Source organism: Papio anubis, chromosome 6 (genome assembly GCF_008728515.1).
Source record: "Papio anubis isolate 15944 chromosome 6, Panubis1.0, whole genome shotgun sequence".
Lineage (NCBI taxonomy): Eukaryota > Metazoa > Chordata > Mammalia > Primates > Cercopithecidae > Papio > Papio anubis.
The window spans coordinates 156478115-156580770 of NC_044981.1; the positions used below are offsets into that span (position 1 = coordinate 156478115).

At 45.6% G+C, this 102656-nt stretch overlaps 2 protein-coding genes across 2 annotated transcripts; one reads left to right on the forward strand and one right to left on the reverse strand.

The window, feature by feature from the left end:
* Positions 1 to 33482: 33482 nt before the first annotated feature.
* LOC101003608 (mas-related G-protein coupled receptor member H-like) lies at positions 33483 to 75137 on the reverse strand. The gene is given in 7 exon segments (XM_031667618.1): positions 33483 to 34533; positions 34535 to 34885; positions 34887 to 35179; positions 54081 to 54350; positions 54678 to 54908; positions 67365 to 67455; positions 75115 to 75137. Coding segments are annotated over 7 exon segments (1488 nt in total). The 3' UTR covers positions 33483 to 34304.
* Positions 74643 to 99923, forward strand: LOC101005586 (proto-oncogene Mas). Its single transcript, XM_021938043.2, has 2 exons — positions 74643 to 78283; positions 95508 to 99923. The coding sequence occupies exon 2, from the start codon at positions 95544 to 95546 to the stop codon at positions 96519 to 96521; it is 978 nt and encodes a 325-aa protein (XP_021793735.1). The 5' UTR covers positions 74643 to 78283; positions 95508 to 95543; the 3' UTR covers positions 96522 to 99923.
* The last annotated feature ends 2733 nt before the right edge of the window (positions 99924 to 102656 follow it).

The window sequence follows — 102656 nt, forward strand, 5'->3', positions numbered from 1 at the left end:
TGCGGCAGAGGGAAAAGACAAATGACAGCCTCCAAATCTCCCCAGCCCACGGTGTTCTCACTGACCCACACAGCCTGATCACTTAGAAGTGATGTGATTTCATGTCCTTGTTCTTATAATTTTAGTTCTTGTTTGTGGTTTAAATTATTTCCATGAGATTTTTTGGTATGAGAAAGAAGTGACTAGAAATAGCCTTAAACGATCTTAAAATTAGCTAATCTTTCTCTTTACATCCTTCAAGCACTAAGTTCGGGCTGCTGTAACAAAAATAACCATAGACAGGGTGGCTTTAAAAACAGAATCTTATTTCTCACAGTTCTGGAGGCTGGGAACTCTGAGATCCGGCACCAGCTGATCCGGCTCCTGGAGAGAGCTCTCTTCCTGGGCTTGCAGAGGGTGGCCTTCTTGCTGCGTCCTGACGTGGCAGAGACAGCAAACATCTGTCTCACGTCTCTTCTTATAAGGGCACTAATCCAATAAGAGGGCCCCACCCTCATCACCTCATCACCTCCCAAAGGCCTCACCTCCTAAGGCCATCCCCTTAGGGGTTAGGATTTCAACCTAGGAATTTGGGGGAAACACAAACATTCAGTCCATAGCAAGTATCTTTCCTTTTCTCTGAAAGATACAGAGGTTCATGCCACTTATTGTTACTACAGAAACCTTTTCTCTTTCTCTGTGGTCTTTTTAGCTCATGAGACAGCAATACTAATTTTCTTGGCATGAAATATGTGGTAGAGGTTGTAAATTTTGAGATACTTTCTAAGGGGAAAAAAAGGCTGTTACTTTCTAACCACTAAAATCCTTGGTATAATTTTCTATAAGTTTGTCTGAAAATCCACTGCAATACTAATTAAAACCTCATTTTTTTGTGTGGTGGTGACTTGCCAAATTAAAAATTATCTGGGGCCAGGCATGGTGGCTCACGTTTGTAATCCCAGCACTCTGGTAGGCCGAGGCGGGCGGATCACATGAGGTCAGGAGTTTGAGACCAGCCTGGGCAACATGTTGAACCCCTGTCACTGCCAAAAACTACAAAAATTAGCTGGAAGCAAGGTAGAGTGGCTCACACCTGTAATCCCAGCACTTTGGGAAGCTGAGGCGGGTGGATCACCTGAGGTCAGGAGTTTGAAACCAGCCTGGGCAACATGGTAAAACCCTATCTCTACAAAAATACAAAAAATTAGCCAGGCATGGTGGCGGGCACCTGTAATCCCAACTACTCAGGGAGCCGAGGCAGGAGAATCACGTGAACCCAAGAGGCAGGGCTTGCAGTGAGCCGAGATCACGCCATTCCACTCCAGCCTGGGCAACAAGAGGGAAACTCCGTCTCAAAAATAAATATAAAAATAAAAATTACCCAGACGTGTACATGCCTGTGCTCCCAGCTACTCGGGAGGCTGAGGCCAGAGAATCGCTTGAACCCGGGAGGCAAAGGTTGCAGTGAGCTGAGATCATGCCACTGCATTCCAGCCTGGGCAACAGAGTGAGACTCCATTAAAAAAAAAAAAAAATTATTTGGGAAAAATAAACATAACAATCGGGAAACTTCTGAAAAAGAAAAGTGATGAAGATGACTTGTCCCACCTGCCGTATGGCAGTACATTGATCAAAGCTGTGCATTTTCTACCATTTTCACATCGCTGAGATTGGGTTATTTCTTACAGTCAATGGTGTGTGTTAATTTAATTGGTGTTTTCTTAATGTGCACAAACTGGTGCCTCTGTGATTACATGTTGATGAAACTGGCAGAAAGTTATAATTAATACATTGTGAGATTGGCATAGTGATAGAATATAGGTAAGAAATAGACTGTGTCTGGGAATTTTGCTGTGATAAAGGTGACATATGAAATCTGGGACAAAGAGCCGTTTAGAAAAAAGCCAATTCTTTAGTCCTTACACCAGAATAAATTAGACATGTCATATACTTAAGGTTAAAAAAGGCAAATCATATAAAATGAAATGAAACGATTTAATCTTGGGATGAAGAAACACTTTCTAAGCAGAAAACAAAAGCCTCAAGTGGTAACGAAATAGTTGATTGATTTGGTGCAACCGAATCTCATGTTGTCTGAGATATCTGGAGAGGGACCACTGTTTTGTGTTCCACTAAGGGAAAAATGCTGCTGGGGAGGTTTCTGCCTGATCCTAAGACACACCCTGATCTCAGAGATGTTGAAATGGAGGGAAAGTACGTCTTGGAATGGGTGAAATACAGAAACATAAGCTTACTTACAACTAAAAAACTAAAAACCACCCGAAACTACTTGAACATGGGAAGCAAGCATTGTCACGGTGAGTTAAGTTGTAGGACAGTTTTGGCAAAACTGGGGTGTCCTTTCTGCTGCCACTGCAACTCCTAGTCTAGTTTTTGGCGGTTTACCCTGAGGAGGGGGTTACGAGGATGATGCTGGTGGTGGTGGACGAGAAGCAGGAGCCCGCGCCAGGGCCGGGCGGTCTGCAGACTCTCGTCCTCTCCTGTGCCTCCTCACATCGGTTAGAGCCAATCGGCTCTCCTCTGTCCCCTTGTACTTTCGTGTGCTTATAACACAGAGTGGTAGGTTTGTGTCCCTAACTCCGCAGTGTGTGTCTTCTCTACAATGCAGCTTCGCTCCAGAGCAGGGCGCCTCCTGCTCATGTGGGCTGGCAGCATCATTGAGGGCCTGGGGCTGGTCCAGTCCCTGCCTACTGTCTAGTGGGGCGACAGTACACAAGCAATGGCTATAAAGGTCAGCACGTCCTGGCTAGGGAGGGGCTGGGGCGTCCCTGCCAAGGGTCTAATCCAGAACAGTTCCTAAGGATGAGTGACAGGGAGGGTGTTTTTGTCATCAGCACAGGAAAACCACTGTATTAGTCTGTTCTCCCACTGCTATAAAGAAATACCCAAGACTGGGTAATTTGTAGGAAAGGAGATTTGATTGGCTCACAGTTCTGCAGGCTGTACAGGAAGTGTGGTGCCAGCATCTGCTGCTGGGGAGGCCTCAGGAAGCTTTTACTCATGACGGAAGGGGAAGCAGGAACAGGCTTCACATGGTGGATGCAGGAGCAAGAGAGGGTGGGGAGGGGAAAGTGCCACATAACTTGTAAACAACCAGATCTTGGGTGAACTCGGAGCCAGAGCTCACTCATCATCCAGGGGATGACCCAGGCCGTTCATGAGAACTCTGCCCCATGAGCCGGACACCTCCCACTAGACCCCACCTTCCTTCAGCATTGGGGATTACAGTTCAACGTGAAATTTGAGGGGGGACAAATATTCAAACTGTATCAACCATGTACAGTGTGATCATGAGTACACTGGAAAAACCTGAGAAGGTTCACCCCAAAATGTTAGGGGATGACATTGCTGAGCAATTACTGCACACCAGATGCTGAATAAAGTACTCTGCGGTTATTAATTCATGTGCTTCTCACAGTAACCTTCCAAGTAAATACGGTAACTGCCCAGTGACCTTCCAAGTAAGTACTGTCACTGTGCCCGCATAGGACGGAGACACTTGACACCCACAGGGCGGGTGCTTGGCCTCGGCATGCCCCGGCCGGAGGTGGGCAGCTTCTCTTGGTGCCACACTGCCTGCAGGGTCGTGAGTTATTTCAATTTCCTTATTTTTTTTGTTGTTGTTTTATATTGGAGTTGTCTATCGTGAATATATATGGTGTAATTTCAAACTGGTTTAAAAAAACAAGGCAAGTCAGGCAGCATCCACAGGACTGCAGCTCACGCCTCGGGCTCAGGCTCAAGCTCAGCCCCGGCGCCTCCTGGCAGAGTGTGGCCCTGGGGCTCTCCCGGGCTGCTCTTCGACTGCAGCTTCTGTTCCAGCTGCAGCCATATGGCTCTTGTGTCCCACCTGTCATCCTGAGACTCAATCCAGCTCTTGAAACCACCATTGGTGCTGAGCTGCTCCAGCACTCAGTCCAGGTATGGAGGGAGAAGTGGTTCTCAAGACTGCTTCTCTTCTCCATAGGAACAGAGCTATGGAGTATTTGTCCATTCTTGTCCTGCTATCAAGAAATGCCTGCTGGGCGCAGTGGCTCGCGCCTGTAATCCCAGCACTTTGGGAGGCTGAGGCATGCAGATCACTTGAAGTCAGGAGTTCGAGACCAGCCTGGCCAACATGGTGAAACCCTGTCTCTACTAAAAATATAAAAATTATCCAGGTGTGGTGGCATGTGCCTGTAATCCCAGCTACTCGGGAGGCTGAGGCAGGAGAATCACTTGAACCCAGGAGGCAGAGGTTGCAGTGAGCTGTGATCACGCCACTATACTCCAGTCTGGGTAACAGAGCAAGATTCTGTCTCAAAAAAAAAAAAAAAAAAAAAAATCTGAGATTGGGTAATTTCTAAAGAAAAGAGGTTTAATTGACTCATTGTTCCACAGACTGTACAGGTAACATGGCTGGGGAGGACTCAGGAAACAAAATCATGGCAGAAGGCAAAGGGGAAGCCAGCATATCCTACATGGCTAGAGCTGGAGGAAGCGAGAAGGGGGAGGTGCTACACACTTTTTTTTTTTTGAGACAAGTCTCTGTCGCCCAGTCTGGAGTGCAGTGGCGAGATCTCGGCTCACTGCAAGCTCCACCTCCCAGGTTTACACCATTCTCCTGCCTCAGCCTCCCGAGTAGCTGGGACTACAGGCGCCCACCACCACGCCCGGCTCATTTTTTGTATTTTTAGTAGAGACGGGGTTTCACCGTGTTAGCCAGGATGGTCTCCATCTCCTGACCTCATGATCCGCCCGCCTCGGCCTCCCAAAGTGCTGGGATTACAGGCGTGAGCCACCGCGCCTAGCCGCTACACGCTTTTAAACAACCAGAGAACTCACTATCACGAGAACAGCATGGGGGACGTTCACCCCCAGGATCCAGTCACCTCCCACCTGGCCCCTCCCCCAACACTGGGGATTCCAATTCCACATGAGATTTGGGCGGGGCACAGAGCCAAACCATATCAAGGGTCAGTCATCTGCTGCCTGTTTCTATGGCCAAAGAACTTGAGTGATCTGAATCTTTGGATCGCTGACCTTTAAATAACTTGGACTGTTGTTTTGTGATGGAATCTGGGGGGGATAGTGGTGGTTGGCAGGAAACACTAATAACCTATCATCAATCATCTCCTCCCTCTTCTAACACCTGTGATTATTCCTGTGTAGGCAAGAAAAGGTGTACTGTATAAGCTATTCTCAGTTATCCTTTAAAAAGACTAATAAAATATGTTAAAGTGTTATCTCTCGAGGGGCTCCTGGTGGTTTCTCATTTCTCTGGCATATATTTTTCTGTACTCTAAAAATTTTCGTGAGTGTGCATCCCTTCAAAACCAGAAATGTGCTATTTTTAAAAAATTAGTACATATAACTTAGCATCTGAGTGATGACAGTTATATTTTAGTTTTTTTTTGTTTTTTTTTTTTTTTTGAGGCGGAGTCTCGCTCTATCGCCCAGGCTGGAGTGCAGTGGCGCGATCTCGGCTCACTGCAAGCTCCGCCTCCCGGGTTTACGCCATTCTCCTGCCTCAGCCTCCCGAGTAGCTGGGACTACAGGCGCCGCCACCACGCCTGGCTAATTTTTTGTATTTTTAGTAGAGACGGGGTTTCACTGTGTTAGCCAGGATGGTCTTGATCTCCTGACCTCGTGATCCGCCCGTCTCGGCCTCCCAAAGTGCTGGGATTACAGGCTTGAGCCACCGCGCCCGGCCGACAGTTATATTTTAAAAGTGAACTCAGCCATGCATGGTAGCTCTCGCCTGTAATCTCAGCACTTTGGGAGGCCGTGGCGGGTAGATCCCTTTAGGTCAGGAGTTCAAGACCAGCTTGGCCAACATGGTGAAACCCCATCTCTACTAAAAAAAAACAAACAAAAATTAGCTGGGTATGGTGGTGGGTACCTGTCATCCCAGCTACTCGGGAGGCTGAAGCAGGAGAATCACCTGAATTCAGGAGGTGGAGGCTGTAGTGAACCGAGATCGCGCTACTGCACTCCAACCTGTGCAATGAGCAAAACTCCATCTCAAAAAAAATAAAAAATGAAAGTGAACTTAAAGGCTGGGCACAGTGGCTCACGCATGTAATCCCAGCACTTAGGGAGGCCGAGGCAGGTGGATTGCCTGAGCTCAGGAGTTCCACCCCAGGCTGGGCAACATGGCAAAACCTCGTCTCTACCAAAAATACAAAAAGTTAGCCAGGCATGGTGCCTACCTGTGGTCCCAGCTACTCGGGAGGATGAGATGGGAGGATCACTTGAGCCTGGGAGGTAGAGGTTGCAGTGAGCTGAGATCATGCACAACTCTACTCTAACCTGACAGAGTGACACCCTATCTCAAAAAAAAAAGTGAACTTAAAACTGAAAGAAAATGCACAGAAGTCTCGGTGGGGGGCTGCCCCAGAACAGGTGGACCATATGGTTTTATTTTCTGTAGTTTTAGGGACCTTTTTACCTTTTTATTTTTTATTTATTTATTTATTTTTTTACAATAAGCATGTATTTCTATCATGTTAATCATGAAAATGCATTAAAATTTTTCTGTTGAAAATAGAGCTCTCGGCCGGACGTGGTGGCTCAAGCCTGTAATCCTAGCACTTTGGGAGGCCGAGACGGGCGGATCACGAGGTCAGGAGATCGAGACCATCCTGGCTAACATGGTGAAACCCCATCTCTACTAAAAATACAAAAAACTAGCCAGGCGAGGTGGCGGGCTCCTGTAGTCCCAGCTACTCGGGAGGCTGAGGCAGGAGAATGGTGTGAACCTGGGAGGCAGAGCTTGCAGTGAGCTGAGATCCGGCCACTGCACTCCAGCCTGGGCGACAGAGCGAGACTCCATCTCAAACAAAAAAAAAAAAGAAAAGAGAGCTCTCTTGTCCTGCTTGCGGGGACAGCCCTATGAAATATTTTTAGTTTTTATTTAATTGCATTTTAGTCATGCCTACTTCTTTACATTAGTTTCCTATTTCCTGCTGTAACAAGTCATCACAAATGTAGTGGCTTAAAATAGCACAAAATTACCATTTTGCATTTCTGGAGGTTAGAAGTCCAACACAGGTCTCAGGGCTAAAATCAAGATGTTGGGGTGAAGGGCTGGCGCCTTTCCAGAGGCCTCAGGGAGAAGCTGCTTCATCCCCTTTTCCGGCTTCTAGAAGTCACCTACATTCCTGGGATTGTGGCCCTATTCCTCCATCTTCAGCAGCAGCGATGTGGAATCTCTCTGATCAATCTTTCTGTAGCTTCATCTCCTCTGACCACAGCAGGGAATGCTTTGCCATGCTTTAGGACCCATGTGATTAAGTGGATCCTCCTCCCGGGATGACCCTGGATAATCTCCCCATCTCAAAGCCCTTAGTTATGTCTGCAGAGTCCCTCTTGCCACATCAGGTGCCATATTCACAGGTTCTGGGGTTAGGCTGTGGGCATTGGGCGTCTTTGGGGAGGCATTATTCTGCCTGCCACGTTCTCCAGTGACACATGATGAAGCACCTGCCCAGGTAAGTGCTATGCCTACCTCATACTCCCCAGTGAGTGGGGTTAGCCCTGCCCAGGAAGCAAGGTCTGATGTTACAGTCCTTGCAGACTGCACGGCCACCGCAGTGACCCAGCACCCACCATCCACACAATCTCCTGCAACACTGTTCTGGAAGCTCTGCCGTGGTGCTGGATGGCTTCAGCCCGATTTCAGCACTTGGAAGCTCCCCGAGAGGTCCCTCATTCTTCCCCATCCCTGCCCCAGCTCTTGCTGTTGTTTGTCTTTATCCCTTTTCCCTACAAGAAGAACCAGATTAAAACATTTGCCTGCTGGCAATAGCATTTCTGAGGAGGATACTGCGAGGGGAACCGCAGGCCATGTGTGCTCTGAGCACAAGATGGTAGGAGAGCTCTCTCACACACAGCTGCCCACTATGTCCCTACTCTCCCCTGGGAGAGAATCCCCGGTGTAGACTTAGTCCCAATCCTCAGAAGAGCTCCTCCAGTGTGTGCTGTGGCTCTGCCAAAGATTGTGAGAAAGTGGAGATCCAAAAATAAGTATTCTCTGGGCAGCACAAGCCAGATAAAGTTCTCAAGTTGGCTCTGGCTGGTCTGTGGAGGGCACGGAGGTTTTGACATGTGAACTTGTAAAGATGCTTTCTTTCCTATCCCAGGGAGCTGCCTGACCGCTCCTGGCTGCCGAGGCCCTGTCCTCAGCCCAGTGGAGAGGCAGCAGTGGCCACTGCCTGCGTGACCCTGCTGAGACCTGTGCTCGTGGTTAGATGGGATGTTCTGAACTCTTGGAAGCCAGAGGTTATAGTTTTTTAAAGATTAAAAGAGGAATATTGTGTTGTGTAAAACAGAAAAGGAAGGGAAGCACTCATTCTCCCATTCCCTTATTGATCAATTTGGGCTTGCTCCTGTCTCTAAAATCTGCGTATGTTTTACACTGGAACACCCTGGAGAGCAGGCTTTCATTCCATGCAAATGCACCTGCTCTACACCAGGCACTGTTCCAGATGCCCCAGCTGCAGCCAATTAAAGCAAAGATTCAAGAATTTGCATTCGTGTGGAGTCGTTAGACAAGAAATGAGATGAGAATGCCTGTGAGGTGATCAAGTGCTGGTTATGGAGAAACTTCGAGGAGAGGTCGGGTGCTGCCTTCCAGTGCTCAGGCAGGGCACACAGAGAAGGGACTGCCTGAGCAGAGACCTGGCAGAGATCAGGGCTCAGACACCTGTGCAGCTGTGGACAGAGCTCCTGGCACTGCCTGGCCCAGGGCCCAGTGGGAGCACCTGGCGCTGCAAAGAGGCTCCAGCCACCAGGATGGCTGAGAGAACTCAGGTGGGTGAGGCAGGAGCCGAGACCAGGGAAGAAGTGGAGGGCTGGTCAGGTGGGGCACAGAAGGCACTGGTGATTGCTTTGACTTCTCAACAGAGGTATGAGCCACTGAAGGGCTGCCAGCTCAGAGTGACAGGGTCTGGCTGACTAGGGAAGGAGGAAGGCAAAGGAGGTGGCTGTGGCCTAGTGGGGAGGCCTGCGGGGGCTCTAGATCTGGGTGTATTTTGACAGTGGAGCCACTATGATGTCCTAACAGAGGAATGTGGAGTTAAGAGAAAGAGGGGTCAAGAATGATAAAGTTTTGGCCTGAACCAAGGTGTGGAGTTGAGGTAGGAGGTGGGACTTAACTCTGGAGGCAGGGCTCAGACACTGGGCCAAACTGAGGACTAGCTAAACTAGGTTATAGGGGAAGCAGTTTTCCAGAAGACACACCCATCAGTGTGCCATGTCAGTTTACCATTGCCATGGCGACACCCAAAAATTATTGCCCCTTTCCATGGCAATGACCCAGTGATCAGGAAGTTACCACCCTCATCCTAGAAATTTCTGCATAAACCGCCCCTTAATTCACATATAATTAAAAGTGGGTATAAATATGAGTGCAGCCCTAAATCTGAGCTGCTCCTCTGGACACACTTCCTGGAGAGTGCCCTGTACCGCACAGAGCAGTGCCTCTGCTGCTCCTGGATGCTGTGGCTTCAATACAAGTTGCTGTTGAACACCACTGGGGAGCTCTTGAATTCTTTCCTGGGGGAAGCCAAGAACCCTCACGGGCTAAGCCCCAGTTTTGGGCTTCACCTGTCCTGCATCAGAGTGGCCATCTGATTGTGTCTAAATTGTTTTATCTCTGTGCCTGTGAATGACACAATGCTGTTGTTTCTCCTTTATTGGGGATTAGGGAAAGCAGAAAGGTGGAAGAAGGAGATGAGAGCCTCATCCAGAGCCGCAGGGCCAGGCTGAGGGTCAGGGTGCCTGGGTTCCCTAACAATGCACACTCCTCCCACCATGTACAGGTTATTATGTGGTTAGCATGTCATCCAAGAAATGGTTTAGCTTCAAGAGGGTTTCAGGGGAAGAAAAGCAAAAGGCTGTTGTCCTCAGGGGAAGAAATGTCTCATGCCCTGCCTGCCTCTAGGAGACTCTGGATGGGTGTGACTGCAGCCCACTGGCTGGGCTTCATGTCTTTGGAGAGTGGTATGAGCAGCAAAGCCACACAGCACTGAGGCCATTTCACATGAACAGTTTCTGCTTCTCTTCTGGCACTCATGGGAATAGCTGTTGGTCACAGCATCAACATCAGCTTGGGCTCTGGGCTTGGAAATAAAGCCAGGTTCCCTGGCCACTTAGGTCCAGGTTCCTGAGGCCAGGTCCTTGTAAGAAAGGCTCTGCATGTTGTGCTCTGCACAGGACTGCCTGGCAGGAAAGAGTGGGCCCAGAATCCAGCACCCCGATGTGAGGCTGCATCCCTCTGGAGGAAGAGAAACCGCTTCCTAATCCACACAAAGGACTGTCTAGTTTGTGGGAGGCTGTGACCAAGGCCTTCCCAGCAGAGGACAGCTCTGCACAGCTCATCCAGGGCTCCCTTCCTGCTCTGTGTGGCTCCCACAGCAGCCTATGAAGAAGGGTCACAGGCAAGGAGTGTCTGAGTGTTCCTGGGAGCCTTGGTTAAATGCCATCACTAGATCACCCTTTAATCACACCCTGGATGTTTTTAGTAGAATTTCAGACATTTGGGAAGTAAGCTGGGGAAAAATGGGGCCGTCTGAGTGTTTCCTATAAATTCACCAAATTGGTGATGATTTACTAACCTGTGGATGAAGCTTGTGCAAAAGCTTGTAGCAGAGATTGGGTGACCCATCCCCACAGAGATCACAGAGGAAGCCCCAGCCCATATACAGATGGGAGCATATGAAGGCCACCTGGGTAAGTCACACCCTAAAGGCTGCTGGCTTAGAATCAGGACAGAGAGAAGTCCAAACTGATCCCCCCCTTCCCCCACCTCATGTCTTTTGTATCTGCCTCTTAGAGCTTAGCCTCTGTCTTAGGGTAGGGAGGAGGGTGGAGACCAAAGGAAAACAGTGGGGTTTGGAAAGAAAATATGAGAACCATATATATTTTTATTCTCCTTTAAATTTCCTATTCTGTGGGCACAATGGTTCACACCTGTAATCCCAACACTTTGGGAGGCTAAGGCAGGAGGATTGCTTGAGCCCAGGACTTCGAGATCAGCCTGGACAACATAAGGAGACTCCATCTCTAAAAATGTAATAATACATTTCTTATTTTGTGTGTTTTATCATATATGCAATATATTAGTACATGGAATACATGTATGTACCTTATTACATGTGCACACGCATGGCTTGTCCTCAGCTTTGTTTCAGTGATAAGCAAACAGGATTGAAATAGTTTGGAGACTGTTTGCTCTAGTAATTTCCCTGGGTTCAACGTCAATGTGAGGAGTTTGACAGGGATTTATGATAAGCCTTGGAGGCTGGTCCATGGCTAGCCACACCCAGACCTACGGGCGCGATGTCTTCAAGTCTAACTCTGCCTCCTGAAAGAGGCACCCTCAATCCTGGTCATCTTCCCTTCAGCTATTTTTTGGGTGGAGCAGAAAAGAGGTTTAACTGTCTGGCGGGTGAAATTAAACATACTTCACAAGTGTTGTCTCTCTTCTTTGGCTGGCAGTAAGGGAAGGAAGGCCCTCTGCAGCATAAAGCACGCTCATCATGCCGAATCAGCGTAAGCAGGCGGGAAACAAGTGGAACCTATCAGAAGGCAGAGTTGGACAGTCCTAGCATGAAAAAACCATTCAAAATATTTATTCATTTATTTTATTAGAGACAGGGTCTCAATCTGTTGCCCAGGCTGGAGTGCAGGGGCATGATCATAGCTCACTGCAGTCTCAACTCCTGGGCTCAAGTGATCTCCCTGCCTCAGCCTCCTTAGTAGTCGGGACTATTGGCACCCACCACCGCTCCCTGTTAATTTTGAAAAAAATTTAGAGATGGGATCTTGCTATGTTGCCCAGGCTAGTCTCAAACTCCTGGCCTCAAACACTCCTCCTGCCTCAGCCTGCCAAGGAGCTGGGATTATGGGCTCAAGTCATCATGCCCAGCCAAAATACTTATATTTAATGTAAGATTTCAATCAGTTCTATCCGAGGACCTAATTGGAGAGGGCCCTGGGACTTAGGAAATCCAGTTCTATAAAAATTGAAGCTGCAAACTCCAGTCAGGATCCAAGCTTCCATGATCCTGCTCACCAGATTTCTACCATGGGAAGCACATTCTGAAATTTGCCTCACTGCTTATTCTAGTGGCCAGTCTGAGAACTTCCACAAAGCTTCACTCTAGAGATTTAAAAGGTTATAAATACAGTCAAAATAAGCCAAACCATGAGCTCAGATGTGCACATTTAAGTTCCTTTAACTCAATTTAATTCTTTCCTGCAAGCTCCCATTCTGCCCAATGCGGAACCCATAATTTAGGCAATACCAGGTAAATGCTACATATTCAGGGCTGTTTCCCTTTGGTCTCCACCCTCCTTCCTACCCTAAGACAGAGGCTAAGCTCTAAGAGGCAGATGCAAAGAGCATAAGATCGGGGGAGAGGGGTGGGAGGTCAGTTTGGACTTCTCTCTGTCCTGATTCTAAGCCAGCAGCCTTTGGGGTGTGACTTACCTGGGTGGCCTTCATGTGCTCCCACCTGTATGTGGGCTGGGAGGCAGGGGCTTCCTCTGTGATCTCTGTGGGGATGGGTCCCCCAATCTCTGCCATAGGCTGCCCTTATCTCAGCTGAAAGGCCCCCAAAGATGCTTCGGGTCCCTCATATTATCTCTCTCTCTCTTCCCCTTCTTCCCACTGCTGCCTCCCCCACTCCCCACCATTTCCTGTGGCAGGTGGAAGGCCTGGCTGGCTTCCTCCACACCCCTGCAGCTCACTCTGGATACCTCTTGCAGCCTCTCTGTGAATGTCACATGAGGGTCCTGGTGACGCTGCCATGTCCGCTACCTGAGTTCTAGAAAGACCAACCAGGTGACAGGTACACTCTGCATGAGGATCTATTAAGAAAAAATTATCCAAAATGTGGATGTCAGGCAAAAACAAACCACATGACTTTTTTTTTTTTTTTTTTTTTTTTGAGACAGGTTCTTGCTCTGTTACCCAGACTGAAATGCAGTGGGGCACAATTGTAGCTCACTGCAGCATCAAACTTTTGGGATCAAGCAATCCTCCCATCTCAGCCTCCCAAGTAGCTGGGACTACAGGTGTGCACTACAATGCACATCTAATTTTTTAGGTGTTTGTTTGTTTGTAGAGAAGAGGTCTATGTTGCCCAGGCTGTCCTTGAACCCCTGGACTCAAACTCCTGGCCTCAAGCCATCCTCACACTTCAGCCTCCCAAAGTGCTAGGATTGCAGGTGTGAGCCACTGCGCCCAACCCACATGACTTTCATTGTCATACTGTATCATTGTCTAACAAGCTCACCTGGAATCATTTTATTTTAAGCCAATGTAACTTTGATTGGCTTATTAGTTTCTACTGATTAGAGGCCAAATATTTTACAATTCTGTAAAGTTAGATGTTCACTTTTTGAAAACTGATAAGATGCAAATAATTGTTGTCCAATAACAATGAAAATAGCTCTTGCTCGTAGGAGAGGATAACCCCAAAGCCTGTGATTTTATTGTCCTATAGGACACTAACCAGTCTATATGTAGCTTTGCAATTTCCTTCTAGCATTCTCTTTGTTGTTTTTGTTCACTTACCAATCCACACTTCAGTCTTTCACCTCCCCTTTAAACTGGTTCCCATCGTTATTCTGAGGCCTGGAGGTGCCTATCTTCATTCTCACTCCTTCTCTACCCAATGCCAGGGATCCAGCAACAGACAAAAACTTAAGTTTTCCTAACTCTTTCCTGGCTCCTTTTTCCTCCACCTGAAGTGGAGGCGCTGCAGGTGCTGCCTGAGAAGCCAAGAGGCCAGGAGGAGAGGAGGAGGGAAAGCAGTTTTGTTGAACAGGACAACCTTGCAAATCTTTCCTGTTTTATTTTTAACTTAAAAGCCAGTAACTGATTTCTTTGTTTCTCTAGTTCGCCCATTGCCCACCACGTCTAAACGAGAAAGTACATATCCAAGCCACCATACAATTGTCCAAAAAGGCCTTTGATATGGAGTAATCCTATTTATTATCCCGTGGCTGCCCTCCTGCCTGGCTACCCAGATGGGGTAGGCGGAGCCTACGGTAAATAGCACATGAGAGAAGGAATATATCAATGGATCCTCACATAACGCTAATACATGAGATTTGTATCTGAGAAGGCCCCAGGCGGTCTGTTTTCTTCTCAATTTCATTGCCATTGGCCAGGAATTTTCTTGAATGCCCAACTGTCTTTATCAAGACAGGAATTGGGATACAATTTGCTCAAACATTAAAGAAAATTGTTGATTTGCCAGTAAGTTGGCAAGAGAAGAAAAACTTTTCTCTATTTCTTTATTTGTAAAATGGCAATAATAAGGTAACAGGATACATTTTAGAGATTTTAAAGCTGAGGTTCCTGCTCCTCCTACCACAGCTTTTTATCCGCCATAATCAGGAATATTAACTGTCCCAGGGGATGGTAGGCTATAGCCTCTACCAGAAAGTCAAATTCTTGGCTTCTGAGCCTAATCTAGGCAGGATTTTGGAAGACAGAGCAGAGGCAGCTGTATGAAAGCCAAGGTGCTTTTGATTTGCAAAAGCTGACTCTTGAGAGAGGTTTTTGTTTATGTTTTTCACAATTCTGAAAACTTGGAATGGCATATCCCCAGCAGAGCCTCCTGGATGCTGCCCAGTTTGTGAGGGAAATCATGGGTAGAAAAATGCACGATGATAAAGGAACCATTTTCCATCCAAGAAGAGAGACGTGCTCAAACAGCCAGGCTGGTGGGAGGCCAGGGCTGGAAGGCCCAGGGTCTCCAAGGAGCTGTAGAAAAGAAGCCTGGAGGGACGGACCCCGGAGCAGAAAGGCTACTGAGGGCTTCCCAGGGAGTGATTGGGACCCCACAACAAACAGGAAGGGCGAGGCATGGCGTGGGGCGGGGGCCGGGGGGTGCGAGGGCAGGAGCGGCTAAGTGTCCTGCGACTTTCTATCAGGCAGCTTCTCATCAGGAAAACCGAATCCACATGAGGCAATTGGATGCGCTGTTTCAGTTCTACAGATGATGGAAGAGCCAAAAGGCTGCACAGGGAACGAGATGGGCCCCAGAGCTTAGTAATACCCGAAATTCCGATGGCCCCCTTGGGAGGGCTGGGAGGGAGGAGGGTGCTGCGGGGGCTGTGGAGGTCCTGCAGGTGTTGCCTGAGAAGCCAAGAGACCGGGTGAGAATGGATGACATCAGCTGGCTCCCCTATTCCTCCTGCCCCCACCTTCCCGCAGGGCGTCCCACTGACTGAACCCAGCTGAGGGTAGCTGGCAAGTCACCCAGGGCGGGCGGCCTCGAGGCAGAGCATGGGAAAAGTGAGGTGTGGCTCTCAGGGCGCAGAACTAGCTCGCCCCAAGGGAACCATATCAGCTCTGGGGAACCAACGATGCAGGAGGGGAACGCCCCGCGAGCAGGAGCCCAGGCCAGGACGTAGAATCTCATCAAGGAGCCAATGCATGACCGTGAGGACCAGCAAGAAACATATTTCAATAAAAGCCAGCAGAGGAAGCCAGAGGACCGGGTGCTCCTTCCCTGTGGCAGGAGTAGAAACTGCCCGCCCTCCCCAGGGGACTGCCATCACCTCCAGGGAGACGGGGAAGCGTTGGAGGAAGGGACTTCTGAGAAACTGAGTTCTGAATGGGTAGGACTGAATATTTTCCACCTCACCACCTGGGAAATGGAGTTCTTTTTAATTCTGGAGAAATTATGAAGGGACATTTCTTCACATCCCAGTCTGTGGTTGTATAAGTAGTGCCAGTAGTGTTAATATGAACCTTGTCGTTTTCGTGTTTGGTGAGATGGTGTAGATAAGATGCTTATAGTGGCCGGGTGCAGTGGCTCACGTTGGAAGGCCGAGGCAGGGGGATTGCTTGAGCCAGGGAGTCTGAGACCAGCCGGCACAACACAATGAGACCTCCATCTCCACAGAAAATGTTAAAAGTTAGATGGGTGTGGTGGTGCACGCCTGTAGTCCTAGCTACTTGGGATGCTGAGGTGGGAGGATCTCTTGAGTCCAGGAGTTGGAACAGGCTGCAGGGAACTATGTACCACTGCACTCCAGCCTGGGCTACAGAGCGCGATCCTGTCTCTAAAAAAACAAACATGCTTAGCACAGTCGCATAGAGTGGTAGTTATCATCCCTTTCTAATCACCTAAAAATATATTTCATGTGTGAGTTTGTTACTAAACACCAGGGGTTCAGTCTACGTCCCACTGCTTACTGCCCAGAAAGCTAATACTGAGGCAAAAAGTATTGCCAGGGAAGAAGGCTCTAATGTATTATGGATGATACCAGCTGTAGAATCCAGAGCCAAACCTCAAATCCATCCCTCCCTCCCAACAAACGTCAGGGGTTTACACAGCCAGGAAGAAAAACAGGCAGGGCGAGGAGGATAAGTTGGTTAATAGGCAGGAGGTGGTTGAATGAGGTGCGGGTCTAGCCTCTCATTGTAGCTACTTGTAGGAAAACAGGAACTAGAGAGTAGTAAGGAAGAGGAGTTGGTCAATAGGCAGCAGGTGTGTCTTGTGCAAATGTAAGTTTCTCAAACTTCAATTCTATGGGCATCCAGATTGTTGGAAAATTGGACCTGTTTCAATTTCAAATACAGCCTGTGATGCTTTTCTCTCCAGGCAGAGTCAGTGCATGCAAAGCCCCATTCAACCTCCAGGTCTCAGCCTAAGTGTCGTCTCCCCAGAAGGGCTTGCCCTCCTCCCCAGGTCTGCATTACTCTCATTACCCTACTCTGTGTGACAGCACCTTGTGCTTTTCTTTCACCGAGTTTGTCACAGTTGGAAATGACTTGTGTGTTAATCTGTTTGACGTTTATCTTCCACCCTCCTGTCCTGCCACTGTAAGCCCCATGAGAGTGGCAACCTGGCTGATTTTGTTGTTCATGTTATTCCCAGTGCTAGCCCAGGCCTGACACAACGTGGGTGCCTAATATTTGCTGAATGGAAGAAATGAATGAGTGGAGGACTAGGGGTACTGTGAAGATGGAGTGAAACAATCCCACAAGGCACCACACAGCACACGCAAGTACTTACTAATAGTAGCCATGATTATTAGATCTGTTGTGTGCTCAGATGAAAATTCTCAGGATCCTTGGATAACATAAAGCTCTTAAAAGAAATTAAGAGATCCTCGAAGTATCTTATTCTTCTGAATCACCCTATATCATCAGTTCAACCCTTCGGTAGGGATGACTCATAGTTAGGACTTCTGTGATAAGAGTTAAGGTGGTAAGACAACAGTCTCTTCTCTAAAGTCTGGAGTACCCCTCTAAAGAAAGATCATAGAAAGGGTCTAAGTGTATTACAATCTAGACAAGGTCCCCAAATTCCCATTTTGCTTTTTTTTTTCTTTTGAGATGGAGTCTTGCTCTTTTGCCCAGGCTGGAGTGCAGTGGCATGAACTCAGCTCACTGCAACCTCCACCTCCCGGGTTCAAGCAATTCTCCTAACTCAGCCTCCCCAGTAGCTGGGACTACAGGCGCCCGCCACCACGCCCGGCTAATTTTTTGTATTTTTAGTAGAGACGGGGTTTCACCATGTTAGCCAGAATGGTCTCGATTTCCTGACCTCGTGATCTACCCGCCTCGGCCTCCCAAAGTGCTGGGATTACAGGAGTGAGCTGGCCCCATTTTGCTTTGAATAGCTTTCTCGGCTTATTTTGGCAGGTAATTTGCCCAGATTTAATTATTCTACATCCAGTAAGTAAACTAATGTATTCACTGAGAGGTTCATTGGCAACCGATTCATATTAATGGGTTGATTTGGAAGTTACATTCTCAAATTCCAGCTTTTCATGAGTGCGTTAATGTTTTTCTATGATAGTGGTAGGCAACTGCTAACTGCTGCTCTGAAAGTCTTCAAGATCAAAGTCATCTGAGTGGGGCTTTAAGCCGTGCAAATTTATTTTTCATTCACAAGCCGCGGAAGACTCAGAACAGTTTGTTTGTGTGTATGTATGTGGTGGGGGGGGGGGTTGTTTTGTTTTTTGTTTTTTTGTTTTTGTTTTTTTTTGAGACAGAGTCTCACTCTGTCACCCAGGCTGGAGCACAGTGGCATGATCTCTGCTCCCTGCAGCCTCTGCCTCCTGGGTTCAAGCGATTCTCCTGTTTCAACCTCCCGAGTAGCTGGGACTACAGGCGCGCGCGCCACCATGCCTGGCTAATTTTTTGTATTTTTAGTAGAGACAGGGTATCATCATGTTGGTAAGACTGGTCTTGAACTCTTGACCTCGTGATCCGCCTGCCTCCACCTCCCAAAGCGCTGGGATTACAGGCGTGAGCCACCACGCGCGGTCCTCAGAACAGTTTTCTAAGTAAATCCCTGTCTCAACCTGCCAGGGCTCCCATGACCTACCTTCATGCACAGATGGAATGGTTGTCTTTCTAAGTATACATCTTCATTAGGGTCCTTAATTTTCACAAAAGGTTCTTTCTTCATCTCATCTGATCAGTTAATTTTTGACATTTGTGAGTCAACCTTCAGTCTGGCTAAGCATGTGTCTTGCTTGTCCAAGCCTTTTTAGTCAGTATATGCTTGGGCTGTTCTCCATTCAATTTTGATTGACTATTCCCCTGGAAAAGTTTAGGAACATAATTGAAGAATTTGTTGTACATCTCATCTCTTAGATATTCTGTTAATTCCATGGGACCCAGCTGGATTACCAGAAAGTCTACCCACCCCGACCACCCTAGAATTACATTCTCTGTGTAACTTTATAAGAGACATAAGATCAATCCATATGGTAGAATATTATTTGGCAATTAAAAGAATTGAAGTATACACATGCTAAAACATGGATGGAAAACACTGTGCTAAGTGAAAGCCAGTGACAAAATACCACATATGCTATGATTCCATTTATATGAAATTTCCAGAATGAACAAATCTATAGAGACAGAAGTGTGTGGTTGTCAGGGAGTAGGGAATGACCGCTAATGGGTACGTGCTTTTTCCTAGTGGTGATGAAATGTTCTAAAGTTAGGTTGTGGTAATGGTTACACAATTCTGTGAATATGCTAAAAGCCACTGAATTATACATGTTAAATGGGTGAATTTCATGATATGTGAATTATATTCCTATCAAAATTGTTTAAAAGAGTCATAAGAGGCTGGGCGTGGTGGCTCACACCTGTAATCCTAGCACTTTGGGAGGTGGAGGCAGGTGGATCACCTGAGGTCAGGAGTTCGAGACCAGCCTGGTCAACATAGTGAAACCCTGTCTCTACTGAAAATACAAAAATTAGCCAGACATGGTGGCACACACCTGTAATCCCAGCTACCTGGGAACTTGGGGCAGGAAAATCACGGAGGTTGCAGTGAACTGAGATCATACCAATGCACCCCAGCCTAGGTGACAAAGTGAGACTCCATCTCAAAAAAAAAAACAAAAACAAAAACAAAAAACTGTCTGGGTACAATGGCTCATGACTGTAATCCCAAATCCCAGCACTTTGGGAGGTCAAGGCTGGTGGATCCTCTGAGGTTGGGAGTTCTAGACCAGCTTGGCTAACATCATGAAACCCTGTCTCTACTAAAAATACAAAATTAGCTGGGCGTGGTGCTGTGTGTAATCCCAGTTACTTGGGAGGCTGATGCAGTAGAATTGCTTGAACCCAGGAGATGGAAGATGCAGTGAGCTGGGATCGCGCCACCGCACTACAGCCTCAGCAACAGAGTGAGACTCCATCTCCAAAAAAAAAAAAAAAAAAGTCATAAGAAACACCATCTCAGGCAACCCACCTGGGTCCCTCTCCCCCCTTTTAAAACTTTTTTCTTTTCCTTTTTAAAAAAAAACTTTCTTGCTGCTAAAAAAAAAAAAAAAAAAAAAAAAGAAAAGAAAAGAAAAATAAATACTATCTGATGACTCCAGAGTCGCACTTACGGTAAAGTTGATTTTGAAGCCTTCGTTCACTACATCCCTAGGCAGATCCATCATAGAAATTCTATTCTGACTGAAGTTGTGTGTGTCTCCTTCCTGTTCCTACTATGTCCCCTGGTCAGGAATGACTGGGCTCATAGAGATGCAGGTCACCAGCACTGCTGTGGTTTTCCCTTTGCTTTGACTCTAGGAAGCTTAGAGCCCAGAGACTGGTGCAATGGTCTGCGTATTTACTCCTATATTTTCCCCACGGCCTTCATCTCCTGTTCTACCTAAGCTTTTCTCCTTTTCACTTTTATAGCTATCCACATTTTCATTTAATTTATTTGTATTAGCCACTTCACATCCTTTGCCAAATAAAGGCAAGTAAAAGAATCAAACACACACCTATGGACATTCCTTAGAGATGCCTACAGACAATGTCCTCCTTCAACCTTCCGCATTATCTTACAATGTGCCTGGCAGGTGAAACACTTACTCCTCTTCAACAGTTGGACAGAAAAGAACCACTCTCACCATTTGGTTTTGGAGTGACCACTAGATGACCTATTTTAACTAGCCACTGGGTGGCCTATTTGCATGAAGTTTCCAGAACCTTCTGGACGCAAAGAAAGGGAGATTAGATGACGCTCCACATTGAATGGTCAGGTAGGTCTGGCTTGGAATCACCACTCTGGGGTTCGCACTTTTGACCAAGAAACAAATAATGAAATGCCATTTAAAAAATCTAGTAGGTTGACAACTTTGTATAATGTATACCAAATATTTTCATTAAACATCTGACAACTCTAATCCTAAAATAAATAGCTACCTCCTAGAAAAATTCTGTACTTTTAAGAAGATCAAAGTTCAGGAAGGGGTAATTTCATTAACTTCCAGAAGGAGTAGAAAGGTAACAATAAATACAGTAATGAATATAATCATTAGGACCATTTATTAAAAACAAAAAAGACACATAATAGCACCAAAAATAAGGAACTAAAAGCAAGTTTCCACTGATCAATGTTGCAGTTGCTGTAAACACAATTATTTTCTCTTTTGTGTGTCTATAGGACTTTTTTCTTTGTCTCTCTCTCTCTTTTTTGAGATGGAGTCTCGCTTTGTCGCCCAGGCTAGAGTGCAGTGGCGTGATCTTGACTCACGGCAAGCTCTGCCTCCCGGGTTCGTGTCATTCTCCTGCCTCAGCCTCCCGAGTAGCTGGGATTACAGACTCGCACCACCACACCCAGCTAAATTTTTGTATTTTTAGTAGAGACGGGGTTTCACTGTGTTGGCCAGATTGGTCTTGATCTCCTGACTTTGTGATCCGCCTACCTTGGCCTCCCAAAGTACTGGGATTATAAGCGTGAGCCATCACGCCCAGCCTTTTTTTTTTTTTTTTTTTTTTTTTTTTGAGATGGAGCCTCACTCTGTCACCAGGCTGGAGGGCAGTGGTGCAATCTCGGCTCACTGCAACCTCTGACTCCCTGGTTCAAGTGATTCTCCTGCCTCAGCCTCCTAAGTAGCTGGAATTATCGGCACATGCCACCACACCCAGCTAATTTTTGCATTTTTAGTAGAGATGGGGTTTTACCATGTTGGCCAGGCTGGTCTCAATCTCCTGACCTCGTGATCCGCCCATCTGAGCCTCCCAAAGTGCTGGGATTACAGGCTGTGAGCCACAGTGCCCAGCCTTTTTCTTTTTCTTTTTCTTTTTTTTCTTTTTTTTGAGATAGGGTCTTGCTCTGTCACCTGGGCTGGAGTGCGGTTGTATGACCCTGGCTCACTGCAGCCTCTACCTCCCAGATTTAAGCAATTCTTGTGCCTCAGTCTCCCAAGTAGCTGGAATTACAGATGTGCACCACCACGCCTGGCTAATTTTTGTATTTTTAGTAGAGATGGGGTTTTGCCATGTTGGCCAGGCTGGTCTCGAACTCCTGACCTCAAGTGATCCGCCCATCTCGGCCTCCCAAAGTGCTGGGATTACAGGTGTGAGCCACTGCACTTGGCACATTTGATTTCCATTAACACTGTCCCTTCCTTCATTACTACCCATGCAGAATGTTTCTGCTACTACTGAAATGGCTTTGCTTTCTGTTGAGTACAAAGCCAAGGCCTGGAGTGATGCTAGAAGGGCCCTGGGTGGACAGTGAGCAGATGCTCTGGCACTCAACTCTCGCCACTACACTCCCAGCCTGGGTGACAGAGTGAGACTCCATCTCAAAACAAAACAAAACAAAGCAAAACAAACAAAAAAAAAACCAACCACCACTGGTGAGTCTTTTAAGGCTCTTAGAGTAAAACTTTTAAAATTGTTAACAACAGTGGCTGTCTTTGCTGACAGTGACTGTGATAAGGCCTTCCTGGGACTGACATGTGATCCCTGTGCTGGGGTTGGGGGGCGGGGGGAGGCAGGGGCTGTCGGTGTCCCCTTCTACCGAAGAGGGACTGAAATGTTGCACACTCACGTGAGTTTCTCAGGGCCACAGAGCCAGTGAGTCTCGAGCCGGGAAGGATCTGAACCCAGGACCTGCTGCCCTGGTGCGTGGGGACAGGGCGTGGTGGCATTTTCCTCTCTGCGTGGTGATCCTGAGGGGTCTTGGGCAGACTGAGGGCATGAGGGGCTCTTTGCTTCCTCTGCCTGCCCTCCCCAGGCTGAGAGGTGGGGTGTGGGCCATGGGACAGATTTGAGACTGGGTTCGCCAGCGGGCAGTCCGTGGTGTCTCAGTCCCACAGCCGTATGTGACTGGATCATGTGGACAGCAAGCTTTCAGGATAGATTTTAAGTGCAGCTCTACGTGACTAGGTCGCGGGGACAGCAGGCTTCAGGCTAGATTTGAAGTGTCACAGTGTTACCAGTTCAGCCTGCAGTCGGTCTGTAAAGGGTGGCACAGCCATTTCCAACACCTGCCACCTCTTGAGTTCAGAATCACTATCTACCTGCCCTCACCCGCTCAGCCCTACCCAGAGCTGGCCATCAAAAGTTGTTCTGTGTCAGGCAGTCACTGACTCTGGTAGCTTTGTCTCTCCAGGGCCTTGGATGGGGACATACTGGTCCTCTGTGTCACTCTGATTAAGGGAGGGGGATGGTTGGGCTCTTGGCTTCTCCCTCTTATGAGGCCGTGGGATCCTTAGGAGTTTGCTTTACCCTTTCCCCACCCCACCTTCCCCTTGAGCCCTCCATCCTGTCCCCTAGGCTGTTCTGGTGCCATCCAAGGGGCAGAGGCCCATTGCCAACTCTCCTGGGAGGCACAAGGCCTGCAGTGGCGCCACTCTCAGCCCTGGGCTTATGGCCTGGCCCTGCCCGCAGCCTCCTGGCTCCAGCTCAGCTGCCCTTGGAGGCGCCCTTCTATGCCGGGGTGAGAGGAAGGGCAGCATTCTTTACAGCAAGCTGGGGGTGCTGTGCCCTGCTTGGTTCAGTCCTCCTCCCCCTCCCCGGTGGGTGCCCCTGCCTGGGCTACTCGGGAAGGGAAATTGCGGCCTGCATTCCTGGCAGATGCGCTCCCTCTTAGGAGTTGAACTGTGTCCCCTAAAAGATATGTTCAAGTCCTGATCGCCACCACCCCCCCGCCGTGAATGTGACTTTACTTGGAAATAGGGTCTTTGCAGATGTAATTGGTTAAGATGAGGTCACTAGGGTGGTCCCTTGGCCTGGACAGTGAGTTTGCAGGTTAGGTTTTAAGTGTCCTGGTGTTCCCAGCTCACGCCACCTCCTTCTCGCTCCGGAAGCTCAGGAGTGCTCTGGCTGCTCGGAGACTGCACCTCCGTCTCTGCACCCCCGCACCCCTAATGCACATCCTTGCTTTTTCTCTTTAGCTTTTCCCATAGCCCAACACTGCCTACATTATCTAATTATTTCTTTTTTTTTTTTTTTTTTGGTTATATCTTCCTCCATAGATTTTTTCCCCCCAATTCAACAAAAATTTATTGAGCACCGACTGTGTCCACAGGAACTCCCTAGGCTTTCAGTTGGGGCACTACAATGAATCGGTCATGATTCCCCAGGTGTCCCCTGAAACATCCTTTTTTTGTTTGTTTAATTGTCTTTCCACTGGAGTTTAATCGTTCTGCAAGCAGGGATTTCTGCTTTGTCTATCGTTGTGTCTCAAGGGTTTAGGGCAGCATGTGTCATCAGTCAGCCCTCAATGTGTACCTGCGGCTGAGTGGACGAATGGCTGTGGGAGAGGTGCTTATGGGGGCTTCCCGCTTCCTCTGGGCACTCGGGAGCCCACCTTGCAGCTTAGTCCCGAACCTCCTCGATCTCAGGACTCTATGTTCTCAGGGCCTCTGCTGGGGGAAGCAGCCCTCTCCCGGAACAGCCAGTGTCTCCTGACTCAGGGACTGGGACCTGAGGAGTACCCACACAGGCCCAGGCCAGCTCTTTCCTTTCCTGTGCCAGTTGGGGGCAGGAGGGCACATCTGAAAAGCGCTGAACGCTCTAAACAGTTGGTCAGTAGTTCAACCTCTCCGCCAGCATATTCTCATAAAGGGAAAAGCAAGACAGGTGGGGTTGGTGTCACGATTTCTGTCTAATCTACCATGTATCCACTGGGGCATAGGATTGTGGAAGTGAAGAAAAAGATGGGAGGAGGGGCAGGGACTGGTTAGGCAGTTGGAATAAGTGAGTTTATCCAGAAAGGCAGTGATTCAGGCTGGTACAAAATCACAATGCTGACTTAAGGTGCTGTGCCTTGTTTGCACTGTGGTATCTAACAGTATTTTTATCTCCTATGGTATTTTGTTAAACTTATGTATGTATGTATTCATTTTTAGAGACAGGGTCTTCTATGTTGCCCAGGCTGGCCTTGAACTCCTGGGCTCAAGGGATCCTCTTGCCTTAGTTTCCTGAGTAGCTGGGGCTACAGGTGCGTACTACCGCACACAGCTATGCAATTATTTTAATCCTTATCTGTATGGGAGCTCTTACATGGCTATAGTTTCCAGAAATTTTGGAATTGAGAACGTGTATCCAATTCTTGGCCATCGATTCTCAGTGTAGCTCCTAACTGCGCTGTGTGAACCTTGGTCTCTACTGAGCTCTGCAGTTGGTGTGTGATTTTTGGGTGCTATAGCTGGGTATTTTTCAGACACCAGAAGCAAGGCTAATTAGAAACACCTTTACCTTTGTAACCTGCTGCCAAAATCATTTATTAAGTGCACACTGGGAGGGGAAAGGAAAGTTAAATGGTCCTGGCCCTCTGCAGCTACTACATAAGACAAGCAATAATGACAGAGACTTCCAGGGAATAAAATGCAGAACATTACGACTGCTTCATTATATGTGAGCAGAGAAGTGTTACGAGCTAATGACCATCAGTAGTGACAAACTGGATGTAGAAATTAATTTATTCATGGAGTCTAATAAGTTTATTAATAATTCTGAGTTAGATATTTACAAAGCACTCAGTAACATTTTGCGGTGCCCCTGCTAGCACAGTGATAGATATATAGGTAGGCAGGTAGGTAGACAGATACTAGCCCTGGACAGCTGGATAGAAACATAGATATCTAGGTAGATGCAATATGATTCCTGTCCTCAAATAGCTTATTGTCTACCCAGGAGGCTGTGCTAACACTCATAAAACAACAAGCAAATAATAAATGAATATATGTCACTAACTAAATCAATCAGCAATGTTATAAGAGATGCCAGAAGGCATGATATGTTTGGCTTTGTGTCCCCACCCAAATCTCATCTTGAATTGTACTCCCATAATTCCCATGTGTTGTGGGAGAGACCCCATTGGAGATAATTGAATCATGGGGGTGGTTCCCCCCATACTGTTCTTATGGTAGGGAATAAGTCTCACAAAATCTCATGGTTTTAACAGGGGTTTCTGCTTTTGTATCTTCCTCATTCTTTCTTTGCCTGCTGCCATCCATGTAAGACGGGACTTGATCCTCCTTGCTTTCCACCATGATTGTGAGGCTTCCCCAGTCACGTGGAACTGTAAGTCCAATTAAACCCCTTTCTTTTTTAAATTGCCGAGTCTCGGGTATGACTTTATCAGCAGCATGAAAATGGACTAATACAGTGAACTGGTACCAGTAGAGTGGGGTGTTGCTGAAAAGATACCTGAAAATGTGGAAGAGACTTTGGAACTGGGTAACAGGCAGAGTTTGGAACAGTTTGGAGGGCTCAGAAGAAGACAGGAAGATGTGGGAAAGTTTGGAACTTCCTAGAGAATTGTTAAATGGCTTTAACAAAAATGCTGATGGTGATATGAACAATGAAGGTCCAGGCTGAGGTGGTCTCAGATGGAGATGAGGAACTTGTTGGGAACTGGAGCAAAGGTGACTCGTGTTATGTTTTAGCAAAGAGACTTGCAGCATTTTGCCCCTGCCCTAGAGATCTGTGGAACTTTGAACTTGAGAGAGATGCTTTAGGGTATCTGGCAGAAAAAACTTCTAAGCAGCAAAGCATTCAAGAGGCGACTCGGGTGCTGTTAAAGGCATTCAGTTTTAAAAGGGAAACAGTATAAAAGTTTGGAAAATTTACAGCTTGACTATGTGATAGAAAAGAAAATCCTATTTTCTGAGGAGAAATTCAAGCCAGCTGCAGAAATTTGCATAAGTAACAAGGAGCCTAACGTTAATCCCCAAGACAATGGGGAAAATGTCTTGAGGGCGTGTCAGAGGTCTTCACAGCAGCCCCTCCCATCACAGGCCCAGAGGTCTAGGAGGAAAAAGTGGTTTTGTGGGCCAGGCCCAGGGTCCCCAAGCCATGTACAGCCTAGGGACTTTGTGTCCCGCATCCCAGCCACTCCAGCTGTGGCTTTAAAAAGCCAGTGTAGTCTGGGTGTGGTGACTCACGCCTGTAATCCCAGCACTTTGGGAGGCTGAGGTGGGTGGATCACAAGGTCAGGAGTTTGAGACCAGCCTGACCAACATGGTGAAACCTCATCTCTACTAAAAACACAAAAATTAGCCGGGCGCAGTGGCATGCGCCTGTAATCCCAGCTACTCAGGAGGCTGAGGCAGTAGAATCACTTGAACCCAGGAGGCAGAGGTTACAGTGAGCCAAGATCGCACCATTGCACTCCAGCCTGGATAACGGAGCGAGGCTCTGTCTCAAAAAAAAAAAGTCAATGTAGAGCTTGGGCCATGGCTTCAGAGGGTGCAAGCCCCAAGCCTTGGCAACTTCCATGTGATGTTGAGCTTGCAGGTACACAGGAGTCAAGAATTGGGAATTTGAGAATCTCCACCTAGATTTCAGAAGATGTATGGAAACATCTAGGCACCCAGGCAGAAGTTTGCTGCAGGGGCGCAGCTCTCAGGGAAAACCTCTGCTAGGGCAGTGTGCAAAGAAAATGTGGGATCAGAGTCCCCACACAGAGTCCCTACTCGGGCACTGCTTAGTGGAGCTGTGAGAAGAGGGCTACCGTAGTCTAGACCCCAGAATGGTAGATCCACTGACAGATTGCACTGTGTGCCTGGAAAAGCCACAGACACTCAACACCAGACTGTGAAAGCAGCTGGGAGGGAGGCTGTACCCTGTAAAGCCACAGGGGCAGAGCTGCCCAAGACCATAGTAACCTACCTTTTGCGTCAGTGTGACCTAGATATGAGACATGGAGTCAAAAGAGGTCATTTTGGAGCTTTAAGATTTGACTGCCGGCCGGGCGTGGTGGCTCACGCCTGTAATCCCAGCACTTTGGGAAGCCGAGGCAGGCAGATCACCAGGTCAAGAGATCGAGAACATCCTGACTAACACGGTGAAACCCCGTCTCTACTAAAAAAAAATACAAAAAAATTTAGCGGGGCGTGGTGGCGGGCGCCTGTAGTCCCAGCTACTCAGGAGGCTGAGGCAGGAGAATGGGGTGAACCCGGGAGGCAGAGCTTGCAGTGAGCCGAGATTGCACCACTGCACTCCAGCCTGGGGGACAGAGCAAGACTCCGTCTCAAAAAACACACACACACACACACACACACACAAAAGATTTGACTGCCCTGTTGTATTTCAGACTTGCATGAGGCCTGTGGTCCCTTCATTTTGGCCAGTTTCTCCCGTTTGGAACAGTTGTATTTACCCAATGTCTGTACCCCCATTGTATCTAGGAAGTAACTAGCTTGCTTTTGATTTTACAGGCCCATAGGCAGAAGGGACTTGCCTTGTCTCAGATGAGACTTTGGACTGTGAACTTTTTGGTTAATGCTGAAATGAGTTAAGACTTTGGGGAACTGTTGGGAAGGCATGGTTGGTTTTGAAATGTGAGGACATGAGATTTGGCAGAGGCCAGGGGTGAAATGATATGGTTTGGCTCTGTGTCCCCACCCAAATCTCATCTTGAATTGTACTCTCATAATCCCCACGTGTTGTGGGAGGGACCTGGTGGGAGACAATTGAATCATGGGGGCAGTTTCCCCCATACTATTCTCATGATAGTGAATAAGTCTCACGAGATCTGATGGTTTTATCAGGGGTTTCCGCTTTTGCATCTTCCTCATTCTCTCTTTGCCTGCTGCCATCCATGTAAGACAGAACTTGCTCCTCGTTGACTTCTTGCCATGATTGTGAGGCTTTCCCAGTCACGTGGAACTGTGAGTCCAATTAAACCTCTTTCTTTTGTAAATTGCCTAGTCTCGGGTATGTCTTTATCAGCAGCATGAAAACGGACCAGTACAAGGCAGGAATCACAAAATTATTATATGTGGAATCTAATAATGCCAAACTTACAGAAGCTGAGAGTAGAATGATAATTTCCAGGGGCTGGATAGGGGCTGGGGGGACTGGGGAGATGTTGGTCAAACAGTACAAAGTTTCAGTTAGACAGGAGGAATAAGTCTTCAAAGTCTGTTGCACAGCATGGTGACCAGTTAATAACCATGTATTATGTATGTCAAAATTGTTAATAGAGTAGATTTTAAACATTCTCACTATAAAAAATTATAAGTAGGTAAGGTGATAGATATGTTAATTAGCTTGACATAATCATTTCACAGCATATACATGTATCAAAACATCACATCATACCCCACAAATGTATATGATTTTTTAGTCATTTATTTATTTATTTATTTATTTTTGAGACAGGATCTCACTCTGTCACCCAGGCTAGAGTTCAGTGGCACCATCACGGCTCACTGTGGCCTCAACCTCCCAGACTCACTCAACCTCCCACCTCAGCCTCCCAAGTAGCTGGGACTACAGGCCAGTGCTACCACGCCCAGATAATTTTTGTATTTTTAGTAGAGACAGGGTTTTACCATGTAGCCCAGGCTGGTCACAAACTCCTGGGCTCAAGTGATCCACCTGCCTCAGCCGCTCAAAGCACTTGGGATTACAGGCATGGCCACTGTACCTAGCCTATAATTATTATTTGTCAATTAAAAATAAAAATTTTAGAAAAGAAGGCAAGAGTTATAAGATAACATTTATTGAAGGCCTCTGAGGTGCCCAAAACTGCTTGGTGCCGGAAATACAAAGGTGAGTAAGACATAGCCTTAGCCTGAAGGGTCACTAGCCTGCAGGGCCAAAGGGACCCAGACTCCTGCAAAGCTATTAGACATCTTCCCAGAGTCTTGAGCCATGCCTCTCACAGTAGGTGCTTGAGATAAATTTGTTGAATAAGTAAAAACATAAATGTAACAATAATATAGTGTTTGCCATCATTATTTTCTAGAAGGAATAGAGGTATTTTATGGATGGAAGCTGCTACTTAAATAGGCAATTACTAAACAAAAATTAAAATATACATTTAGAGATGCCTTAGGTTTGTTTTTTTTGTTTTTGTTTTTTGTTTTTGTTTTTATTTTTTCAGATGGAGTCTCATTCTGTGGCCCAAGCTCGAGTGCAGTGGTGTGAGCTTGGCTCACCGCAACCTCAGCCTCCCAGGTTCAAGTGATTTTCCTGCCTCAGCCTCCTGAGCAGCTGGGACCACAGGCCACGCCACCATGCCCAGCTAATATTTTTGTATTTTTAATAGAGACAGAGTTTTGCCATGTTGACCAGGCTGGTGTCGAACTCCTGACCTCAAGTGATCCTCCCCCTCAGCCTCCCAAAGTGCTGGGATTACAGGCGTGAGCCACTGCGCCCAGCCAGATGCCCTAAGTTTTTTACATCCCCCAAAAGTACTGAACATGATATAAATTATTTGCCCTAAAAATGACACCGAATGTCAGAAAAAGAACAGAGTCTCAGTTAAGAGCGTCTAGATATGATCTGAGATTTCCAAACTTTTTAAAAAATTCATCTCCAAACTTTCAAAAAGCCTCCTTTGACATCCAATTGGAGCTTATGAGTTTCTTTTGATAGTTTTAATGAACTTACATTTACTTATACCCCTTCCATCATTGCTGTGGTTCACCAAAACAGGGTGAATACTGAAGGCTGAAATAAATAACTGCAGACTGCAGGGGAAGCTTAACTATAGCAAGGAATTAAAACCCATATTAGCAAACAACACAATTACTATATGGTCACGTAAAGTCACTTGAGGTAATTCATAAATTTGTTTCTGAGCTTCCTGGCAGTCAAAGCAAAAAGAGAAAAATGCTTAGCTTTAAGGGTCATACTTACAGGTTCATAGGTATTCAAAAGAAGCATAATTTTCCTGATCCTGAGATTTTTTTTTTTTTTTTGAGATGGCGTCTCGCTCTGTTGCCCAGGCTGGAGTGCAATGGCATGATCTCAGCTCACTGCAACTTCCACCTCCCGGGTTCAAGCAATTCTCCCGCCTCAGCCTCCCAAGTTGCTGGGACTACAGGCGCCCACCACCACGCCCAGCTAATTTTTATATTTTTAATAGGGACAAGGTTTCACCATGTTGGCCAGGATGATCTCGATCTCTTGACCTCGTGATCCACCCGCCTCGGCCTCCCAGAGTGCTGGGATTACAGGCGTGAGCCACCGCACCCGGCCTATCCTGAGATCTCTTAAAGAGGACACGCCACATAATGTGATGGGTGACATTCTCAACTCCATCTCATTAACAAATAGAGCAGGAAAGTTACTAGGGCAATTTCGTACCATGTTTCTCAGGGCAAGCCAAATATACCCCATCAAAGGGCAATTTTGTAAAGGCAGGCTTCAAGAGAATGGAACGGTGCTTTCTGACTACTTAGCTCCGAAGTGGCCTGGTTTCCCTTCAGAGTAAAATGAAATGTCTGGAGACACAGAGAGATGGAGCCTTTGTTCTTCTATCAGGGATTTATGTTTATGATTTCTCCCATTGCCTTATTGATGAGGACGGGATTCCAAGAGTGCAAGGTAGTATTCGCAGTTGGGAGTTTGGAGGGGACATTCTCTGTGTTGCTGTGAAGACATCCTCTTCACTCTGTCAGACGAGCAAAAGTCAGGTTAAAGTTCTCTTCTCAACACAGAGGAACCAGCCCAAGTAGCTGTTTATTCTCCTGTCAGCAGTTTTTGTCAATGCCATTCTTGCCACCCTCTGGCTAGCTACAAAATCACAATTTTGTTTATTTTAGGCTTTGCTGTTTGTATAGGTTAAAATTGTGTTCTGTTACTCTAATTTTACATTTTTGATTACTAGTGAGTTACAACTTTTTTTTTATGTTTACAGACCATTTGTTTTGCTTGTGTGTTTGTGTGGTACGTTTGGGTTATAAATTACCAGGCCCGGTGCGGTGGCTCACGCCTGTAATCCCAGCACTTTAGGAGGCCAAGGCGGGTGGATCACAAGATCAGGAGTTCCAGACCAGCCTGGCCAACATGGTGAAACCCCATCTCTACCAAAAATCTAAAAACTTAGCTGGTTTTGGTGGCACACACTTGTAATCCCAGCTACTCAGGAGGCTGAGGCAGGAGAAACACTTGAACCCAGGAGGCAGAAGTTGCAGTGAGCTGGCCGGGCGCGGTGGCTCAAGCCTGTAATCCCAGCACTTTGGGAGGCTGAGGCGGGCGGATCACGAGGTCAGGAGATCGAGACCATCCTGGCTAACCTGGTGAAACCCCGTCTCTACTAAAAATACAAAAAACTAGCCGGGTGAGGTGGCGGGCGCCTGTAGTCCCAGCTACTCGGGAGGCTGAGCCAGGAGAATGGCGTAAACCCGGGAGGCGGAGCTTGCAGTGAGCTGAGATCCGGCCACTGCACTCCAGCCTGGGCGACAGAGTGAGACTCTGTCTAAAAAATAAATAAATAAATAAATAAATAAATAAATAAGAAGTTGCAGTGAGCCAAGATTGCACCACTGCACTCCAGCCTGGGTGACAGAGTGAGACTCCAACTCAAAGAAAAAATCAATCAAACAATCAATCAATCAATCAATAATCTACCATGTCATTTACCTATTTAATCTGTTGGTGTCCCAATGTTTTTCTTCTTAATTTAATTGAGCATTCTATATTTTAAGGGATATTAACCTATTGTCATATTTATTAAAAATACATTTTCTAATTTATGTCTTACAATGCACATTCTCATCTTATGTTAGAACTGTCCAAACACCACCAAATCATAGAACATTCAGTAAAATTCCTGGTTGAGTAGAATTAATTTTTTTTTTTTTTTTTTTTTGAGATGGAGTCTCACTGTGTCATTCAGGCTGGAGTGCAGTAGCACAATCTTGGCTCACTGCAACCTCTGCCTCCTGGGTCAAGTGATTCTCGTGCCTCAGCCTCCCAAGTAGCTGGGATTACAGGTGCACACCATCACACCTAGCTCATTTTTTAATTTTTATTTTTGTGATTTCAGTACAGACATGATTTCACTATATTGGCCAGGCTGGTCTCGAACTCCTGATCTCAGGTGATCCACCTGCCTTGGCATCCCAAAGTTCTGGGATTATAGGCATGAGCCACTGTACTCAGCCAAGTAGAATTAAATTGAAGAAGGCTTTATTATGTGCCAATCAGGTTGGACCATGAGATTATCTCAGTAGGAAAATGAAAGGATGAGCAAAATCTATAAATAGTCCTGGAAAGTGCCATGGACTCAGCTGGCTTAAAATAGTGAAGTCCATCAGTAGTGCCTTGGGACTGTGGCAGAATGTTTTCTTTGTGATTAAAAAAAAAAAAAAAAAATCAAGCGCTCATTCCAGAAAGAGTTGGCAGCATTCAAAATCTGCTACTCAGTAATAAACTGAGGAATGATAGATGGTGGGCTAGAGAGATTGTGTAATAGCTGTTTGCCAAAATACTCTAGAAAAATACATGATTTTGTTTTTTATACATTTTGCAAAGAAAATGTTTATCAGTGCTGTATATTTTATGCATGGATGTATACATATTCCATATTAAGAACACCAAACAGAAAGAAAAGAAGTGAAAATTTCCATGTTCCAGTCAAACTACAATAATTCTTTTTGAAGCTCCTTGTCATTCTTATGGGAGGAATTTTTTTTTTTTTTTTTTTTTTTTTAAGATAGGGTCTTCCTCTGTCACCCAAGCTGAAGTGTAGGGGCGCCATCATGGCTCATGCAGCCTTGACCTCCCAGGCTCAAGTGATCCTCCCACCTCAGAGGATGACATTCTTTTTTTTTTTGAGACGGAGTCTCACTCTGTCGCCCAGGCTGGAGTGCAGTGGCCGGATCTCAGCTCACTGCAAGCTCCGCCTCCCGGGTTCACGCCATTCTCCGGCCTCAGCCTCCCGAGTAGCTGGGACTACAGACGCCCGCCACCTCGCCCGGCTAGTTTTTTGTATTTCTTAATAGAGACAGGGTTTCACCATGTTAGCCAGGATGGTCTCGATCTCCTGACCTCGTGATCCGCCCGTCTCGGCCTCCCAAAGTGCTGGGATTACAGGCTTGAGCCACCGCGCCCGGCCGAGGATGACATTCTTAAAGGACTTTGGGACATCTCATGTATTTCCCACTCCATCCCAGGATGAGTTCTTAACAAGTGCACAATAAGGACATCTCTGGAGGATATTCCTATGGTCCTTCCACAAGTATTAATGTGCACTCTTGTGCTCCAACAATAGTTCCTATTCCTAACGGGAAAAAAATGGTTTCCCTCTGATGAATAGTGCAAGATTTAAAAAAGAGACATGAGTGAAAGAAAGTGGGGAGTGGTGTCAAAGGCAGCATGAAAAATAGTTTACAGTGCTACCTCTCATGGACTGTCCTGGGCATTATGGTTGTAAGCATGGGTTTGGGGGTTGGACTCCTTGGGTCCCAGCTTGGCTCCGTCACATCCATGCTCTGCAACTTTACTAAACCTTTCTAAGCCTCACTCCTTCATGTCATGGTAGAACAACAATATTGGCTCATAAGATTGTCAAGAAGATTAAATGAGACAATGTATGTAACACATAGCTCAGTGCCTGCAGTAGAGTAAGTGTTCAAAAATGTCAGCTCTTGCAAAACCAGCAATGGCAAAGTAGAACACATGAGCATCATAGGGTATTGTTAGTATTATTAATTCCTAGGAGGAACTGAGGAATTTCTTTTTTAATCTTAGATGAGCCACCAGGAAGGAAAATAGAGAAGTGACATCAGAACCGTGTTATCTTTTCCCACATTGAGATGACATAGAATAGTCTTCTCCCAAGGACATCCTAGCTGAAGGCCGTTGAGGGTGAAGAAGGCTGTGCAACGTTCTCACCCAAGCCTGCCACTGGTTTTTCTTCCAAGACCTTTTGCAGTGCTTCCCTTAGGGACTTTCTACTTTTCTTTCTCCTGATACGACCTACCACAAAATAGACAATTGGATTGACACTGCAATTGATAGTGGACAAAATATTCAAATAAGGATATAATTTCCACACCAAGTTGTTACTAGGATTAAAAAAAGGCTATGATGCGCAGGACCTTTATGGGCATGGCAAAGACAAGAAACAAGACCACAGTAGCTATGATGATTATGTAGAGCTTGGCAGGTTGGCGTGGCTTCAGGTTACAGCAGACTTGGATGAGGAGCCTCAAACTGGCGAAGATCATGAGAGGAACAAAGACAAGGAATGCCAAGATACCTAAAAATTTATACACGTATGGACGTTTTGGGAATCTAAACTCATCTACCTGGATGCAGAAGAAGTTTTCTAATCCAAACACAAGAAGCAAAAGTGCCCACAGCAGAGTGCAGGCTACAGCAGATTGGTGCTTTGGGAATTGGCACTGGTACCAGATTGGGTAAAGCAGAGAGACACCGCTCCACACTGATGACGGTGAGAAGGTGCAGACCTGTGTTGTAGCCAAAAAGTGTCAGGAAGATGATGTATTTCAGTAAGGTGTCATTGTTGAGGCGATCACAAAGCAGGATTATCAGCTGGAGGACAGATGTGCAGAGGACCATGAAGTCAGCGATGACGAGGTGTAGGATGTAGACAGTGAATGGCTTCCTCTTTACATAGAAGATGAGAAACAACATCAAAAGTCCATTCCCAATTACTCCCAGTATGCAAATGAGCAGGGAAATGTAGATAGAACGGTGCTGTTCTCATGATTCTACTGGGGGCTGAGTCGCTTGCCCTGATGACCAGGTTGTGTGATTCAGGGATTCATTTCTGGTACAGAGTGCAGATTCCAGAGGGCTCATGGTCACTGCCGATAGCGCCATTCTTGGGGGAATCACCGGTTTTCTCCTGTAGACCTGTTGTCAGAAACGGAAGGTGGAGTTTATGGGTGTCATTTGCTCTGCATCTCAAGATGAGCACAGTTTTATGAAGGACGCTCCTCCACACAGTGGCGTAGGAGGGAGGATGTAAGACCAGAGAGGCTCTTGCTATATTTCGTCTCCTTCCCTCTGTTTTCTCCTTCCATCATTTTCCCACACGGGCAGATTCCATTACGATCTCCATGTTTCCTCCCCTGAACCCAAGGGTTGGCTCCTAATTCCAGCCTCGGCTACTGTCTCAGACCAGGGTCCCCTTCCTCCTGGCCCTGTAGGAAAGCCCACTATGTTCCCAGCTTGTCCCCTGCCTTCCAGAAAGAGATTTCTTTTCTTACCAGAACTAGGTGACAGATTCAAGAAAAGGATCAAAGAGACACTTATTTAAAAGGCACCAATGAGCAAAAACCAACACACAAAAGTAAAGAAAGTAAAGATAGTGCATTTAGAAATCCACCAATCATGTCTGTCTCATCTCTCATCGCTATTCTGGTTTTGCCTTTGTAGCATCCCCCCGGAAGTTTATCCATCCTAGACGAAGGTCATTCCCTTGGGCTTAGTTGATAAGAGAATCCAGCCATTGATGGGAGGATGGAAAGGAGCAGGAGAGGGGAAGACAAAGAGGGTCTCTTGGAGTTGGGGTTCAAGGGGCAAAAGGCTACTTAGAGTTGGGGACAGGCAGAATTGTAATGTCCAGGCCCAAGCCAGCGCATGGTCCCCAGGTGACCCTAGTGTTGTGATGCCTTGATTGTCCCACCACTTTTTCATCCTTATCCCATGTTCTCTGCTGCCTTAGTGATGGCCTGACCCCAACCAACTGAAGTGGGAGGGAACTGGGTTCCAGGAAGGGCTTCTAGAGCAAGACCTTCCTGCTTTTCTTTGTGGATGCTTAGGCAGCACAGGACGGGCCTCTCCTATGTACAGATGAGCACAGTGTTAAAAGTCACTTGTCAGGCCCCCTTGGAGCTCAGAACACATTTTCTAGAGGATTGGCTAGGTTTCCCAGGATGGCCGATGAACTCTGACATAACCTTAGTTGTCACTGGTGTGCACAGTGGAATCATTCCTGTTGCAGTGGCTGCTAGAGAAATTAAAAAACAGCCTCAACCAGGCCCTTTCTTTCCCTTGCTCTCTCCTCCTTCCCGTCCTGGGCAGACTCCGCTCTTGCCCCATTTTTGTCCTCCTTACTTGGGCCCAGGCCATAGCTCTCTGGTTTCCCTCTCCTTAGCCACTGGCCAGAGGCTGATGGGACTGTCTCTTCACCCCCAGCCCCTGCGAAGAGGGATAGCCCTCCCTGGGCTCCTCGCCTCTCTGGAGCAGGTGCAGGAGCCTTGGGGCAATTCCTTTGGTTTACATTGTAGAGTTTCATGGGGTATGAGAACAAGCAAGAGAGTCACTGTTTCTGGAAGTCTCAGGCTCCCAGGCACGGTACATGGCACAGGCCCTTCTCTCAGTCATCCGTGCCCCATTCCCAGCATCACTCTGACGGCCCAAATCCTCTGTAATACAGGGGCCCCTGCTCAGACTTCTTCTGCATTTTTTAAAATAAAATACATGGCTTTTCTTGCTGATAAAAGTAACAAACTAATTTCAAAAACTTTGGAAAATGCAGAAGGATGAAAAAGTCCACCTGTTTTCCTATTTTACCGTCCAGATAATTTCTATTAATGTGTTGATATATTTCCTAGAAATGATAGTGTATATGGTTTTACACCTATCCTTTTTTCTGTTCTTTTTTCTTTTTTTCTTTCTTTCTTTTTTGAGACGGAGTCTTGATCTGTCATCCAGGCTGGAGTATAGTGGGACAATCTTGGCTCACTGCAACCTCTGCCTCCCGGGTTCAAGTGATTCTCCTGCCTCAGCCTCCCAAGTGTCTGGGATTACAGGCATGCACCACCATGCCCTGCTAATTTTTGTATTTTTAATAGAGACAGAGTTTCATCATGTTGGCGAGGCTCGTCTCTAACTGCTGACCTCAAGTGATCTGCCCCACTTGGCCTCCCAAAGTGCTGGGATTACAGGTGTGAGCCACCGTGCCCGGCCCAATACCTACCCTTTAAACTTAATAGTATGCCACCAATATTTTACAGTCTTTAAGTTTTTTCAAAAATATGATCGATGACTACATAATATGATGTTTTGTTTTATCTTTTGTTCATTCTTTTTTTTTTTTTTTTTGAGACAGAGTTTCGCTCTTGTTGTCTAGGCTGGAGTGCAATGGCATGATCTTGGCTCACTGCAACCTCTGCCTTCAGAAGTGATTCTCCTTCTTCAGTCTCCCAAGTAGCTGAGATTACAGGCATGTGCCATGATGCCCAGCTAATTTTGTATTTTTAGTAGAGATGGGGTATCCATGTTGGTCAGGCTGGTTTTGAACTCCTGACCTCAAGTGATCCACCCACCTCAGCCTCCCAAAGTGTTGGGATTACAGGCATGAGCCACCGCACCCAGCCTTGTTCATTGTTTATTTTACAATTTCTCTATTACTAAATATCTAGGGTGTTAATAATTTTCCATAAATGGCAATACAGAGGACATCCTTGTGTATACAACTTTCCTGTATCTCTGATTATTTCCTTAGGATAGATTACTTCAAGAACAGTTACAAGGATTTTAAGGCTTTGAGACAGAAAAACACTGTGGTCCAGAATATGGGCTTCGGGGTCAGAGATGTGGGTTTGAATTTTGGTTTCAGGTTTCTTAAGTATCTGACCTTGAGCAAGTTCTTTATCTTTTTCTTTCTTTTGAGACAAGATCTCGCTCTGTCACCCAGGCTGGAGTACAATAGTGCAATTACAGCTCCCTGCACCCTCGACCTCCTGGGCTCAAGCAATCCTCCTACCTCAACCTCCCAAATATCTAGGACTATAGGTAGACACCACCACACCCAGATAATTTTTAATTTTTTTTATACAGACAGGGACTTGCTGTGTTGTGCAGGCTGGTCTTGAACTCCTAGCCTCAAGCCATCCTCCCACCTTGGCCTCCCAAAGTGCTGAGATTACAGGCATGAGACACTGTGTCTGGCCCACATTATTTATCTTTAAACCTCAGTTTCTCTGCCTATAAAATGGAGATCATGGTAGTGTACTTCCAATGATTATTAGAAATCAAAATGATTTCATCCTTTGAAGGGCTTTAACTGTAAGTGCCTGACACAGAGTGAATGTTTAATGAACATCAATTACTAGTACAACTGTCTTCAGAAAGGTTTGTTCTGGAAGCAGCATAGGAGAGTGCTTTTACAGTTGAACCCATTTCAGTATTGAGCATGTGTGTGTGCCAGCTTGATAACTTTGCCTCCTTGTTGATGAAATCATGGTATTTAAAAGTTTTGATTTGCATGTTTAATCATTAGTGAGGTCGTATATTTTTCATGAGTCTATTAACGTTTTCTATTCCTTGTTGTGTAAATTGTTCTGTGTTCTTTGCTCATCTTATTCTAGTGGGAATCAATGTCCTTGCTGACTTGTAAAAGACTTCGTTGATCTTGTTTGCATTCTTCTTGCCTCTCCAGGGCAAGCCCCAGGCCCCTGGGTCAGCCAATTTGGCCTCAGAAGGGTGGGCCAGCAAGGAGATGAATGCAGATTCTTTTCTCACTCAAACTCCCATTCTCTTTCCCTTTCTTGTCCTTCCTCTTCCCCTCCACTAAGTCACCTTCCACCACCCTTCCCAGGGACCTGGGGTAAGCTGAGAAGCAGGATGGTGAGAAAGCACTCACAGGGGTGTCTTTTTTCAGCCAGGCCAGACCCATGGGGGGCCTCCCCACAGCACCCTGTGCCAGGGTAGGTCTGACAGCAGCCTGTCTACATCATGGCTACAGATCCAATCACAGGAGCCTGTAGATGGGTGTGGAAAGCCAGCTCATGTTCACAGCTGCAGTTCCAAAGCAGAATGAACAAATAAGGGAACTGTGCTGTCTTTCCATGGTATTTCCCAAACTGACCTTTCTGCAGAATTCAAGTGCATTTGTGAACAAAAGTGTGCTGGCTCGAATTTTATGTCTTATTACTCCTGGCTGTGGGAAGCCTTGTTTTAAAAGAAACACAGGTTGGAGAGTATAAATAAACTGATAGGTAAAATGTGGCTCAACGTGTGCTAGGCATTCCATATAATTCTCAGAGGAGGGCTGTGAGGTAGGGGTCATCCCCATTCCACTCGGGGCTTCAGGGACCTGCCTTGGTCCCACAACTTGTCACACCCTTTCTGGATGCAGGTGTTTTCCAACCTCATGTCTCCCTCCAGATGGTTCCCGTGTACCCCATTCTCCCATAAACACAGCCTTTTCCTGTCCATAGAGATTCTCCTTGCGAAGAGGCAGGAACCTGTGGTGGGGAAGGGTACTTCCAAGGAGAGGTGGGGTAGAGTTTACAAACCTTCGATGAGATTCCAGTATGTTCCTGTTGTTGGAGTCGGGGCAGTCACCCTTTTTCCAGAGGTATCCTCTGTTTCTGCTTTATATCATGTTGTGTGAAACATGTTAATTATTGGTTTTTCCAAAGATTACTTTTAGCTTCTCATCATGGCTACAGATCCAATCACAGGAGCTCAACAGGGGTTAAATGTGTTAATATTTTTTATGACAATATTATAGTAGATAACATTAAATAAAGTCATACCACATTTTATTACTGATGCTGTGTCGTTTCTCTAAAGCACACTGACACTGTGTGTGTAGCCCAAGTACCAGGCACACATACCATGGGTGCACACACATACATGAGAATAGGAGGGGGCACACATGGAAAGGGAAGTGTATTAAGGGGAACCTTCAGCTTTTAAAGATGTTCTTGGGAGAGGCTCCATGCTCCCCATTGAAACAGAATGCCTCTGCTCTAGCACACAGATGGCAGAAGGTATAGGTCCCCCAAGGTGGCTTCTGGAATTTGGGATCCCCTTGAAGGAGGCTGTTTCTTCCCACCCAGTGCAGCCCTTTGCAGAGGGATGGGGAAGAGGAGAGCTCGCTGCAAACCCCAGTCACAGTGATCTTCCAGGAAGGAGTGCTTGGGAATACTCACTGTCAAGTGATTTGGTCCTGGTTGACTGGAGCCTTCTTGGTGATTCTTAGTGCTCCCCTTCAGGTGTGTTGTTTCTGCAGATCGTGACCTCTTATCTAGCAGATCAGGGGAGCCAGGAAAAGATTCTTGCAAGCTGAAAGAGCTCGTGTCAGTCTGGCAACAGTCTGTTCTCAGGGTCTTATTTTGGCCTCATCTGGCCAGTGAGATCTGAGTCTTGTTGGCAGCACTGGAGGCCAGCGGGTGGGACTGGCTCCCCTCTGAGACTGTCGATCAAATGGATAAAGAATCACTGACCTCCCAGGGCAGTCTGCTTCAAGTTTCAGCTCATCAGAAAACACCTTGTTCAGCCTCCAACAGTGAGCTTACAACATTTCATCATTTGAGATTGTTATTAGACTAAACCAAATGTGGGTCGTTCCAAGTACTTGGTGTTGCTACTGATGCTCTGGAAGCCTTTGCATTTCCTAGCATCTATACACAGATGGATTTGCCAACCTTCAGGCCTGAGGCTACTTAGCATTCCAACCCATGGCACCAACCACTTCCAGACAGATACTCACTTCCCCACCTCCCTATGGCTGGCAACAGCCAAAGGACTTGGCTGTGACAGGGAGCACGAGGAGGCAGGTTGCAGAATGGGAGGTGGTATTTCTGGAAAGATCTTTGCTGGAGACTGGCGAAAAGGGGTTCCCAGCACTGTCCTTTCCCATGTGTCTTCTTTTGGGGCCACGCCAGCTGTCTTGTGGTCCTGAGATGCTGGTAACAATGATGAGAAGAGGCATTACGGAAAGACTGATGGAGACTAAGTCCTGCAGGTGTTGGTGGACAGCTTGAGCAATGCTGGCACCTCCAATGCTGTTGGTGCAATGCAAGAAAACTCCTCTCATTCAAGCCACTGAAGTCAGACAAACCATTACTTCCTGCTGAAATCATACATAGCAGTTGATTTTGAGGGATTTATTTATTTATTTATTTATTATTTTAAAAAAATTATACTTTAAGTTCTGGGGTACATGTGCAGACTGTGCAGTTTTGTTACATACATGTGCCATGATGGTTTGCTACACCCATCAACCTGTCATCTACATTAGGTATTTCTCCTAATGCTATCCCTCCCCTAGGCCCCCACCCCCTGACAGGCCCCAGCCTGTGATGTTCCCCTCTCTGTGTCCATGTGTTCTCATTGTTCAACTCCCACCTATGAGTGAAAACAGGCGGGGTTTGGTTTTCTTTTCTTGTGTTAGTTTGCTGAGAATGATGGTTTCCAACTTCATCCAAGTCCCTGCAAAGGACATGAACTCATCTTTTTATGGCTGCATAGTATTCCATGAGGGATTATTTTTAAAAAATCAAAAAGCACATGGAGAAGACATCCCCCCGCCGCAAGAATTGCTGCCTTTGTAATTCCCTCCCCTTGAGTGGAGGGAGAACCTGTGACTTGCTTCTAATGAATAGCATGTGTTTATTCTAGGTGATGGGATGTCACTCCCTTAGTTAGGTTACATTATGGCAAAGCCGATGGAATGCTGTTTTAAGGGTTTGTTTTAATCAAGTATGTAAGACACACAGACATGGACATGACTGTCATAAAGCAAGAAGTTCATACTCACAGTCCCCTGGAAGAAGGAGGCAGGGCACGCCATATAGGGCCACAGGGGGAAGCACTAGGGTGGGTTGGGAGGCAGAGCTGCGGGGACTGTGGCAAGAATCTTTATTGTGGTTTCTGTGGGAAGAAGTGGGCACAGCGGGGACAGCAGACTGAGGACTGGCTAGCTGAAATAATTTCAGGAGGCCTTGAGCACAGGGGCTGTCCCAGGTTGTCTAGTACCTGGCTCCAGCGTGACTTGGGCAGGTGGATAGTTGCCTAGGGTGTGAAAGCCTGATAAAGAAGGAGGTCGTAGGTATGCACTCTGGATGAGTTAGTTTGCATTGGAAAGGTGCACTCTGGGGTGAGTTTGTTTATTCTCTCTTGAATTTGGTCACCCTGGGAAGGACAGTCACTCATGGTGAGCAAGATCTCAAATGTCAAAGCATCAGAAGACAGAAAATAAAGGCATGGTTAATACAGATGCCACTCACATGACTCCACTATGCTATGTGAGACTGTTATGGCAGGCTGGAGCGAGAGGCTCCTGCTGGCCTTGGAGAAGCAAGCTGCTCACTGGGAACTGTCCATGGCAAAGGCTGAGGGTCTGCAACGTGGCCTCTAGGACCAAGGGTCTCAGTCCTACAGTTGCCAGGAACTGAATTCTGGCAGCAGCCATGTGAGCTCACAAGACGTCCCTCAGCCTCCAATGAGACCCCAACCGCAGTTGACTTCTTGTCCCACCTTGTGACACCCGGAGCAGAGGGCCTAGTTATGCCATGCTCAGATTCCTGACCCAAAGAAACTGTGAGATAAATAAATGCATGCTGCTTTAGGCTGCTAAATTTGTGTGGCAACTTGTTACATAACAATAGAAAACCAATATGCTGTGTGCATATAGTTAGAAATTAAATAGTACTTACAACACTTCATTAAAAAGCCCTTTCCCTTGTCATTTTCCGGTTCCACTGCTTAATAACAGCTACTGTAAATTCTTCTAGAGATTTCTTCTGGGCTCATCCCCCAATTTAAAAATAATTGGTAGATATTTCTGTTCTTTACAATAAATGTCCAACATTATCTACTTCCAGTTTGGATGAGCATTTTGCTGTCTACCGCACTGTCCCATCCAGCCACCATCTTCTCAATATACATGGACCTGATTTTTAATTAGGTTCATTTTTCTTCATTTTTCCCTTGTATTTTTAGTTGACACAATATAATTATACATATGTATGGGATACAGAGTGATATTTTGATACATGTATATGTGTAGAGAGATCAAAACAGGGTAATTAACATATCTATTACCTCAAACATTTGTCATTTGTGTTGTGAAATTCAAAATATTCTCTTCTAGCTTTTTAAAAATATTGAACAAATTGGTTATCTATATTTACCCTATAGTGCTGTAGAACACCAGAACTCATTCCTCCCATCTAGCTGAAATTTTGTATTCCTTAACCAACCTCTCCCTATCCTCCTCGCCCCCTACCCTTCCTAGCCTCTATGGTACCCACAATTCTACCCTCTACTTTTATGAGCTCCCACATATGAGTGAGGACATGTGGTGTTGTGGTATTCTTGTGCCACAAGAATTTTGCTTGAATATAATGTCTTCTTGTTGTGCTCTAATTTAATGTCTTCCAGGCTCATCCATGTTTCTGTGAATGACAAGATTTCATTCTTTTTATGGCTGAATAGTATCCCATTACACACACAAACACACACACACACATACACACACACACACACACACCTATTTATCTATCTTAGATACATAATCTTTCTTAACTCATTCATCTGTTAATGGACATTTATGCATTTATGTTGATTCCATATCTTAGTATTGGGAATAGTGCTGCAGTAAATGTGGGAATGCAGTTATTCCTTTAATATACCAATATTCTTTCTTTTGGATAAATACTCAGTAGTGGGATTGCTGGATCATATGGTGGCTCTATTTTTGGTTTTCTGAAAAATTCCACACTGTTTTCTATAACGTCTATAATAATTTACCTTCCCACTAATAGTCTGGTAAAAGTTCTCTTTTCTCCACATCCTTGACAGCATTTGTTATTTTTTGTCTTTTCGATGTAGCCATTCATTTTTTGTTTGTTTGTTTGTTTTTCTCAAGACCAAGTCTCACTCTATCACCGAGGCTGGAGTGCAGTGGTGCAATCTTGGCTCACTGCAACCTCTATGTCTTGGGTTCCAGCGATTCTCCTGCCTTAGCCTCCCAAGTGGCTGGGATTACAGGTGTGTGCCACCACACCCAGCTAATTTTTTGTATTTTTAGTAGATACAGGATTTCATCATGTTGGCCAGGCTGGCCTCGAACTCCTGACCTCAGGTGATCCACCCATCTCGGCCTCCCAAAGTGCTGGGATTACAGGCATGAGCCACTGTGCCCAGCCAATGTAACCTTTCTAACTGGGGTAAGATGATATCTCATTGTGGTATTAGTTTGCAATTCCCTGATGATTAGTGATATTGTGTATTTTTTCATACACCTGTTGGCCATTTGTATGTTTTTGTTTGAGAAATGTCTGTTCAGCTCACTTGCCCATTTTTCATTGGATTATTTGTGGTTTTTTGTTTGTTTTGCTGTTGAGTTCCTTGTATATTCTAGATATTAATTACTTGTTGGATGAACGGTTAGCAAATATTTTCTGTCATTGTATAAGTAGTCTCTTCACCCTGTTGATTGTTCCTTTGCTGTACAGAAGCTTTTTAGTTTAATATAGTCTTATTTATCTATTTTTATTTTTGTTATCTGTGCTTTTAAAGTCTCAGCCATAAAATCTTTGCCTAGACTAATGCCCTGAAGCATTTCTCCTGCTTTCATCAAGTAGTTTTATAGTTTTAGGTTCATGTTTAAATCTTTAATCCATTTTGAGTTGATTTTTGTATATTTCTCATTTGTGTATCCCCACCAGTGAGTTTTATACTTTTGTGTATTTTCATTATGGTAGATACTGTCTTTTCTCTTCTAGATGTTATTCCTTAAGCATTTTTTATAAGGCTGGTCTAGTGGTGATAAATTTCCTGTTTTTGTTTGTCTAAGAAAGACTATTTCTCCTTCATATCTAATGGATAGATTTAGTGGGTGTGGAGAAGTTTTTCCTTTTTTCCTTTTTTTTTTCTCCTTTTAGCACCTTGAATATATCACCCCATTCTTTCCTGTAAGCTTTCTGCTAGCCTGTAAGGTTTCTGCTAAGAAATCTGCTGCTAGTCTGATGGAAATTCCCTTAAATATGTCTTGACTGTTTTCTCATGCTGTTCTGTCTTTTACTTTTGACAGTTTGACTATAATGTGCCTCCAGTAAACCTTTTTGGATTAAATCTATTTGGGAATCCTTGAATTGCCTGTCTGGATATCTTTATCTCTTCCGAGACTTGTGAAGTTTTTAGTGATTATTTCCTTAAATAGGTTTTCTATGCTGTTTCCCATCCCTTTTCCTGTGGAACAAATTTTATGAAAATGTGTTTAGTTTACAGTATCCCAAATGTCACATAGGCTTTCTTCATTCTTTTTTCCTTTTTTTCTTTTTTCTTTCTTTTGTTTGACTGAATTATTTCAAAAGACCTATCTTCAAGTTCAAAAATTCTTTTTTCTGCTCAATTTATTGTTGAAGCACTTCAGATCCAGAATTTCTGTTTGGTTCTTTTTTATATCTATCTGTTTGTTCAGTTACTCATTCAGATTATGAATTATTTTTCTGATTTTCTTTTATTGTCTATCTGTGTTCTCTTGTAACAACTGGATACTATTTTAAATTCCTTTTCAGGCATTTCATATATTTCCTTTTCTTTGGAATCTGTTACTGGAGAATTATTTTGTTCATTTGTCAGTGTCATGTTTCCTTGCTTTTTTTCTGTTTCCTTTGTCCTTATGTCAATACGTGTGCATCTGGTGTAATACTTGCTTCTTCGAATTTTATGGAATGGATTTCATAGGGAAATAATCTTTCCTGTAAATGTATCTACAGTGTTGGTTGGGTAGGGTGCTTTGGCTTTGATTCTGGGTGGGCACAATAATGTAGTCTCTGTATGATTTATTCAGCTTTAATCAATGTCAGTGGGGTCTGTGAGTTCTTCAGTGACTTGGGCTGTGGTTATTAATGGAGGCTGTGGCAAGACTTTTCTGGGGACAAGGACATCAGGTAGGTTGATCCTTGGTCCCCTGGGTAACATAAGCAGCCATCAGTGGTAGTAGGAGGGGGCCTGGGTATACTAGTTATTGGGCCCCTAGGCAGTGCTTGCAGCACTTGTGGTGGCAGTGCTAATGGCAAGCTGGACCTCAGGTCTGGGCCTCAGGGCCTGGACAGTGCTTGTGGCACTGGCAATGGCAGTAGTGATGGCAGGCTGGCCCTTGGGCCCTGGGTGGCACACACTGGTGCTGGTGATTAGTTAGGTTTTTATTTTTATGATAGCAATGTAAACATTTTCATCTAAGAGGCAAGTGGTTTATCGTGATTATTTTATTTTTTCTTGGGCAAATTCTTGTTTTCCCTAGTTACATATTGCCTTGTATTTTTCACTTTCACAGTTTCCTATGTATTTATTCTTATTTTTGCTTATACTATGCTCGTTTTTTCCATTTAGTATGTCATGCGCCTAGCAATACATATTTTTTAAATACTCAAACCTACAGAGTAATCTGTTTTGACTTTTCCTGGGAACACTTCCCCATGGAGAACCTTGTCAGACTTCCTCCCTCTCAGCTAGCCCTCTGTGGGCCCATGTCCCTTCTATTACTTGGACTTTTCTTGGCTGCTTTTCATGTTGAGGATTCCATGGGTTCTTTCCTGTAGCCAATCTATGAAGGACTTTAAAGGAAAGGGTATGAGGGAGGTGACTTTTTAAAAACTTTATATTATGATAAATTTTCAGCAAAACCAGAGTAGAGAAAAGAACATCAGAAGCTCCCATGTATCCTTTTCCAAGTTTCCGCAATCATCAACATAAGGCCAATATTGTTTCAGCTAAACTCCTTCCCACTACCTTTAACCCATGGATATTTTAATGCAAATCCCAGATATTATATGTTTCATCTATAAATATTTTATTATGCATTTCTATTTAAAGACCTCTGGGCATGGTGGCTCATGCCTATAATCCCAGTACTTTGGAAGGCCAAGGTGGATCACTTGAGCTGAGAAATTCAAGACCAGCCTGGGCAACATGACGAGACCCCCACCTCTCCAAAAACTTAAAAATTTAGCCAGATATGGTGGTGGGTGTCTGTAGTCCCAGCTACTCAGGAGGCTCAGGTGGGAGGATCACTTGAGCCTGGGAGGTTGAGGCTGCAGTGAGCTGTGATCACGCCATCACACTCTAGCCTGGGTGACAGAACGAGACCTTCACCCAAAAAATTAAAATAAATAAATAAAACTTATTAAAAAAAACGCCTAACCACAATGCCATTATCACACCTGAAAAAATTAGCAGTATTCTCTAAAGTCATCATATATTCAGTTGGTATCATACATGTGTTGGCTTTTTAAAATTACAACTAGTTTGTTTGAATCAGCATTCAGATAAGGTTTGATTGTGATTAGTTATGTCTCTTAAGCCTCTTTTAACTGATAGGTTTTTTTGCCTTCCTTTTTTCTGGCAATATTTTCGTTGAAGAAACTTGGTCACTTTTGGCTGTGTCTCTACATGCATTTAACCTGTTCCTCTGTCTTGGTGTTCTAGAGCCTCCATCTATTTCAGGTCTGATTTTATTTTGGCAAGATTATTTCACAGGGATGTACTTCCAGCCATCAGATTGTCTCCTCTCTTTCTGTGGCACTATCGGCCATTGATGATTACCTGAATCAACCAAAAGCAGTTTTACTCCAACCCCCACCCCACCTAGGGACATTTGACAATGTCTGAAGACATTTTTGATTGTCATGATTAGGGAGGAAGGATGCTACTGGCATCTGGTGGGTAGAAGACAGGGATGCTGCTATATATCCTACAACAGTCAGGACAGCCCCCTAGCCCCCAACAAATACAATCATGTGTTGATTAACAACAGGGATACATTCAGAGAAATGTGTCATTAGGAGACTTCATCATCATGCAAACACCACAGAAGGCATTTAGATAAACCTAGGTGTCCTAGCCTAGTATACACCTGGGCTATATGGTATAGCCTACAAATCTCCTAGGCTACAAATCTGTATAGCATGTTACTATACTAAATACTGTATGCAACTGTAACACAATGATAAGTATTTGTGTATCTAGACATAGAAAAGGTACAGTAAAAATACAGTATTAAAACATTATGGGACCACCGTCACATATGCAGTCCATCATTCACTGACATGTCATTTTGCAGTGCATGAATGTAATTATCTAAATTGTCAATAGTGCTGAGATTCAAAAACTTCGATAAGATCTGTTTATTCCTTAGAGTTTCAAAGGGAGTTACGTTTTGCTTCTATTATGTCTTCTTTACTTATTAGCTGGAACAGGGCCAACATATATTAGGATTTATTTCATCTATACCCTTCCCCTTTTATGTTGTGGTTGAAGGATTTAAAAGCAAATCCCACACATCATCTTATTAATCCCATACATACTAAAAAATATGGACATTTTCTTACATAGTCATAATGCTTTTATCATACCTAACAAAATTAGCAATAATCTTGGTATCCATATTGAAATTTATCTCAGTAGATCTGAACTACAAATTTACAAATTTATGAATGCTGAACCACAGCATTTTCCCTTTTTGTTTTATTTTTCAAAATTAGGATTCAAAAAATTCCACATGTTGTATTTGGTGGTTCTGTCTTAAGAACTTTCTAACCTAAAGCGGTGGAGGTGTCTGTGTAAGCACTTGTATGTCTGCAATACTTTTCTTCTACCCTCTTATTTGACTCATAGTGTACACTGTGGCTGCCTCCCTAGGATTCATTTAAACTTCCCCCTTCCTGATCTTACTTGGATGTCCACTCCTCCCTCTTCAGCCACATGCCTCAAGAGAGGCTCATTCTCGAGGAGAGCATGGGTGGTCTATACGTATTTCACCCATCTGGACAGATTGGTTTAACCATGAGCATGTGATTCTTGGCTCTAAAACCTGAGGGGAGATATATATATATATAGTTTTTTGTTTTGAGACAGTCTCGTTCTGTCGCCCACGCTGGAGTGCAGATCACGGCTCACTGCAACCTCTGCCTCCCGGGTTCAAGCAATTCTCCTGCCTCAGCCTCCCAAGTAGCTGGGATTACAGGCGTCAGCCAAAACGCCAGGCTAATTTTTGTATTTTTAGTAGAGATGGGGTTTCACCATGTTGGCCGGGCTGGTCTCGAACTCTTGACCTCAAGTGATCTGCCCGCCTCAGCCTCCCAAAGTCCTGGGATTACAGGCGTAAGCCACTGCGCCCAGCCCAAAATGTCCTTTATTCTAAAAGAGAGACACTCAGAGATGTTTCTCTTCTGGGCATCATCAGGTCTGGATGAGACGCTGGAACTGCACCTCTCACCTCAGGGCCCATCTCAGGGTTAGCCTGACCCTGAAGATGCCAAAGCAGAAAGAAGGAGAGGACCTGGCTTAGCCACTCCTAGACCTGGTCTGTCTTTGTGCTTATTGATATAGCAAGACAATATAACTGTTATTTTAAAAAAAACCTGTTCAAATGGTGGCTGCTGTTATCTGCAGTGGAAACATCCTTATGGATAGACGTGGGTATAGAATTTTAGGTTGAAAATATTTTTTTCCTTAGAATTCTGGTACCATTGCTCCAATGCTTGCTTTAAAAAATACTTCTATTTCAAAATAGATTAACAGGAAGTTGTAAAATTAGTACAGAGAGGTTCCATGTACCCTCCCCAGTTTCCCCCAGTGGTTACATCCTACATAACTATAGTTAAATATCATACCAGGAAGGTGATGTGGGTTCCAATGCTTTCTTATGTTCGGTATCGTTGTTGGAAAGTCAACGCCATGATGAGTCCTTTTCTCTTTTTAATGTAACCTGATTTTTCTCTGTGGAAGCCTCCAGCATCTTCTCCTTAGTCCTGATGTTCTGAAATGTAATAATGGCATCCCTTGATGTGGTCTTTTTTCATTCATTGCTTTGAACATTCTGAGTCTGGAGGCTTGTGGCTTTGGGGTCCTGGAAAATTTATGGTATTATGTATTTGACGATTTCCTGCCCTCTGTCTTCTCTATTTCTTCTTTGAACCATGTTTTGGTGCTGAGCTTCCTGGATTGCTCCTCTGATGACTTTATCTTCTGTTTTCTATTTCCCATCTTTGCCACTTTGTTCTTTCCTGTGTCTGACATCGCCTCCACCTCTGTTCTGTCCCTCCTCATCCTGGTTCCTTGTTTTCTTCCTAGAGGGGTCTCAGGATGAACTGGCCCATGTATGAGTTTTCTGTTGTTGGCCTAATAAATCCCCCTAAAGTCAACAGTTGAAAACAGCACACATTTATTATCTCAGTTTCCACCAGTTGGAGTCCAGTTACGGGGTCTCTGGGCTGTCTACTCAAGTCTCCCCAGGCTGACGTCAAGGCACTGGCTGAGGCCGGGGTCTCCTCTGAGGCCCAGGATCCATTCAGATTGTTGGCAGAATTTGGGTTTTTGCAGTTATAGGGCTGAGATTCCCACCTCCTAAGGGGTGCCCCCCATTTCCTGGTAGGTGATCCTCTCTACCTGGCTAATTTATTTCTTCAAGGCCAGCAGGAGAAGGATAGTATCTGCTGTGCTTCCTGTGTCTTACCTCTAGACACACCAGGACAACATCCCTTTTCATCAACTCAAAGTCAACTGATGAGGGGCCACACTCCAGGGGAGGGAATGCTATAAGGTGGGTACACCAGGAGGCCGGAATCGGAGGCTACCTTAGGATCCTTCAGCCTACAGCACCCTCATGTGCTCTTCTCATGCATCTCTGATTATAGACTTTTGTTATCACTCCCCAAATTTTGTTCCTAGTTCTTGTCTGCCAACTTTATCTCTCCTATCCTTTCTGTCTTTCACTTCATCTTAGTGGGGTTTTTGTTTTTTATTTTTTTTTGCATGGGGTAGGAGGAGGGGACATGAATGTGGTCTGTTTACAATGTTTAACTCAAAGTCCTTGAGCAGTTAAACTTTTAAAGGTGTGATTTTTTTCTTAATGAGTAATGCAGAGTGTTTCAATGCAACACACTCTTGTCTGAGAATTTATCGCTGAACAGCCTACTTTTAGAAAAAAACCTACCCGAGGAAAAAAAATTCAAGTCACCACTTGATGGCACCAAAAAACAAGGAATTTAAAGGGGCTTCTCTGCCTGCTGGCGAGTCACATAGAACTTTGTTTTCCCAAATGTGAGGGAGAAATGCTATTTATTTATTTATTTATTTATTTAGAGACAGGGTCTGGCTCTGTTGCCTTGGCTGGAGTGCAGTGGTGCAATCACAGCTCACTGCAGCCTCAACTTCCTGGGCTCAAGCAATCCTCCCACGTCAGCCTCCTGAGTAGTTGGGACTACAGGCACGCACAACCATGTCTGCCTAATTTTTTCTATTTTTTTGTAGAGACACAGCCTCACTATAATGCTGGTGTCTAACTCGTGGGCTCAAGTGAACCTCCCATTTCAGCCTCCGAAAATGCTGGGATTACAGGCCTGAGCACGGTCCCTGGCTGGGGATGCTATTCCTTGAGATAATGTGTTGATGCGCTTCTGTTAGAAGAGCTTGTTACTGTGCTCTTTACCCTGAGGCTGAGGCTCCCTCCCCTGAGAAGCAGAGCTCACCACCTGGGACAGACATAATTGCCGGGCTGGAGTCTCACACAGGGTTTTTAAAAAGTTCATTGCAGCTGGGTGCAGTGGCTCACACCTGTAATTCCAGCACTTTGGGAGGCCAAGGCAGGTGGATCACAAGGTCAAGAGATGAAGACTAGGACATGGATGAAGCTGGAAACCATCATTCTCAGCAAACTATGACAAGAACAGAAAACCAAACACCTCATGTTCTCACTCATAAGTGGGAGTTGAACAAGAGAACACATGGACACAGGGAGGGGAACATCACACACTGGGGCCTGTTGGGGGCTGGGGGGGTTGGGGAGGGATGGCATTAGGAGAAATACCTAATGTAGGTGACGGGTTGATGGGTGCAGAAAACCACCATGGCACATGTATACCTATGTAACAAAACTGCACATTCTGCACATTTAGCCCAGAACTTAAAGTGTAATAATAATAATAAACAGAGATAGCCGGGCGCGGTGGCTCAAGCCTGTAATCCCAGCACTTTGGGAGGCTGAGAAGGGCGGATCACAAGGTCAGGAGATCAAGACCATCCTGGCTAACACGGTGAAACCCCGTCTCTACTAAAAAATACAAAAAACTAGCCGGGCGAGGTGGCGGGTGCCTGTAGTCCCAGCTACTCGGGAGGCTGAGGCAGGAGAATGGCATAAACCCGGGAGGCGGAGCTTGCAGTGAGCTGAGATCCGGCCACTGCACTCCAGCCTGGGCGACAGAGCGAGACTCCGCGTCAAAAAAATAAATAAATAAATAAAATAATAAACAGAGATCAAGACCATCCTGGCCAACATGGGGAAACCCCATCTCTACTAAAAACACAAAAATTAGCTGAGCGTGGTGGTGCGCGCCTGTAGTCCCAGTTACTCAGGAGGCTGAGGCAGGAGAATTGCCTGAACCAGGGAGGCGAAGGTTGCAGTGAGGTCATGCCACTGCGCTCCAGCCTGGCAACCGAGTGAGACACCATCTCAAAAAAAAAAAAAAAAAAATGTCGTTGCAGAGACCATTGAAGGACAGGAGTTCTGGGAACTTCTGAGGCCGGGCTGTAAATATCAGACTATCTGGCCTGAAGGACTAAAGCATGGAGTGCTAATTTTCAGATAGACTGTGGGGATGCGGGGTGAGGAGGGGACGAGGTCCTAGAAAGGGAAAACCATCTGTGCTTCGTTCTACTGTCACACACTCCACATCAGACGCCAAATGGGTAGGGTTTTCTGACACCAACCAATTCTCCATTTTTCTGTGGATGCCAGCTGGATGTCCTACGATTTAATCCAGTTTTGACACCATCTGCCTGGAGTCAGCATCAGATCCCACAGGTGGAGGGCACAGCCCCACAAGGCTGCCCCGCTAAAGATGCCAATCGCAGGTCCGGGCCTCCCTTCTGACTCCTGACTGGCCGGCTATGAACTGTGGATTCCCACAGCCCCCTCCTTGAATTCGATCATTTGCTAGAATGGCTCACAGAACTCAGGGAAACACTTTACTTTTGTTTGCCCATTTATTATGGAGAATACAACTTAGGAACAGCCAAATTGCACCAGGCAAGAGGAGGAAAGGGGCACGAAGGCCCAGCACCTCCACGTGTTCGTCAGCCCAGAAGCTCTGAGAACTACGTCCTTTTGGGTTTTTACAGAGGCCTCATTACGTAGACATGATTGACTCCATCATTGCCCCCTCAGAGGCTGGGGAGTGGGGCTGAAAGTTCCAGTCTCCTCCTCACCTGGTTGGCTTCTCAGGTAATCAGCCTCAACCTTAGGCCTTTCTAAAAGTCACTTCACTCACACAAACTCATGAAGCAGGAATAGGCTCCTTGTAAGCAACAAGAGATGCTCCTTTTTCACCTTTGTAGTTCCAGAGCTGTTCAGGAACTGGAGACAAAACCCAAGTATTGTAACAAAAGCTGCACCTGTCATTCTTATCACTCAGAAAAGTACAAGAGTTTTAGGAGCTGTGACTGGGAGCCAGGGACATTACCACAGTGCCTGGCCAACATGGTGAAACCCCATTTCTACTAAAAATACAAAAATTAGCTGAGCGTGGTGGTGCGCGCCTGTAGTCCCAGCTACTCAGGAGGCTGAGGCAGGAGAATTGCTTGAACCAGCAATTTTTTTTTTTTTTTTTTTTCAAGACAGAGTCTTGCTCTGTCGCCCAGACTGGAGTGCAGTGGTGCGATCTTGGCTCACTGCAACCTCTGTCTCCTGGGTTCAAGCAATTCTCCTGCCTCAGCCTCCTGAATAGCTGGGATTACAGGTGCCCAACACCACGCCTGGCTAATTTTTGTATTTTTAGTAGAGACGGGGTTTCACCATGTTGGCCAGCCTGATCTTGAACTCCTGATCTCGTATTTGTTATGATCCCACAGTATCACCAGAGCCTGCTAGTGCTGCCAGTAGGCCCTGGAGAAAGGAAGCCATGGCCGAGGGGGACTGGGTGCAGACCCTCCCCACGCTCAGATACCAGGCAGTCAGCCTGGAAACTTCTAGAGTCTGGAAGTGACGCAGCAGTGTTCTGCTTCCTGCCTGGAAGGCCAGTGGAGGGCCTGAGGAGCCTTGAGTCCCTGGGGGCCGCAGGGTGAGGCTGTTGGAGTGTGTGTTGGCAGGAGCCTGCAACAGTGTCCTGGGAGGCTGGATCTGCCACAGTTCACAGAGAAGATTCACATGAGGTCCCCTGTGTCACTGTGCAGGGGCTCCGGAGGTGGCCGGGATTGAAGTGCTTGTATGACTGCCTTGGAGAGATGTCAGGTGGGGCAGGGGTGGGCTCAAAGCCAGGAGGACAGCGGAGGGAAAGCAAGGCCTGGAAACGGGGGCGCTTTAGGCCTGCCTGTTACCTCAACTGCAGGGGCCACGCTGCCCAGGGCCTGGCTGTGCCTGAGGTCCACCTCTGCCCAGCTTCCTTGGGGCTCCCTCCAGGGTGCTGCAGAGGTGTGGGGCCAGCCCAGTTCCTGGGATGCCGCTGACGGTCAGCCTGGGCTCAGGGATGCCTTGTGGCCTCTCGGAGCCTTCCCTGGGCCACAGGCAAGCCAGGCCCCCATCACCGACCCTAACGCTTCCCGCCCCTGCCCCCGGCCAGCCTCCCCGGCTCTCTGGGTCCTGCGCATTCAGCTGCCTCTGTGTAAGCGCCCCAAGGACCAGGTCCCCACTGCCCCTGATGCCACAGGCCCCCCAGCTGCTGGCATGCAGGCCTCTGCTCTGCAAAGGGGAAAGGAGAGGAAAGACTTCAGAGAGAACAGCCCTGCATGGAGTCGGAACCTTGGAATGACTGAATTTAGAACCAGAGTTGCCGGCTTACCAGAAAGGAGCTGCTCAAACAGAAGAGACGGAGTGATATTGAGGTGCCAAGATGAAGTATGTTTCCCCAACAAAGTGGGTATGGGAATTTGAGAGCAAATAGCTACACTCTAGAAAATTAAAGACGGGCATATTTCTGCATATTGGGGCCAGAACGAAGGAACCTCCGCCGGCTTCACTGCACATTAAAGACCCCCTGGGCTGCTCTTGCCTCATGAATCTGATGCCCCCTGAGCGACCTCTCACCCTTCAGCACTGCTCAGGTGGGCTCTGTGCTGCTGTGCAGTGGAGCAGGTGGGAAAGGAATCCGCTGTCCCTCCAAAATTCACATCCACCCAGAACCTCAGAATGTGAGTTTGTTTGGAAATAAGTTCCTTGCAGATGTGATTAAGGCTCCAAATGAGGTTATCCTGGATGAGGGCAGACAATAAATCCAAGGAGAGAGCCCAGAAAAGGACACACAGTGACAAGAGGAAAGAGACCAGGGAGATAAGGCAGAGACTGGAGTGATGCTGCCACAAGCCAAGGAATGCTGGAAGCCACCAGAAGTGGGAAGGGTGAGGAAGGACCCTTCCATAGAGACTTCAGTGGGACCATGGCACTGCTGATAGCTTAGTGTTGGGCTGCTGGCCTCCAGAACTATGAAAATAAATTTATGTTATTTTGAGCCACCCATTTTGAGGTAATTCTTATGGCAGCCCTACAGAGCAAATACACAATTATGGTTATAAGAATTGACCCAACCCTAACAATGTGGGGTCTGGTATAAGAGTACACATCCCCCATGTCTAAATATTTAAAAATTATAAAACACACTGCTCTTCATACCCATTAGGAGGGCTATTATTTAAAAGAACCCCCACAAACACAAAATAACAGGTGTTGGTGAGTATGTGGAGAAATTGGAAATCTTCTGAATTGCTGGTGGGATTGTAAAATGGTACAACCACTGTAGAAAACAGTTCCCCAAATAGTTAAGCATAGATTACCATTGGATTCCCTAGTTACACTTTGGGTATGTACCCAAAAGAACTGAAGGCAGGAACTTGAACAGATACTTGTACACCAAGGATCACAGCAGCCCTGATTCATACTAGCTGATAGGTGGAAATAACCCAATTGCCCATGATGGAGGAATGGATACACAAAACGTGGTGTATAGCTACAGTGGGACATTATTCAGCCGTAGAAAGGAAGGAAATTCTGACAAATTGATACATGCTATAATATGGATGAACCTTGAAACCGTTATGCTGAGTGAAATAAGCCAGATAGAAAAGGAAAAATAAATATGATTCCACTTACATGAGGTACCTAGAATAGGCAAATTCACAGAGAGAGAAAATACAATGGTGGTTATCAGGGGCTGGGGAGAGAAGAATGGGGAGTTATTGTTTAATGGGCACTGAGTTTCTGTTTGGAATGACGAAAAGTTCTGGAAATGGATAGTGGTGATGGTTGTACAACATTGTGATTGTACTTAATGCCCCTGAATTGTACTCTTAAAAATGGTTAAAATGGTATATTGCATTTTATGTATATTTTACCACAATAAAAAAATTTAACACAAGCTACTCAACTGTTAAATAAAATGTTCTATTCTTTACCTTGACAAATATACATTTTTCCTTTATAATTATTTTTATTTATTTATTTACTTATTTTGAGACAGAGCCTTGCATTGTTGCCCAGGCTGGAGGGCAGTGGCACAATCTCTGCTCACTGCAACCTCTGAATCCCGAGTTCAAGCAATTCTCGTGCCTCAGCCACCCAAGTAGCTGAGATTGCAAGCATATGCCACCATACCCAACTAATTTTTTTGTATTTTCAATAGAAACGGGATTTCGTCATGTTGCTCTTGCTGGTCTCAAACTCCTGGCCTCAAGTGATCCACCTGCCTCAGCCTCACAAAGTGATGGGATTATAGGTGTGAGCCACCACACCTGGCCCCGTTTATTATTATTTTTAATTGACACATAATAATTGTAGATATTATGTAGATTGACACATAACAATTGTAGACATTGTGATATTTCCGTACACATATACAATATGTAATAAATCTGGGTAGTTAGCGTATCTATTACCCCAAACATATTTTGTTTCTTTGTGTTGGGAATATTCAAAATTTCCTCTTCTAGCTATTTGAAAATATACAATGAATTATTAATTATAGTTGCCCCATAATCCTATAGAACACTAGCACTTATTCCTCCTGTCTAGCTGTGTGGTTGTATCCCTTCATTAACCTCTGGCTTTGCCTCCCCACCCTTCCCCGTGTCTAGTAACCACTCTTCTATGCTCTACTTCTGTGAGATTAACTTTTTTAGCTTTCACATGTGAGAACATGTTTTATCTTTCTGTGCCTGTCTTATTTCACTTAATATAATATCCTCCAAACTCATTCATGTTGTTGCAAATGACACAGATTTTTGTCCTTTTTTATGGCCAAATAGTATTCCATTGTGTATATATAGATATATATACCACATTTTCTTTTTTCAAATTTTCTTGGATGCGTAATATATGTACATAGCATATCACATTAAAAAATCTATTCATCCATTGATGGACACTTAGATTGATTCCACATATTCACTAGTATGAATAGTGCTGCAATACACATGGGAATGAAGCTATCTCTTTAACATACTTATTTCCTTTCCTTCGGATATATACCCAGTAGTGGGATTGCTGGGTCATATGGTGGTTCTGGTTTTAGTTTCTTGAGAAAACTCAATACTGTTTTCCATAATGACTCTACTAATTTGCATTCCTACCAACAATGTATAAGAGGTCCTTTTTCTCTTCATCCTCACCGACATTTGTTATTTTGAAAATCTTTTCATGCCAGCCATTCTAACTGGAATAAGATGAATAGTTCATTGTGGTTTTGCTTTGGATTTCCCTGATGATCAGTGATATTGAGCAATTTTTCATATACTTTTTGATCATTTGTATGTCTTTTAAGAGACATTAATTCAGCTCATTTGCTCATTTTTAATGTTTTAATTTGTTTTAATGAGCAAAATAAATACATTCTATTTGTTTTGCTTTGCTGTTGAGTTGTTTTTGAGTTCCTTGTATATTCTGGATATTAATCCCTTATCAGATGAATAGTTTGCAAATGTTTTCTCCCATTCTGCACGTTGTCTCTTCACTGTGTTGACTATTTTCTTTGCTATGCAGAAGATTTTTGGTTTGATATAATCTCATTTGTCTATTTTTGCTTTTGTTGCCTATGCTTCTGAGGTATTCTCCATAAAGTCCTTTTCCAGACCAATGTTCTGAAGTGTTTTCCATATATTTTCTTCTAGTAAAGAAAATATTTTGGGGTCTTACATTTAAGTCTTCAATCCACCCACTTTGAGTTGGTTTTTGGATATGGTGAGAGATAAGAGGTCTAGTTTTATTTTTCTGCACTTATTTATTGAAGTAACTGTTGAAGAGACTGTTCTTTTTCCAATGAATGTTTTTGATGTTCTTCTTGAATATTGGTTGGCTGTAAACATGTGGACATATTTCCGGTTTCTCTATTCTGTTCTATTGGTTCATGTGTCTGTTTTTATGCCAATACCAGGCTGTTTTGGTTACTGTAGTATATTTTGAAGTCCAGTAGTGTGATACCTCCAGCTTTGTTATTTTTGCTCAGGATTGCTTTGGCTACTCAAGGAATTTTGTGATTCCATACAAATTTTAGGATTACTTTTTCTGTTTCTGTGAAGAATGTCATTGGTATTTTGATAGGAATTGTATTAAATCTTTGATTATTTGCGGTAGTGTGGTCATTTTTACAATATTAAATCCAATCCATGAACATGATCTGTTTTTTGTGTCCTCTTCAATTTTATTTTTTTAGCAGTGTTTCGTAATTTTCCTTTTAGAAATCTTTCACCTCCTTGGTTAAATTTATTCCTAGGTATTTCATTTTTTGACAAATATGCATTTGAAACAATTGGAAGGCCAGGTTCAAGTTTAGAATTCTTAGACTCCTTGGAGTTCCTTGACAGAACATAGCCACAGAGTATGCCCCAGGCCCAGCCGTCTTCTCTTCCTGAGTTTGGCTCCGTTCCTCACTGTGAGGAGCGTTACTTGCAAATGAGTGGCTACCCCTGGGAACATATCCAAGTTCCAGGCACATCCTTTGAAAACAGCCCCAACTTGGCCATCCCTTGGCCCAGTAGTATACCCACTGGCAGCATGCATTGCCTTCAGGAGGAAAGACCCAGGGACAAGGCCTGCGAAGGCCCTGGAAGCAGGCTCAGAGCTGTTTGGCCCCAAATACCAGGGTCCTGGATATGTAGAGTGCAACCAAGAGGGGAGGGCCAAAGGCTGCAGGCAGGCACATGGCCTGGGTCCCACAGACTTTGACCCTATGATCGAGGAGGCCACTGTGGGCCCATAAAGTGTGGGCTCAGGAAGGGGCCCCACGTCATCAGGCCTAAGGCAGGATTAAATAGTTTGGGATGCTTACTACCTGGGATGGACTGAAATGGGGCTGGAGAGGTCATTAACACCTGAAGTGAATCCTTTTGGCCACCCAGAGTCTGACATCCTTTCCATGTTGGGGGAATTCTCCACCTCTTGGAATCTTACTTTCCCAGCTTCCCTTCCTGTGGGCCATGGGCTTTGACCTTGGTGCAGCCAATCAGATGTTTCTGGTCCCGACTTTGCCTTATCTGCTGCTGCCAAAAAGGGGCAGGCCACAGAGAATGCTTTCCGTGGTGGGGGTGATGATGGCAGGAAGATAGGCTGCAGGATAGCAGGAGCAGCACTAACAGCGCGTCGGTGCAGGGTATCAGTGGTAATAGGAGGTGCATCTGAGTCATCGTGGCTTGCGGGAGGTAGCAGCAGTGTCTTGATGGAGCTAATTATGCTGCATGATTTTAGCTCATGCAGTTGTTTTTGGAATTCTAACTTAGCCTGGATTTTTTTTGTCTTCCTGGAGATTCTGTGAGCTAGATAATATCCTTTTAATAAATCCTCTTTCTACTCAGCTTAGTTGGTGTCTGTTTCTGTTGCTTGCACTTAAGAGCCCTGACTGATACAGGTTCCTTGTCACATGTGTAGTTTGGGGTCAGAAGTACCTGCAAAGTACCTTCCATTTAGCTTTAGGTGAAGCATACCAGCCTATTGATTGCAAGAGGGCTCCTGAGAGCTAGATAGAACAAAGGGTATTTGGGAAGTGATCTAGAAGCATGTCCTCCAATGCAACACTCTTTAAAAAGATGCCGTCTAGCAACCCAAGTGCCCATTTACACATGAATGGATAAACAAAATGCAGTTATGCATACAGCAGAATATTATTCAACTTTAAAAAGGAAGGAAATTCTGACACATGCTATGACATGAATAAACATTGATATCATGGATAAACCATGATAAATCATGCTAAGTAAAATAAGCCAGACCCAAAAAGACACATACTGTGTGATTCCACTTACATGAGGTCCCTAGAGTGGTCAGATTCTTCAAGAGAATATAGAATGGGGATTGCCAGGGGCTGGGTGGAGGGGGAATAGGGAGGTATTGTTTAATGGGTCCAGAGTTTCAGTTTAGGAGGATGAAACAGTTGTGGAGATGGATGGTGGTAATGGCTGCACAACATACTTAATGCCACTGAACTGTACATTTAAATGTGCTTAAACTGGTACATTTTATGTTATGTATATTTTACCACAGTAAAATCAATTACAGGCCGGGCATGGTGGCTCACACCTGTAGTCCTAGCACTTTGGGAGGCCGAGGTGAGTAGATCGCTTGAGCCTAGGAGTTCAAGACCAGCCTGGGCAACATGGTGAAACCCTGTCTCTATAAAAAATACAAAAATTAGCCGGGCATGGTGTGCACCTGTAGTCCCAGCTACTTGGAAGGCTGAGGTGGGAGGTCACTTGAGCCTGGGAGGTCAAGCCGGCAGTGAGTGGAGATGGTGTCACTGTGCTCCAGCCTGGGCAACAGAATGAGACCCTGTCTCAAAAAATTAAATCAATTATGAGAGAGAGAAAGAGAGAGAGAGAGAGAGAGAGAGAGAGAGATCCTCCACAGAGAAGGTTTTGTGTGTCAGAGTCTGCAAGTGAGACTTGAGCCCCACATCAAATTAGATTTCCTAGCCTTCAGATTGGCCCTTATAAACTGGCTTCAGGCATATGGTACGGAGTCACCTTTGTGGTGAGGTCTGACAATGTTCTCTTTAGGTAACCCCTCATTGGAGCCAACACAGGTGCTGAGGTCCCAGGTGGGTGTCCATAACTATGATCTCAGGGTTCATCATGGACCAAGCTGCAGCAGCGAAGATGTGGATGCCCATTCCTGCAGATCCCATACATGGATCACTGAAAGTCTTCCCCAGGAAGGGCTTGAGGAAATCTGGACTTAAGGAGGTCAGGAGATATTCCTGGTGGAGGTCTTCCTAGAGATTCATGGCCCCCACTATCCAAAGTGGCAAACTCCATGGCACCAGGCAGGCAGCTCTGTGCCACTGCAGTTGAGGGAGGGAATGGAGGAAGAGGCAGTAGGGTGGCCCTGAGCTGACTGAGTTATAAACAGGAACAAATCTTTCGTTCCCAAGGGCCTCATGCTTTTACTGTGGAACTAAAATAAAATGAGGTGTTGTCCTGAGTATTTCAAAGTCATGTCCCAGACTAGTGGCAAACAACGGATCTTTCCTCTTGAGATGTGTTCACTGGTTCTAAAGGCATTTAAACAATGATTCCAGTGAACAATGGACTTCTGGGGAGGGCACATTTAGGGTCCCAGTTGGCAGAATATGGCAATTCTATTTGAGAGCCTTGGGCCTGCTGTATCCAGATGAAGGTGACTGATGTCAGGGACAGCTTAGCTATGGACTCTTCAAAAGCAGCAAGCCATGGGTGTTAATGTCTCTCAACAGCATGTCCTTGGACCTTGAGAGTGTGAGTCTTGGGAGCACACTGGTGTGCCTGCCAGACCACCCTCAGCACACAAGTGGAGTCCACCCCGGAACAGAAGGCACAGCCCACCTCTGGAATTCCAACATGGAATTTCAGTATGTGGGCTGCCTGCTAGAACCGTCCCATGTTGAGTCATATACACAGGACATACCTCAGCTCTAAGAAGGACAGAAATCCAGAACTGTCTATCAGTCACTCTCTCAACTGGAGGCCTGAGCTGGAGAGATGTCACTGAGCTGTCTAAAGATGCTGGGCCTTGGGATGTCCATATGTCTCTAGGAGTGAGGCCAGAAGACTTCCTCCTTTTGCTGGGGAACTTGAGAGGAGACCTAGACTGCCCATCTGCCTCTGGAAGGAGTTGAGTGCAACTAATTTCAGGAACAAAACACAGGAACTGTAACAAGCAGCCACCAACACATCTTGGAACAACTCAGACTGGATCAAGCAGTGGCTGGTTGCCAGCCTAAGGATGTGGGAGCTTTTGGCAGACAAGAGTGTTGCTGGGAACCAGGGGCTGCAGGACAGGAAGCAAAATGATCAACCACTGAAGCCTCTCTGTGTCTTGTGCTACAACTGTTTAGGACCTTACCCACTGTTATGACTGAATAGTGTCTGACTGCACCCCAATTCCTATGCCGAAGCCCTAACATCTGGCACCTCAGAATGTGACTGTATTTGGAGATACAGCCTTTAAAGAGGTGATTAAGTTAAAATGAGGTGATTAGGGTGGGCCCTAATCCAGTATGGCTGAGGGTCTTTATAAGAAGAGGAAATTAGGACAGAGTCATACACATATGGAGAAAAGATCATGTGAGGATACAGGGAGAAAATGGCCATCTGCAAGCCAAGGAGAGAGGCCGCTCTGCCAGCACCTTGATCTTGGACTTCCAGCCTCTGGAATTATCAGAAAATACATTTCTACTATTTCAGCCTCCCAATCTGTGGCACTTTGTTCTGACGGCCCTATAGCATGTGAATACACCCAGGCATAAAGTAGGGGAGGAGAACGAAATAGGACAAGATAGAGTAACCCAGAGGAAACATCTGCCCAGTGGTGAGCTTTCCCTGTGTACACAGGGTTGGCCAGACAGAAGGTCCTGCCAGTTCTCTAGGAAGGTCAGAACCACTGCCCCTCTGCTATTGATTGGATGTGGTTTATTTGTTTCCACCAAAACTGGTGTTGAAACTTGATCTCTTATATGGCAGTGTTGGGCGGTGGGGCCTAGTGAGAGGTGTTTGGTTATTGGTGCGGATCCTTCATGCATAGGTTCGTGCTATTCTCAAGGAAATCAGTAAGTGCTCGCCCTGGGGAGACTCGATGTGTTCTCTTGGAAATAGATTAGCTCCTTTGAGAGAGGGTTGTTAATAGAGCCAGGATTCCTCTGGGACTTTCTCCTCTTCCAGTGTGTTCACTTGCCCTTTGATATTCTCCACCATGTTATGATGCAGTTGTAATAACCCTCTCTGGAAGCCAGGGCCATGCCCTTGAACTTCTCACCCTGAAAGTTGTGAGCTAAACGTATTTTCTTTATACATCACCCAGTCTCAAGTGTTCTTTTATAGCAACACAAAATAAACTAAAATACCCCCTTAGAGGATCTAAGCTGGGGATGGGGCAGTGGCCTGTCTTGGAGGAGAAAGCTCGGCTAGGTGGGTCTAACCCTTGCATCAGAGCATGTGTGGCTGAGTGGCAGGGCTGAGGCCTTCAGCACAGGGGCAGGCACAGGGGCAAGAGAAGCAACTCCACGTTGGGCAAAGCAAGAAATCCCTTCTGCTCTGTGGCTTTGCTGTGTGTCACTGGGGAGACAAGTGGACAGTGTCACACACACAGCCCATTGCTGACTGGTAAGGGGAGTGGGGAACAAACCATTCTGGGGGAACAGATTGAGGACAGAGTCCTAGCACCTCTCCAGTTGAGGGAAACCTGGAAGAAAGAAAGTCTTTGTGAGGACACAAAGATGTTCCAAGTTCTTCCATATTCTCACCATTGGACCCCGAAGGCTCCCCGCTGCCCCAGCCTGCATTGCTCAGTACAATCATCCACTGCAGTTACAGGGGAAAATGAGGCTGCAATTCACCCAGAATGGAAAGATCAGCCACATATTCCCAGAGCACTTTTTTCCACTGACAGTGACTCGATAAATAACCACAGGCTGGGAGAAGGAGAAGACCGTGTGGATGGGAACTGGGTGGGGCATGTACTCTGGTCATCCTTGTACCCTTCAAAGAATTAGAGGCTGCCCAGCAAGACTCAGCCTCAAGCTGTCCCTCATGCTTCTGACTGTCCCTAAGGTCAGCTTGTTGTCCACAGTGCAGTGAGGCAGTCCTCTGTGCCGCAGACCCCACCCAGCTCTACCGCCCACCTTGTGGAGTGGACAGCTCTCTACTGCATGATCCTCTAGAATACAGTAGGAAACTTGCACATCTTTGGACTAATGAGGCACGCAGGGAAACCCTGATTTCTGCTGGAAGGGCACAAAATAGAGCAGCTCTGTTATTACTCAATGTATATGCTTTAAAAATCATTAATTTTTAAAAATTGTAGATTCAGGGGATACATGTGCAGATTGGTTACATAGATATATTACATAATAGTGAGGTTTAGGTTTGTAGTATACCTATCACCCAATCAGTGAACATTGTACCCAATAGGTAATTTTCCAATGCTCACCCCCTCCCACACTCCATTTATATACTGATTACATGTTTTTGATCTAGCAAAGCCATCCACTAAAAACACCCAGTGACTAATAATGTTATGCCTATGTTTTCCACTCTCTTACTCTTTTCTGGACCTTTTTTTTATGGACATAAAATTTTTATACAGAAATATTAACAAACTTTAAGTGTACAGGTCAATGACTGCTGATATAAGTATATACCTGTATAACCACCACCTTACTCAAGATAACAGCAGCAGACATTTTTAAAAGGATGACAACAGAGAATTGTTTCTTTTCTTTCTTTGCAAATCATTTCTTCCCCCTAGTCACCATTCCTCAACATACATGAGAGATTTTTGAATAATGTTGGAAAGCTTCTGGTTGCCTTGGACACACGCCAGCAGCGGGCTGGTTTGGGGTCTGGAAGGGTACTGGTGGTCAGGGAGACCACTCAGGGCTCACAGGACACCCATTATTGCCTGGAGCTCATTCCCCAGAGCTGCCTGAGCACAATCTGAAGAACAGGTTCCAATGCCATCCCAGTGTGCAGCAGGGCAACACAATTCAACTTCACAAAGCACCTGTTACAGGTTGAACTGTGTCCTCCCAAAAAGGTACGCTGAAGTCCCAAACCCCAGTACCTCAGCATGTGGCTTTATTTGGAAGTCGTTGCAGGTGTAATTAGTTAAGATGAGGTCATATTGGAGTAGAATGAACTCATATTGAATGAATCCAGTGTGACTGATGTCCTTATAAGAAGACGGTCATGTGACGACAATGACATGACCACAAAGGCAGAGACTGTGCAAACTGAAGAGTGCCAAGGATGGACCGCCAGCCACCCCAGAAACTGGGAAGAAGCAAGGAAGGGCTCCACCTAGTCTCAGAAGGACCTAGGTTCTGGTGACACCTGGTTTTGGGACTTCCAGCCTCTGCAACAATGAGAGAATACATTTCTGCTGTTTAAACCACCCAGGGTGTGGGGCCCTGTTGCCGCAGCCCTAGGTGATCTGGTACAGCAGCATGCTGTGCACTGAGCACCACACAACTACAATGTCTCACACTCCATTTTCTCCATCCCATGCCACCAAGGTGACTTTATTGAGTCCTACTCTTTAAAGTTTGTATTATGAAAACAACTGACTGACTTATCAAATATTTAGATAGAATTTCAATTACATATCCTATGGGCCACACTGGTATGTCCCACGATAGCTGTAGAAACAACAATGCAATGATGGCTAAGATTTATCAGCACTCACTAGGAGTCCTTCTTGCATCATCCCCTTTAATGATCCCAACAGCCTTTATTAGGTGGATACGTCATCGTCTCCATTTTACAAAGAAGCTGAGGCTTTGGGAAGTGAAGTAACTTGCTAAAGGTCAACGGCGGTGAAGTGGTTTTGCCGTACGGACACACAGTGCCACATGTGGTGTGAGGTGAGCTGATTTCCCCCCAGCTCCACCAAGAATCACTGTGCAAGTGTGGATGAGCCTCCTTCACAGCAACTCAAGGTGTGAAGGTCCTGTCGGAGGTGGATATGGGGAACAGGCAACCTTGCTGCATCTTGGGGTAGAACAAGAATGAGCAAGTCCATTTCCTGAGTGTGGTGCTTAAAGCCCTACCTCCTGGTAAAGGCAGGCAGTAGGTCCTTCTGGCTCCAAGGCTCCTTGTTGTGGCAAGGAAGAGAAAACCTCAAGTCTGGCCTTTGGTAAAGCAGCTCCCAGGGAGGGCCCACCTCCCCCGGGAAGCAGAGAGTGTGGTGGCATGGTATCGTGTTGAGACTGCACACCCAAGGCAGAAGCACACTGTGTTGCAGGGTTTATCCCTGTAGAATAGCTTGGGAAAGGTCTCCAATCTTAGAACTTTCCTATTCTAGAGTTTTCTAGAATATTCAGCTCAGCTTATACCTTTTACAATCTCAGGGTATCAGAACTATTTAAGGGATTTGAATGTAACTTGGATGAATTGTGCTGTAAACCTTGGTTAGCGTGACTTCACCTATATCAACAGGTCTATGCCCTCTGACCCTGACCTCTCCCCAGGGATTCCAGGGATCCCCTGATGGGGGAGGTGTACTTCCCAGGAGCCACTCATTTTTTGCCCTGTGCATGGGAGCCTTCTGCTTTCCCCATTATCCCCATTATCCATTCCTTTCCCGTCAGCACTTAGGAACCCAATCCTCACCTCCACTTCACTATGGAAGAGATGCCATGTATTAGTCTGTTCTCACACTGCTATAAATATCTGAGAATGGGTAATTTACAAGAAAAGAGGTTTAATTGGCTCATGGTTCTGCAGGCTGTACAGGAAGCTGGCAGCATCAGCTTCTGGGGAGGCCTCAGGAAACTTACAGTCATGGCAGAAGGCAAAGGGGGAGCAGGTGTCTCACACAGCCAGAGCAGGAGGAAAAGAGTGGCGGGGAAGGTGCCACACATGTTTAAACAACGGGATCTCACAAGAACTCACTGTTGTGACGACAGAACCAAGGGGGATGGTGTGAAAGCATGGGAAACCACCCCATGAGCTAATTGCCTCCCACCAGGCCCCACTTCCAACACTGGGGATTATAATTAGCCAGGAGATTAGGGCAGGGACACGGATCCAGACCATAGCAGGCCATATAAGGGCTGGTGTCTTCTGGCTCAGGGTTAGTGGCCTGAAGTGGCTACCAGATGACAATAGACAACCGTTAATTTTCCTTGTCAGCAGAGCACAGTGGAGAACACTGAAAATCCCTTAGTCTCATTTTGGCCAGTGGTACAGGCTCCTTCTCCAGCACATTCTCATAAGAACACAAGTATGGTGAGCTTGCCCCATGCTGGTCCTCTCGTTCCCTTTCCGTGGCGGTAGGTCTGTGAAAATGAAGAAAGAGAAGCATGGGAGGAACATGTCTGTGCGGAGAGCCGCACACTGTGTGGGTGAGCCTGAGCCGTGGGAAGGTGACTGTATTTTCCTCTTTCCCCTGAACAATGTTTAAAGTTGGGACAAAATTAAGAAGGTCTGTTTTATTTATTTTGCTGTATTGTGTGGGCTGGACACATTTTTATTTTTGTCTACTATAATTTTATTTTATTTTAGAAACAGCATCTCCCTCTGTCTCCCAGGCTAGAGTGCAGTGGTACAATCATGGCTCACTGCGACATTGACCTCCTGGGCTTAAGAGATCTTCCCATCTCAGCCTCCTGAGTCCCCGGGAGTACAAGCATAAGTCCCTGTATGTGGCTCCTATAATTTTTATTATTAAACATTGGGTAGCTGAATTGCTCTTAAGCAACTAACAGTTGCCAGAAATCATTAAGCTATGATTTTCCTCATTGCAGATGCCGAGTGCACCTCATTAGAGCAATGTATGGACACTGACTTACCAATAATGAGTCCAGCAGATGGTGTGGAATTTGGGTGATGTGCAGGCTGTTTTCAGATAAATGAAGCAAGGCTAGTTGGATACATTTTTACCTTTGTAATCTGCCACCAAAATCATTTAGTAAGTACATTTTATGATGCACAGAATACCGTAATAAGGTATCCTGGCTTTACAAAAGAATTAGCAAGTCCTTACCCTCTGAAATATGACAAGCAGTAATGACAAAGATGTCCCAGGCATCCCCTAAACATATGTAAGTTATTAGTATTATACCACGCTATATTCAGGGAAAAGGTTTGCTAAATGCTAGTTATGATCAACAGAGACAGATCGGTTCAGCAAAATACCAGCGAAGGGCTCTAGTCAGTTTACTGACAGTTACAGATGTTTGTCAAACCACTAGCAGTGGCAGGCATGGTGGCTCACATGTGTAATCCCACCACTTTGGGAGGTTGAGGCAGGAAAATTGCTTGAGACTATCCTGAGCAACGTAGTGAGACCCCCATCTCTCTCTCTCTCTCTCTCTCTATATATATATATATATAAAATATACATATATATATAATATACATATATATATGTATGTATATATGTATATTAACCAGGCATGGTGGCAGGCTTGTAGTCCCAGCTACTCAGGAGGCTGAGGTGGGAGGATCACTTGAACCCAGGAAATCGAGGCTTTGGTGAGCCATGTTCATTCCACTGCACTCCAGCTTGGGCAACAGAGTTAGACCTGTCTCCAAACAACAGCAACAATGCAGAACAGTGTTCAGCCCCTACTGTGTTCTCGGGCACACAAGGAAGGACTGATATCGTTCATTTCCCATATGACTTACATACAGTCTAACTGAAGGAATTAGACTAACATTCAAGAAATAATGATAACCAGTATTTAAAACTGTGGTAACAACTCTAAACATAATTGATTTATTCAACTTATTGTTAGGCTCAGCCAATACTAGATGAGTTAGGCATGACTCTTGCCTCAAAGAGCTAATTTTAATCAGGTAAACAGACACACAATAAAGTAACTCTAATAGAATTTAGCGAGTGCTATTGAGAATTTAGAGGGCTCCTTTCTTCAGGAAATCAGAGTCACCGCTATTTTGTTAGCTATTTGTAGTATTCCCAATATACAAGTTATTATCATTTGGAAGTGACTTATTTTTTTTTCAGCATCCTTAAGTATATTACAGGTGAAAAACCATTGCCCAAATCTATAGTTACTGACAGAAAAAGTATGATACAACTTTACGGTGCCCAGATTTGACCTCTGACTAAATAATTTTGAGTATTTTTATTTTAGGTAGCCATATGGTACAATTGCAAAGACAGGTCAAATATGTATCTTCAGGTTTCTTAGCAGGAAAAGAGAAACAAACATTCCACCTACCCAATTTATAGTTTTCTATCAATACAAACAGATTGGCTACTGCTCAGAAGAAACTCAGCTACTCCAGATGTAGAAATCTCAAAAAGGAAACTTCGTAGGTACTGTGGGAAGGGTGTTAGCCAACCTTTATGAACACAATTTTGATCTTTTTGTGTCTCTCTTTTGTAGAGCCCTGAAATGCTAGCTGATGAGTATCTCCAAAGGAGAATTAAGACGGTACAGTTCCATGAAGGGCCAGGTATGCAGGGCTGAACCCGGGGTAATATTTAGAACAGCTAGAGGAATGGATAGATTCCATGACCCAAGGCAATACTCCAAAAATTCTCTTTCTCACAACTGGATTTTTTTTTTTCAAGATGTTTGGGTAAGAAAGAGCACGTGATTATAATCTAGGTAAGGAATTAGAAGGCAAAGTGTCTATAGAGCAGATTAGGTGGCAATTCAGGGGACAAGAAAACGTTTCATTTATTTTAAAAATCGCATCACCATCACAGTGCTCGTGTCTGCCTGGATGGTCACCTGACTGTGGCCCAGGAAGGCTCCAGGGAATTCTGCCACCTTGCGTACCAGCTAGTGTTAGTAATATCTGTAGTAGCAACATGTATGAATGTCTGCCTCTTAGCACCTTTACCAGCACTGAGTATTTTAATTTTTAAATGTTTGCTATCCCAGTGGGTGAAAAAGGGAAATATGTTTTTTAAGTGTGTGTTTCTTTAGCTAATAGTAAGGTTGGATATTTTCCATGTGCTTTGATCATTTTTCTATTGGGAGTCTTACTGTTTTTTTCTTATCAATTTGCATGGGCTCTCTATATATTAAGCCTGTTCATCCCTATTAACCTGCATCTTGAATCACTCCTTAGTGGAAATATAAAGCAGCCAGCAGAATCCAGGACCAGTTTTGGAAAGTGTGGTGGGTCTAGTTGGTTTAAAGTACCGTAATGTGGCCAGGCACAGTGGCTCACACCTGTAATCCCAGCACTTTGGAAGGCTGAGGTTGGCAGATCACCTGAGGCCAGGAGTTCGAGACCAGCTTGGCCAGTATGGTGAAACCCTGTCTCTACTAAAAATACAAAAATTAGCTGGGTTTGGTGGTACATGCTTGTAGTCCCAGCTACTCAGGATGCTGAGGCTGAGGCAGGAGAATCACTTGAACCCGGGAGGCGGAGGTTGCAGTGAGCTGAGGTCATGCCACTGCTCTCCAGCCTGGGCAACAGAGCAAGATTCTGTATTAAAAAAAAAAAAAAAAGTAAGAAGTACCATAATGCTATGATGCTTTAGGCTAGTATCAAAACCTTTTACTTGTAATTCATTTTTAAACCTATCCTTATTCCCCAAAAAACTAGCAGCGGACAATGTAAGCTGCTTTAGTAATAATTTTGGTGTGAGGCAGTAGGGGAGAAGAAATGGGGGCCACAAAACAACATGTAACTTTAGCACATAATTTGAAATTGTTGAAAAAATGAATTCAGAATTCCATTTCCTATCATAGTTTGCAAAGAAGACATTTCAGTTTGACATTATGTAAGTGTATGCTTCTGTATGCGTGTGTCTATGTGTATTTTGTAGTTTTGTAACAAATCACTTTCCTTAGCCACTAGGGGAAAAAAAAGTGTGAAGATTTCAATGACTAAGCTCAGCTATAATACTTTTCTTAAATTAAGAAATATTGAGGTATAAAATTTACATATAGTGAAATGCACAAATCTTTGTTATTGAGTTTGGCGAGTTTTGATAAATGCATACATCTACATTGGCTATACCTCCAAGATATAGGATGTTATCTTCACCTCAGAAAGTTCCCTGGTGCCCTTTCCTAGTCAATCTGCCACTTCTAGTAAAAAATGATCAGATTTCCATCGCCATAGACAAGTTTGCCTCTTTCAGAACTTCATATACGCATATGGATTCAGATAATATATATGTACTCTTTAGTGTCCGGCTCCTGTCACTCAGCCTTATGCTTCTGAGCTTACCCATGTTGTTGTATGCAACCGTATCTGTGGGTTGCTCCCTTCTGTTGGCAAATAATATTCCATTGTTCCATGGTATGAATGATCTTCACTTTGTTGATCCAGCTTCCAGCTGATGGACATCTGAGCTGCATCTAATTTTTATTTATTTTTATTTATTTTATTTTATTATTATTATTTTTTGAGATGGAGTCTCGGTCTGTCGCCCAGGCTGGAGTGCAGTGGTGCGATCTCAGCTCACTGCAACCTCTCCCTCCCTGGTTCAAGTGATTCTCATGTCTCAGCCTCCTGAGTAGCTGGGATTACAGGCGCGCCACCATGACTGGCCAGCTTTTGTATTTTTAGTAGAGACAGGGTTTTGCCATTTTGGCCAGGCTAGTCTCCAACTCCTGACCTCCGATGATCTACCCACCTTGGCCTCCTAAAGTGCTGAAATTATGGGCGTGAGCCACTGCGCTCAGCCCTAATTTTTATTTTTGTAAATAAAATGGTCAGGAGCATTCTTACACAAGGCATTTTGTGGCTATAGGCTTTAATTTCTGATGGATAAATATCTAAGAGTGAAATTTCTGGGTCGTAGGATAGACATGTGTGTAATGTGGACGAAACTTCCACGGTTTCCCGAAGTGGCTGTGCTATTTATACTCCCTCCAGAGCTACGTTAGAGTTCTAATTAGTCTACATTTTCACCAACATTTGGTGTGAACAACCTTCGTACCCACATTTTGGTAGGTATGAAATGGTATCTCATTACAGTTTTAATTGACCTTCCTCTGATGATTAATGATATTGAATACTTATTATTATTATTATTATTTTGAGATGGAGTCTTGCTCTGTCACCCAGGCTGGAGTGCAGTGGCGCTATCTCAGCTCTCTGCAACCTCTGCCTCCCAGGTTCAAGCGATTCTCCTGCCTCAGCCTCCTGAGTAGCTGGGATTACAGGTGCCTGCCACCACACCCAGCTAATTTTTGTAATTTTTAGTAGAGAGGGGGTTTCACCATGTTAGCCAGGATGGTCTTGATCTCCTGACCTGGTGATCTGCCTGCCTTGGCCTCCCACAGTGCTGGGATTACAGGCGTGAGCCACCGCGCCTGGCCAATATTGAATACTTCTTCATGAGCTTCTTGGCCATTTGCGTATCTTCACTTATAAAATATTTGTTTAAGACTTTTGTCCATTTCACACACTCACAAAAAAACACTGTATTGTCTTTTCTAAGTTGTAGGAAGTCTTTATATATTCTCGATACAAGTCCTTTGTCTGATACACGTTTTGGAAGAATTTTCTCCAAGATTGTGGCTTGCCTAGAAATTTTGTGCCTTTGATGAACAGGCATTTTTACTTTTAATAAAGCCCATTTAATCAGATTTTTTTTTTTTTTAACAGTTAATGCTTTCTGTGTCCTAAGAAATCTTTGTCTGTCTCAGTATCGGGAAGATATTCTCTTGCTCACTCTAGAAACCTTGTAATTTAGCTTTTGCACTCACATCTGTGATCCCTGTCAAAGTCACTCTTGTGTACGGTGTGAGGTAGCAGCTGAGGTTCACTTATTTCACTGTGAATATTCATCTGCTTTACAAAGACTTGGCTTTCCTCGTTGAATTGTTTTGTCACCCTTTTTGAAAGTCATCTTGTCAAATGTGTGTGTCATAACTGTGCTCATTATTCTATTTCATTAATCTATTTGCCTATTCTTTTGCCAACACCAGCCTGCCTCGGCCTCCCAAAATGCTGGGATTACAGGCATGAGCCACTGCGCCCTGCCTACACTGTCTTAATTACTGTAGCTTTGTAATACATCTTGAAGTCAAGTGGAGTATCATACTTTAACTTGAAATCCCCCTTTAATAAACTATAAAGCTTCAGACATCTATCCTACTTCCCAAATCAGAGATACCATAAAGTATCTATGGGTGTGCACCACCAGCCATTTATTCTCATATTAAGCTGTGAGCGCCGTGAACGTCATGAAGTCCCTTTTGCTGTGAATTTATTATGAGCACATACTTTTGAACATCTCCCACTCCACAATTATCTCCAAACTTGTTTCAAGAAAAAACTTTCTAGTATGGTGTTCTGGATTTAGAAAAAGGAGAAAAATGAGATTAAAAAAAGAAGAGGAGAATGAAAATGAGTTTATACTTTACAGCTTTTACGCCCTAGGTATAGGTGGGGATTGCGCACTCTGGAGTCAGTCTCTCCTTGCTCTGACAAGAGTTAGGGCAAGTTACTTAAACTCTGCAAGCCTCACTTTCCTTATCTGTAAAATGGGGATAAAATATTGAGCACTTAAGAAATGTCCTTGTGACTCCTGGGGACAAAAAAAAACACACACACAAAGGAATTTTGAGGCTTTCCTCTATAGCTATATTAATCCAGATGGTGCTGAACGGGAGGAGGGACAGACGGGAATACACACACCCGAAGCGCAGATGAGCTCTCAGATCATTTCGAGCGAGTCATCCACAAAGTGCTCGTACATTTTCACCTGTGACTCAATGCGAACTTTCTCTAGGGATGTCCCTATGAGCAAGATCATCTGTCCTGGGCAAAGGGTTCTGGCACTGGTTTTCCTCAGGGGCCCTTTTTACAAAGATTCCCAGGGAAATAGAGGAGAGGAAGGGAGGAAAATTAGTTGGGGTAAAGGTATTTTCCCAAACCGTCAGAGCGTGTGAGCCTCTTCAGGCAGACCCGATCTCCTCCTGGGGGTGGAGTGTGCTCCTCTCCTCTTCCCTCCTTCCCCACCCTGCCCAGGCACCCGGTGCCACCCCTGCCTCCTCCCCATCTTTATTATGTTGCCCCAGGCTGCCTCACACCATGCTCGGTTTATTTTCTAATTATTTTCTCCTGCTGCAAACTTTAGCCAGCCCTGTAGATGTGATATCTGGTGATTCTGGGGAACTTAGAGAGGCATTTATTTATTTTCTTATTTATATGAGCTATATTAGTTGGGAGTTCTCCTTTTGGAACTAGTGAGGTCTAGTTTGTCCACTGTGATGATCTCTGGGGCGGCGGGCACCATCCCAGGCTCTCCTGCAGGAGGGAAGCAGCTCCCTGAGCCTCGCCCTGCCCCTCAGTGGAAGGGCTGTCCTGGATTAGGGATGCCCGACTCTTTCTGGGCCACTTCACATCCTCCTCATTGTTCCGCAAAGGCACTTGTGCCAGATGAGAAGTCTCCTTTTGGGCAGATTCCTGTGATTGAGGGGAGGTTGGGGGTGGGGCGGCTGGGGGCTGGAAGCAAAGCCTCCCACATGATGAGTTCTTGTCTGCAGCCATGCTCTGGGCCCTTCCCAGGGTGCGTCTTGGAGGGCTACTTGCACTGTGTCCGGCGGGTTTGCTTCCCCGTCTTCATACCTGTATAGTTTCTGCCCTTTGTAGTGCTCTCACTGTGCTCCCCGTTGTGGACCTGACTAGTTGGAAGAAACCAAGCACACGGGGGAGAAGATGTCTTTTCTCTTTCAGATCTGATGTTTAAGAAATGTATGCTGAATGTAAAGAATATTACTGGGAACAGACCCAACCAATTCAGGTCAGGGTTGGCTAGCAGAAGCCTGGAGAAGATTCCCTAAGACTGATGGGGATCCGATCAGCCTGGGAGAGTTCTGTTGTCAGGGTTTTATCTTGGACTTTCATCTGGCCAATGAGATCTGAAGCCTCTTTTGCAGCTCCAGAGGACAGAGGGCAGACCAGTTCCACGCTGAGACTCTGTCAATCAAACGGATGGGATAATCACTCGTCCCTCCCGTCAAGTTTGCAAGTCTAAATTTCTAGCTTACCTGAAGTTGTTCTGCTCCTGCATGGTGAACTGAGACCATGTGTCCTAAGCTAGTTGCCTGCCATTCTGTGGACCTTCCATGTGTTTCCACTTCTTACTCGAGCCGTCTTCTGTGAAAGTGAGCACTCAGGCACTGACCATTCCCTCCGTTGGTGCAGCCCAGCTCCCTGCCCTGCTGACTCTCCATCTTTTTAACACGCAGGGGAGTGCTGGGATTTTGTGAGGCACTTAATGGTTATCTCCCCAGAATATAGGCTCGGCATCGAGGGCATAGAAGAGTTCCTTCCAGATGAGGAACACATCTTAGGATGTGACTTGAATTCTCTCGACTTCCCTGGGTTTAGTGCTGAGTGCTCCATGGCACGGAGAGGGTTTGGAGCTTTAGGGTAAAGCACTGTTGGAAGAAAGGAATTCTACCACATACTGGTGTGTCTATGAGCTCTCCCACTTATGGTCTACTTAGGGATTCTACCACTGTACCCTACTTAGTGGTTCTACTACTTAGGGACCTGCCACTTGTGTGTACTGCCACTTATGGGTCCACTGCGTGGCCGTGGGTAAATAAGCTTCCTTCTTCCCTGCTCCCATAAGGCCCTTCGCCAGGCACCCTTCATTATGGTTCTCGGTTGTTTGATGGGAGAAAGAGAGATGTTGTTTCTCTAGGGAACTTTGGAAGGCGTGACTTGGAGGTGGATGCTAGAACTTCCGCCGGAAGTTGGAGCTCCAGACCCTCCTCTTCCCCAGGTTCAGTTGCTTTGTTACCCACTCTTCCCCTCAAACTCTGCCCACCTCTCAAGAAGAGAATGATTACTCACAAAGACAAACCAAGCACAGAAATAGCCAACCTATTTGTGGCTTAAATGCAAGCAGTTTTATTTTTACAGTGAGTTGCTGTATTTTCTCTAAGGATAAATCATTATCTACCACAAATGCGACTCCAGCTCCATCTGCGATAGTTCCTGCTTTGTTAGTAGTGCCAATTAGTCACCAAACAACTGGGGCCTTCCGCCACCCACTCAAGCTGGGGGCAAAGAGAGCCACCTCTTTCAGACTCCCCCGGCCAGCCACCAACCCCTTTGGAGACTCTCCCCCTACCTAGAAGCCATCGGGCCACCCTGGCTTCCTGGTGGCTTGCTCTTCAGTCACCTTGTGACCATTATCAATTTCCAAATTGTGCAGCTTGTTGTCCTCTGCCCATGTGGACAGACTTCTGTTAGGCACTGGAAAAAGCAAATTGGTGAGGTCCTCTGTTCTGTTGACTTACATAATGACGTTGGAGTCCTCCTTCTAGTTGGTCACTCTGAGCAGGGTTTCACAGCACCCATAGGGACAGGGTGAAATGTTCATAACAGCTGGACAGCCCCTGATCTGAGAAGCAACGAATGTGGAGCAGAGAGGATCCCTCTGTCCCATCCCATCTCCTTCATCTCTCGTTTCCTTCGGGATCAATTCCTCCCCTGCTGGGACTGGAACCTTCCTGGGCAGCCTGTTATTTTTCCCTAATCACGTTTTCTTCTGTGGGTCTGATCCTTTCCCACCAGGTGCTCCTTCTTTTCTGCCTTGCAGTTTGCTTTAGATGGTGCCTGTTTCCTTTCTAGTTTCTGACCATCCTCTGGGAAACTAAAGTTCTCCAGGAGGCTGAACTTCTTCTTCCTTGGAACATCAGAACCAGGTAATGAGAACACCTTTCCAACTTCAGGACTGAGTTCCCCTGGTCTGTTGATTTGCTGCTCAGCACTACCTACCTAGTAGATGCCTGCTGGCTTCAGGGAAGCTCTCTTCTCTCCCCTTTCTTCTTCCCACTGGGAGGACTGAGCTGCTGGTCAGGCTTCCCACAAGAGTAGTTTGGCTCTGCCCTGGGACTATGGTCTTACTGCTTATGAAAACAGTTGGAGGGAAACTTCATCTGTGGGTTCCTATGTCCGCTTTCCCACAGAGTCTGAAATTGCCTTCTTATCCCTTTTGATATAGTTGGTCCCTGGGGTCTCTTAATACTTTGGCACAGTAACTGTGAAGGAATCCCTTTGAACAAGAGAAAATGCTACCATGAGTGAGGGGTGGGTCTTCAGGCTTGGGATCTCAAGCTTGGCTACCTGAGGTCCAAGAGATCCAAAATTCTCAGCCTTTGGGGCTTCACATTGGGTTCTTTGAAAAATGGGTAACATATTGACCATTTTTGGTTTTTAAAAGATAGAAAAACCAAAAACCTAACCAAACAAACAAACAAAAAAAAAATGCAGAAAAGGGATCGGGGAAGCTCTCATGTTCCCGACTGCACGGGTGAGAGTCTGCATCTAACAGAAACAGCTGCTCCCCGGACTCCCCGGAGGAGTCCCCGGACCAGGCTGGGAAGCAGTCTGGGCATAGCCAATGGTGCAGACCCCTGCCTCCACCCCTGAACACACTCCTTGGTTTGCTTGCTTTTCATTGCACCCTATGAGTCTTATATACTACATATAAGCAGGATACTTATATACTACATATGAGCAGGATACTCTCTGAAACTGGGTTGCGAGAAGGGAACAAATCCTTAACTATCTAGCCACGTGTCTCTTGCATGTCTCTCTGGGTCTATACATAGACTCATCTCATCATTACAATGTTTTGAGTTAATATTATTAGCTCCATTTTACAGGTGGGAAAACCAAGTCTTAGAGAGCTTGGCAGAGGTCACGTGACTTATTAGACGCTGAGCAGGGTACTTGAGCTGGTTCTATCTTTCCACTACACATGCGGTTTTGCCCTTCCATGTGGCATTTCTCCAGGTCATCTTTCTCTTTAGCCCTGCCTGGCCTTAGTGGTTCAAGGTAGTCCACCGCCTTGCATTGTCACCAGCTCACACCCCGCTCTGGATTGGCGTGAAGATTTTCACTCGAGTGTGTCACTGAATGATGCCATTGGAAGCTTCTGCTGATAAGCGTGGGACCATCTGCTTGGCACATCTCAAATATTTTCAGCAGTGGGAGAGCAGCTCTAATTCCTTCAGAGATGAGAGGCTGCAGCCATCCTTCGAGATGTTGGGACCGGAGACCCTGCAGGCTGGCTGGGCATTGATGCCCCAGATGCGAAGAGGGAGCCAACCTGTGGCCACCTCTGACCCTTCCTGAGCAAATGACACCAGCGAGTCTGCTTCCCAGTTTTTCATTGCTTAGCTGTCCTTGACAACCAGAGTAAGATTTTCTCTCTTTCAAAAGCTATTTCTTGGGTAACTCTTTTCTGTGCGGTTTTTTCTTTCTTTCTTTCCTTTTTTTTTTTTTTTTTTTTTTCCGGTGTGTTGGATGTTTGCCGTTGGTGTGTGTTGGCAAAACTTCTCTTTCCTCCTGCCTTTGTTTTGGAAAATTTACTTCTTTGCCGAGTTAACTGTTCCCAGACATTGTTTTTCAACTTCAGGGTTGAAACTTCTGCAGTAGCGTTTTCTTTTTTAACTCACTGCAGGGGAAATAATCTTAGGATCAATTCACAGTTTGAATGGTGGACTTGGAGGTTTTCACGGTTGCTTAATGAAAGCTTATAAATGATAAAGAAGTTGAGGTTTGAAAGGGTTGTTACTGAATTTGATTCCTCTGGAGAAATCGCTTGGCTGTCGGCTCTTGGGCATCACAGGGGCAAGCTGTATTGATGTTTCTTTGTTTTTCCTTAGTGGGCCCTGGCATCAGTATTCGCTTCTGTTGCTTTCGAAGTCATGTGCAGTCCTTTGGTGACAAGGTGTTTATTAAAAGGAATCTCCTGCTCAGTCTTGATCTTTGGTATGAGCATCTTAGCAACACTTCCCAGCGAGGATACTTAGGAGTAATTTGGTGAGAGAATGTATAATGTGTTGTTAGATTGCTGTGGGTGCAGCAGTAAAAGGGTGGTAACAAGCTGGCCACTAGCAGAGTGCCACGGCCTCGGCACCATTGACATTTTGAGCTGGGTAATTATTTACCATGTGGGCTGTCCCGTATATTGTAGGATGTTTAGCAGCATCTCTGGCCTCTACCAACTAGATACCAGTAGCACACTCCTCTCCGTTGTGACAACCAAAAATATCTCCAGGCATGACAAACATCCCTTAGGGGACAAAATCACCTTCCCCGCTTTTAGACCAAGGCTCTAAATTGATCCAGTGGTATGTTTGGAAAGGGAACAAGAAGTCTCTGCTTCTGCATGCAGATGGCCCCAGTGTGGGGAAGACGGGAATGATGCATTTAATACCAGGACAGATGTTCCTGCCCTGCACATTCCCATCAGAGCCCTTGCCTGCCATGGAAATTCCATCTCACAAATGGGTTTCTGTTTGTCCAGGTGACTGCACACGCACACAGGGAAGAGTTTGCCCTTTTCTCTGGATCTGCACACCTAGAAAGTCCAGCCTAGGGTCAGGCTGTCTTTAAGTTGCCTGGGAACAACAGGCAGTTTCAGATGGCCCACTCCTCCAACCTGAGTTCTGCTGGCTTTTTTATCTTTCCTTTTTTTCTCCCTGCCTTTCTCCCCAGCCCCCTTCCTTTCTTCTAAGAGTGATGTGCTAGGCTGGGAATCTGGGGCCCTGGGAGGACTGTGCTCAACTGAATGGGAGTGTGGAAGGGGTTGTTTGTTTCTGAGGTCTCTAGAGAACACTTGAGCAGCATAAATGTATGGCATTTAGAACTCTCTGCCGACTCTGAGTCTCCTTGTTTTTTCTATCAGCTCCGCCACCCATCTGCTGCTCTCACTTTCATTGAGAGGTAAATGCAGCCAGCAATCTCAAGTGGACCTGCCAGGACACAGGCTCTGCAAAGCCCACATCCTTACCCATCTATGGAAACCACCATGCTTGTTTTCCCTGCTTGTTGATTCATTATCTCAGTTTGGCATTTCCATGAGATTCATACTGGCAAAGTGCTTTCAATCTCTAGCATTTCTTATACCCCAGCCTTTCAGAACTACATTAAAATGCCAGTATGTCAAGCAGTTAAGGCCCAGTGGGGTTAATCTGCTTGATGGAGGACTTGCTTCTCATGGTCAGTTTGACTGAAAGTGCAGCTCCCAGGCCAAGCAGCCGTAGGCACAAGCAGAATAGGCAGTGATCTCTGCACTGTACTTTGATCAATGTCAAAACCCCTCTTCTCAAAAGTCTCTTCAGGATTCAGATGCGATACTGCCTACAATTCTTTGAGTTTTGCAGGAAGGTGGTGGGTATTAAGTCCTACTTCCCACCATGGTCAGCCTGGCTTGTGGTGGCTTGTGTGAAGTGCTGGAGCCTGAATAGGCAAGGATCATCCCCATGGGGGCAGCCATGCCAAGGTGAGGGCAGTGGCAGTGGTGACATGGCAGGGGATGTCAGTGCTTGGCAGAGCAGGATATCTGCGTGGCGGGTACAGGGAACTGGTGCTGGGTGTTGGCGCTCCTGCTGCGTGAGGTCTGTGTCTTAGGGTGGGGGGCAGGGGCAGCACTGTTCCAACAGGAAGTAAAAGAGTCCAGCAAAGTGAGGAGGGCATCTGTGCAGGGCAGGGGAGGAGCTGTGCCAGACATAGGCAACCGTTCATAGGTGGGTTGATCAAATGAGTAAATGCATAGAGGGCCATGGAAGCCAGGTTTCTTAGAGAAGGGAGTTACAAATGTGGAGAGGGAGAAAACTCAAATGAATTCACTGGCGGTGGGTCAAAATTGGAGATATTGGGGTCAATTCATGATTATATGTGTATATTTTATAAAGATATACAAAGATACCAAAATACAGCTGTAGGTGTGTGTATGTATGACTATACATAAATGTATCTATGTACATATATTCCTTAGCCCTACCCCTGAGAGGGCCTGGGAGCAGGGACAGCCTTCTAGCAATGAGCACATTTTACACCCAGATCTTGGCTTCTAAATATAATTATTTACTGAAAGGAACCAGGGCTCCTTGGAGAAATGGCTGATTCTAGGCACTGGTGCAGGGGACATACAAGGTTATGGTAAAGTGTCCAGCTTTTTGTGTTGGAAGGCTATTAGGCGTATTGGAGGAAGTGTGGACCAGTGGGGAAGGTTGGATTGCTGTTTTGGCCCACTGAGGCTGCTGTGCCACCATGAGACACAGTTGGAGAGACCCAGGGCTGTTGGTTATATGGGTCTGACATGCTGGGGAGATGTGTGAGCTAAAGCTGTGCATTTGAATTTCATCAGCAAGTGGGGATGGTTGAAACGGTGGGATTGAGCAAGACCACCCAAGGAGAATCTGTAGAGTAGGAAGCAAAAAGAGTCGAGAATGGAGCCTGCAGACTGGCCAACATGGCAAAACCCTGTCTCTACTGAAAATACAAAAACATTTGTCAGGCGTGGTGGCGGGTGCCTGTAGTCCCAGCTACTCGGGAGGCTGAGGCAAGAGAATCACTTGAACCCGGGAGGCGGAGGCTGCAGTGAGCAGAGATGGCGCCACTGCACTCCAGCCTAGTGATAGAGTGAGATCTTGTCTCAAAAAAAAAAAAAAGAATGGAGGCCGGTGGAACTCCAACGTGCAAAGGGCAGTGTAAGAAGGGATCCACCGAAGGAGACAGAAGAAGAACTGCAGGAAGGCAAGAGGAGAGCCAGAGGGAAGAAATATGCTAGGCTCTAGCATCATCTCAGAGACAGAGGCAAGGAGACGTAAAGTGGGGTTCCATAGCAACACTCACGCACTGGGGAGGGGCTCGAGCCCCAGATCTTGTCTCATCCCCCTTCTGGAGGACTTGGCTGAGAGCACTGTGCTGTTGAATGGATTGGCTCCTTTCTCTTATTTGTTCTGATGAAAGGACATGCCTGAATTTCCCCCTCTGACATCAATTATTTTTACACATAATGGTGAAGCATGGTGTCCTTCATCAATAGATGTGTTTATAGATAATGATGATAGCTAGGAGTCACTCTGTTTCACAGAAGAAAGTGACAACAGAGACAGTATTTCTGAAAACAACTCATTCCTGTGTGTTTGTGTTGTTTTGGTTATGGGTTTGGTATTGGCTAGATGGTGCTTTAATAAATAAAAATCCATTCTTTGATAAATAGATCCATCCTTTGATAAATAAAAAAATCCATCTTTTAAGGATTTTAATTACTGACAACCCAGTTGATAGTGTGGTTGCTTCTGGTGACATAAAAGCCATTAATAAATGTTCCAACAGTCTTAACGGCCCCATGAATGGGTGTGTGAACTTCACACACAGATGGACTATTGACAATGAGCTGGTGTGTGTGTATGTTGGGTGGGGCAGGGGAGAGCTAGATATAGCGCCAATTTGGACCTGGGGCAATCCAGGCTCTGCTGCTGCCTTTGTTACTAAGTACGCAACCTTGGACTAGTCCTGAGTTAATTTCCTCACCTGGAAAAACAAGGGGGCGGTCTGCAGTATCTGCATGATTTTTTCAAGCTCTAAATCTTAATGATCAGCACAGGATGGTCTTTACCAATAAGGAAGTGTTTTTAAGAAAACTCCAAGCAGCATCCTTTCATGTCTTTTATAAAATACTCCAGTTTCTGGGGAAAAATAATTGTAACATATAACATATAACAAATTGCCATATTTACAAATGTTTCTTGCAATTCAATAAAAGAAATGAACATAGAGTTTGAAAAAACAATCCATCGAAAAATACAAGTAACTGTTAACCTAAAAGAATGTCCAACCTCATTAGGAATCAGATAAATGCAAATTAAAACAAGGTATCTTTTATCACCTATCAAATTTGGGAATTTAAGAAACTGAAGATGTTGTAGAAAAAGAAACATATATGCTGTTAAAAAATTTATATACTGTTGATGTTGGTATTAATGTAATTGGCATGGTTATTTTGGATGACAGTTTGTTAATGCACATTTAAATCTTGAAGAATGTTTATACCCTTTGGTCTAGCAATTCCACTTTTAGAAATATGTCCTAGGGGAACAATTAGAGATGTGCACAAAATTTGCATCCATGTAAATTCATGACAGTGCTTTGTTTTTAAAAATAGCGGTGAAAAATCAGAAGCAAATGGTATGTCCAAGGCTAGGGGATTACTAAAAATAAATAATGAAAGCTGGGCACAGTGGCTCACGCCTGTAATCCCAGCACTGTGGGAGGCCAAGGCAGGAGAATCAGTTGAGTCCAAGAGTTCGAGACCATCCTGGGCAACATGGCAAAACCCTGTCTCTACAAAAAATACATAAAAATTAGCTGGCATGGTGGCATGTCCCTCTAGTCCTAGCTACCTGGGAGGCTCACTTAAGCCCAGGAGATTGAGGCTGCAATGAGCTGTGATCTCGCCACTGCGCTCCAGCCTGGGTGACACAGTGAGACCCTGTCTCAAAATTATAAATAAATAAATAAATCATGATACCTTCAGTTAGTGATATTAAAGTCATACTTTAAGAGTGTATACTGACATGAGAAAATGTTTACAATATGATATTGAGTGAAGAAAAGGTAGAAAGGATACCAAAAGATTATAAAAATGCAATCTCAATTTTAAAAAAGAGTGTGTATAAGACACTGAACAAAAACTAATGGAATATCCTAAATGTTGAATCAGCTTAATTTTTTAATAGTAGTTGTATGTGTGGACTTTCTGAATTGTCTTCAATGAGCACATACTGTTCCGTTTAAAAGAAAATACCCCCATTTTGTGTTAAGATTAAAGAAGCTATAAAATGAGCCCTGTTGGGACTGTAACTGCTTAAACTTCTCTTTGCCTGCTGCCCAGACAGAGCTGATTTATCAAGACAGAGGAATTGCAATAGAGAAAGAGTTTAATTCATGCAGAGCCAGCTAAACGAGAGACCAGAGTTTTACTACTCAAATCAGTCTCCCTGAAAATCCAGAGACTGGGTTTTGTTTGTTTGTTTGTTGTTTGTTTGTTTGAGACAGAGTCTCGCTCTGTGGCCCAGGCTGGAGTGCAGTGGCGCGATCTCGGCTCACTGCAAGCTCCGCCTCCCGGGTTCACGCCATTCTCCTGCCTCAGCCTCCCGAGTAGCTGGGACTACAGGCACCCGCCACCACGCCCGGCTAATTTTTTGTATTTTTTGGTAGAGACAGGGTTTCGCCGTGTTGGCCAGGATGGTCTCGATCTCCTGACCTCGTGATCCGCCCGCCTCTGCCTCCCAAAGTGCTGGGATTACAGGCGTGAACCACCGCGCCCGGCCCGAGACTGGTGTTTTTTAAAGGATAATTTGGTGTGTAGAGGACCAGGGAATGGGGAGTGCTGATTGGTCAGGATGAAGGATGAAGTCACAGGAAGTTGAAGCAAGTTGTCTTGAGGTCTGGGTGGGATCACAGAACTGGTTGAGCCAGATTACCTGTTGAGTGGCACCAGCTGGTGCATCAGAATGCAGTGTCTGAAAAAATATCTTGAGCCCTAATATTAGGTTTTACAATAGTGATGTTATCCCTAGGAGCAATCGGGGAGGTACAGAATCTTGTGGCCTCTAGCTGCATGACTCCTAAACCATAATTTTGAATCTTGTGCCTAACTTGTTAGTCTCACAAAGGCATTCTGGTCCCTAGGCCAGAAGTGGGCTTGTTTTGGGAAAGGACTGTTACTGTCTTTGTTTCAAAGTTAAACTATAAACTAAGTTCCTCCCAAAGTTAGTTCAGCCTATGCTCAGGAATGAACAAGGACAGCTTAGAGTTTAGAAGCAAGATGGAATCAGTTAGGTGAGATCTCACACTGTCATAATTTTCTCATTGTTATAATTTTTGCAAAGGTGGTTTCAGGGTAATCATTTATTTAGTGGCAGAGGTCTCTGAACAGGCAGGAGTGGTTTGATCAGTCCCTGTGGACTACTTCACATGCAGAGACCACATAGTGGCAAAGTGGCAAAGTGGCAAAGTCACAATTAGAAATTAAACAAGCCTTTTTTTTTTTTTTTTTTTTTTTCCTTTTTGAGATGGAATCTCACTCTGTTGGCTAGGCTAGAGTGCAGTGGTGCAATCTGGGCTCACTGCATCCTCCGTCTCCCGAGTTCAAGTGATTCTCCTGCCTCTGCTTCTGAGGAGCTGGGGTTACAGGCATACACCACCATGCCCGCTAATTTTTGTATTTTTAGTAAAGACAGAGTTTTACCATGTTGGCCAGGCTGGTCTCGAACTCCTGACCTCAGGTGATCTGCCTGCTTCGGTCTCCCAAAGTGCTGGGATTACCAGCGTGAGCCACTCTGCCCAGCCTAAACAAGTCTTAATAAAAAATATTCGCTACAATATGGTGACTTTAATTCCTTAAATAGGAAAGGTTAGAGGCAGACTAGATTGGAAAACTTAAGTATAGAGAGGCTATAAAAGGTAAAGTCTTAAAAATAGGATTGGGCCCCAGAGTGTAGTGGAGAGAGCTCCGGGCTAAGATCAGGCACGCTGGGCTACAGGGCTTCTCAAACCAGTTGTGAAGGTTGGCCTGCCTCACAGGCTCTCCAGCAACCACTTACTAATCTGCGAAGTTGAGGGGTTTGATAGAACAGTGATTTCCAGACTATGACTACTCCTCCTCCCTCTTCCTCTTCTCCCCCTCTCCTCCTCCTCCCTCTTCCTCCCTCCTCCTCCTCCTCATCATCGCATCATGTTCATCATTGTCATCATCACATCATCTTTTCATCATGTTAAAATGTAATGTCATCATGTTCGACGTTCTCATTGTTTCATCATCATCATCGTATCATCATCATCATCATTAATCATCATCATCATCATCATCAGCACTAATCATCATCATCATCATCATCATCATCATCATCATCATTTTAACCATCATCATCATCATCATCATCATCATCATCATCTTCATGTTTATCATCATCATTGTCATCATCATCATGGCATCATCATCATCATCATCATATGTCATTAATAAACATGGTATCATGTTTAATCATCATGTTAAATCATCATCATGTGCATCGTCATCATCAACGTTGTCGTCATCGTGGTCATCATCGGTTCATCATCATCAACAATGTTCCATCATCATCATCATCATCATCATTCATCATCATCGTCATCATCATCATCATCATTATGCGTCATCATCATCATCATCATCATCATCATCATCATCATCATCATCATGCATCAATTCGTCATTTATTCCTCCTCTTCCTTTGTCCTTCTCCCTCCTCCTCCTTCTTCCTCCCCCTCCCTCTTCCTCCTCTTCCTCCTCCTCCCTCCTCTTCCTTTGTCCTTCTTCCTCCTCCTCCCTCCTCCCCCTTACTCTTCCCTCCCCTCTTCCTCCTCCTCCTTCCTCTCCCTTCCTCCTCCCTCTTCCTCCTCCCCTCCTCCCTCTCTTTCTCCTCTTCCCTCCTCCCTCTTCCTCCTCCCCCCTGTTCCTCTTCTTCCTCCTCCCTCCTCCTGCCTCCTCCTCCTCCTCCCTCTCTCTCCTCCCTTTTCTACTTCCTCCTTCTCCCTCTTCCTTCTCCTCCCTCTTTCTTCTCCTCCCTCTTCATCGTCCTCCGTTCTCCTCCCTCTTCCTCTTCCTTCCTCCTCCCTCTTCCTCCTCCTCCTTCTTCCTTCTCTTTCTCCCTTCTTCCCCTTCCCCTTCTCCCTTCTTCCCCTTCCCCTTCTCCTTTCTTCTCCTTCTCGTCCCTTCTCCCTTCTTTTTTCTTCTTTAATCTCGGCTTGTGGTCGAGGTCAAGTGACCTGAATTTCTGCCTGGCCAACACTGTGATTAAAGATCCATAAGTTGGTGGTGTGATGGCTCACGCCTGTAATCCCAGCACTTTGGGAGGCAGTGAGCGGATCTAAGGTCAGGAGGTCGAGACCTGAGTGAAACCCGTCTCTACTAAAAATACAAAAAAAATTGGCGAGGCTGGTGGTGGGGCCTGTAGTCCCAGCTACTCAGGAGGCTGAGGCAGGAAGAATGGCGTGAACCGGGAGGCAGAGCTGCAGTGAGGCGGTCAGCTTGCTGCACACTCAGCTGAGAAGAGCAGCGAGACTCCGTCTCAAAAAAAAAAAGATCCGCATAAGTTTCTGGGCACTACAGCCCTGCAGGACCCAGAGAGCACTGGACACACTGAAGCAAACGCAGATGGTAGGTCCTTTGGGGCTGTGCAACACGGTGGCTCTGAGCCTGGCGTGGTTATTAATCCTTAGGTTTTTCCCTCTAAAAAGGGGGCAATGACATCATCCTTATCAGCCTCCCAAGCTGATTTCAAGGCTCCAAAGCTAGGATGGAAGGAAAGGTGCTTTGGCCTCAAGAGCCCCACACCACGATATTCTCACAGACTAACTTATTTCTTTTGCCCTAGACGTCTCTTTTGTGAGAAGAAAGAGAGGAGGGAAGATGCTCTGTGATGCTTCCAGTAATGCTGACCAGTCACGGTGCTGTCACCTCCTCGTCTGTCTTTGCAATCTGTTCCCAACTGAGGTTTCCGTTGCAGTGTAACTGACACTCCAGGGGCCACTGAGGGCTGTCAGGATGAACTATCCTTCCACCCCAGGCTGTCACTGCCAGGTAAACATGCATCCCTGCAAATGCAAGTGCTGTGTAAGAAAAATGACTGCTGGTCGGGTGTGGTGGCTGATGCCTGTAATCCCAGAACTTTGGGAGCCTGATTCAGGAGGATCGCTTGAGTCCAGGAGTTTGAGACCAGCCTGGGCAACATGGTGAGACCCCATCTCTGTAAGAAATAACAATGACAACAAAAATTAGCTAGCATGGTCGTGAGTGCCTGTAGTCCCAGCTCCTCAGGAGGCTGAGGTGGGAGGATCACTTGAGCCCAGGAAGTCAAGGCTGCAGTGAGCTATGATTGCACCACTGCGCTCCAGTTTGGGCAACAGAGCAAGACCCTGTTTCAAAAAAAAAAAGATAATGAAAAATGTTTGGCATGTCTGGGCAGAGAGCCTCCGGTCCTAGAACTGGGTTGACACAGAGAGAAGTTACCCTACTGATTCACCCTGCAGTGCGAGTGCCTACCTGTCTGCATGGTTTTCTGAGATCTCAGCTGTGTGGTCTTCTCTCTGCTGTTGGGGAGGCTCACTGAGCCAACACAAAATTATTCTGAGCTAGACTGTTTTGTCAGCTAGCAGCAATTACCCTTCTATTCTCCTCACACTTCCCAACTTCAGATATCCCCGTCAGTCAACCACCGGCAGAGATGAAGAATACACAAAATGACCAAGGAGCTGGGGGAGGAAAGGGCTGGGGTGGCGAGCACGTAGGGCCGGCTGTTGTCAAGGCACTTCTCGCCATCTGCTATTTCGCTTCAGAGACCGAAACTCAGTTGGTTGGGTAAGACTGGGAATGTGATTTTTAGCAATGTGTTCATTTAAATAGAGCCCCGCTATAAAAACAATTTGGAGGATTATGATTCGTTTTTAAATGAGAACTAGTTTCAATGGAATTTTTATGTGCATTCCAATCATGACTAAAATCCACATCATGATCAAAGTCTGCCTGAATGCTGTATGTGCTTCATGAGTTGTGCTCTTAACGATTCAAAACCCGTGTTTATTAAGTGTGATGCCCTGCATGGAAAGTGGTGGTTTTCCCTCGTGGGGAAGCGGAGTATATTCTTAGAACTGTTAAAATGGGCTTTATTTCTTGAAACAGTTTGATAAGTATTTATTAAATGCTTACTGTGTGCAAGTGTTGGAGATTCAGACACAAAAAAGATGAAGTCCTGGTTTCAAGGAGTTTGCAGTTTAGTGGGTGTATTAGGCTGCTCTGACTGCCATAACAAAATACCATGGACTGGGTGACTTACAAACAGAAATTTATTTTCTGACAGTTCTGGAGACCAGAAGTCCAAGGTCGAGGCATCGTCAGGGCTGGTCTGCTGAGGGCTCTCTTTTGGTTTGCAGACGGCTGCCTTCTCCCTCTGTCCTTACCTGGCTTTTCCTCTGTGCCCTCACAGAGAGAGATCTCTCATGTCTCTTTCCCTTCTTACAAGGACACCACTTCTATTGGATTAGGGCCCCACTCTTAGGACCTTATTTAGCCATAATTACCTCCCTAAAGGCCCTATCACCGAATATAGTCACATTGAGGATTAGGACTTCAACACATGAATTTTGGAAGGGAACACAATTCCATCCACAACAGTCAATAAGATAGAATTTTAACTCTGACGCCAGGCACAGTGGCTCTCACCTGTAATCCCAGCACTTTGGGAGGCTGAAGCAGGAGGATTGCTTGAGGTCAGGAGTTTGAGACAAGCCTGGCAACACTACAAAAAATTAAAAACAAAATTAACCAGGTGTGATGGTGCATGTCTGTTGTCCTAGCTACTCAGAAGGCTGAGAGGGGAGGATTGTTTGGGCCCAGGCATTGGAAGCTGCAGTGAGCTATGGTTGCACAATTGTACTCTAGCCTGGTCAACAGAGTGAGACTATCTCTAAAAATTTTTTATTAATTAAAAAATTTTAACTCTGCTCTGTTACAAGGAGAGATGTATTGGCTATGAACATAACGAGACCCCATCTCTACAAAAAAAAAAAAAAAAAAATTGAGCCAGGTGTAGTGCCATGTACCTGTAGTCCCAGTGATTTGGGAGGCTGAGGCAGGAGTGTCACCTGAGCCCAGGAGTTCAACCTCCAATGAGATATAACCACACAACTGCACTCTAGCCTGGGCAACAGAGCAAGACCCTATCTCTAAAAAAAAAAAAAAAGAAAGAAAGAAAGAAGATATAATTTGAAACACCTTTCCCAGTTGACTTTTGTGAATTTATTTGGAAACTTTTGGGGAAAAGGAGAAAAGTTGAATACAGAAATAGAAACTGGTATTGTAAAAGGAAAGGGTAGGACAGGCCGCTTCGAAGGATGGGTCAGTGGTGAAAATAGAGCATGCCTTGAATCTAGGATGAGCAAGCAGGGTGACAGAGAAGGGGAGGTGACCTGGGATAACTGAGAGCTCTCTCCACATAGCAAGAAGCTGCAGCTGAAGGACGTGGTCCATGAGAGATCCCAGGGAATGGACCGGAGGCAGAAAGACGATCTTGTCAATGTTCTCGAAAACTTGGATTAGGTCCTGAATTTATATTTCTGGTCTTTGGTTTAGGTTAGTAATTAAAAGATGAAAGCACTTGGCTTCCTTGCATAAGTGACTTTGGTTTTGCCATGGCTGTTGACCTGTGATGGCCAACACGGGAGCCCCGAGTCGCATGAGGCTCCTGAGCATAGGGAACCAGGCTCATTGGAAGCGAGAGGCCCTGCAAGAGTGAAATACTCGCTGCATCTGGGGCACTTAATGCATAGAAAAGAATATGAATACCTCATCCATATTTTTTGTATTGATGATGTGTTGAAATAATATTTTAAACACATTAGGCTAAATAAAGTACATGATTAAAATGGATTTTGTTGGTTTCTTTTTACTTTCTTTAACGTGGCTACTAGAACTTCGCTTACACAGGTGGCGCACGTTGTGTTTCTGTTGGACGGTGCTGGTCCAGGCCCTTGTTGCCCCTACCTTTTGTGTACTATGAGTTACTTTTCTTCCCTCTCTCCTCTCTCTCCAATACCACCGCAGCAGGAGCAACAAAACACCAGGCTCTGAAGTGCATGCTGGCCACTGAATGGCCTCCCACCCTCCTTGCTGTGGTTGCTTCGGACCCCTGGGCTGCTGTCCCAAATTCCTTGATGATTTTAGCACCTGGATTACAGCCAACAATATTCCTGGTCTCCAACACTATTTCTCAGCAATTTCAGCATCTGTGGATAATTCTTCCAGCCCTGAGGCTCCAGGTTCTGCTCTCAACTCAAATGATCTTGTCCTCCACTCTCCCTCAGCCCTTCTTTTCCATGGTCATGCTCTGCATTTAATACTGATAACCCCAAAACTACACTGCCCCAAGCTCACTTTTTAAGCATCACGTTCTCCAACCCCCACCTCCTCCTTCCCCTTCAGTGCCTTTAGTATGGGGACTTCAATGATTTCTTGACACCGCTGGGACCTCCAATATGTAGCTCCTATTTCCTGTTCACGTCTGTTACCTCCCTCGTGCCCTGACTTTTCTCCTAACCCTGTTGGGCTCTAGAGTCCATTATCGTAGGCCTTCCCTTCTACATGCTTTGCTTCCTTTGGCCCCCACTCTGTGTCGTACCCGCCTGGTAAACCTCAGCTGTGGTTAAATCCAACTCTCCCCTTTCTCCATACCGGCACCTGGACAGCTGAACCGAGCTGGAGAGAAGCACGGGTGAGGCTGAGTGGTCTCTCCCAGGTTCCCGAGCACTAGCCTGGGCGGGCTCTAGGTTAGCCTGGCTGGAGATCCTGCACTTTGTGTATGTCCCTAGCCCTCTCTTTCCCTCATTTATTTCATGTCTTGCCCTCTCTTCTTAAACCCTTAACATCGGCTGGCTGCGGTGGCTCAAGCCTGTAATCCCAGCACTTTGGGAGGCCGAGACGGGTGGATCACGAGGTCAGGAGATTGAGACCATCCTGGCTAACACAGTGAAACCCCGTCTCTACTAAAAATACAAAAGACTAGCCGGGCGAGGTGGCGGGCGCCTGTAGTCCCAGCTACTCGGGAGGCTGAGGCAGGAGAATGGTGTGAACCCAGGAGGCGGAGCTTGCAGTGAGCTGAGATCTGGCCACTGCACTCCAGCCTGGGCAAGAGAGCCAGACTCTGCCTCAAAAAAAAAAAACAAAACAAAAAAACCCTTAACATCTCCTCACTCTTAGCTGATGACCTTGCTTCTTACTTTGCTGAAAAAGAGATACTGCGCATTCAGAAGACAACTTCTCGCCTTGGGCACTCCCACAACCACGTCTACCCACCTCACCGTATCTGCAGCCACACACCCAGCCTTCCCCTTCACCAGGTATAAATCATGCTCTGGCAAGGTCGCCACTCCGCCCAGCTCTAGACCCCTACTTCGACTCCTCAATTGTTTGCTTTCTACTGGATAATTCTTATCCGTTTATCACCTCTCAACCCCACAGCCCCCAAGAGGGTTGTCTACACTCACTGTCTCCACCTATTCTCCTCCTGTTCTCTCTAAACCACTTGCATCAGGCATTCGTTTTGTCCAGTCTACTGAAAATACTCCTACCAAGGTCAGCAATGACTCCACCCCCATGGTCAATATCAAGTTCCAGGTCTCAGCCCACTTGAACTTGCAGTAGAATTTAGCCCAGTTGATCACACTTTCTTCTCCTCCAACTCATTCTTACTTGGCCTCCCGGGAGCCCTTCTTCCCCAGTTGTCCTCCTGCCTCTCTGTCAGGTCATCCTCAGTTTCCTCTCCTTCTTCCTCCTCATCTCCCCAGCCTCTAACTTCGAAATGCCTCGAGGCCCAGTCCTTGAACCTCTTCTCCTTTTTAATTGTATTTCACAGATACTGTCATCTCACTCATGGCTTCAAATTCCCCCTGTTTGCATACAACACCCACATTTATATCCCCAGGCTACAACTGTCCCCCGGCTCCTGACCTCTCCTGGACATGGCCTGGCTGCCTCACAGGCCTCTCAAACTCCATAGGCCCTGCTAACCCACTTCACCTGCACCTGTCCATTCAGCAAATGGTTAAACACGTATTCTCTCTTTCTACCATAACACATATCTCTTCCGTCAGTGAATCAAATCAAAGACCTCCCACCAGATATTACTACCTCTGCCACAACCTAGTTTATGCTAACATCCTCCCTGTGTCTAGGCCAGTGCCTTCACCTCCCACATGGCCTCCTCCTTCTTGCCGTGGCCCCTAGAGTGTCACCTGAACACAGAGGCCATACCGAGGCTGTTCACGCCTCAGTCCCCCAGGTTAACCACATTCCTCCTCTAAGAACCTCCTGTGGTTTATTGGCTCATTGGGAGTAAAAGCCCCAGCCCGCAAAGCCCGATTGGACCTGGCCGCCAAAGACCCCTGCCTTCAGCACCTGACTATTCTCCTTGCCAGGCCGTTCCTGCCTCACTGGCCTTTTTTGCGGTTCTTCACTCTTGGCTGCCTCCTGCTTCTGGAACTTTGAACTTGCTGTTCCCTTTGCCTGGAATACTTTTCCCCCAAGAACCTGCAGGCCTCGGTCGCCTACTTCCTTCATGTCTTTGCCCAAGTGTGACCTCATGAGTGAGACTTTTCCCATCACTCTATGGACGATGGAACCCCCAGGTCCCTGCCACTCCTTTCCTTTAATGCTGCTTTACTTTTTTCCATAGCACTGTTTATGCACTGACGTCAGTTTGGTTGTTGTTGCTGTTATTGTTTTTTGTTTACCGACTGCCTCCCCACTGGAATATAGACTCCAGCAGGCCGGCACTTTGTCTGTTTTATTTACTGCTGTGTCCCAGTGCCTAGAACAGTGCCTGGCATGGGATAAATGTTGTGGGGGGAGAATTGGGGGAACATGGTGGTCTTACTTGCAAACTTCTAACAAGGCCCGGTCTCTACAGCAGGCCTTTGGTTAGCCATGACAGGGCATGTGAGCTCTCGTCCTGTGTGGGTTCCTATCGGGGTCTCTGTCTTCTAATTATGAAGTAAAAGGAAGCTCTCCTCCAGTGAAAGTAATTTCCTGCATCCCATTAGAACAGCTGAGGGAAGTGTCAGTGGGAGAGGTGTGATCGGGCCCACTGAGGCAGAGGCCTCCTTGGAGCCTGGATCACATTGCTGGAAGGAAACACCTGTTTCGCCAACCCAAAGGCTACCTGCTGGCCCAGGATCCAGGCCCAGCTGTACTGAGATCACAGCTCAGGACCCTGCACATGCTGGGGTTCTGCTGACTCGATTCTGCAAATGTCTAATATCACCAGAGCCATTCGAGTGCCACAAAATAACACATTTATGTATTATTCTGCTTCTGGTGAGCTCACGAGGAAAAGACAGATATCTACTAATTAAAAATATTCTTTTGATCAGCCAGCATGGTGCCTTATGCCTATAATCCTGGCACTTTGGGAGGCCGAGGCAAGCGGATCACCTGAGATCGGGAGTTTGAGACCAGCCTCACCAATATGGTGAAACCCTGTCTCTACTAAAATACAAAAAATTAGCTGGGCATTGTGGCACACACCTGTAGTCCCAGCTACTCGGGAAGCTGAGGCAGGAGAATTGCTTGAACCCGGGAGGTGGAGGTTGCAGTGAGCCGACATCTCGCCACTGCACTCCAGCCTGGTGACAGAGCAAGACTCTGTCTCAAAAAAAAAAAAAAAAATTATTTTGATCAGCTTCCTACCGACAAAGTTCAGAAAACAAAGAACAATGTTTTACTACATACACATACATATGCATGCACACGAACTAGAAAAAAAAATTTTTTGAGACAGGGTCTGCTCTGTCACCCAGGCTGGAGTGCAGTGACATGATCACAGCTCACTACAGCCTCAACCTCGTGCGCTCAAGCAGTCCTCCGACCTCAGCCTCTCAAGCAGCTGGGACTACAGGCATGCACCACCATGCCTGGCTAATTTTTGTATTTTTTTGTAGAGACAGAGTTTGCCACATTGCCCAGGCTGGTTCTCAAACTCCTGGGCTCAAGCAGTCCTCCTGCCCTGGCCTTCCAAAGTGCTGGGACTGCAGGAGGAAGCCACTGTGTCCAGCCTAGAAAAACTTTTTAAAAGCCAAGGACAAGTTAGTTTTGGAACATGGGAAATGATCTCTGTTGACAGCCTCCTTTTCCTTCCCAGTGGTAGGGTATTTTTGTTTTAGCAAGAGGGCAGAGCTGTGCATATATTCATTTTGTAATTGGTAAAATGTGAGGGAAAGTTTCTGAGAATCTTTCCTTTGCAGCCTCAAATGCTGAGCATTTTTCCTGGTTCGGGAGAGTGCTTTGTCTGGCATCTGGCGATGGTGTTTCCTGCACCGTCTGGCCTGTGGTCTGTGGGGACGTACATACGTCTTGTTAGGGCTCTCCACCTACTCCACACATGGCTTGCCTGGCTTATGTAGTCTGAGCAGGTGCCCAGCTTTGTCCCAGATATTGAAGCCGTGTAAAATAAATGCCTTTTGATTGTTCACACTTTAAGCAATATTGGTACAGTATTGTCCAATTGTCCCAGGCGCTCCCTCTCCTTCCTGCTTATGGCACTTCATGTATTAAAAAATGACAATGGCAGCATTGCCCAAACATGCATTTTGCCATCAAGTCTTAATGCAGTCAACCTGGTCCCTCAGGAAAATGAATGGAGGCCCAGAAGATGAAATGATTTTCAAAATGCCATTAGGAAAGCTTGGGCCAGAACTGGAAATGGGTCCTGCACAGGGCACTCGGCCACTCTTGCCTGGCCATCTCCTTTTTGGCGCTAAGCCACAAGCACACAGTGATATAGAATGAATGGCTATCACTGGGGATCCAAAAGGGTCATTCAATCAGTTCTCTCTTTTATCAGGTCTAAGTTCTCTTTCTTATCAGATCCTAAAGGCCTAATCTTATCATTGGGAAAAAGATAACTGTACGGTCTGTTAAGCTTTTTTTAAATAACATGAAGATTATGATTTATAGCTGAATTTCTCCCTTTTATTCCAATCCAACAATTTTCATGGATTTTTGTGTTTGTTTTTGTTTTGGACATATTTACAGATAATTACCTGAAGAGTTCCAGCCTGAGACCTCCTCATGGATGGGTTAAATGTGACATCATCTGTTGTTGAGGAACCCACGAACATCTCAACTGGCAGGAACGCCTCGGTTGGGAATGCACATCGGCAAATCCCCATCGTGCACTGGGTCATTATGAGCATCTCCCCAGTGGGGTTTGTTGAGAATGGGATTCTCCTCTGGTTCCTGTGCTTTCGGATGAGAAGAAATCCCTTCACTGTCTACATCACCCACTTGTCTATTGCAGACATCTCACTGCTCTTCTGTATTTTCATCTTGTCTATCGACTATGCTTTAGATTACGAGCTTTCTTCTGGCCATTACTACACAATTGTCACCTTATCAGTGACTTTTCTGTTTGGCTACAACACGGGCCTCTATCTGCTGACGGCCATTAGTGTGGAGAGGTGCCTGTCGGTCCTTTACCCCATCTGGTACCGATGCCATCGCCCCAAGTACCAGTCGGCGTTGGTCTGTGCCCTTCTGTGGGCTCTTTCTTGCTTGGTGACCACCATGGAGTATGTCATGTGCATCGACAGAGAAGAAGAGAGTCACTCTCGAAGTGACTGCCGGGCAGTCATCATCTTTATAGCCGTCCTGAGCTTCCTGGTCTTCACACCTCTCATGCTGGTGTCCAGCACGATCTTGGTCGTGAAGATCCGGAAGAACACGTGGGCTTCCCATTCCTCCAAGCTGTACATCGTCATCATGGTCACCATCATTATATTCCTCATCTTCGCCATGCCCATGAGACTCCTTTACCTGCTGTACTATGAGTATTGGTCAACCTTTGGGAACCTACACCACATTTCCCTGCTCTTTTCCACAATCAACAGTAGCGCCAACCCTTTCATTTACTTCTTTGTGGGAAGCAGTAAGAAGAAACGATTCAAGGAGTCCTTAAAAATTGTTCTGACCAGGGCTTTCAAAGATGAAATGCAACCTCGGCGCCAGGAAGACAATTGTAATACGGTCACAGTTGAGACTGTTGTCTAAGAACTGAGAGGGAAGTTGTGGATAACAATGGTGGAACACAGGTCATTTTTAGCTTGTGCTTGGAATATAACTTAAGTATCTCCTAAATGTGATACAGAAGGACATCTCATCCAATATGCATGAGATACTAATTAATGATGAAATTGAACTCTTGTACTGTATCTTCTGGAAATGACCTGTCATTTCTGTACTTGATAAAGACTCTTTCTATTTCTTTCAGCTCTTTTGGCAGCATCTTACCATGAACCATAAAAAGGACTCTAGCAGGAAGATTTACAGATATGTACGGGACAAGGTAACAAAAGTATTTGTTGGAACTTGAGGAGGCAGCTTGATGTAGCAGGAAGAACAAGGGTCACTTCCTGTGTGACCTCAGGCAAGTTGTTAAACCTCTCAGAGCCTCATTTTCTCACTCATATAATGGTCATGGCAACAGGCTATACCTCCTTGGTCTGCTGTGAGGATGAAATGAGAAGATGAGGCTTGCAAAGCACCTGGCACATTGTGGATGCTCAACAAACATCAGTCTCTCCTCACTCCCTTCAATGGTAGACAAAATATAAATTTTTGTTTCGTAAAGTGCACACACACACATACACACAGCTCTATCATGTACAGAAGTTATTATGTGTTTTTACACATTGAATGTAAATTTACGAAGGTCTTCTTTTTGCTTGCAGCATGAAAGCTTTTCATGGCATTACCCCTCTATTGAAAAACATCGCGGATGTTATGATCTAAGCAGCCATGTGCTCGTGCATCATTTCAGGTTAAGAAGAAAAACATTTGGCCACCAGTAGAGGAGTTTCTCATGGCTTCCCTTCCCTCTGTGGGTACACTAGATGAAATGAAAGTCTGTGTTTTGAAATCCTTTGATTGCATATATATTTTTATGAATGGAGTTGAATTTATGACTTCCTGGTGGTGACTGGGATCCTCCTCCCCCATGAAACGGTGGGTTATTTATAGCCAGAGTTCTCACCTGCAGCCAAGTGCAGGTATCTGCACCTGTTTGCCTCCTCGCCTCCTGAGGCTTTTTTTTTTTTTCATTATATCTGGAAGGAGGCTCAGTGTAAGGGCTAATGAGAATGTGGACACATCCTGGAGGACTCTGATATTTTTGCTCATGGCAGATCCTTGCATGACGTCCTCAGCATCTTTATTCAGCACTCCAGGGCAGGCTCTGCCTCTTGCCTGCCACGAGTTGCCCTCCAGACACCACATGTCCTGGGTTTTAGCTGTGAAGCCCGTCTCAGCCTATAGACTGCATAGCGATGTTTATTTCCTTCTGTCCCTTCTAGGAGTTCCACAAAATGGCAATATGTCACATGATTCTACAGGTTGTAAAATGTTCAAGTCCATAGAAATGAGCCCGATAGTATTTATTTTAACCATTTGCTCTTTAAAAGGTCAGAGAGGCAGTGATGAAACGGTTCTCTGTTGCTGCTGGTCCTTCCCCATTCTCTTCCTTTCTCAAAAGAAACGATGGGGGGCAGCTTCGCTGAGGGAGCTGAGTCTCTCCCGTCAAGCCAGGACCCCACTACCAGCCAAGCTTGGATGCCGGAGGCTTTTCAGTGGGTGACAACATCTGATTCAGAAACAAGGCAGCTTTGCTGTCAGGAGCCCAGATGGGGTGTGGAGCAGTGACATTTAGAATGATCTTGGTTTTGGTTGAAAACAGAGCATCTTCCCTGGGAAAGAACAGAATATGGAGATCAGAGCGACTCCCCTCTGTTTCCTGTCCTCTCCTGTGTGTGCTGCGTGCTGGCCTCTGGGGTAGGGAAAGGGGGCCAACCTCATCTCATTTCAAAGGGGATCTTAGTCTCAAAGAGGACCCTAAAGACTATCAGATACAAGGAATTTCTACCTAAGGAAAATGTGGTAAACTAATAGGAAGCCCCCATTTATTGTTTTTCTGCAGATAAAGTTGGGAAATCAAATGTGATAATGAATATAAAAGTTATTCTAACCTTTTAAAATGATGCCTTACCAAGAGGTAGGATTCCGAGTTTGGCAGGGTTATAAAGACTAATTTCTTTCTCTCTTCCCCCAAATCCATTCCCAAAATGAACTGTAAGGTTAAAATGAAAACAAGAAGATCTGCGTAGATTTGCAAATGTGTAGAGAATACTAAAAAATTTGTACCCTTTAGGCATTCAGACAATTTGCCTAAGTCACTGTAGGTTACTAGGTGCCACTTCCGAGAATTCCCTGGGGATGGGGAGGAGATTGTTTGGATAATGCCTGTCCTAACTGAAGAGGAAGGGTTTGTAGCATTCTTACTACAAAGATTCATGGACAGCCTTCTCTGCAGAACGCCATGATGTGGACAAGGCAAAGATGGGGAAGTGGAAGCCGCTGTCCTGTGTCGTAGGAGAGAGAGACACCGCATAACTAAAATGACAGGCTGCACACAAGTTTGTTTGACAAGTGTTAGGAACAAAATTGTGTGGCAGAGGTCACCGCAGCAGGGGGCTCTTCCTGCCACCCCCACACTGCACACAGCCTCTTCTGTTCCCTCCCCTGCCCACTGGCGTTTCTCCTCAGCAGTCGTCATGCTGTGTATTGATTTGCTTATTTGCTTGTTCTCTGTCTCTTCACGCTAGACTATAAGCTCCTTGAGGGCAGGGATGTAACTTTGCTCACTGCTATAGCCCCAGCTTATCTGCTGTGGTGGTCTAATCCACTGCACCCCTCTCTGGGATGTTTCCCTTGCACATATAAATAGGCTCAAATTGCTTGCACCTAACCACAAGCCATTCCTTGCCCCATAGTCCTTTCCTTTCCAGTTTCTATCTCTCCTCCCTCCCTTCCATCCAAACCACCTTCTGGAAAGGCTCTTCCACACTCACTGTCCTGACTCTTGCCACAATTCACCCCTCAACATCCTGCCAGTTGTCTTGCAGTCTGACCATCACAGAGAGATTGGTCCAGATAGGAAGGTGAGTAACTTCCACAGTGCCAAATCTGATGGGCTGTTTTCTACCTATGCCTTTTGTGGCATTTAATACCCACAGTCTTCCTGAAATTATCTCTTTTCTTGGATTCTAGTTTGCTACATTTTTCTCCAGGTCTCTTTTTGAATCCTGTCTTCCCGATTGGAATCTTCTCACTTCTTTCCTCCCTCTTCTACTGCTCCTCCCTTAAATGGACACATTTTCCATAATTCAGTGGCTGGGCCTCCACTCTCCTCTTTCTGAGAACTCTCCCTGGATCCTGATCCATAATCATCTGCTTATTAATGAACCTCAAATAGACATTTGCTGAGCAGAACCCTTTGCTGGGCTCCAGTCCTGTGTGTGCAACCATCTAATGGACTTTTTGACCCAATGTCCTACAGGTGCTTGTAACCCATTCATTTCTCCACCATTTCTTTTTTCTTTTTTTTCTTTTTCTTTTCTTTTTTTTCTTTTTTTTTTTTTGAGACAGAGTCTTGCTCTGTTGCCCCACCTGGAGTGTGGTGGCGTGATCTCGGCTCACTGCAACCTCCACCTCCCGGGTTCAAACAATTCTCCTGCCTCAGCCTCCCAAGTAGCTGGGATTACAGATGTGAGCTACTGCACCGGACCCACCCCTATTCATTTTTCAGTGAAGGACACCGCTGGTCACCCTGTTCCCCTTGCTATGCTATTCCCTTTGCACAGATTGCTCTACCTTTTCTTAATCTAGCAAACTCCGTTTATCCATCTACATCCAGCTCAAGCGTTAGAGTCTCAGGAGAGCCTCTGGAAGCTGAGTTCCTGGATAACAGTGTCATACCTTTTCATTCCCAGACTTTCCACATCTTTCCCTTCCTCACTTTCGGCAAATGATGGCTGGTTCCCCTTTACACAAGGGGAATAGAAGCAACTGGAAGAACTCTTCCAGACATCCCTGCCATCCCCTCTGCTGACCTAGCTACATCTCCTGCATATTGGCCTCTCCCCTCTGTGCTCGGGGGAACTCGCTATGCCCCTCCCTGGCTAAGGTGACACCCTGGCTGAGATGCTCCAGCCCCTTCCACTGTTGCCTGCCCAATGGCATTTCTCCAGCAATTCTCCCTCTCTGTCCTGCACCATCAATTTCAGTCCAGGATAAAGGAGGATAGAATTTTCAGGAAGCAGGATGGAGGAGGGTTGGTGAACAGCACCACTGGCCTTGACTAGCCTGCTCCCGGCCACACATACTGGTTGTTTCTCTGGAGAGAGCACTGTATTCACTGAGATGAGCAACTGGAGAACTACCAGCAGCCATCCCCTCCCTTTGTGCCTCACAGCCCCAATGACTGATGGAGATGGAGACGGGATCCTTGGCTGCCTTCATGGAGTTGTTTAAGGAGCACTTAGAAGATGCTTTATGGGGCTGGGCGCAGTGGCTCAGGCCTGTAATCTCAGCACTTTGGGAGGCCGAGGTGGGCGGATCACAAGCTCAGGAGATGAGAGCATCCTGGCTAACACGGTGAAACCCCGTCTCTACTAAAAACACAAAAAATTAACCGGGCGTGATGGCGGGCGCCTGTAGTCCCAGCTACTCGGGAGACTGAGGCAGGAGAAGGGCGTGAACCCGGGAGGCGGAGCTTGCAGTGAGCCGAGATCGTGCCACTGCACTCCAGCCTGCAGCCTGGGCGACAGAGCCAAACTCCATCTCAAAAAAAAAAAAAAGAAAAAAAAAAAAGAAGAAGAAGATGCTTTATGGGTGTCCCTACAATTTCACCATCAGAAGAGTAGTTCCGTTAGGTTGAAATTTGTCTTTTTACTCAACCTCTTCTAAAATTACAAATCATCCCTGGAAAGGATAACACATCAAGTCATACATACTTTTTCCTGTGCTTTTTCTCATGGAGTGCAGTGCAAGACAAGACATCCAGGTGTTCAGGCTGCTGAATGAGATGGTGTGGAGTGGGTGGTAGAAGTGAAGAAAGGAGTAGGTGGGAGCAATCAAGTATTTGCTTGCTTGATTCCACAAACAGGAGGCTTCTTTTCTCTTTACCCAACCTTTGGCTGTTTAACTTTGCAAGGTTATGTGGGAAACAAAAATCCTTAATATGGAAACATTAGCAAATGTATCACTTATAAAATGCGTACCATCAGGCCTTCCCCTGCTTAGCACTACAGTCTCTCTCCGTGCCTCATGTAGTTTTGTGGATCAGTCTTGTGATGCCTGAGAGTCCATGTAAACACTATGCAAACTGTCCTCAAACTTTAATTGATGATCTTGACAAACATTCAGGATTCCATGAAGTTGGTAAGAGAGGTGTCGCAGAACTGCTAAAATAACATTTCAACTATTGATAAAAGAGCATGGAGCAGAGTGAGACCGGTTAGCAGCTGAATCAGAGGAAAATAAACAAGGATGATGATGAGATGGGAGCTTCCAAAAAGAAGCGTTTTAATATCAAATGTTGAAGAGAGGCTCTTGGGAAAACTGTTGAAGTCTTTAGATATTTTTGCAAAAATTACCCACTTTTTGATATTCAGCAAAAGTAACCATTAAGTAAAGACAGAAAAATTGGCCAGGTACGGTGGCTCATGCCTGTAATCCCAGCCTGTAAACCTCAGGCCGAGGTGAGCAGATCACCTGAGGTCAGGAGTTTGAGACCAGCCTGGCCAACATGGTGAAACCCCATCTCTACTAAAAATACAAAAATTAGCTGGGTGTGGTGGTGGGTGCCTTATAATCCCAGCTACTTGGGAGGCTGAGGCAGGAGAATTGCTTGAACCTGGGAGGCAGAGGTTGCAGTGAGCTGAGATCGGGCCACTACTCTCCAGCCTGGGTGACAGAGTGAGACTCCATCACAAAAAAAAAAAAAGAAAAAGAAAAAGAAAAAGAAAAAGAAAAATTATGCCAAAAAATTAAGTATTTTTGTGGCTTAAAAGAACAATGTATTATCATTTCTCAAGGCTCCATGGGTTGATTGAGCTCAGTTTCTCATTGGTGTCTCTTGTAGTTGCAGTGAGTTGTTGGCTGAGGCAGAAGCCACTTGAAGGCTTGACTGGGCAGGGCAGTCGAGGTGGTGCACTCACAAGGCTGGGCTGGTCATTGCCTGAGGCTCAGCTGGAAAGGTGGACCTGGGTTCCTATACAAGGCCCTTTGATGTGGTTTGGGTTTCTTACAACATAGTGATTGTGTTCTGGAAGGAAGTCTCCTGAGAATTAG

Excerpts from the sequence above, each read along its gene's own strand:
- LOC101005586 (XM_021938043.2), top strand. The coding sequence starts at position 95,544 with ATGGATGGGTTAAATGTGACATCATCTGTTGTTGAGGAACCCACGAAC.